Source organism: Brachyistius frenatus, unplaced genomic scaffold (genome assembly GCF_029030835.1).
Source record: "Brachyistius frenatus isolate BFR_SWC_R1_liver_20210118 unplaced genomic scaffold, ASM2903083v1 Contig_108, whole genome shotgun sequence".
In the NCBI taxonomy this organism is placed as follows: Eukaryota; Metazoa; Chordata; class Actinopteri; family Embiotocidae; genus Brachyistius; species Brachyistius frenatus.
In genome coordinates this window covers 995,001-1,099,672 of record NW_027210707.1, presented here as the reverse complement: position 1 = coordinate 1,099,672, position 104,672 = coordinate 995,001, and the positions used below count along the sequence as shown (strand labels likewise).

Below are 104,672 nucleotides of genomic sequence, written 5' to 3'. Positions count from 1 at the left end.
GTTCAAGGCCGTTGTGATATCAACTGCAGAATGATCGCGAACAGCCTGTTGTTTGTGCAAAACGACTCAGTGGGAAAATACTGAGTTGTACAGACAGTGGAAAAGTACTAAGACCAGCGGTTATCTTGAATGGGTGGGCCTAGCTCGGGTATAAGGATCTGAACGCAGACAGCGTGTTCAGATCTCACTATGCGTTTGGCTGTAACAGATATACTCTGTGGTGTGATCTCCAAAGATCTTTGCTTGAATAAAGAAGTGTTGAACTTATTCTTGTTCCAGTATGGTTTCTCTCGCATCAACAAACTCGGGGAAGTCAAGGTAGACTTCAACACTTTCCACCTTGTCTCTATATTCAAACCAATCTTTAACTTTGGCCTCCAAACGTCCTTACCCCTGCAAACCCGCAACTAGTCTTCCTCCTCCTTATACTTCCTGCATGAAATCAGGACGTGCTCTGTTTCCACAATGTCCACTTGGATGCTTATCTATAATAAAGGAATTCTCAAGTGGTTGTGACTAACTGTTGTACTTCACAGACAACCTGCTAAACCAGCAAATACATGAGAAAAGTAAGAAAACTTTAGTATCGCACAATAGTATCACAGATAAAGAAAAGGATTCAAATTAAAGGAGAGGATATATCAACAAAGAATTGCATTGGTACAACCACATTTGATTTATTCTTTGTGAGACCAAATGAATGAGGCAGAATTGGAAAGCTTTGGCATTTCAGTTGACGTTTTGTTTTACAAACCAAAAGACATGCAGCGAGCTTGTATCTGTGAGACTTTTTACAATTGAAATGATCATGTGTAAACTGGATTTTGCATTTAAAAACAGGATTGATGCTGAGATCATTTAATTAGCAAATATGCAAAGATCCCCACCACCACCACCTCACACGAAATGACCCACAAATAGCTGCACAGTTTCTGTGACCTCTTCTGAATTTCTTTCTCGGTTGATCTACATTGCCCTTGTTTCACAGCATTTAATAAAGTTTGGTTATGACTTGGGAGAGGTTTTTTTTTTTTTCAATTACGTACAATTAAGGGGAAAAGGGGGAAGATAAAACAGGCTGTAGAATATAGACTAAAACTCAACGACATCCCCCAACAGTCTGGTTTCAATGAAAAAGCCACTTCACACATTCCAGACAGAGGTGTGAACTCAGTCCTGAGAGTCTATTTTAGATATTTTTTTCAAACAGAGGGTCTCAGGACACAACTGAGAGAGATAATTTAACCCCTCCTACTCTCCCAATGTGTGTTGCCGTACAAAAGCTGGCAACAGTTGTTGTGGGGTTTTTTTCTGTTTTTTTTTTTTAATTATCAGGCTAAATATCATGTTTCCTTCTGGCTTTGAAGCAGAATGCAACCTGAAAAAAAAAAGTATTTGTCAAAGAGGTGGTGTTTATAGTCTCTCGCTATCTAACGGTTATCTAAAGGTTGCTAAAGCGTATAACAATAATTAATGTACGTGTACCACGAAGTCCCTTAGTGGTATTGACCTTTAGAAATATTATTTCGATTGTTGTAATTTTTACAACACCTCATCCATGCTGAGGCGTTACCGTGCCTTGCATGAGAATAAGGAGGAAACTGGAGCTTCACCCAGCCAAGGTAAGTCATTACAATATTACAAATGCACCATCACAATTTTTCCCTGTTCACTTTTGTTTATTGTGCAAATAAAGACAGGTAACAGACACTGTATTTATTCTCTTTTAACCAGAAAACAAGAGCTGGATGAAGCCCTCGTCTCCATGATAGTGAAGGACACACAGCCCTTCAGTATTGTGGATGATGTTGGATTCAGGGCATTTGTGTCCAAACTGGATCCTAATTATGTCCTCCCTACAGGGCAGGTATGTATGGGTGCATGCATGAAACAAATGAGTACTTTATTGTGTCTCACAGTTCAGCACTATGTATTTTTTCCTTTAGGCTCTGAAGGCCATGGTGGAGGCCAAGTATGAGTCAGCTGAGGAGAAGGCTAAAGTGGAAAAGGTGGCTGCTGTTAGCCTTACTTCGGACATGTGGACATCCACAAAACCAAAAACTGTTGAGAAACTGTTATTTCTGAATAAAAATGAATAAAATGTCCCCTTGTCCTGTACATCATTGTCCAAGTTACACAAGCATATTCAGTCCCCTCTTCCTAGTTCCACAAACACTTCCACTGTCCTCTGCCTGCTATAAGCCCATGCTATTTTCCTAAAGTGACAGAAAAACAAGATTACACAACCTGCCATATCATATGATACTACCATTTTGGGAAAATTTTACACACACAGAATACATTCAAAAAATATTTTATTATGCACATATGTGATCATTTATGTACAGAAATTATTTGGTCATACATTTTTGTAATTCATAGTCATTCCCAACAGCCATAACAGACACACAAATTCAATGCATCACATTATGTGCTTCAGATACAGCTGCCTGTGATTATACACTTGGCCAGTAGGTGGTTTCGTGTGCACATGAAGAAATTAACCCTTCCTCGAAACAACTGGCGGAAGTGGTTCGATGCGTCATGAGGCTTTATCTAAAAAAAAAAAAAAAAAAAAAAAACGTCATCGTGAACTTGTATTTATCATCCTGACATCTAGTGATAGTGAAATAAAGTCTCATGAGGCTTTATCTCAAAATTAGGATGTTTCACGTTGACGACACACTTAGTGGGACCACGTCGGCTGCGAGCTGACGTCACTGAGCCTAACTCCATCTCCCATTGGTTGATGGTTTAAAGGGAACCCCACCCGCTCGGTTGCGATTGGTTTGCGCCTTTTATGCACGGATTTCAAATAAGAGCGAAGAACTGGCGGATTTTCAGTTGAGAGTATTTAATTCAGGCATAGCGGCTAAACGGACGGACGGACGGACGCGAGAGTCTTTTTTTTTGGTTGTTGTTTTGGATAACGATATCACAAACGTAAGGTAAAAGCTTTCACGTAACACTCCTAACCACAATTTGTTTAAAAAAAAAAAAAAAAAATCGTATTGCCCTGTGTTATTTCCGTTGATCAACAACGTTAGCTCGCGAGGGGTACCAGCTGGATTAATCTGTCAACTAACAATATGAGGTGTGACTTGTAGATTTAAACCAGTATTTTAAGGTTGAGCTCTGCGTGTAGATTCACAATAGCTGTCAAACACATCTCAAGTTACAAGCCACTTCCCTCCCACTCCAAACTGTACGCGCGTAAATGCAGATTCGTGATATAAAGTCGGCTTTATTTAAAGTGCAGCAGACTTTATCCCGGAGGACTTTTATCCTACAACACTAACTTAACGTTTGTACGTGAGGAGTACGAAACCGCTATCTTCACGTCATCTCTTACCTTTCCGCCAAATGAGTCGCGCCAAAATTAGGCAGTTTTGTTTCGCAAAATGTTTGACGGAGGAGTTTCCAAAGTACGTTCAAGGTTTGTGTTAACGGTCGAAAAGCGACGTCGTCGTGCGTCGTGTGTTTTATTTCACGTCAGGCAACTTACACGTTTACTATGAAGTTTGATGTAGCTGCGTTAGCCTGCGTGAGAGCAGCCATGCTGCTCGGCAGCCATCGTTCAAGTGTGTATTCAAACCTAATATAACTCCTCATCTGCCTCCTTTATGCAGACATCTACACACTGCGCAGTGCTTATGTTTCGCTGCAAGAGATATATCATGAAATGCCCTCGTACTGAGACCGCCAGGGCCAGCAATATGGAGAAAAGCTCTGCTGCCGCAGAGGCCAAGATGCTTCGCGTCAAAACTTCCCCAGTGAAAAACCCCGCTCCCGTCAAACCTCAGTGTCCCCCTGCAGAAGTCACCACAGCGTTGTTCTCTGTCAAGAACGACACCAGTGCAGTCCACAACAAGGAAAACAACAGCAGCAAGGAGGAGGACGGAACTCTGCACGAAGGCTTTGAGGACAGTGGCTATCTGTCTCTGCAGAACAGTCAGATTGAGTATCAGCATGGGGAAGAAGAGGAAGACCACATCCTGGGGAAATCCACAGCAATTCCGCCTTCTGCTGCCTCCACACGTCAAGAAAAGACCGCATCGCCTGGTAATTCTCCCTCCAAATGTCAAAGGAGGACCCACCTCAGTTGTCCGGTGTCTCTGCTGGCAGTTTCCACCCCTGTGGATCGTCCCAGGAGGACAACAGCGGAATACTCGCAATCATCTACCCCCTCCGACCAAGACGGTGACCTCAACCTGCCCATACTGAAGTTCCAGCGGGCCGTGTGTAAAGAACTTGCTAAAAGCTATCAGAAGAATAAGAGGTAAGATTACAGGTTTTTTTTTGTAGTGTGAAACGAAGACCCTTTCTTCAAATGATCTCTTAACTGAGAAATGTACTTATTGTAAGTCGCTCTGGATAAAAGCGTCAGCTAAATGAAATGTGATGTAATGTGATGTAATCTCTTCCTGTGGGATCAATTAACAAAACTAAGTTGTTACAGAAATGGGACTTTGTTGTTTGGAATGTATTTCTGTTCTATTCAGTGAATCTATATCACATTTGAAGACGGAGAACTTCCACTATCGCCCTTGCAGAGACTCCACAAATCCTACCAGATTTTGACACTGGCAAACGTGTACATGAAAGGAATTTGGGGTGCTCGTTTCACTGGGTCACACTTTGGGTCCAATTCAGACTTGCGTGACATAAAATGTTTAGTAAATCGGTGAAATACAATTGTTTTCCTGTTTTTTAGGTATGATTGGAGCATCGTCTCGAAGGTAGCAGACAATCATCTTTTGGATCGGGTGATCGGAGGTCATATGGGCCTGGAGTACGTCGACATCTTTACATCTCTCCTGTCCAGGAACATGAGACACATCCTGACCAACGTCCTGGCACTGCTGGGAGACATGGACCTCATCAGGTAAACGGCAAATCTCGGAGGACGGGTTGATTTTAGTAGCAACAACTGTGAACAGAACTTATTTCTATCTGAGAACGTGAGCATTAATATTAGGTTACATAAGGAGTACCTGCTATTGTTTATTCTTTACTATCATATCTGTTGTAATGGCAGGTGGTTTTTGTGTATGTTCTTTGGATTAAGACCTACTATAAATGGAAATAAAACGTTATAGGGAAATTCAACTTAAATGATTATCAGGATTTTGGCTATATCTTCAAAGTTGCTGTTTTTTTTTTTTTTTCTTCCTGTCTTCATCGTATGTTCATGTTTCTCACTTCACAGCTGTAAGAAAGTGAGCAGGACGTGGAAGAAGATCATCTGTGAGGATACAGCCGCTCTGAAAAGGTGTCAGCGAGCTGAGCGAGCACTCAAGGTGAAGAGACTCACAAACACACACGCACACGTGTGTACTTAGAATATGACATTTTGGTCATCAAATGATTTAGATTGTAGTAAGGAGCAGAACCTACAATATAAATATACTTCTTTTTACATGTCTAATATGTGATACCTGAAAGCAGACATTTCAAGAGAATATACGAATCTATCACAGCTTTTAAGTTTCAAAATGCTAAATGTCTGTCTGGAACATATTCTTTGCTTCTTCTTTTGTTTCAAATTCTAATAAGTTTCCTTTTTATTCTTTTATTGTAGGAGTCAAGAAGCTCTCTGAGACAGAGGGGTTGTGGTCTGACAAGAGATGTGGCTACGTCCAGGGTGGTGCTCTCCTCCATGCAGACCCTGGCCTCCACAAAAACGCCATCTTCATCCTCCTCTTCCTCGTCCACCCCAAGCTGCAGGAGCAACAGGAAAGCTTCTTCTCAGAAGGGCTCCACGCCCAACTCGCAACGCACGCGCTTCAAGGACTACGTGCAGGTAAAAAGAGCTGGAGTTTGTCGATTTCAACTGTGGAAAATGCATTTTATTCTTTAGTTATAACAAATGTGTGTGTTTTGTTCTTCCAGGCCGCCAGCAGTCTGAAGCAGCACGAGTCTCTGCGTTCATGCAAACGCTGCGGTTCTCCAGCGACCCATTCGGCCGAGATTCAGAGGGCCCGATGCACTCGCCTCGATTGCCTCTTTGACTTCTGCACCCTCTGTCAGGAGTCTTTCCACAACTCCACGCCCTGCCGGACGGTGCAGCCCAGATCTCACTTCCCCACCTCCAAGGCGACCCCCGTCATACCGAGGAGCACTCGCAGCAGGGGGAGCATCCGGCGCCTGTGACGGAGGATCAGTGGGGTTTTAGTTACTGATTGTTTTATCTGCAGTGTCAGCATTTCCAGAAGCTCCTTCCAAATCTCGGTCAGTTTTTACACAAGCTCAGCCTGGAAAAGACTTTAATATATGCACTTTTGCAAAAACAGTGTTACATGCTTAACTCCGAGTCAGCTGACTCGGATGTCATCTGGCTGAAACTACTGTAAGCAACAAAACATCTGATGCCAAAAAAAAAAAAAGACTGAATCTCTTTGAAATTGTACACTTTTATTATTTTTTTAAGAATGAAATGGATGTAAACATATTTTATTGTCACTTTTAAAATAGTTTGTATATGTTCTTTTTAAATAAATGTTTATCGAGAGGATTTCTTTAAATGTTCAAATGTACTGCATTTATATTTCCTGTAAATAGACTTCTCATAAAACTAACTCGTGTGTTTGCGTTTTTTTGATTTTTAATGTGACATTTATCACAGAACTCAGTTTGACAGGAAATAGTTTCAGTTGACTCACTTGTCACATGAAAAGAAGTTCAATTTGACCATAAGCAGTGACACATCTTTAGTAATTTATCATTGTCTATTTGAATTACTGTAAATGTTCATATGCAGGCTACACATTTTGGTTATTCATTGAATAACTGCTTTAGACCTGACAGCCGGTCAAAGAGAAAAAGCTTTTTTTTTTTTTTTTTTTTAGAAAATTGGCAACATACACTGCTTTGCTTTATCTGTAACATTCGGGCAGGTGCATTGTGTTTGCACTCAAGGACTTATAGAATATATTGAACATAAGCTTAAAATAAACCCCAAAATTGGTCTAGTTTAGATTCTGTGTGATTTTAAACACGGACCTCCTTTGTGTTTCACATGCTCACCACCTCCCAGCTTCTAACATGACAACTATAACACCAGGTATCACATTTAAAACTGATATGGAAGTAAAGATTTAAAGGTTTCTCCTTGAACTTCTGGAAAGTTCAGGCTAAAGCTGTGCTTCTTTTCCTTTGCAAGCATAGGAAATCTAAGATCATCAGAAATCATCTATGTGAATTCATTCCACCAGAGGGCAGCATTGTTTCCTCTCCAGCTCCTCATCTCCAGATTAATTTACTCATCTGGAGTCTGTCAGTGCTCAGGTTCACACATCTCTTGTTCACGTTTAATAAAAGAGCTAAAAGTAAGGTTTGTAAGTCACGGACTGTGACAACCAGTAATGAAAAATAGGTCAAATCACAGTGACAGCAGGGAAAATTTCACATTCAATATTGATAAATAAATAAACATGTTTCTATTTGTATTCTCTCTATTGAACAGATCTCAAATATTAATAGTGTCACAAAACAGCTCAGTGCTTGTGACAAAAAAAAAGACCAGTCAGGTTGAAGTATTTTATTTGAAATAAACCAAAAGCGTGAGGTGTGGAGGTGAACTGCATCAGTGGTGAGTGAAATGTGTGGATGAGTGAGGAATGTGTATGTTTCTGTTGAATGCAGGAAAACAAGTCAACCAAACCAGGACAAGTGGAGCCGTGATGGAGGTCTGCGCATGTACCACCACTTCAACCAGAATGATCCTCCCTGATTCAATCTAGCAGCAGCCCTGCAGCCAGAGGCCAGTCGAGCCCCTGCAGGCAGGGAGGGAAGTGTCGAAACAAAACAGGGAATTCTTTCTGTAGCTGAGCGGACAGCAGTTTGAAATTGTACGTGCACGTGCACTCAAGCGTGATCCACCTTTTCCAATCAAATCTCTGATCCTTGATTCCCTAAACCTTCTTGCTGTGAGGCGGCAGCGCTAACCACTGCACCACCATGCCGTCAACTTCATCACAATACAACTGACATAATCAGAATTATTTGTGATTTAATGCACACACGTCTCCCTGATGATGCAGTCTGGAAGTCACCTTCTCTGCAGACCTGAAGCTCTGTTGTTCAAATCCACTAGTGGACAAGTTCAAATTGTCAACAATGATATAACGTGTGCATGTGGTTTACTTTTATGTGTTTCTTGGCTTCTACTTCTTGCAATTTGCTTGGACCCTGGTCATTCCTGCTTGCCCCTTCTTTTTGAAATATTTTTTATAAGCTGTAGGTGGTAATGTTACACTGATTAAGAATAATGGTCATACTTACTGGCTGTAAAACACGTGTTAGATTGTGTTCTTTGTGAATTTAGAGTTTTAATATGCCCCTAAAAACTGTCAGGTCATTATTAGCTTTGGCAGGATAACGTCTAATCGGACCGGGAGCTCTAGAAAAATACCTTTAAAAAAAACTCCTCCCAGGATAAAAAAAAAAAATAGCCATCTGCAGTTTCCCTTTAAAAAAACAGAAGTCTGCTGTAATCGTCCATCACATGTTGTAGAAGAGTTAAGAAGCTGCAAATAGCATGGCTGACATGAGATGTTTACCTCTGACATTTACAGGATGACCTATTTGTCTCTCGTCCATCTCCTGCTGTGTGTTTTACTGTGGTGACGCATATAAACGTCAGTCAGCTTTCATCCACCTAATGATTTCTGTTCAATGGGATGTTCAATGCCAAACTCTGCTGGTTCTCAGAAAGCACTCGAACGGCAGCAGGTTTTGTAGTTGTTTGCACAATGTTGTGATGTCTTTTTAGAGCTCGCCACAAAATACAAAATGCTGTACACTGACTCTTTAAATGACACCGGTTAGGATTTGTACTTTCATTTACAGCTCATTTTCTTTCAGTTTCAAGTGTTCAAAATATTTCTTGCATTCTCGGTACAAGAGGTTTAATCAGAGATCAATAGGCTATATGGATTTTTTTTTAATTTTTTTTTTATAACTATTCAAGGCTTGTTTGATTTTTATACATGTAAATGTTTTCTTCAAATTTTGTAACTCATTCTTGGTCTGATATTAGTGAGTCTACATCTGTGAATGCATTTTCGTTAGCCATAATAATCAGGCTATCATACGTCATTTCCTTTTTTTTTTTTAATGCTGCATTATATTTTCAAATACAACATCATTATATACCTTCTGCAATGCTGCAGATATCAAATATTGAAACGATTCCCAAAAGGATCTGGTGGGCATATCTTGTTTTAATTTTGATTGATTACAACGTGACAAAAAAATATTTTCCTAAATCCAACCAAGCGGTTTTGTTGCCTATAATTCAAATTAAAATGCGACCGCTTCACACGTTAACATTTATTACTGTTAACCGTGATGACGAAGGTAGCTGGTGGTGTCTTTTAGGTGTTAAGACGTGTTGGTCCCACAGAGGGCGCTAAAAGCTCTCAGCATGTCGGTTTGGGATTCAGTGGAAATCAACAGTCGTAATTGGATGCAAAACTATAGGGATACTCTCTGGTCTTGGTCATGACCTCCATAACTTCAACACTAATGTGTTACATGTGTGTTATTTGCTTGATTTATGTAAAAACTGAAGAGTAAACCCCGATATATTGTGGTTTTACAGGATGTTATGTGCTGGACTATTTCTTGGCCGGGGCTGTTTGTCTGGGAACCGATCAGTTTGAACAAGAACTGACTTATACAGCATATGTATTATTATACACTAGTAAATATCAAGTATACATATATATATATATATATATATAGATTAGATTTGACTTTATTAATCCCACAGTGGGGAAATTCGGTATACTGTATATAGTACAGAGAAAAAAAAAAATATGAGTGAAGTATTTTGAGCTTTGAGACAATGCTGCATAGTTAAATAACTTGTATAGGGGCAATAAAACATTTCTGAGACTGTTCCTGTTGTGCATGAAAAGAGCACAGTTACAACGTCACATCACTCGATCAACATCGGCACCTGAGTTGCACATGTTTTTGTGACCACTGGTCCGGGCGCATTTGCGATTTCACCACGGACGTAAAACTTGAGAGACTTGACACAGATGTTCGGGAAGTCGCATCCGATGAGTAGGAATGGTGGGGAGCAACGATTGTGTTGAAACTTGTGTGTGTTTTCAGCGAGCGTGTCCGTTGTCATGTTGCAGAAACAAAGTGCCGTCGAGCCACAGATGTGTTGCTATAAGAGAGAGGAGAGCCGTGATGTCACGATGATGGAACTAAATGGCCCATTTTGTGAAACGTCCGAGCTGCTGATGGAGCTGCGGTTGCGGCTGCCGCTGATTAATCTGCGCTGTGGCCTTTCGTTCCCTCGGCGTCTCAGGATCATTTATCTGGCAGATTTATTGATCGGCTCCTGCACCGTGACACATCCTCCACCCAATCAGGCCCCGCTGCTAATTGGAAAAGTCATTAGAGCCCAGCTGTCACATCTGTGTGTTAATAAACAGGTGTTTTCCAGGCATCGCAGTGACTTGAACACGACACGCAGGTTTGGAGCTGAAGCCTCCTGATGGCAGATTTTCTATTTGTGGCGTTTTATCTGCGCCTCCATTGAAGTTCACTCCTTTTCTGCTTTTTTTTTTTTTTTTTTTTCCACATAAATAGCTCATTTCAGCCCGAGGACAGAGAAAGCGGGGGTTGTTGTATGACAAAGCAACATCCGGAACGTGTGAGCTGTGTGTTTTGTCAGGTTGATGATCTTGATGTGCAGTGACTTCAGCAAGTCAATTGGCCGTATGTCACCAAAGTTGAACTGTAAAAGCCCCGAAATGAAGCTGTCACTCCAGCACCTCCAGTAAAACGAGAATGAAAGCAGGACGTGAATCAAGAATAGGGCACAACAATCATGCTAAGTTCACTGCTGGGCTGTGAGCAGGCTTGTAGTTTGTGGTGCCTCAAGTGTTTATACCCTTTTATATTTCTGGACATTTTCCGTTCTCCTTTTGCTCCCTCTTCATTCATGCTAGAGGGAATTTTTTTTCCCACATATACACAGTAAACAATTAGCTTAGTGTAGCTCAGATATTGGATTTCAGTTTTAATTATTCGTTTAAAAACCCCAAACCTTTCATCATTTCATCACACAACAATAAAATGTTGTCTGTTGTCTGTTTTTCTTGGTTGTTTAAGTATAAACAAAAAACAAAAAACTTTGCACTATTGTTTAGTTAGTTTTAATTTAATTATTCTATTTTATTGTATATACTGTGCATTTTTATATTTCATATTTTTTACTGTTATTTTATTTCTTTCCTGTATCTATAAATGCTGCTGTAGTGAAATAATTTTCCCTGGGGGATTAATAAAGTATCTATCTATCTATCTATCTATCTATCTATCTATCTATCTATCTATCTATCTATCTATCTATCTATCTATCTATCTATCTATCTATCTATCTATCTATCTATCTATCTATCTATCTGCGGCAACTTCTGTGACGAAATAATTCAACTTTATTACAACTTAGATCTTACCAATTCAGGTTGGTTTATGCAGCAGTGGTACATATTTGGTGACCCTGCAGGTCTGGGGCCTCGACGGGATTGAAGGCTTTCTTGGTTTGTGTTAGGAGAAAATTGTTCTGTTACTCACAAACTAACGTGAGAAGCAAACCCACAATCTCCAAGGCTGGAATAGTTAGTTCCGGCCTCCCCCACCTGCGCACAACAGACCGTTGTTTTGTATTCCTCCTTACAAACTGTTATCACTTTCCCATGAACAGGGACTGCCCCTGCTCAGCTATGTTGTACATAAGCTTCTGCTATAAATAAAGGAAGAAGGAACTGTTCAGCGCGACTCTGTCATAGCGACGTGTGTGCGCTGTGCAGGGTGCCCTTTGTACAAAGTAAGATTCTGTGTCTGACTTCTTTGTTGTTCTCTACACAGGTCGAGTGATAATCTGTAGGATTCTCCCGACATAATCTTGGTCCTTCGAGCCGGATGATCAGACGGGGAGGTTGACGGGAGGACTCCGACCTGCAGTCCGTCGACGGCCGGTCACTAGAGTGACCGATAAAGACCTTAGACTGTGAATTCAGTCAAGGCCAGGATTAGAACCGGATCCTCGGACCACCCTGACTGATCATCCGAACAAAAAGAGACAACTAAGTGAGTATATGACACATAAAGTACGGGATAGAGATAGGGAAATCTCTAAGAAGTAAGATAAAGTAATTTCTTACTAAGAAGTAAGATAAAGTAATTTCTTACTAAAGTAAGATAAAGTAATTTCTTACTAGAAACAGAATAAAGTAAATTTCTGTTCAGGGAGAGTGATAAGGGAGAAGATAGAGATAAGGAAATCTCTAAAAAGTAAGATAAAGTAATTTCTTACTAAAGTAAGATAAAGTAATTTCTTACTAGAAACAGAATAAAGTAAATTTCTGTTCAGGGAGAGTGATAAGGGAGAATCCTACAGATTATCACTCGACCTGTGTAGAGAACAACAAAGAAGTCAGACACAGAATCTTACTTTGTACAAAGGGCACCCTGCACAGCGCACACACGTCGCTATGACAGAGTCGCGCTGAACAGTTCCTTCTTCCTTTATTTATAGCAGAAGCTTATGTACAACATAGCTGAGCAGGGGCAGTCCCTGTTCATGGGAAAGTGATAACAGTTTGTAAGGAGGAATACAAAACAACGGTCTGTTGTGCGCAGGTGGGGGAGGCCGGAACTAACTATTCCAGCCTTGGAGATTGTGGGTTTGCTTCTCACGTTAGTTTGTGAGTAACAGAACAATTTTCTCCTAACAGTTTGTAAACACACAGCGGCGCAATAAAGCAACAACTAACATCATAAAGAAAAGGACAGCCGAAAAATTAACCCTGTGGTGAGATTGTTCTGCCAATAGTTGATTGCAAGGTCAAGAGTCACACCTGAACTTCAACTTTTCAGCAAACACGGATGAGAGTTTCATGAAGTGATGAGAAAACAAAGTAAAGTTGAACAACGAATCAGTCGCAACGGGGCAAACTCCATCTCGAAAGCTCTACAACAGCTACTTGATGGAGCTTAAACCAATAAAGACTTATTTCTGTGTGATTTGTCACAAACTGATTCGGTTACAGCTTTGCAACTTATTGTTTTGTTATGAGTGATAATTGATGCAGAAAGACATGAAAATAAGATCTTATGAGTGACTTGATTTGTGAGTTTGAAGATGCATGTCTATCTTCAGCAGAGGTACTTGAGTTTTTCAGCGTGGAAGGAAGAGCTCAGTTTAAGCGAACACAGTCACACTCACACACACACACACACACACACACACACACACACACACACACACACACACACACACACACACACACACACACACACACACACACACACACACACACACACACACACACACACACACACTCACACTCTCACACTCACACTCACACTCACACACTCACACTCACACTCACACACTCACACTCACACTCACACACAGTGCTCGGTGTTAAAAGGCTGCCGCCCTTTCTCTCTGTCTATTTTTACTCTGTTTGGTCCATTAAGATACGCAGTGATGATAGTTAATGAGTGAAGCCTATCCACAAAGCAGGCAGTAATCACAAATGTCCTGAAGAGTGGACATATGTGCGCGCGCACACACACACACACACACACACACACACACACACACAAAAACACACACACACACACACACACACACACACACACACACACACACACACACACACACACATACAAACACACACACAGACACATAGACATGTACAAAAACATAACCACACGCTATTAATGTGCAGGCTATTTGATGTGATTAAAACATGGAAAATTAAATTTTATTTTCGCAAAAGAAAAAAATCTTCTACTACTTACTAAATACTCCTTTTGCAACCATTGTGTTGTAAGCACACTGTTGGTCTCCAGTTTCCACTAAAAGAGGTGACTGCGGACATTGTGTGCCTGCACAAAAGTCATGGAGAGAGCAACGGAGGGTCAAGGGCGGAGTCCACCCCACCGACCTGAAAGGCATGCGCATGCTTGCATGTGCATTTGAAGTGTGTACTGACCTGTATTTTCAAATCCTATCTATCTTTATTTTCCTTTTTCAAAAACTGTACTCCAGCTTCGAGTCTGCCATTTACACTTTGGCTTCTGATTATAAAATCATCATACGTGTTTCCGGCCCTGCAGAACATTGCTTATGACATTTATGAGTCAAATATCTGCTGCCATTTTGACACTTGTAAACAAAATGAGTCACAACGGGGATTAAGCAACTGCATTTTTATTAAACACGAGAATTTAGTCTTTTGGAGGAAACCCGTTCTCCAATTTATTTTGGGACTTGCTCGAGGACACAAAAAATGCTAATGATCATAAAAATTAGCATTACCTAAGTGAGATGTAAAGGTGTTGCAGAGGCTGTTACTTTCCTTGCCAGTAGGTGGCAACAACAATTTACATATGCAAGTCTAAATTGATGCTATTTTCTGTAGATGGCATGATGTCCAAATTGCCGAAGTACTCCACCTTTGGAAAATTTGTAGCCCACAAAACAAGAACTTTGTGACAAAAACCATGAAGTGTATCACATCCAAAAAATAATTTACAGGGCAAACTTTCTTTTCTGCAGAACAGGAATGTCACAGACGATGACCTTAACTTTGCTATTAAGAATGTGGGGTCCAAAAATGTGAAATCATCAGCTTTGTAGTCAGAAAGTTGTCAAAGAGAGAACTTTATTCTTGAACTTCCTACATCCTGTCTCTGGTAAACTTTTCGTCCTGCAGTAGGGGCCATTAATGAGCAGAGCTGTGGAAAGTCACAGTTGCATGAGCGAGAAGTCTGCTAATGGTTTGAAGCATGAAAACATGAGTGAAAGCACGGCCACTTTTACACCTTGAGACATGACACAAACTGGCCTGCAGTCCATTATCGACTGCAACCTACTTTCACTAAAACTGTGAAGTCTGGCTGAATAGGAAGTAAAGGTGTAATATTACATTCATTCTGAGGCTGCAGTTTGATTATGTCAGTAAACTGTTGATCCGTGTTGTTAAACAAAGCTGCACTTTGGAGAAAGGTAGTAGCTTAAAGACTATTTTGGTCAGTTGCCTTATGCCACATTTCTTTTAGAGAGCGACATACCATGTGTTTTCTCAGCTCTTAATCTTTTGGAGTGAGAAAAACTGTGTAACCAGTGGAAATGACAACCTAAAGAAATACACAGAGAAATAGTTTGAGACATATACAGTGAGAAACAAATCTGCTGACTCTCCTTTTCATCTTTGTACCAGCAAACTGAGGTAATGCCCAAGTGACGCTGTCCATGGTGCTGAAGCTCATTTTGTCTTACTCGAGGCTTGAGGAGCAACCAGGCAGGCAAAGTTGGCAACCTGGGTTCACTTGATAATATTTTATCTACATAATTCATTTTATTTTGGGGGGGAAATTGGCACCACTCAAGGAGAATATTAGGTTTGCCAGGTTCTCCATCCTCCTTCTTGTGACCTGATGAAGGACAAAATATAGTTTTAGGATCTTTATTTTATTTTATAGTGACTACACTTTGTTTTATCAAATAGCTTTTCTGTGTTTCAAGTAATGAATACAAAGAAAACCTCTGAGGCAAGGTAGTAATCCAAAAATACGGTGAGGCTGCAACCAACCATTTTAAGTGTGTAAATATCAGGAAATATTGAAGACCAAATGAACCTATTCAAATGTCAACACCCCACAGAAAATGGTGAAAGCTGGTTGCTCTGTGGGTACCTGGGGGAATAATTAAACTGAAACTGACCATTGCAAAGATCAGTTGGGGCAAATTTCAACCCTGAGGCCTTCCAGGAGGTTAATCCGGCCATAACCTTACTGTTATGCGTCTCCTCTTACATACTATTTTAGAGGAAGTGAGGAAAAATGAATACTGTACAGCCATTTTTTTAAATTTATGTTTCAAAATACTTCCTGACAGGTTCCTCAGACAATGCTCCCAGGGAAAACTCAAACATGCCTCTGTAAATACAGGAGATTTTTGAGGCAAAAAAATTTCAGTTTGGTTTCAGGGTTTTCGTGTCAGTGTCACCGAGCCTTTATGTCAATCAGCTGACACTGACGGGGAAAATGTAAAGGCCACTTGCTGTTTTGTACTCATGTATGTCGACATGTTGTCATGTGCACTATATCCTTTTTCATTAAGAAAGTCTGATTAGTTGACCTTGTTTTACACCAATTATTCCAGCTGAATTTTAAAAAATAGTCAAAAACAATACTTATATATACATAAAATATAGGCATTTTCCTTTTGAAAGGTTGCTGAACATTTAAAGATTTTAATGTGTCAAGATTTCGGTCTCATCTTGGTCTTTATGCTACTTCTTACCTAAAAACCTGTGACATGTTGTTGAAAACACGCAATACTATAGATTTTACAAGTAAAACTGTCAAAACAGAGAATAGCCGCAGCTTAAATAGCAAAGATTTTACCTTAAAAAAAGCCAAACTGATAAAACGAATGTGTCCTAAAACTTTGGATCTTATATTTGCAAAAGACGCTGATTACAGATCTCTTTAATCATCAAACAATCAGCCAGACAAAACGACTCAGCTTTGAAAAATAAACCAACATCTTTTATTTGGTGAGTGGTGTACATCACTATATGAGCTAAAGGCAGGTCTATGCACAGTTATAACTTATTTGCTCTACATGTTAAATAGTATAAAGTGATTATATGCATCTGTCCATTCAAAATGTGCTCCTCTTCCCCACGAATCTCCTTTTTCTCATTAAAAGACCACGTATGGATTCTCTGAAACAACTCGGTCCGCACTCAGATCATGATTGCCACATTGAAAATGAATGGGACAACTGTCTCATTTTAATTTAACAGAAGTTCATTTATTTTCCCAACTAAACAACTATACAACTATTGTTCTATTCATGGTGAACGGGGCAATAGAATATTTATGATTCTGTGATTTCACTGAATGCCAATGGTGCTATAATTAGCAAAATAAGTCAGACAGATGGTCCATTTAAAGTTAATCCAGCCAATGTTACTCTGAAAGATAAAGGGATGAAAACATTTAACAAAATACTTAAAAACGAATGCTGTTCCATTGCTGTTCCAACAGGTTGAATGTTTAACCGTTTAATCAAATTGAATGCAATAGTTGTACCATTAAACATTAGTATGAGAAATCCACTGAAAATTCATAGAACAACACTTATCTTGAAACAAAATGTAATAAATGTTGTATTGACATTTTCATCAAGTAGTAATTTCACTGAAACCTCATAGTATTTGTTCCATTGAAGATCAATTGTACAACACTCCACTGAAGGTAAATGGAAATTGAACTAAAACAAGTCAGATTTTAATCACAAAGATGCTTCTGTTTAGAAAGTTAATTTGACAAGCATTTGGAAATAAAGTACATGGGATTCAGTGGGAAAGTTACTCTGTTGACAGTAAATGTTCTTCCATTGACATTCAGTGTTTAAAATGAAAGTTGATTGGACATTTTGAAACAAAATGTGACAAATATTCAGTTAAATTCAAAATCATACAAGTAATAAAAGTGAATGGGGCCATGACTTCGTAGTATTTAAAAGTACAATTTGTGCCATTTAAATTTCTACAAAGCAAAAATTCTAAGGCAAGCTTATGGATATAGCTTTCCATTGAAAATTTGTTGGACATGTTTTCCACTGAAAGATAATGGAAATTTTGTGAGGGTAAATCCGTGAATTTTATCGGACTTATCCTAAGTTACATGTTGCTTAATAAAGCTTAAGTTATCTATAGAAACTCAATGGGTAAGGCTAAAAAACTGTTCTGCTGATGGTTCCATTGAAAGTTAATGAAACTTCAGCGATGTTTTTTTTTTTTTTTTTTAAGTAAATGTGGTCCTTATGTTTATGTTTATGTTTATCGGTTGCCAGTTGCCGTCTTCAAATGCTAATCAAACAAAACTGCACATGGACACGCAAGTTGCTCAGTGCGGCCTAAAGAGTCTTTAGTGATAAGTATTGTGTGCATATATACGGTATATATACAGTGTAAACATGTACTGGGTGGACAGACAGATAGATAACCACATTGGAGAACACATCATCGTTGGTTGATCTGACTTTCGAATGTCCTTTGGATTAATAGTTTTTTTTTTTTGGAATGAGCGGTTTCATGAGGATGACTTGAGGTATTGACTTGAGCACGGGCACCTCCTCAGAGTGGCTGCAGAAATCAAAAACAGGAGAGAAAATGGACAGAGAAGAAGGATGTTATTGATGTAGAAAAACTGGAAATGGAGTATTAATATAGTAATATATTCCCACCTCATTTCCCTACATTCGCTCAGTTACAGTTTTGTTGTAAAAGTTGTGTATCATTAAGGTTTCACAGAGGTCTTAATGACAGCTTTCCTTTAAACCTTTTCTTATCAAATGTTTGTATTCTGATGTGTGATGCAGTGCTTGTTTTTTTGTAGGTTCTTGTACTTGTGCTTGCTTTTTGTCGTTAGAAAGTATAACATTTTTGAGGCAGATTTTGTTTTGGTGGTGTGCCATCTTTTCTCACTCTTTGAGCTGTGTGGATGTTACATCAGAAATATTGGTCCATTGTCACCATGTCATTGTGTTCTCTTGAACTTTTATCTTTTGCAGGGATCATTTTGAGTGTTTGACCCACAGTTACAGGACATGTTGGTCGTCAGGGTTAAAATGCAAATCAAGTTAGGTTGTTTTAGAGTATTGATTGGGGTCAGGCGTAGAGTTGGGAAGGTTAAGATTAGGTTAGGTTGTGTAAGAAATGCATTATGTTTGATAGGGCCACCGGGTTCATGTCTGTACCTACCAGTTGAAAGTTGTTTAAGAGGTGGTCTACGTTGATGTCGTCGTAGCTCTCCTGGAAGGTGTTGGGTTCATCCCTGGACTCTTCTGGGTCGCTGTTTCCAGGATCTTCTAGGCTGTGTTTTTATTTGACATGGCAGGGGGGAAGAGTATAAGGAGACTTAGCGAGGGGTGAATTGATTTTTGCTTCACCCATTGTCCATCAAAATTGCTTTATGAGTATATCCAGGGGGAAAAGTGGGCAGTGCAGTTGTTGAATCACGCTTTGTTTTAGATCTAAACTGTTGCCAAAAAACTGTCCACTACATTCTCAATTTTATCATTTAAACTGCTCCTTATTTATTGGTTAGTCTAATTTCCAGCCACCACGCTAACCTGATTAACAAATAGAAGCAATACCCACCAACTTGGAGTTGGTAAAGTTAGTGTGAACATTCTTTTATCTGCTGCTTCTTCTCATCCATAAAAAAATGTTTTAACATCTTGCAAACGACCAAACTTGTTTTGTTCAAACAAATTTAGCGATGCCAGTGAGCGCCAAGCTGGCAGCGAGAGTGTAACTCCAAAGCAAAGGGATTTAGACATCTTAAACTAAAACTATTGAAGCACAGACACTGTGTTGCCATGAAAGCCAAATAATATCTGTTTTCTGCATGAAGGTACTGTCACTGAGTTACACAGTTATTTGCCTGTACAGCCAATGTAAAGGAGAGCGCAAAACATGTAAATGGAAAGGTGAATGTAAGGAGGACATATTCCTACCTTCTCTTTCCTGTTAAGACTGAGTTCAGGTACTTCTTGACAGCCATCTGTTTGCGGAAGCGGCTGTAGTTGTCTGTAAAGATGGCGTCTGTGTGGCGCTTCACTGGCTCCTCCATCAGCTCATCACTGGACAGAAGAAACAACAAAGAGTGATGCCACAATTAAGAGAGCAGCAGGTTTCAATGCAAAGTCATTAAGGATCTGTGATTCATGTTAATCTGCTCTTTGTGTGTGTGTGTGTGTGTGTGTGTGTGTGTGTGTGTGTGTGTGTGTGTGTGTGTGTGTGTGTGTGTGTGTGTGTGTGTGTGTGTGTGTGTGTGTAAGTCGCTCCTGGCTGTATCACAATAATGTGATGGAGCAGAAATGGCCAATTACAAAATGCATCATCAAGCAGGTCGGCTCTTTTTTATTGTAAATGTCAGTAGATCTTCTGGTGTTAAAATAGTAAAAACATGATGTATTTTTACTCTTTGCATGTGTTAATTTAAAAGAAGGGAAATATTACAGTTTATTGAAGCTTTAATGTAATTTATTTCACTTGATTCTATGACTTAAGGAATTTTTCAATGAAATAAAATCAACTTTTTTTTATCAAGACTGTAATTAACACATTTTCAAGCTAATTTATAAGTGGTGATTTGATAAGAAAAGAAGCAAACTAACATGTAGAATTCAAAATTCTACTAAAAAACAGAGGATTAGGTCTTTTTTTTCCTTTATAGGTCAACCAAAAGTTAGAAAAAAATGTTTGCGAGTGAATAAGAACAAGTGATGACACATTAGACTTCTACATTTTTGGCACTTATTTTTCCCTTCTTTACTGTCAACTTTTTAACTGCTCCAATCAAAAAGGTCCTGCATTCACTGTTGCTTACGACCTTGGACAATAGAAACAGGTTGGGCTCATATTTCTTTGTTTTCATGTGCAAATTGTGCAATATGCCAGATAAAGATGAGGATACAGTTGGGTTTAACCTTTTAAAAGAAAGACATCAGATTTTAAATGCCTCCTAATTTTTCTTCTAGTCTGGATTTGACAGATCTATACAGCATTTTTTTTTTTTTTATCCTATCAATGGACAGTCTCCAAAAAAAATAATGGAGAAGTCTTTTCTGTTTCCCAGACCTCAAGTGCTTATAAGTTTCGGATATCACGATGTGGTTTTGAGAAATAATCAATACGTTCTCTAAAGCGTCATTCAGCCTCGTTCTGAGCCTGTCTGCGGGACTCTCCGGACGGAGTGGTCACCTACCTGACCCGCTTTCCGATCAGAGACTCCAGGTACCTCCGCGCTGAAAGCTGTCCCAGGAGTTTGCTGTATCCGCTGGTGAACAGACCGTCTGCGTGCCTCGTCGGTCTGCACGGGATCATAGGGAGCTCGTAAGGCAAACAGACGCGCAATACAGCCTCAGTTCTACTGATGTATTGTTTATAATAATCATAATTTTAAGCTGGAAGCGCGACGGTTTTCTTTACAGGAACAATACAGTTGCTATATTTGCCACAAAATGTTGTCTGATTTCACCATTAAATTGACCAACATTCGTTAAATTATGCAAGAGTTCTAAATTTGCTGTTATTGTGAAATGCAAATATCTTGTCACAGCATGAGTAAGCCCTGTGAGAGGGCTGGTAATGAAGATCAAATGCTGATGACTGATCTTAAATTATCACCTCCTTTGAAGTTAAATTTTCTCTCTTTCTGTTGCACATTTATGTGATCTGTGATCAACTAATCCGGAGCACGGTGACAATAATTTAAATAATTCTGACATCAATCAGATAACACGCGTAAAAGTCAAGAATTCTTCGTCTCCTCGATGAATGAAATTGAGCAGGAGTCCAAAGTAAAACCTGCTTAAATGCCTCCCTATATGTCTAATCATACTTCGCTGGTAGCTTTTCCTGTCCCTCTTTACAGCTTTTGCTGGAAAGAACAAAGGATTCCTCTCACCTCATGGATGTGTATGGCAGACTCAGAGTCTGGGAGTACAACACACTGCACAGGGCTATTAGGAGAAGCAGGTGGGGACCGGTCCGTTGTAACATCGCTTTACACCTGAGGATGGAAATGGTGACGGGTTATTCTCGTTCTAACCGGAACTCAATGAGCACTTGATCGTAGTGACAAATGGAAGAAATAGAGGAGCAGTTAAACTCCACAGAACAATTTGGATATTGAGCCATAACAACCTCCCACTGCATGTTGATTTTTGACAGCGAGAAGACAAGAACGCGGAGGAATCCAATGCGTAATTGCGCATGGTGCCGGTCCTGGAGAGGACTAAATATTTGACTACACTTAGGCGCTGCAGCTCTGTTGGCACTATAAACCACAAAACCAATTTTACGTGTCCAGCGGCTTGAAGAAAAGTAAGTCCGAGTAAATTTTGGAAATGTAAAAATCTCCTCCGTGTTTTCCCAGATCCTCCATTGTTTGATTTTTTTGTTTTTGTTTTTGTTTTTACCAATTTACTCCTCACTTCCCCGGAGCATCGACAGAAAACAAACTAATCAGATGGGTGTTTTCCCTAAGAACGACTGCCAGAATATTGATCTTTGTCAAACGTCTCAGTTAACGGTGAATTTTAACATTGCAAAGACAGATAAAAAGCCCAATCCAATGCGTGATTAAGCAGAGCGCAGACAGTAGCGAGTATAAGAAGCTGTTGTTTTACCGAGGAGAAGCTGCAATTCACACAACGAGCGCTTTATTCGACGTAAAACTTAACATTAATCGATTGGTTAATTAGAGAAACTCCCCCCCCCCCAAAAAAAAATCCCCTGAAACTAGAATAATCTCAAAAACAATAGTTACTAAATACAATGGTAAATAGAAAATCTTACACGTGTTCTAAAGTTGTCGACTTTGGCTGTTTCCGTTGCGCTGTCCAGAGTCCTGATCTTGAGCCGCAGCTGTATGTCCACACTCCGGATCCGATGCTTCCTAATTCTGTTTCTCTTTCTGTCTTTCTGCTTGCCTTCAGCTCTGCGCCCGTTTTATACACCTGGATGTTTCTCATGGAGCAGGAGGGGACATCAGATTCATCGGCGGTCTGAGACGTCAGTAAATCGTTGCTTCCGTCACTGGTCTTGCTCACGGTCGGAAGCAAAGAGGCCTATGGTGAAATTAGTTTGGAGTTTCATTCTATTTCTTCTAATTAGTCGCAGGAATAACTTACTTATTTGCCAGAGTTGATGCCGTTGACTCATCTGATCATTTCCCTCGTGGCTCCTCAAGGTGCAACCTGTTCCATGGAACAAACTGGAAGATGGACAGGAAACACAATTTTTTTTAAAGCACCCAGACTGGAACTCAGAACTTTTAGCAGATCTGTTACACAAGATAGAGGAAGAAGAATGGAAAAAATATAGGAGAAGAGGGTGCATTTTTGATTGCTTGATAATTATAGGGACTTGATGGACATTAAAAAGGCAACATTTTTAAATCAGTGAATATATTTTTATATATCTTAGATATGTTTTTTATGAATGTAAAGTTTGTGATATTTTGTTGTTTTTTGTATTTTATTGTACAGAACAGTAACCATTTTCATCTGGAAATTATGACTCAGAAAAATGGCAGTCTATACTCAACAGGTAAAGGCCTTAACAATAACTGTTGATATCAAGAATCGTTGGCATTTAATTGCCTATGATGCTGATTGTTACACAATAAAATAGTCCAGCTTTAGTATATAAATTACCCACTGAGGAATCAAGATGTCAAATCTGTCTGCAGTTGTCATCATGACTTTGATGGACATTTGTGACAATAGGTGGAGATTTGTTCACAATTGAACCTGTTTTGCAGTCTTCACTCATCTAAAATGATCAGACACAGGAATATGTGCCAGAATGTTCTTTTCTTTAACATATACATGATATAACAGGATATTTGTGATCATGTTTTTTTCTTCGGTTTTATAAGGCCTATAAAAGGTTATCAGCGGCCTACTTTAGTGTGTGGACCCCACCTTGAATCGACCTCATTATTTAGAATTTTGCGGCAATGTATGGGCTTGAATAGGATGTGCCCCCAAGCAATAAACATTTCCTTTTTTTTATCTCGTGCATTGTCCTGTCATGACACAAATGCTTAATTCCACAACAATGTTATCAAAATCCCTCTGCTGCCATTTATAGCCATTCCTTCATAACCACAAAGTGAGCGCTGAACACAAGGATCTTGCAGATTACCACCTTAAATACATAACATTGTACAGAGTGTTTGCAAGACATTGATTCTTGTTTTCTATTTCAGGTTGTGTTGGGCTTTTTACAAAAGAGCATTGCACAGGACTGAAGTGTCTCTGAATCCACCCACAGTGTCCCTGATGAGTCTGATTTGCTCTGCTGGAATAGCACAGTGAAAGAGCTGTGACGTTGGCTGGCGCCTCATCCATCCATGCATCCATCCATCCATCCATCCATCCATCCATCCATCCATCCATCCATCCATCCATCCATCCATCCATCCATCCATCCATCCATCCATCCATCCATCCATCCATCCATCCATCCATCCATCCATCCATCCATCCATCCATCCATCCAAATGAGTGTGGACCATTTAGCCAATATCACTGGAGAGAAAAGGAGATGATTGGCTTAGACATGAGAGCCACAGAGAGACTGCATGACCTCTTTCTGTGGCAGTTGAGAAAAAAAACAAAAGAGGAGGTAGTGGAGTTAAATTAAAGAGATAAACAGTTATTGACTTTGATTTGCATTGAGCAAACATGTTAAAGTTGCCATGATGTCGTGTAAACATAATGCCTCTGGGGTTATACAACCCCGTTTCCAAAAAAGTTCGGACGCTGTGTACAATGTAAATAAAAACGGAATGTGATGATTTGCAAATCATGTAAACCTATGTTTAATATATTTCCATGTTTTTTTTTGGAAAATATTGAATCATTTTGAATTTGATGCCAGCAACACGTGCCAGAAAAGTGTTTTGCAGGACATTATGATTTCACAGTAAAGTTGACCTTTTGGATATAAACTGTTATCACCTTATTATTTTATCATATTAGACATTCGTGTAAAACTTTGTCATAATTAGCAGATTCATTCTTGAGTGATGGCCACAAATGTGCCTTGTGTGGTCACAGTGACCTTTGACCTTTGACCACTAAACTGTAACCAGTTCATCCTCGAGTCCAAGTGAAGGTTTGTGCCACATTTTAAGAAATTCCATCAGTGTTCCTGAGATATCTGAGATGTTCACGAGAATTTAACAACTTCAGGTCACAGTTACTTTGACCTTTGACCCCAAAATTGATTTTGGAGATCCTTGAGTCCAAGTGAGCGTTTGTGACAAATTTGAAGAAATGCCTTCAAGGCATTCCTAAGAGTTACAATCCTGAGACAGACGAGCAACCTGAAAACTTGATTCCTTTGGCAACATATATTACAAAATGGTTTTAATGCTGGGAGCAAGAATCTATTGAAAAATATAGATTTTTTTTTTCTTGCAATAGATTTTTTTATACCTGATAATAATCACAAATTTCAAAACTTTGCGTGATGACAGCCGTGAGTCTGGCCTTCCCCGGTATGATTTCTCCTCTCAGTCAGCAGATGACCCCCCCACTCTCCTCATCCTCCCTCCTCTCAGCCATGATGGCACTATGTGAACCTTAATGTGATCAGTCCAGAGAAAAAGCAGATTACGCAGAAGTCCATGGGAGAAGGAGCTGGTCTAATTGACAGCAGTGATTGGAGACAGATCCCTGCAGGAAGAGGAAGCTGATGGAGGAAATATCAGCATTATTATGTTGATGTTGATGGAATGTGCGGAAGGAAACGTTCCTGTAGACGAGTAACAGGCTGCCTCACCTCTGTACGCGGGGTGACACAGAGAACTGAAGACAACGGAAATCTAATGTTGTCTTATTGTACTTATTGGTACTTTATCAGAACCATTACCAGTGATACCCATTGGCAATGGTGAGGCTACCTGGACCAACTGGAGCAACTACTACTGCCATTGTTAGTTTTAATATCACGCCGACTTCTACTGCAGCTGCTACTAAAAATAATTTCTGAGTGGAGTGCAATGCTGAATAACTGGTTCTTCTAATTTCAGTTGATATTTTTATACGATACCATACGATATAATTTAATGTCCCCATTGGGAAATATTTATTGGGCAAGTGTTGCTGCATTTGATAGAATTCTGCATTTTGAACATGATATAACGTGCATCCTAAGAAACATACATTTATGGGCCATAAATAATGAGAATTAAGTGAAAAGAGTCATTAAATGGCATTAAATCACAAATTTGCACTTAGGCAAACTAAATGGACACACTGAAGTGGGCCTACTGGACATGGGTCCCATGGGGCCATTCAAAGGAGCGACTCAAAAACAACTACAAAGAGATGCAACATGACCACAAAGAGTCACAAAACAAATGAGAAAACAACTGTAAAAAAAAAAAAAAAAAAAAAAAAAAAATTCTAACTGACCACTGAAAGACACAAACCAAGGAAAAAGAAATGCAAAATAAAAACAAAAATTAAATCACTGCAAAGGGAGACAAAATGCAAGATGCAACCAGACAACAAAGAGACAGAACTGGACAGACCACTGGGAGATGCAAGCAGGTAAAGAAATAGAGCCATTGAAAAATAAGTGCAAAACTTAAACAAATAGATGCGAAAAGATGCAAAACGAACAGACAGAAATGCAAATGGTCGACAAAGAAAATGAAATGTAGACTCTAATACATCCTCATCCTTTGCAGTGATTTTGTGTCTCGTCAGTCTGGGTGTCTAAACTACATCAGTAGCTACCTGTGATGCTACTGCTTCCACTACATGGCCTGAATTACAGTAATGCTATCATTAGCCACTGTTACTACTATTACTACTGTCATACCAACTGCTACTGCTGATCTATATTAAGGTCGCTAAAGACATTTTTTAAAGTTTTCTTTATTAATAAAAAGTACATATGTGGTGAAGATCACTGATGGAATCCATGTTTAGATCTATTCAATGAGAGACTTTGCATCATGACTCTTCCTCCCAGCCGGTGTGATGAGGGGAATCCCCTGGCTTGCTGAGTGCCTCCTCTGCACCACATTATCCAATTAGCAAGCCAGCGAGTGACGACTCTGATGTCAGATTACTGCTGGCAGCCTGACGGGACTCACTGGAGTCTCTGTGCCACTCTGGCTCATCTCTCTCCCTCCTCTGAGTGTACGTGGCAGGTGGAGCGGTGGAATAAAGATACCGAGATAAGACAAAGACAGATGATGAGAGAGACAGTGTGCAAGGGAAAGTGTAGACAGAGGTAGAGACAAGATTAACAGAAAGATGAGAAAGGTGGAAGAAAAAATACGAGAACATGGTTTGAAACTAATTTAGAAAGAAAATGTTTCCTGCACTAAAAGCTAATCTGACTTTTTTTTCAGGTCAAGCTTGCTTATGCAAAGATCGCACCAAAGTTTTGAGCTGCAAAATATGAAAACTGTCCAAATGACTTTGAAAACAAAGTTAGTAGACTTTCGTCTCGGTTTTTCTTTTCACTAGTTTAATGTTTTAATTAGAATGAAAGTTAAAAACGTTGCTTAACTCACCGAATGTGTTCATTCGGTTAAGAATAATGTCCTTTTCTGTGTTGGGAAATACACGTTCTCCAACTCTATATACTGTTTGGGTTTGGCAGAGTTTCTTCAGATACTTTTGTGAAAATGAATACAAATTTGTAAAAATATAATTAAAAATTTTGGAACGGCTTTTTCTGAAATAAACATGGTTGTAGTCATTCACTTTGAGTCTCTCGAGAGATCATCTACGCTGAAGATCACTGTTTCACTTACAAAAATGCATACAGTGTCACACAATTAATATTGTAATAAAGATCATAGCTCAAAATGGGACTATACCTTAAATTGCCATAGTCCTCAAAATTTTATTTGCAAAACAATGTCATTGAATATTCAAACGGGATCAAGTTCTGTGTTATAATACACAGTGACAGACAGTAGTATTTTTATTTTATTTAAAGAAAAATGTGGTGACATATTTAAAGTGGATCTCCATCTGTATCATGATGCACAGTGACAGACAGCCATATGATTCATGTATGTGCCCGAGTTCATGAGAAAAAAGTGAAAGTGTTTAGACCTTTAAAAAATAGGACTAAAAACATCATGAACTTGGTAGAAGAAAAACACGTTTGTAAAAGTTAACTGAAAATCTCGGGTTTGGTGCGAGTGATGCGGATAAATTCATGCTAACGGGAAAAAGATAAGAAAGAGACAAATATGTATTCCAGTAACTCCTCTTCCCACTGGTGGTTCATCATACCAACCACCTGTGTTTGTGTGGAGATGATAAGACATCCCTCCACAGACGAACGATGGGCCTTTACACTCATCTGAAATGTCGTCATAGGTGCCTGTGTCAAACTGATTATTGTCTCCCATGTGGGGAGACTCCTCTCTTCCTGGTTCACCAAGGACCTAGTTGGGTTTGGTGATGGATTGCCGTCCGCAACAAGAGGAGATTACTCTGATGAATTACAGCCGAACTCCCCTGACGGTTAAACCTGGTTTACTGCAGCAGGACTCAGGCTGCATTCAGAGCTGAAAATGAAGACAGTTGGTCAACACTGCCGGATGAAATTCGGGAAATGAGCTGCAATAATGCGGTAACGCAAATGACGTGCTTATGACACAAAACGTCCTCCCTTGTGAACCGGACAATACCATTGAGGGGACATGGAGGCCATTTTTGTTGGCTTAAACATAGACAACTAAAAGTTTGGTAATTTTGCTTTGAAGATGATTGACATTAATTTCTTGGCATGATAAACACAGCTGAAGCTCTGACTAAGATTAGCCTAGTTTAGCATAACAACAAGTCCTCCAACCTGAATAATGTGTAGATCATTTGTCACGACCTTCTGAAATCAACCTGTCAAGTGTAAGGTAGTACAGACATGTTTTACTTCTTTTGGCACAAAAAATAAGTTGGTAAGTTTTACCAAAAGTTTACGGTTTGAGTTCCAATAGAGGACCTTGATAGTCATGGTTACAAAAATTACTGCAAAATTACAATTCAGTTAAAAGAGTCATTGACAAGCAGCAGCTTCCTGTGGTAAAATCAATGTTTGTCATCTGCTATTTATACCCACATTCATGAACGTTTTTAGATTTTCTGTTTACTGGATGAACATATGTATCTTTGATTGATCTGCATTTCGGTGCTCACAAACACAACAGAGATTCATCTTTTTTTGCCAGCTTCCATTTATTTTCCCTCTCTGCTCTCACACAGAGACACGAAATGCAAGCACTCATCAAAACCCAAGTCCCTGAAGGTTCCTTTAATGGAGGCCATGTTTTTGGTGTGGGGCCTGTACAGATCAATTAGACCACCAGAGCTCTTCATTGCATCCTAAATTAACTAAATACATAAATGCATTTGGCCTGGATTCAGCCCCGTGGCAGACATTACATGCAGCGATGTCATCCTGAGACTTTAATTGTTGCAACACACACTCGTACGCTTACACACACAGACACACACTCACATTGCCATCATTAGCTCTCATTAACCAGCAAACTTTACCCACGATGCACTCGGGTCTGGCTCTCATGGGGGAGGACCAATCAGATTATGTGGCTTTGCCAGTAAACAGTGAAATGTGGCATTAGATCATATGCCACATATATCTATGTAGATCTATCTATCTATCTATCTATCTATCTATCTATCTATCTATCTATCTATCTATCTATCTATCTATCTATCTATCTATCTATCTATCTATCTATCTATCTATCTATCTATCTATCTATCTATCTATCTATCTATCTATCTATCTATCTATCTATCTATCTATCTATCTATCTATCTATCTATCTATCTATCTATCTATCTATCTATCTATCTATCTATCTATCTATCTATCTATCTATCTATCTATCTATCTATCTATCTATCTATCTATCTATCTATCTATCTATCTATCTATCTATCTATCTATCTATCTATCTATCTATCTATCTATCTATCTATCTATCTATCTATCTATCTATCTATCTATCTATCTATCTATCTATCTATCTATCTATCTATCTATCTATCTATCTATCTATCTATCTATCTATCTATCTATCTATCTATCTATCTATCTATCTATCTATCTATCTATCTATATCCTATCTATCTATCTATCCATCTATCTATCTATCTATCTATCTATCTATCTATCCTATCTATCTATCTATCTATCTATCTATCTATCTATCTATCTATCTATCTATCTATCTATCTATCTATCTATCTATCTATCTATCTACTTTACCTACTTACCCACTTATCCATCCATCCATCCATCCATCCATCCATCCATCCATCCATCCATCCATCCATCCATCCATCCATCCATCCATCCATCCATCCATCCATCCATCCATCCATCCATCCATCCATCCATCTGAAAGCGTCTTACAGGAAGTTGAAGTGTAATTTTCCTGTTATTGTCAATGCTGGGTCACCAGCTCACCTGACTGTAACAGAGACATCCATAATCATTATTTGCAGCTGGGCCTTTCTGCTATGACATGTCAAAATGTGCTGAGAGAGGTCATATACGGGGCCATAAACTACTGATCGCATGAAGAAGGTTTTTCTTGAGTCCATGAAGACAATCGTAACAAATACAGTTCAATTCCCTTTTTGAACCAACGACTGATGATGTTTCCAATGCTGTCTTGTGAAGCTGAAGCTGAGGTTTTGTTTGGTGACACTGTGTGGTCATTCTTAGACAGTTGATGTTTTTTGTATTATTATTATTTCATGAAAAGACCTCGTCACTTGACTTTTACCTACTTGTGACCTTTCTCATACATATTGCACTAAAAAATACAGTCAGCAGTGATTTTGCATGTACTGTATGATTTTTTTTTTTACTGTGTGATTGCTACAGTTTTTCAATACCTAACTCTTACCAGTTATCTTATCTTTGGACTACAACTTTACATAATATGAGTATGTACGTGTTCATCATTTATTTTGTATACACAATTATTTTTTTCTTCCCTGTTGATGTTTTAATTGTACAATTACTTAAAGTAATATTGAATTGTGTAATAACATTGAATCAGAATATTGAACTTTCAAAGTAAAAGGGGTTAAATAAAATATTAGCAGCAAGTTTAAAATAACACTCACAAATTATGACTGACTTGAAAATGACCACAAAGTTGAATGAACATCTTTCTGATGCAGCGTCAACGAAACCTAAAAAAAAAAAAAGATGAGATTTGCACAGGTAATTGAATTACATTAGATTACAGAGGTGCATCTTATTCGTTTATAAGCTGTATTTTTCACGCAGTGCCTGAGCAAGACCTGTGATGGACTGAAATATTGCACAACACCAATTTGTGCAATATGTTCTTCCTTAGATGCTCACTTGGAGAATTTTAGCCATTTCTCTAGAAACACGACCACCAGAGTGCGACTCTTGTCCCTCTGCAGTCGTCTTCGGTGTGTCACGGATGCTTTTGCAGCCCTGCCGTAATGAAATCTGAGCACCTGTCATGGCAGGATGACCTCACCGCAAACAGTCAACATGTTGCAGCTAAATGAATATAATGAGGTGTGTTGTGGTTATAAGGATGTTAGCTGCTGAGTTACGGACTACCAATTATAGAGTTTGCAGGCCAGTTTCACCCAACATAATAATAATTATTATTTCTCTGGATTTGCTGTTTTAAACCGTACAACTTTTCTGAAGTTTCCAGCTCAGTAGAATTGACCTGTTTTCACAACTTATATTGTTTAAGTAGTTTTTTCCACAGCCAAACAAGACACATATCAAGAGAGCACTCTTTATTTGTAACCCAAAGAAATGTATTTTGTGAGACTGACATTTCCTTTTACTAAGTTAGCAAGAAAGCATTTGGTCGTATTATTTAAGACCTCAACACAACATACGACTGCTCAGTGATCTGGACATGACGACGATCAAAAACCCAGGAAAACAATGCTTTTAACAGTAATGCTGAGATCACAAAATATGGAGAATAAACTGGTTTCCTCACCTGCTTCAACTTAAACTAACACACATAACAGACTTGTTCAAAGGTAACAGCTTTTTTTCCCCAAACTCTTTTCTGATATAATTTTCTAATTTCTAATTTGTGCAGCTGTCTATCTTTTCCCTTAATTTTTTTTTTTGAATTTGATCGATAAAGCATTTTCTCACTTTATTTATCTCTCTTTCCCTCGCGGACACACATACACACCATCCAGGGAACTGCACTGAAATTGTCTGGGAGAGTTAACTCAGTCAGATTGCACCTTGTTGTTGTGCAGCATCAATCACATCCATGAGCAGCCGAGCCCCACTGACTCCTGATTTCCTGCATCGATGTAATTTCTCATGAGCACCTTGTGCTGAATTGATTTATCTGATGCAGATGGAGTTACATGATACAGTACAGTAGCAGTCTGTCTGTCAACAACATAACATTTTACTCTGACCTGATTATATTTTATAGAACTTTGTTGTATATAGGATCAATATACATTTTAAACAATTAGATTAAATTCACGTGAATACATTTCCTAATTAATTATTGTACTTAATAATTACAGTAATGTTTATCGTATTTAAAAAAAACAAATATTCTTCATATGATGTATTACTCAGTTTAAAAAAAAACCATTAAAACGAATGAAAGATCTAAAGAAATGAAGCAAAATAATTAAAAAAACCATCCTCAAAATAGAATTGGTAGAGTTGGTGTGACTTTAAACAGAGGCCGGTAATTACTCATCACTTCCCCATGTAAATATCAGCCTATTTATTCTTAATTGGGGTGACAGTTATCCTCTGTGCTACATTTATTAATATCCTCGGTATTTAACGACGTTATCAAGTCCGAAAGTCAAATAAACGTCACTGCTTGAAATGCGCACTGTCAGACTAAGTGTTTAATTCATATTTACTTCATCAATGTAATTTTTTTCAATTTAATTTTATTTCAATTTATTCTGCATACAGGTTTACAAAAAGTTCGCTCAACTGGTGAGAAAAAAAAATCTGTTATAGTTCTTTGGGATGAAGATACTATCTTTATCAAATCCACAATCCTGCATCTGCTGATCTTGTCCACTGACTTTTATCCTGGAAGACAATAAGATAACTGACAGTTGGAGCCCTGACATATATATATTTTTTTATTACATATTACAAGTGACTTACTTTGGCTCATCCTGACCGATTTAAATCAATGAGACCCAAGTAGACCTCATGTCAAAGAGAAGCATCATTTAATCTTAGGCTCATTCTTGACCTTTTGAATTACGGTGACTTCATTTATTCTGAGTCTCGTTCTCCTTCTCTACTTTTTTAGGACTTTGACACAGTAGCGCATCGGTTTCTATTTAAGGATAAATGTATTAACATGATCTGCAACAAACAAATGAATCTCTATTTATTTATTTATTTATTTTTTTACTCATCACCCAGTAAAAACACAGTCTTCGTCAAAGTTCGTAGCCAGCCAATCAGCGCGGAGGTCCTCCCGTCCTCTCTCCTGATTGGCGGACTGGTGAAGGAAGAGGATGTCGGGACAGTAAAGATGTCCGCGCTCGTTTGAAAACCCACCGCAGTTCGCGTCCGATGTTTGGCAACTGGTCCAAGTTTGTTTCTATGTTGGTACGGGTGACGGCGTTGCGCTCGAGAAAGGAAAGGCAAGGACTCCGCGACAAGAGCCGGACTATTCCTTATTATCAGGTCAGCGGCGAAACGTGTACCAACAAATTCAAAGCTCGCTGAAGCTAAAGCTAGCCAGCGTGCTAATGGAGCCTTAGAAAGTAACGGCGGTCTGCGGCTGTTAGCGTTAGCATGCTACTGCCGGAGAGTACTTTAAACAGCCAGCCCCTGAATCACAGCTCACTGTCAACACGTTTATTTATATAAACCTGCAGCCTCTTACTGGCTGTAAAATAGTGAGTTTGTTCTGGGGGTGTTAATGAGTTGAAAACGTCCTAGTTAGCTTTTAGCCTCTTGTTAATTAGCAGGAGCAGGTAAGGAATATAAATATTATTAATATATATGTTATGATGGTTATTTAGTCATCAGTAACGTCAGAGCTTCTCAAGATGAAGCCACGATGAAAATGTTTTTGACCCTGGTTAAATTAAACTGAAATATATTTGTTTATCTTGAAGTACAGCTTGAAAAAGCAACAGCCATCATTTTAAAACGGTCTTAACATTTATTTATTCCTGTGTAATAAAGTTACTTTGTTTATGGATTTGAATATTTTGAGCAATGTATATGGCTTGGTATATCTGTGGATCTGGATTTATTTGATGGGCTGGGAAGTCCGCTGTCTTTTGTCTCTCCGGTGGGCTGTCAGACTCGTAAATGAAGAAACGTTGCTTCCATATTTGTAAAGGCTTTTCTTGTATTTCTCATCCCCGTCTCCTTCCTAGAAATAATGCTGATATCTGGAACTCATGTCGGAAGTCGTGTATGAAGAGACAGCCACGATGATTGCCGCAGGGGAATTGCAGTCGTTTGTCCCGTTTGGCCGCGAGCACTGCAGGAACCATCCAAATGCCTTCAACCTGCAGCTCAGAGAGCTCCAGCCCGCCTCCGAGCTCTGGTCATCAGACGGTGCCGCCGGCTTGGTGGGGTCCCTGCAGGAAGTCAGTCTGCAGGAGAGAGAGAGGGTGAGATTGTTTGGCATCACATGCCTTTTACATAATGCTTCGAAGACATGAAACTTGTATTTGAGTGCTTTGAATGTCAATGCTTTAAAACACGTTTCTTGCATTCCATTGACATTTATTTCTACACATAATATAGTGGATGGAGTAGTTAGTGTCACCAATTTTGGAAAAGTAATGTCGCACCACTTGATTTAGTCCTTGCGTTGGTCTAACGGATGTGTTTTGATCGGCAGGAATGCTGGCAGCTTAAGAAGGGCTGCATTGGAGTCAGAGAGGAGGATGTGGAGTTTGAAGAGGAGCTCTATGCAGCAGGAAATGTGGTTGTCTGGAGCCAGGGCAGTCGGAGACAAGCCTCCAGCGTATACAAAGCCTTCACCGTCGACAGCCCAGTGCAGCAGGTCTATGATTGAATACTGTTTGTAGTCAAGTGTGATGCCATTCTTCTATCTTTTTCATCACTATTTTACGAGAGTTACTGGACAATTTAGGTGCAAATTAGGTGTCACGTTTCAGTCATCTTCTGAAGTAACTCAGAAGCCTTTAAAACAACTAAATTGAGGAGTATAAGTTTGTCATTGAGGTGAAGGGATTTTTCTTTTGTCAAGATGGCTTTTTGTGTGGATGGACTTTTCTCAGCACTGTACAATTGTGGTGATTGTCAAAAAAAAAAAATTCTCAAGCGAAGTTGACACTGTCTTTTATTTTTTATTTTTTTGCAGGCTTTATGGTGTAACTTTGCTGTTCCTCACAACAAGAAAGACGGTACGGTATCTTTAAAGACCCTTTTGTTGTTTTGAGGCAATCTTTATTTCAAGTTATCGTTTCATTTATGTTGCAGTGTTTTTTAATTTCATGAAGAAAATACCCCATCATTAATGTTGTTTTGCAGAGAAAGAAGTGGAGCACACGGTGTGTATCATCCAGAGTAGCTGCGTCAACGTTCACACTGTGAGCGGGAAGGATTTCATCTCACCGCTACCCTTCCAGGTGAGAGAACGAGAGACAATGGTGGGAAATCCTTACGTCCATAGGAGGAGACACATCAGCCATTTGCCAACCTTTGATCACAGACTAGACACTTTGTCAGACTGTGGTTGACGTGTACATGTTCTTGATGGTCCATTTTGGAAAGGCAGCATTTTACATTATTTTTTTGGGCAACATGCAGATGTTTTAGGTGTAACAACAGTGTCCCCAGCTGTATTTTTTTTCTTTGTAAATACTGGATTTTTCTTGTGTTTGAACATTAGTCAGATTATTGATTTTCCCGGTGGCTGAATCGTTGTCTGGCTAACCAGTAATAATGTCAATTTCAGTAGATCCTTGACAGTATGAACAAATCTTATTTTTATCACAGGCACGTGTTTAATGTGCGTGTGAGAAATCCCGGCTTAGGTTTGTGTCCATACTGAATTTGAATGAGTGTGTGTCGTGTGCGGGTAGGTGGGTGGATACTTTTCTCTTCCACATTTATTGCTGATGTTTACAATGTCTGTCATGTCTGTCCCGTCGTCTCTCCTCCAGGTGTCGCGCGTCTGGGCGACCAAGTTTGGACTTTTACTGGAACGGAAAAACACAGCGAATGACGCACAGCTCAGCCCCCCCGGGTACGCACCAACTCTGCACACTCACGCGCACGTGCACGCGTAAGCTCAAGGCAAAGAGCAACACGTGTTTGGATTTACACAAACCCCCGTGTAAAGTGATGCAGTCACAAAACATCAAACCATTGTGTTGTTCTCTCTTCACAGGGAGCCTCTGCCCACAGTGTTCAGCATGCTGCATCCTCTAGACGAGATTGCACCTGTTGTATATAAACCCGCAGGTACCACACACATGTACACTTTTCCTCTGTCTGTCTTGTCTCACTTCAGTTGCTGTATTTTTACCTTAATCTGTGCTTGTGTGTGTGTGTGTGTTTTTCCAGGCCTGTTTGAAAGCTCCCGTGTGCAGTATGTGTCTGACTCCACCATGAAGATAGTGTTCACCTGCTGCCAGCCTTCTATAATTGTGTCATATGACACCGTGCAGGGAATACACTCTGTCTGGGCCCTGCGCAAAGTCACACATGATGTGAGTGATCACACACACTCACGCACACACACGCACGCACACACACACACACACACACACACACACAACTGTGTCTTTAACCGCGAGCCTATTGCCTCCATCAGGAGCGCTCGACAGTCCTGCGGTGTCCGGCAGAGCCAGTTGGCACACCGTTGGGTCTGATGGCTTCGGGCTTCTTGACCTCTCACCTGCGTAATATCTCCCGCCTTGACTCTTCTGTCGGCAGTGGGGCAACTGGGCTCGGTCCTGGAACTGCAACGAGGTAAAGGAAGTGAAGTGAAAGTGCTGCATGCACATAGAGCTTCAATAACTAGTTGATACATTGACTGGTAAAGAGATGGAAAATGATTTGACAACTTATCGCCAAACAGATAACTTGGAAATAAATAAGAAAAGGCTGAAATTCTTCAAATTTTGCATGATGTCAAATGTTTCCTCCCGAGTCCATGACATTAGTTGAACTTTAAAGTGCCTCTGATCCCTTGTTGTTGTCATCGGTTCTCTTCCTGTAGTTGTGCTGTTGGTACCGGCTCTCCTCTCCACTACAGCGCTCTGCACAGTCACCAGAGCAGGATCATGACATCCTCACCAGGAATACACTCCCGAGTTCATTCCCCCAGTATATCCAACATGGCCGCCCTCAGGTGAATGGGACTTCAAATTGAAGAGACTCGCAATGTTTTCTGAAAGAAACTATTCATGCACGCGACCTATCTGCAACATGACTCCTTTCTCCTCGTCCATCCTTCTCTCCCAGCCGAGCCCACTCTCCAGGCATGGCGGCTCCGTCCTTTCCAGGTGCGTCTCGTTTCAACACGTCTTTCAACAGCGCACCCCCCAGGGGGCACCACGGCTTGTTGCCCTCACCTAACAGCACGGTCAACGAGACCATGCTGGTGCCGGAGATGGAGCCCATCATCCCGGACCTTTGCATGGAGCAGCTGTGGAGTGAGACGGTCACTGCTGCCTGTCACCGGTAATCACCAACACCGACTGAAAACAGATGCAGGCCCAGGATTCATTCACAGCAATGACAGACAGTTATTGAGAGTGAATTACTCAGTTTAATTTTACTTGAATTTCAATTTTGTCTTCTAATTGAGTGACTTTTTTGGGCTCCTGTGCTTACTTAGCTAACAGATCCAGAAATGCATTACCTTGATTCCTTTATGTCAGATCAGTTTCATGTAAAAAGAGAGGCAGAGTTTAAATAGTTTATGTTTTAATGTCATTATACATTTTGTCTCTTGATTTTTTTGTTTTTAGTTTTGTTTGTGAAAATTTATTTTTAAGATATACATTTTGAATGTGTTGTTTATTTTATGCTTGTTATTTTGGTGCACTTCGCCATTCTAGTTTAGGAACTGCTGTAGTTTCACGTGAATCTTTCTTTTCATTTGCAGGGAGATGAGCAGCCAGGCGTCTAAAGTATTCTTGACCTCTGACCTCTGTGAGAACCACTACCTCTGTTTCCTGGTGGAGTCTCACCAACAGCTCAGGTCAATAGACACACACACACACACACACACACCATACATTAGCATACACATACGATTTATAAAAGTTCTGCAGAGCAACGTGACTGCAACGCAACAGTATTGATCGCTCATTTTTTTTTTACAAACTGCTCAAAAATAGTTGAAATCTAACTTTCTCTGTGACTTTTATTTCCTGCTTCTTCATCACTCTTTCCACCTGCTTTATAGGTGACATGTCCATTCATAAGTTAACATCTTTTTTTTATTTTTTTTTATTGTTTCCACAGATGTGTGAAGTTTATTGAGAGCAACGATACGGCTCAACTAATCTTCCCCTCTGTCACAACCATCCCCGCCAAAGACGCAGAGCCTCTGCAGGTACATTACAGTTTTCATATTTCATAAGAGAACAGGCGAAGATTAGTGACCTTTGAATAAGTAAGCTAATTATCCTGATAGTTTCCAGATCAGGAATTAAAAAGTCGCCGACTGTTCAGCACGTCAAAAATTTTAAACATACATCTCGTATGTAACCATCACATCAGATTCATCGTCACAGATATTTTCATCGACATCAAAAGTATTGTTCAAGTCGGAAAAAAAAGGAAAGATAGTAATAGGCATATTTGGAATGTTGCTCGGACAAAATAAACAATTTAAACCTGTGAACTCTGGGTTGTCGTGACATGTTATTGACCAAACATTTTACTGGTTAATTGGCAAAATAAAGATGAATTGATAATAAAAATAATGGTTGTTTGTGACAGCGAGTCTTTCTGACTGAAATGTCCCCCCCTAGAATATAGATGCCATGCTGGTTCTGGAGGCCTGCGGCAGTCTGGTCCTCTACACGGGAATCACCCGGGTAAGTTCGGATTAGATCCACCAAGACTTCTGATTAGTTCAGTGATTCACAAAACTGTGGAGGCTCCACTTGGTGAGAGAGAGAGAGAGAGAGTAGATATCAATTAACTGATATTTCTGCTTATTGGATCATTATAATTGGAGGGTGAAGTCACAAGACCTTTGTTGTTGCTGCAGGTCAGTAAGGTGTTTGTCCCTGGCCTGTTGTCGCCGACCTTCAGCCTGACCAACCACCTGCCTCACCTCAGCACGCCGGTGGAGAACGTTAGCACACCGGCTAACGCTGGCACGAGACACCTCCAGAGACTGGACGAGGTACCACCATGTGTTGTAGATGGATTCTTCTTTATGTGTATGAGTTTTTCCTGCTTGCTGACGTTCATTTTTGTTCCGTCTTAGAAACAATTTCCTCTCTGCGAGGTAGTCTTGTCACAGTAAACACGGAGGCTTGATTTAATTTCCTGTTTTCTATTCATTTTCATTTTTCTACAGGAAAAACAGAAAATAATCTAAAAAAACATTACCCTCTACAGATTGTATTCCTATTTCTTTTTAAATTAAATTTTCACATCTGCATTTTGACAACTCATTTTACCTCCCTATGTTTTACCACTGGTGTCTCTTTGGCTTCACCTCTCTACTCCAACGCCTCTCCTTCAGGACATCATGCCTTCGCCAGTAATAGAGCTGCGGGGTCCAAACATTAAACACCACGAAGGTTCATTTTTGGAAGATTACACCTTCCAACAGGCCACGCCCTACATCCATGCTCTGCGGGATCCCGTCTGCAACCGGGTCACTCTGGTAGGTTTGTGAGACCTTTTGGTTACCTCAATGTTGAACCATGTTTCCCAGGTTTTTATTGTATTTTTTATTTTTTCAGCAACAGAAGTTACAAGGTCTGATTCACAGTTGAGAATTGACTTCTGTCTGGGTGGATTTTAGCGGTTTATGACTAAACCAAGAAAAACACGATGTGGTTTTGGAAAATGTTGTGCACCAACATAATACCTGAAAAACTGAGCAATAACCTAAAAGGAAAATACGGGGTGCACACAACGAATCAGTGCACACACCAATTTATTTTTCAGTTAAGACCGATTGTTGTTTCTCTGGAGATATTTCATCGTCTAACAGAAGCCATTAAGCCGTGTTCAGATCGAACGCGAAGCAAATTACTCCTGCAGAGCGATTACATACAAAGTAAATTCAAAGACGCGAACGTTTGCGAAATAATGCGGTGCGACGCGAATCTGCATCTGCACTCGCACGAGTAACGTGAGGAGAACATTCGCTTTGCGTTTGCTCTGAACTCCACATTAGACCTCTTCACAGGAGACCATTTTACAGGCCACAGAAGGACAGTTGTAGATCAATAAATTGAAGATTAATTCTATTTATTGGCTCCGGTTTCATGTTGTCTTGCTATCATTGCTTAAATTTTAACCAAAATGATTACAGCTGCACTGCACTGGTTCTAAACTGAACTGAAAGTGTACAGTCTGAATATGTGTCAAATCTTTCCCCTTCTCCAGGAACTGAGCACTGGGACAATGCTGAGGATCTCTGTCCCAGAGATTGCTACTTCAGAACTGGGTGAGACACACGCGCACATGCACACACACGCACATAGACATGATATAAAAGTGAAAAAAAACCAACCATAATAATACAAAATAATATTGTGTGCATACATACATTTCAGAAAAAGGCTTCGTTGTTGGTCAATCATGTTGTCTGTTGTTAAAATGCAAACCTTTTAAGCACGCACGCACGCACGCACGCACGCACGCACGCACGCACGCACACACACACACACACACACACACACACACACACACACACACACACACACTCAGATGGCTGAGTCAGAGCAGTTAAGTCCCTGAAATTAGGTTTGAGAGCCGCTCTACATTGTTACATGATGACGTATAATCTTGATGTACTGAGGATGCCATTACAAGGCAGACACACACACACACACACACACACGCGCACCGCTTCCCACCAATGATTAATCCACTACATCATGTGAAGTTTCTTTGTGTAGTTCCTGTTGAAAAATCAGACGCACACGTTTCCAGACGCCTTTTGTTAAATATGTCATTAGACTTTCTTTTTTTTCTTATTTACTGTATTCTTTATCTTTATTTTGAATTAACCCTTTAACAGTTAATTACAGTGAGTGGTTGCGCGTATGTGTGCGTGTGTGATGCCACCTCCCTTCGCTCGACTCAACACTTGAGTCGGTCTTGCTCCTTCCTCATTCCAACTTTTCTGCTTTGTCTTTACTGAAGTCTGTCGGTTGCCATTCCTAAGATATAATTAACAGATTTGCAGAGCCCTTAAAACAAAATTTGTGAATCTCCTGCAAACATGCCTTGTTGGATGATTATTCAGTTTCCTTATTTGTTTATTTTCTCAGCTTTCTTTGAACATAGTTTCCTTTACATGGTGTGTAAAACAATTTCCAGTCATTTTTTACTTCAGACTATGGCTGTGTAAAGTTAAAACTAGCTGATATTCAAGTACTTTGGAGTAATTAGTATGAATTACAAGATGACAAATTTGATTTTCTTTCCAATTAAAATGGAGGTCAGCTGGTTTATTGTCTCTGTTGTTTCCCACTGTTTGGTATCTGGGTCTGTTCTGCTCTTTTGACCATGAATCATCAAGTTTCTTAATCTTCTTTAGCTTTTGTTGAACCTTGTTTTTTGTTTTTTTTAAGCCTTTGCCGTCATTAAGGTGTGTGTATGACTCTATGTGGCCACCTTTGTGTCTTGTCTATGCGTTGCTCCCCATTATTTAATAATCAATCCCACAGACGAGGCTTTCTTCCTCTAATGAAATGGCATTTATCCACATCTTCCTTGACCTTTCCCACTCTGGATGTCCAATTAAGATCGCCTAGTGAGGTTGATTAGGAATCTGATTGGTCAGAGTTGTTAGGAGACACAGTAGCGCTAATTATTGTTGTGGTGGTGGTGGTTATGGTTTAATTTCCTTTTTTGTGTTTTGATGTTGAGAAGAGGCTAAAAATTATCCCTACAGGATGGGGTTTGATTTTCAAAGTTGTATTCATCTAAGGTTGGTAGTCGAAACACAACATTTCATTAAGAGCTGTTTTGGTGCAGAATTCAGGCTTTTGTTGGAAAAAAAACCTGAAGTCTTTTTCAAACCATTTTCGGTGTTTCCACAGTCGGTCCAGACATTCAAATCAGCAACATTCTGACCAGACACCCGGTTCTTTAGCCGTCCCTCTTCGTTTGTGAAGATTTGAGATCAGTTGAATTAGAAACAATGTTGGAAGCTGCAATGTTTTAAGCTTGTAACTTTCAGTTTAAATGTCGGTCAAGCTGTGTTACTCTTAATTCCAGTTTTATAACGATGAACTGTAGCAGTAGCCATGAGAGTCATGAGGCTGGGCGAAGGCATTTTTCTTTTAGTACAGACAATATTCTTCTGTTTGTGAACATACAGGCACAGGTAGTTAAAATCCTGGGTTCATTAAGGTATCTTTCACAGGAAACTTCTGGTAAATACTGGGATCTTCATTGCCGGTATTCAACTGAGGCCAAATTGAATGAATTTGAAACATATTTTACTTTTAAAACAGATATATTTTATATATTAGTCTACTCAAAAACAAACTGCTATAAGTGTCTTTCATGCAGTTACTGAAAACGTCCCAAACGGGGAACATTTACCGACATGCAATAAAGAGTCAATATGTCATTTATTAACTCCTAAAAAACTGTTATGCTAAGAATCATCTAGTTGTTTTTTTTTTTTTTTACAAAAGATAGGGAAAGAAATACTTTTTATGAAATGTCTGCTTCCTAAATTGACTACAGGGGTCATAGATTGTACTCTTAGCTGCAGTGAATTTCCCACTTCTCAGAATTACATCTTAAATCCGTTTTTTTCCTCTCAATTCATCTTCCCTTTTCCCTTTGATGTATTTCAGTGAGAAAGTGCCTTCAGGCGATTCGTTTCATTCTGCCAAAGGAAGCTGCCATTAAGGTTTGTGGAAGTGATGATGACCAATTTGACTCAATTCTTGAAAGACACTACAAAAACAGACCTCATCAGGCTGTGTTACATCTTTACACAACTCAGAGACTTACCACGGCATTGTGGTATTTATTAGTCATTTACACTGTGCCATTTTCCAGGTGATTTATGGAATATGTGAATATATGCCAACAGAGAGCCGTTGTTGCAACGTAACCAGATGTTCTGTCTTCCCTATTTAATTTTGTTATTCTCCTTGTTTTATTTAAAGCCCTTGAAATACTGGTTTTATATCTCAAGTATGTCTCTTGAACATTAAGTATTCATGACTAAATAAACAACAATCATATTTCTAATACATCCCAGCAGTATTATTATTTAGGAGTTGAACACGAAACTGCTTCATCAGGACCGTCTGGATCGACTTATTGTTGTTTTCTTTGGAAAATAAAACAGCAAAACCCTTATCACCTTGTTCGTCAACCCTGATTGGTGAAAACTGTACAAACTGTTGAAGCTTTGGCAGAAAATTGAGAAAAAGCTGAATGAGAAAATATGTTTTAAGGGCATTTAAAATTATATAAATCTAAGTCGATAAAAAACCTTTTCCTTTGTGGGCATAACGTCTTTGTTTTTTTTTTTTTAAATGGAGAAACTTTATTTACGCTGGCTAATTTCTGAAAAACGAGCAGGTGTTGGTGAAGTGGTACAACATCTACAACGCCCCTGGTGGTCCCAGTGCGCACGCAGAGTGGAACCTGTTTGTCACATGTTTCATGACACTGATGGGCTACAACACTGAGCGCCTGACCTGGACACGAAACGTGAGTCAGCTGTTGTTTTATGTAGCGAAGAAATACATATTTGATCCCAGTAGATTACAGAATTGAGCATATCTGTTATTCGTTCCATAATAAAAAGATGGAAATTTATCTACGCAGGTTTTTCAATTCAAAATCCTTATCTTCGCAGCCTGCTGTTGATGTGTTTTCTATTCTTGACCTTTCAAACATTATTTTGACTTTGAACAATGGTCTGATGTGTCGTGACTTTGCCCTCTGTCCTTCCCTCTTTACCCAGCTGCATTTTGAAGTGCCTCTCTCTCCTGTGATTGCAGCCAAGAAGGCTCGTCCCTCAGACGGAGGCTCTGATGAGGTGTGTGGTTAAACTGGGATCTGATGGGATGTTTGGGGCAGTCTAATCATAAAGTATGTGTTGAATTACATGAGGTTTATACAGCTTCATGTAATTCATGAGGCGCTCCATCTCACGCGCACACACACTGGCAGCTTGTCACTGTTATTTCCAGTCTTATGATCAAATCATTGAGTTTCTCTTTGCTAATGACTGTCAGTGATTAGGCCATCATCTACATTTGGTTTCTGATATGATTATGTAGCGCACACATGTGATGGCAGAGCTTCCTTTTGTATTTTTGCCTCCCTGTGTATTTTTTAGTAAAACAACCACAAAATCAAAGAAATTTATCGCAACAAAAATGCTGCAAAATCCTGGAGGGACCGAATATTAATGTCAACAGCATGTGTTGTAATTGTGGCATCCGGTCATTCATGTTTGTACTTGTGTGAATTGAAGGTCTTCTTAAAATACTCCCAATTTAAGGTTGGGGGGGGGGGTCTTAAGTAATCTGTGCTGTGTGCTCTCATTAGAGCAAAACATGACAGCCAAATGTCAATCACCTTGAGGCGGTGTGTGTGTGTGTGTGTGTGTGTGTGTGTGTGTGTGTGTGTGTGTGTGTGTGTGTGTGTGTGTGTGTGTGTGTGTGTGTGTGTGTGTGTGTGTGTGTGTGTGTGTGTGTGTGTGTGTGTGTGTGTGTGTGTGAGAGAGAGAGAATGAGGAACTACATGAGTCAGATTAAACTGAAGCATGCTGCAGACGGGGTCGGTTTGTTACCGTCTCTGAGATGGTTCAACATTTATATTCATGCTGCTCAGATGCTTTGGTGTTTTTGCAGCCACACTTAATACACAAAACACAAAATCCACAATTATACAGATATAAGATTAATTGAATTCTCCATTTTTTTTTCCATCCCGTGAACAGTGATGCAACGCTCAGGATGTTTCCGTTCTTGCCCCTCATTCAGACTGCAAGATACCAGCATGAAAATAGCCTTGAGAGACATTGTGCTTTGGGACTGAAATTATTGTTGGGCCTGTTGGATGTCTCATAATGTCCTAATAAAAACACTCAGGTGCTGGAATACACCTTTTTCTTACTTGTCTTAGCAGGAAAAGCACAGTTGTATTAACAATAGCTGCATTTCAATTAGAAAAGCCCCTGATCTTGTGCATCCCTGTTCACTGAGACAATTAACGGAACTGAATAATCATGAATGTTATCAGTTTCTCGTGTGTCAAAATGTCTGCCATGGAAAACACATTTTTTCTACTATCTACAACCTTTCTTTGCGCTTTACCAATAGTAGGACATTGCGCTTGTAAAGACAACTCGTACTGTCCACTGGCTTCAACCCACCGACCAGTCCACACTATTTAAATTAAAAAAAAAAAAAAAATCTTTTCTCAGCTCAATGGCAGTCCCTGGTTAGGTTAGGTTAGGTAGTTACTTTATTAATCCCTGAGGGAAATTTTTTTCGCTACAGCAGCATACAGAAGCAATAAGATAATAATAGAATAATAGAAAAGCAATAAAATAGCAGTAAATAGCAGTATAAAATATAAAATGCACAGTATATACAGTATATACAGTACAGTATATATATATCTATATATATTATATACAATGGTACCTCTTTTCCCAGTCACATAACAGGTTGTGAACCAACGTGTGGTCTGTCTTGGCCAGGTCACCCTTGCTTCATAGTGTCTGATCGGAGAAGTCACCTTATTACTTCCTTTTCTCTTTGTCTCCTCTCTGCGTAGGACTGGGACTACCTGTTGGGGTCTCATTACCACCGTCAGATGAATTCCCAGCCTGTGTGTGGTCCAGTGGACTCCAGCGGCACCACAGAAACTGATGGCCTGTCCACTGTATGTAACCCACTCTGGGGGGAATCCATACAGTTTATTGCATGTTGCTTGATTTTTGTTTGGATTACACCATGATGGTTATGATGCACTTTGTTTGAATAAGACTTAATGTTGCATATATCTTCATGTACCTCGCCACCCTCCCCATCAACACTGTTTTCGTCTTTGGAAATAACGCATTTGGAACATGACAGATGGAGTTGATGAATTGATGCTGGAGCTTATTTAAGTTGTGGACATAATTCAGACAAAATAGATGGTGTCCACTGGTCTGAATGATAAACATAAACATGAATACATTTGTTAGTTGTAATGTTATTGATTTTGTTGTTTGTGCACATGGTCAGTTCAGCACAAACTAAACAGTGCATCATCATATAATGACAACATCTCCCCGGTTACACTGCTCCTTGCCTTGCTATTTTAGCCTCTATTTTATTTTGTCTTTTATTTGTCCCAGATGTCTTCTCCTTCCAGTCCATCTCTGAAGTTGGACAGTTCAGCTCCGCTCTTCCCGCACATTCCCGCCCTTTTCTACGTTCTCCATCTGCTCTATCAGGAGCTGCAGCTGGATGAGCTGCAGAGAGCGAGAGCCTCATCGCTGGTCTGTCTGCTGCAACAACTGGCCAGGTAACTACTACTGTACCTGTGTATCTGTGTGTTTTTTTTGTTTCCGTTTGCTGCTCCAAGGATAAATATGTCTAATATAGGGAGTAAGGAAATGCTCATAGAGATCTGAATGAATGTAAATTGGCAGAAAACAAAAAGAACGGTTCCTTTTATAAAACCCAGATGAGACTTGTGACATTTATTCCAACAAACAGACCCTCGTCTAATTTGCCAGCAACTTCACTGAACTCTCACCGTGAGAAGAAAAGAGCAACACACCTCGTTGTTTCTAGTGAAGGCTTGTGTGTAATTAAGGCTCTTTAGTGATGTGTACTGAGAAATAAACATCAACAGGGTGTCAAGTGGCTGCTGTGATTGGTGACAATGACGATAACAGAGCAAGTGGAGTGGGAGAGTGAAGTGCTCTTCAGAGTAATTGGTCTGTGTTGTTAGTATGTGGGTAGTTACACAAGTGTGGGACAAATCTTTACACACTTTTTTTTATTAACTGTTTAATCTTAACTGGTTTAACCAAAAGGATGATCCTTAAAATGTCAGAATTTTACTATTTGGTTTTCCCATGTCATGGAAAAGTCATATAAAGATGTACAGGTTAATTTTGTCCTTTGATAGTTGTATCAGATCACTTTTTATTCAATTAAATGCAACTTTATTTATAACTGTAAGGGCACTTGTATTCAGCAGCTTGATACGCTTGATCAGATATACACAATACCACCTTTAATCACTTTAAGGTATTAATAAACAGATAAATACGAACTCTAAAATGATGCAAAGGCAATGAGGTAGTAAAGCATAAGGGAATAAAAAAATAAATGATAGAGTTGAAGTTGGAAACTGTACTGGCATTAACCAGTGTATAGTGCACACACACACACACACACACACACACACACACACACACACACACACACACACACACACACACACACACACACACACACACACACACACACACACACACACACACACACACACACACACACACACACACACACACACACACACACGGAGAGCTGGTAAATTGTGTGGGAGTCAGGGCTTCTAACCAGGATTAAAAACTATTGATTATCTGATGTTAAGGTAATGCCAATGTTTCATGAATGTTAATTACTTTTGCCGTGTGTTTAATTACTGCCCCAAACAAGTTAAATGTCACAGAAGGTATTTGAGAGTGTAGAGCCATTTAGATTGGTCTCAATGACCGGCAGCAGTTTAGTGTGCAGCTGAGCAGAGATAGACATTATGAAAGACCTGGCAGAAAGTCGAGCAAATAATCAAGTGATGCAACGTTGAAAACTTTTGTCAGTGCGAGTGGAAATGTTCCTTTTCTTCACAATGGTGGAGTTAAACAAAGACAAAAATCCAACTTCTGATGCTGTTATGCTGTGGAAATCTTCAGTATGTGTTCATGTATATGGATACATTGCTATTCAAGTATACTGATAATACATATGTATATTAGTAATATAGTAATAATAAAATATTTAATTGTTTTGTTTTTGTATGCAGAGACCTACAGTTGGAAGAGTACGTGGATCTGTACTGGAGAGACTACCCTTCATTAATAGGTGGCTTCACTGAGAGCTGCTTCATAGACCAGTGTAAGATCAATTTAATTGTCTATAATGGTATCAAGTCAAGAAACAGACAAGACATCTTATAGTTGAACATAGAGGGCTGCTGATTAAGGTCAGCTCTGTAGGTCCCTGTGTATGTCTTGCATTTCTTGTCTTATGACTCTCAATTAGAGAATATACTCGAGGTTTGGATAGAATTAAAGGAGCGGTACCAATAGAAAATATTTTTGCCTTTCAGTCACTGCATGGAAAGTTTCACATGTAATCATCATTAGTTGTTTGACAGGTGTCTTAAAAACTGTTTCTATTACTTTGTCCACATTTGTATTTGATATTCAACATTGTCAATGGATGAATTTACTTAAACATGACACCTTCCATACTGACGGTCGTCTTCCCTTCCTTCCTCTCCCCTCCTCAGCTCTGATTGGTCAGATGCAGCATCCGTCCTTCCTGAGGGCAGAGCCTCCCTGTGTGTTTAGCTGGCTGAGTAGCTGCTTGAGAGGGGAGGAGAACCTGCCGTTCCCCTACCTGCCCGGCATTTGCCAGAGGACCAGGCTGCTGGTTCTGGTACGACCAAAACTCTTCTGTGTTTTATAAGATGAAATGCTCAAAGTATTGTCAGTGTAGGATTTTAATTATGCATTTCATGGAAAAATATAGGAAAATGCGAATCCCAAAATGGAACTTTGTCATCATACATATTTACGTACTGTATATCTGTAATTTGTTACACATTACAGGAAGTGAAGAATTAAAGCTGTAAGATGATGAAATGGTTAAGTAGAAATTCACAGTGCATCATGACTAGTTATGATTTGTCAAAAATTATACAGTATTTAGAGGGTTGTCATGTGTCTACAATGTATTTTGTACATTGACTTTGATGATGCTCTGTCTTTTTAAACATGATTGTCCACCTGCTCTCAGCAGAGTGTGTGTGTCTGTGTGTATGTGTGTGAGAGAGAGAGGGCAAAGAGTTCACCATGTGAAACACAGTCAGATATTCTGTTTGTGCAGCACGTGTGTGATTGTTTTTCCGAACATAAAGAGCACTTGCGCCACGGTATGGATCGAGATGTGTACATGTGCACGTGTGTGGTGACGATGGATTCAACCTTCATTTGTTAAAGGAAGGAGAGGCACAAAACTTATGTCTAGTCGTCATTATCTGTCTATTGGATGACGTAGGTAATGACGACTGAGACAGAGACTGAGGGACACATTAGAGAAACAGACATCGGCAGATAAGAGTATCTAGTACAAATCAGAATATGAAAATGCCCCAAAAAAATCTTGTGTGTCATATTATTCTAACTGAAGGTGTTACAAGTTCTTGAAATGCAGACAGGAAATATATCTGCAGTGACAAATCTGTTCAGTGAGGCAGACTGACATTGTCATGGGTCTGCATTTGTTGTCTTAACAGCCTAAAAATGATTCAGACTTTATTGCCGTTTTGTTTCACTTCATTAGGTACATTAATTTAATTGTTTTAGTTTTTTGGTGCTGCTGGTCAGCAGGTGTCACTTAAAGGAGCAGTGTGTTTGATTTAGTGGCATCTAGTGGTGAGGTTGCAGATTGCACCCAGCTGAACACCCCTTGCCTCACTCTCTTGTTCCAAGTGTGTAGGAGAATCTACGATGGCAGCAAAAAACGCTAAAGTCCCTCTTGAGAGCCAGCGTTTGGTTTGTCCTTTCTGAGCTACTGTAGAAATAATGCCTTATGCCTATGCAACATAGTGGGCTTTGTAAAATGAAAACACAACAATTTTTTTCAGGTGATTACACAACATTAAAACATAATTATGAATATTATGTCCCATTTCTGCCACCTCTTCACCGACATATCATTCAAATGGCTTCTGAGTTAAATATTTCTTTCACTCCAACTGTGTCTGATAGAAATATGATTCATCATCCACTATAATGTCAGACAGATGGTTGTTCAGATCCGCTTCCTCTGTCAGATACCTTGTATATCTTTATATATAAAAATATAAATATCCTTCACTGGAAACTTTAATGTTGGTTGTATTTATGTAGCTAATTTCTACCAGGTTTAGACTGTTCTGTACAAATGATTCCTGCTTTTTATATCTCGGCTGCTTCTCTCTGTTGCTGTTTTTATTTTTTCAGAGTTATGCTCTCTACATCATCGGAAATGAAAATGCCACTTCCACAGATGTATCAAAGTACCTGGTCAAGCTCTCTACAAGTATGTTTGTCTCTTGTGACCAAGCAGCCTCAAAGATCACGTTACTTGTTTTTTATTGCATCCTGGATGGTGTGTGTGTGTTCCTTTGGGTGTTGGTGTATGTGTATTTATTGACAAGCTGCCAGTCCCATAGGTCCCCGCCTCAGGGCCCAGTAACACGGAAAGAAAGGCGAGTGACGCAGGTTTGTGTGTCACCTGATTTGTTCTGTTTGTTTTTGTTTCGACAAAAACCCAATACAGCGCTGAGGTGACAGCAGTCGCTGCAGGTGTCTGATCAGCCTAATGACACAGAATTGGAAATTGACTTTGTGGGCGACGTGAGAGCATCCAGAGTGACTGTTGCTGTTTTTTTTAACACTGCATTTTTCAGTAACAACAACAGAAACCATCCCACGTAACACAATTCTCCAAAACTCATCAGGAACAAAATGTCACCTTCCTTTAACCTGTAATTTTAGTGCCCATTCTTCTTGGTGGCAAATTTTATCATCTGAGAGCAGCGCAGATTCTGTGAGAATTTGTAAAAATGTGACGAGTCTCATTTGAGATCTTACAGATAAGGTAAATTGAAAACCGTTGACCTCCTATTACCCTGTCTCATCCCTTTTTCTCTGTTCTTGTCTTCTTCAGGCCAGAAGTCCTGCACCAGTGAACCATACTTCAGAAGGTAATTTGAGCTCCCAGGACTGAGAAGAGCTTCATGATTGTAGTTCCTTGTAATTCTACTGCTGCTTAAAGGACTATATAATGATTTTTCTTTTCAAAATGATAGTAAAAGGGCTGTAAAACATAGCCTTATTTTTTCTTCTTGTTCAGCTTGGAAATTTAAAAAGGATTAAAAAAAAAAAAAAAAAATGAATAGCTCAAAGACCAACCTGCAAAACAATAATTTGAGAGCTAATATCCTTGAGCAAGCGTAGTTAATTTTGAAATTGAATTAAGAATATATGTTTTTTTAAAAGCTTTCATTTTTTTCCTGTTCTGTATTATTACATTGCTTTCTCTAATTACTAGTTTGGAGCGGTGATCATTTATCTCACCGATATTCATGTGTTGTTTTAGGCAGAGCAGTGTGAAGGTCAAGTTTTCCAGTGAGAGTCTGGCTGAGCAGCTGGTGGTCTGGCTCACCTCACAGGGTGAGTTTTTACCCATACAGAGGAAGGTGTATGGAAGCCACATCCTCTTTTTCAGCACTGCGTCGGTTTATAGAAATGCAAATTTTACACATTCCCACCTGTCCAGTGAAACCACAACCTGTGAATTAGCTTTCTCACAGTCAGATCTCGTATCTGCTGTGTTAGTCAAAGACTTTGTTTGTGTCTGGGCGCTTCTCATCTTAAGTTAGGGACACAATAAAAGTATGAAAGTTTAAAATATGACAGTGATTCGGAAGAGCTTTTGAAAATATCTGTACCTGTTATGAGGCTTTTGTTTTTAATTTCAAAGAAGGCTGTGTTCCAGGACACAGCTTCTCTTGCAGACTGGTTAAAAACACTCATTCCTGTCTTTTCACTGGCTTAGGTTTCACCCTGAAGGACTTGGAGTCGGTCCCGTTTGGCGTGGCTTTGCCCGTCCGAGAGGCCATCTATCGGTGCAGGGAGCAGCCATGTTCAAATTGGTCAGAGGAGGTCTGTCTGCTGATTGGGCGACAGGATCTGACCAAACAAGCCCACAAGATGACTCTGGCCAAGAGCAAAGCTGTGAGTGTAAAATAAGTTAAATCCCCGGAGCTTTTATTAAATGAAGACATGGCAAATGAGATTTAGGTTTGGTTTTCTTCTGCTTTAAGAAATAATAGGAGGAGAACCTGAGGTTTGGCATCTCGACCTGACTTTTTTGTGGATCTCATTGGGACATTAGTGACACCAGTGGGATAATATTGCATAGCACCACCACTGTAGGTTGGTTGCTGTCAACACCGTGAGAAAAAAGATCAATCTGAAGACTTCTGTTTCTTAATGTAGAGGGTTGTGGGAGTTGTTCAAAAACAGCAAAACCACCAGTAATGGAGACAGTATGAGCAATTTATCAAACACCTGTTGAACAAGCACAAGTTTATGTATTTTACACAATAATATAGAGTCTGTTTAAATTATTTATTGTTGGCTGCTGTCTCTGTGGTTGTATGTAAATATGTGTGTCATTTGGGTGTGTCTCCAGTCGGTAGGTTCAGGACTTTCCTTGGAACCTCCTGCAACCACAGAACCAGATGAGGAGGAAGACGGGATGTCGGACATAATTCAAGAGGTGACAGGATTGCATTATTAATCTGCCTTCACTCGAAAGATCATCCTTTCTAACTTTTCTTGTTACAAGCACATTTAGGTAAAGTCCCTTTCTCAAGGCTACCTCAGCAGGGTTCCTGTCCCGAGAGAAGACCTTGGTATTCATGCCCTCTCTCTCCTCACCAGGTCACAGGGCTGATCTGGAGTCAGGATCTGAGGGTCCAGGAGGTCAGGAGACTGCTGCAGAGCTCCAGGCCTGTCCGGGTTAGTGTTGTCCAGCTGCCAGAGGTTTCTGACCACGAGTACATAGAGGAGAAAGAGAACAAGTGAGTATGATGTATGTGTGTGTTGTGATTGCGTTTGGTATTGGAACATACTGTAGCTGTTCACCGACAGCAACGCAGCAGTTTCAGAAGGCATGTGCAGTGTTTCTTTGTACTTTGGTGCCTTTCTTCTTATTGCCTCATGCTCTGTGCTCTCCTTATATTGTTGTATGTTACTTGGAGTTTGCGTTTTCCGATGTTTTTATTCCTGCTCTCTTTTTGTCCATGCCTTTGCGTCTTTCTCAGACTCCTACAGTTGTGTCAGAGGACCATGGCCCTCCCTGTTGGCAGAGGCCTCTTCACTCTCTTCTCCTATCACCCTGTACCAACTGAACCATTACCTGTCCCAAAACTCAACCTCACAGGTAATTTGGAAATGCTGGAACATTAATATTCTTTTTTCCTTACAATGTCTTTCCCTCAGTGAAATTCAAGGAATTTATGGAATACTTTTGGAGTTTTAAAAAGTGTGCAGGAAGACTGAGAAAATTCAGTAAATCCTCTGGCGAAAGTTGGGAACAATCAGGAAATTTAAGATGGATTTAACATCAGTTTGTGCAAAAATAGAGTATACTTTAGCCTTTCTCTAGAGGTAATAAGAGGGGAAAATGCAACTCTTGATGCTTGGATACATCTGGACACTCACCCAGGCTTTCTTTATTTGTATATTCTATGTAATTATGTTTCTTAAATCAGAAAATAACTTTATTCTTTGTGTTTCTATTCTTCTTTTACAGGCCGCGCCCCTCCCAGGAATACTATGGTAGATCTGAACAGCGGGAACATTGATGTTCCTCCCAACATGACCAGCTGGCCCAGTTTCCACAATGGAGTAGCTGCCGGTCTTAAAATAGCCCCTGCTTCACAGGTCAGTCTGAAACTAGAGCTCAACCACCTCTTCACATGTTCCTTTGTACATACCTGCAAAGGAACCAGGAGATTTTTAATTTACCTGTTCCTCTGTTTGGTTATTCACTCGATTGTGCAGTCTGCCCTGTCAAACTTCATCAAAGAAATAACTGAATATAGAGACATCCTTCAAGTTTTGTTGACCTTTGTTGTAGCGTCACCATCAGGCTTAAAAGTCCATAAATATTACAGTCTAATGGAGATATTGTAAGGAAATATATGAACAGAGTATCTGCAGGCATTGATTCAAAGCAAGAAAGGACCTTTAAACGTAAAATAAATCAGACATTTATTGAAAAAGGTCTTTTCTTCTATGCTGACATACGCTGTAACGTTACTCATAAAATGTTTTTCAATGTGATTATAACAATAACTGGATGACTTGTTCCAGACCTCTAATGTCATCTAACAAACTTTTCCTTTCGTTTTATTTAAGGTGGACTCTGCCTGGATCGCCTACAACAAGCCAAAGAGCCCGGAGCTGGCCAATGAGTATGCAGGTTTCCTTATGGCCCTGGGGCTCAACGGACACCTCACCAAGCTGGCCACGCTCAACATACATGACTACCTCACCAAGGTGCACGCATGTCCACGCTATAAAACATACATGTGCAGAAACTATTTCAGCCTTTGTTTCACGCTTTCAAGTCAACATGAGTCTTTGCTTATAAATCTGTAAATGTTCATAAACGATATATTCTGGGGTTAATGAACTCTTTTGTATTTGAACACTCAGTTTACAGCAGATGATGCTCTAAATTACTGTTCTTAAAGTCATTTGGAGCACACTAAAAGGAAAGGAGGAAAATTAAATATGAACTTAAATACAGATCATACAAAGATACACCCATGTACTGTCCTTGCACACACACATGCATGCACGCTTTTCTCGAGATGAGTATAAAAGAGAGATGTAAACTTGCATCAGAGCCAGGCCGGGAGTCAAAGTGAAACTCTGCATTCTGAGAACTTTGAAACGAGACGAGTCCTTCCCACTTTCGGGTGAGAAAAACAACAGGATGCTGCGAGCTAAATCTTATATTTTCTCAATTAAAACATCACCGTAAAGACATGATGAAGACAAAGAGGAGCCACTGCAGCAAATGCGCGTGAAATCATTATCAGTTTCCATTTAGATTCAGAACGAACCTGTTGATAATGATCAGGGTGCTTTCCCTGAGTCATTTCCGTATAAATACAATGTAAGAATGTTCTCATAAAGATTTGAAACTACTTGAAATTTGGCGAAAAATACACGTTGACCGCCCTTTCACACCAAAGCGATTGTTGCAACACGTTTTCAAAGACATTTTACATTTCTTTTGAGGTGTGAGGTTTGAGTTTGAACGTTTTTTATTTTTTATTTTCTGCCCTGCAAGACTCATAGGGGGTTTATTTGGTAACGTTTCTGATCATAAAGGCTATTATAGGCATTTGATGTTAAAATTTGTATGTTTGTCAATATGCCTTTTTGCACAATGCTAAACCTTGGGACTAATTGCCCTGGTGTGTTGACTGACACATCAAAACTGATTTCATCTTTTATGTTACGAATTCCATCAATGTATATTTCAGTTTAAATTATAAGCTATAAAATAAGTATATTCACAATCCCCTAATTGTTCCAGTACATTAAATGCACAGATATCAGCAGAGTTTGTAACTTAACAGCTTCCAAAGTGAATGAAACCTGTGAACGTGGCTGACAGCGAAGCCTGTTTGTAGCTGGTGGTTTACTGTTGGTTTCTGTTCTCGCTGTAAAAGAGAAATTACACTGACACACTTTGGATCAGTTCATCAGAATCGTGTGGGGCTGTGGTTTTAAAGAGAGAGTGTGTGTGTGTGTGTGCGTGTGTGTGTGTGTGTGTGTGTGTGTGTGTGTGTGTGTGTGTGTGTGTGTGTGTGTGTGTGTGTGTGTGTGTGTGTGTCTGTCACTCACTTTGTAATCATTCCAGTTTGTTCGCCCTGTCTCTGCAGCGTTTTACAAACACAACCTGATTAAGTATCATTTATTCGTTTATTAATTTTCATTGTGGCTTTAAAATACCTGCACTTAGTTGAACCGTCTATGTCGTTCTGTTTTATCTACTTTATTTGTAGTTCGTTAGTCTAGGCCACTGATTCCCAACTTCGTGGATGAGTACCTTCAAAGGACCACAAGAGAAATCTGTAGAGCTGTTAAACGATTTTGTAACTGAAACTGTTATTTAAAGACGAAAGATGTGCCTTCGTTTGAAACTGCTAACAACTCATTGACATCGGAAATATGATAAGAACCCAACTCCTTTTGTGGTAACTTGTAACTACAGCTGTCAGATAAAGGTTCGTGCAGGAAATACTACACTGGTTCTCTCTGAAATGTAACTCAGGTGAAGTAAAACTACCTAAAAAAAAATGCACTTAAGTATAACACTTGAGTAAATGTACTGCGTTACTTTACATGAAAAATTACCAGTCAAGTTTATATGTTAAGAAATGGCTGCAGTGGTTAATGATTGGATCTTTTAACTTTACCATAGAGCAAAAATGTCCAACTTTGACTTCATGCTCTGAATTTTAACATTGTCAGAACATGTTGGTGGCCTGCGTCTGTGGTTATTATTAAACACACACTTGTAGGGGTCTAATGAAAGCTGTCAGTCATGGTGAGCTGGTGTGGAAGCTGATGGGATTCCTCTGATGCCAGAGTCACCGTTAGAGCCAATTACACTGGGGGTCATATATTCTGCTGCAGCAGGTGTTTAGTACACAGGGACACACTTCACCCTACAGGGTCTGACGTAAATAGATTTCTACATTTTGCGAAGATTGACCATTATTTGAAGAAAATATGGTTTCTAAATAAATCTCTCAATCCTCAAATTACACAGTACATCAGAAATAATATAAAGTTATTATCAACTTTTTGACATTACAAACCCACTGCTGTTTCTATTGTGACATTTACCATCTGTGTGTCTCTGTCTCTGTCTGTCAGGGCCATGAGATGACCAGTATTGGGCTCCTACTGGGTGTGTCTTCAGCCAAACTGGGCACCATGGACATGTCAATTACCCGCCTGCTTAGTATACACATCCCTGCCCTTCTCCCACCCACCTCCACTGAGCTGGACGTGCCACACAATGTTCAGGTTGGTTGTAATGTCCAATGTTTATTAAGATCTGCAAGCTGTTATAGCTAAAGTACATGTATAATATGTACAAAAGCATACACATGTTTACACAAATGCACAAAAATTAAGCAGTAAGTAGTCGGTTCTCTCTCATTTTCTGCAGGTTGCGGCTGTAATTGGCATCGGGCTGGTGTACCAGGGAACAGGACACAGACACAACGCTGAAGTCTTGCTGTCTGAGATAGGTGTGTGTGTGTATATGCTGGGAAATATATAAATGTATACCAAGCAGTTTTCCCTCATTCATAGTTCAATCAATTGATAATGAAAACAGGAGTTGGCAAAGTTGGCAGAAACACATATCTATCCTGATATTTTCTGCTGTCTTTGCATTGTAAAGTGTCTTTAACTGTTGCATAAATTGCATGTCACATGTTGTACAGGTGTCAGCATTACTAAGACCGTGGTTTGGTAAAATTGTGTCTCTGTGTGTGTGTGTGTGTGTGTGTGTGTGTGTGTGTGTGTGTGTGTGTGTGTGTGTGTGTGTGTGTGTGTGTGTGTGTGTGTGTGTGTGTGTGTGTCTGTGTCTGTGTGTCTGTGTCTTGTCAGGTCGACCCCCTGGTCCTGAGATGGAGTACTGTACAGACAGAGAGTCCTACTCACTGGCTGCTGGACTCGCCCTGGGCATGGTCTGTCTGGGGGTAAGTCACACACAAAAAACACATGATTATGTTACATTATGATTCTAATATCTTAGAGGTACTTTTTTCCTCTGGACTTTTCATGTATATTTTGTCATCACCGTTTATCATTGGTGTTTAATGGCAAGCAAGAGAGCAGTAGCTGCTGTCTCACAAAACCTGATATTTTCTGTTCTGCTATTAAAAGTAAAAAGAAAAAACTACCTCGTGCTTTTCTCTCTCCATAAATTGTGTTTCCTTCTGCACCTCTCTCCTCACCGCTAATCTCGAAACACCTGCTTTACTCCTTCCTTTCACTGGTGCCTCAATCTGTCTGCTTCCTCACCTTCCCGTTTTCTTTGTCTTCGTCTCTTGATTTTCCTTTTCCTATCCCCTTTCATTTCCCGTTCTTCATCCCCTTCGGTCATCATCCTCCCTCCTTCCTGGCCTCCCCTCTCTCTTCCCTCCAGCATGGCAGCAACTTGATCGGGATGACAGACCTGAATGTGCCTGAGCAGTTGTATCAGTACATGGTTGGGGGCCACCGCAGAGCTCAAGCCGGGGCCAACCGGGAGAGACACAAGTCCCCCAGCTATCAAATCAAGGTAGACGGACAAATCCCTCTTTTTCTTTTTTTGCTCTCAGATTAGATTAAACATGTTGCAAGAAGTGATGATTGTAAGCTTACTTGGTATTTTGGTGAGCTCATGAACCCTATCAATGGCCCTTTCAGGAGGGCGACACTATAAATGTAGATGTGACGTGTCCAGGGGCCACGCTGGCCCTCGCCATGATCTACCTCAAGACCAACAACAGGTGAGAAAAACAAGTGGTAGAACCACAAATCTTTTTAAGAAGGGAAACAAACATGAAGGTTTTGCACCGTACAGTCTGCCATCTGTATGATTTATCTCCTTCCTACTCATCTGTTGTCACAAACTAACAAATATGGACAGTGTCTACTGGAATACATTATAGGTGTGACTGTGCCGAAGCTATCTGAACAGGGATTCTCTACTTACAAATGCTCTGTTTTAAAAAAAAAAAAAAAAAAAGAACAAAAAACATGCAAATGATCCAAAGACAATAGTTATGCTATAAAATAGCATTTGGTACCTTGGAGCCAGTATTGTACACTTATGAGTAGCAAACTGTACAACAGGTACAGAATCTGTCCACCATAACTGCTTCAACCCTGACGCCGAGTCTCTTAAATACGGCCAAAAGGCTGTTTTCTACTTCTCAACTATTTCTTGTCCGTGTGACGTTGATCAGAGCATCATAACCTGCCTGTTAAAAAAATTGTCACATTACGCTACAGAAGAACAAAACTCCTCCAGCTCCCGACTGCCTCTTGGTCAAGAGGCTCCTGTCTTCTTCATCCCGCGTTGGTTGAGAAGGTGTTGAAGGAAAGTATTAACACCTGGTTCTCTCATCCCGGTTCTGCCCACTAGGTCGATTGCTGATTGGCTGAAACCTCCAGATACGTGGTTCCTCCTGGACTTCATTAAGCCAGAGTTTCTGCTGCTGAGGGTTAGTGTGCCATCAGAGCTGCGTGTGTGTGTGTGTGTGTGTGTGTGTGTGTGTGTGTGTGTGTGTGTGTGTGTGTGTGTGTGTGTGTGTGTGTGTGTGTGTGTGTGTGTGTGTGTGAGATAATTTATTCCCACTTTATCTTAATCTGGTCCACCTGCCTCTCCTCTTCCTCCTGCTCTACACCTGCAGACTCTTGCTCGGTGTATTATCATGTGGGATGAAATCCTCCCGAACACCGAGTGGGTCAAGAGTAACATACCCCAGGTGAGAAAATACACGCATATATAGACACACACACACACACACACACACACACACACACACACACACACACACACACACACACACACACACACACACACACACACACACACACACACACACACACACACACACACACACACATCATTACTGAGCGGCCATATTTGGATTGGTGATGCAGCAGACCCGGGAAGAAGTCACTATGACTTGTACACTTTTTTAATTGAGTAATTTAGCCAATTCTGCAGGCTGATTGTGCCAAAAGGTGCACCGATTTAGTTGTAACAGATTAATTACTCCAGCTTTCCTGTTGCTGTCAGGTAGCTGTTTCCTCATTCACCCAAACAACGACTGAATGAGCAGAAATAGGCTCGCTGGATAAACAGGAAAAGTGCTACTTCTCAGGCAGACCGTGAACCTCGCACTGCTTCAATTACTCTTCTCTAAATATCGTTGTGTCTCATTGATCTGAAAAGGCGGTGGTTAAAAATAATAATGTCCATCTGTTGATAAAGTTTAAAAATGAGTGAAGCCGGTGTGCCGTACATATTTTTTCCCCTCAGGGAACATTAGAGTTTCTTGGAGAACTACGTGATATTATGGGGTAATGTAATGGCCTTTGGATGTAAATGTATCAACATTTTTCTTTATATATATTTTTCTTGGTTTGCTTCTTCCACTAGTAATCACAACCTCAGTACATCCCATTCAAAATTAATCTAAAAGAGAATATATACTTTTTTCCACTTTATTCCACATTTTCTACAAAACTCAGTTTTTTAGTTTAGCCTGTTGTTACCTGCACTAGTGAAATCATTTCATTTTTGGTTATTGCATGTTTGTTACTGCAACATGTTCTTTTTTTATATACAGTGACTTGTATTTACAATAAATCCTTTACAGTAAATAAACCATTTGTTTTCAGTACAGCAGTTTATTGTTTTTCATATTTCAACTTCAAGACCGAGTTTAAAATAGTCGTTTTTGTATTTTGTTTTCTACCTTTGTTTTGTTTTCAGATCATGAGAGGGACTTTTGACCCTTCAGAAGACATTAACATGGAGACGATGGCGTGAGTATTTCAGCCAAGAACTTTAATTCAATTTAAATAATATAAATTCTGGATTAACCTTTAGATATTGAAGTGTTTTTCTTATACCACCAGCTTCTGTAGTCGTGGTGGTGATGCTCTCCACAGTGTACCTCCACCATGACCGATCACGTGATGTTATTTGTTTCTCTCAGTCAAGCCCAAGACTACATTACAGCTGGGGCCTGTATGGCACTGGGTTTACGCTTCGCCGGCTCTGCCAACTCGGATGCCTTTGACTGTCTCTACGAGTTCGCCAGGAGCTTCATGAAGATCATGTCCTTTGCTGGTACAGCTGCTGTGGTAAGTGTTTATGTCTAGCATCCTCTTTGATCCTTTTAAAAAGGAACTTGCAAGGTTTTCATGATTATGAACAGTGCTGCGTTGCCCCGCCGACTTCTATGTTAAGATAATGATTTCTTATATTTCCTCTTTGCTGTCTCTTTCTCTGTCCTGTCACATGTGTGCTGGACCTCGCAGCAGACGGGATATTACAACCTGCAGACGGGTCTGTCAATGATTCTGCTGGCAATGTCCATGGTGATGTCCGGCACGGGGAACCTGAAGGTCCTGCAGCTCTGTCGCTTCTTCCATAAGCGAACCGGCGGCGAGATGAACTACGGCTTCCACATGGCTCATCACATGGCGCTGGGTCTGCTCTTCCTGGGAGGGGGCAGGTGAGACACACAAACACCACAGGTATAACTGGATGGACCTTCTTTTTCAAGCATCAATTTAAACACTACATTCAGGGTCAAAACACTAAAGTGAGGTTGACCAGATTCAGTGACGAACAGTTAGTCAAGCAATATTATTAAATATATTAATTATGAAAAATAATATAAATTATTATAAAATAGAATGATTTTCTAGATTCTATTTGTAAAAAAAAACTCCCGACAAACTGTTACAAAATTGTGCAAAGTACATAACCAGGAAACTCACTTAATATGTTTTAGTTCACAGATAACAAAACAGGTTGAAGCCACTCTACATATCCATCTAATTATTCCAACATCTTTGAAATATTTATTTAGGGCATAAGCAGGTAACGTTATCTGACCTTTAACCTTCATCATTCAGCCACCCACTCTGCTCATGTCCAGCGTTATTGACATAAAGAACAGAGGTTGAATTTGAGAACACACTTACCTGTTTTCACCATCTTCGGCACTCAGTGAAGTAACACGTTTTCTCACTTATACATACTCTTCTAGTAGTCAACACATCTCATGTAATCCCTGAACAACCATGTTTTAGACTTAGAGTAACTTGTGCTGTGACACTCAACTCTGAGCCCGTTGTTTCCAACTGATGGGATAAATCGTTGTTCACAAATAGTTTATTTTTTTAAAAGTGGGTCTGTTTTTTATCAGTTACTAAAAAATAAATAGTCTGTTTTCAGCTCCAGATGAACACAAATTTAGTTCTTTAATGATGATTTGTGTGTGTGTGTGTGTGTGTGTGTGTGTGTGTGTGTGTGTGTGTGTGTGTGTGTGTGTGTGTGTGTGTGTGTGTGTGTGTGTGTGTGTGTGTGTGTGTGTGTGTGTGTGTGTGTGTGTGTGTGTGTGTGTGTGTGTGTGTGTGTGTGTGTGTGTGTGTGTGTGTGTGTCGCCTCAAAAATAAACTACAGCTCGCTCAACACAATGCACCAGTGTGGCTCACTCAAGTGTTTGTCAACATCTTTAAACAACAATGAAACTTGTTGGCACTGAGGAATACAATTTCTCAGACTCTGGATACACAGGCAGTATTCATTCGCAGAATCAATTCATGTTGGTTCGGTCTTTTCATGGCATGACAAGGGAAAAAAAGATTGTCATTGTTTTCAAACCTCTACAATTAGCTGAGGCGCCCTTGACCAAGACACTGGGCAATAAGTTGTGTTGCAAAAAAACATCATTCAAACATTGCCGGAATTAGTAAAAATAAACAAAAAAACACAATCACACACACACACTTTGGATTTTGGCTCATAATACTTTGATGAGGACACTGAGGTTATTTATATTCTAATTCTACATGTAGTCTGTCATATGATACCTGAATTGCTGGATGGCAACAGTTGTACACACACATGAACATTCATACAAAAACACACCCACTCAGCAGTTTCTGGGAAGTACCAGGTACGCACACAGCGTGGGTTAGCCACACAAGTACACACAAGTCTGCATTCAGTGCTGTGTTGGACATAATGAATGATATTTATACACACACACACACACACACACACACACACACACACACACACACACACACACACACACACACACACACACACACACACACACACACACACACACACACACACACACACACACACACACACACACACACAAACCAGGTTCCTCTAACCACTGACCTTGGCTATAGCTGTAATCAGATGGACCTTTTGATTTTATTTTAGACCTGCCAGCTGACAGGTTTGAATGTCACACACCAAAGTGTGTTATCACGAGTGTATTTGCTGTGGGTCTGCGGAGGTCACAGCTTTTTACATTGAAAGTTTCTATTCACATTTGTTTTCCGCACATTTCAACGTTATCTCTATAATCAAAACACATTCATTCAGTTTTTTTTTTCCTCATTCACTTTCTCATTTCTGTTTTTCCTCTAACGCCTCATCTATGTCATGTGGTTATTTGCTTTTTGACCTTTTTCTCTCTTTCTGTCTTCTCAGTTAGTTTCTCTTCCCATTTATTATGTTTTTAGCAGAAAAGTGAAGTGGAAGTTACTTTTTTTTAGTTTTTTTTTTTAATCCACATGGCGTCGAGGCTGATGGTTGCTACAGCATACTGTCGGTCTGTAACAGCCTGAACTGAAGGCTGACTGAGACCTTTCTTTTGTAAAGTTTTCAAATTCTTTCTGCATTTGCATGGACTTCTTTGAGTGCTCAGGTTTCCTCCCAAACCAAACTTGAACATGTAAGGTATTATGAATAACTCTTGCCATTTCCCTTGACCTGGATGCCTGGATGCTGCCCATTCCTAAAATATTTAGCATGGGTCACATTTAGAGGACGGATTACCCCACAAAGACTAATAAAGTATAACTTTTTATTCATAGTATTTGGTAGAGTAAAATAGTAAAACAGTTTTAGTCTTATTTTTTTTCTGCACACGTTCATTCATTTCAGCAGAAGTGGAAAGTGTTGAGCCCAGCATAAAAGGTTTGGAACCACTGGACTAGAGGAATGAAAACCTTCAGTGAATCACACGACTTATAGTTCAAGTTCTCCTTCTTCAATGTTGACAGTACTTCTTCTTTTAGTAGGTTATTAGTGGTTGGACTTATGTGACCACTGATTGGTTCTGTTTTTCAGTTAAATACAAATAATTGCATTACATTTTTCAATCAAACATCATTTGCTCCCCTATGATTTGTAAGTTCAAAGGTCAGTTTGATGCTGGTTTCAGAAATGTAGTCAGGTAAATTAAAACAATAGCAAATACAATTCTCAAAAAGTTTTGAATACCAGTATGTTAAAAGAGCAAAGATGGCAGCAGTGTCCATAGTACTTCATTTTCATCCAGTTTGTGTTCAATTTGTCCGTCAATGCTATTAATTACCCAACGAATCAATGATTTTTGCCCAGGTTTTCCCGAGAAGTCTGCCTGTTTTTCCATCACCTTTACATTCAGGGAATCTATTTTTAGGTCTTTTGAATTGTAAACTTGTGGTAAAACAACTAAATGTTGAGTGACGTTTTGTTTCTTAAACTTGACACAATCTGCCGGTAAATGAAGAGGAGCGTCCTTTATCTCAGCTAAACGTTAATAAGTACTCCCATCACCACCTCGGCCCAGGCAGCCTGTATTGTCTGACCCAACATTATTATAATGACCCTATCTGTCAAAGTACACACTTAACTGCCTACTATTATGTTGAGGAGGCTGTGTGAAGGCCTGTGATGGTGTTAACTAGATTACAACACACATGGTTTAACTAACAGGGCGGAGTGTTTATAAAAAAAAAAAAAGTGTTTCATTTGGAGCACAGCGTCGTGCTTTGTGATGTGTTGTATGCACCACTTGAATAAGACATTCCTACATTTATTGCCATCGTGAAGTCTGTAATTTTGTTTCTATTGTCGTTTATATGTGAATGTTTGTTGTCTTGTCTTGATTACATATTTGAATGCGCACGTTACTGTAAATTCTGGCAGATGGTGAGAGTCACAGCGAAGTGTAAGACAGAGAGAGAGACAGAGAGGAATGTATTTTAACTATTTGTAATATCGTCTTCTATCAGGTACACGCTGAGCACCTCCAATTCAGCCATCGCTGCTCTGCTGTGCGCCCTGTACCCACACTTTCCTGCTCACAGCACCGACAACCGGTGAGACAAACACACACGTAACACGACAAGACGCTGGTCAAATAATGCAAAGAGTATCAGAAGGTGAAAAAATATGAGTGACGATGTGGACTTGCTGCTGCACCATGCAAGTTAAAGCAAACCTCTGAAATTATTTGTAACTAATAACTTATCGCTGCTCGTAAATGCACACGAAGCCCATGTGTACATGGTGCTAAATATAAAACATCACGTCCGGCAGCAGAAACCTGTCGTGGGATTCATGTCTTTGGAAACATTTGCATTCGATTCACCGATGGTATTTTGTGCTAATGTTGATTTTTTTTTTTTTTTTTTTTGTATAATTTAAATGCCTTTTAAACAGCCTTTACATAAATAAAATACCTCAAAGTAGATCATGGCTTCTTTACTACAGGGTGACACAAATGACCTATGAATGGGGAAGGGAAATTGTTGATTACATTATGCTTGTGTGCAATTAACAAAAGACAATTTTGAATTAAAATCACTTAATGAAACAAATAATGTAAATAAAATAATTTATGAATTCTTCAGGTTTTTATGTAGGTTTGGTAGAAAGAAAAAAAAAAAAGAGCTTCCATTAATTTCTGCTATCAATATGGTTGGTTTTCTATATCCATTTTGTTAATGGGCAATATGTCCCATATGGTCTAGCGGTTAGGATTCCTGGTTTTCACCCAGGCGGCCCGGGTTCAACTCCCGGTATGGGAACAAAGATTTGGCTCCTAAATGGCGGAATAAGCTCCTCAACAACAGTGGGAAATCTGTACATCTTCTGCCACAAACTAAAAACACACCTCTTCCGACTTTACCTTGAATAGGAGAACTTTAGTAGCGCTTACAATGGCACTTAGTTTTAGCACTTTGTAGTTTGGCTTTCTTGAAGAAATTGTATTTTCTTAATTCTTGTTGTTCTGGGTTTTGTACCCTCATGGTTGAAATACACTTATTGTAAGTCGCTTTGGATAAAAGCGTCAGCTAAATGAAATGTAATGTAATAACTGCATATTCTACTGTAGTAAAAAAACAGCGTGTTAATGTTGCTTTTGCTGCTGCAGCTACCACCTGCAGGCCCTGCGGCACCTGGCTGTGCTGGCTGCAGAGCCACGGCTGCTGGTTCCCGTGGACGTGGACTCCCTGAAGCCCTGCTATGCCCTCTTAGAGGTCACCTACAAGGTCGGTTCGCGTGAGGCATGCAGCCGACATCCTGTGTTCTCGTTTCACTGTCCAAAAGTCCGATAACCGTAAAACCAACCATCCCCCACCTCCGGTTCTCTCTGTCATAGCTATTGTAAAATTGTCTATCATTGGACTTCCGCTCGACAAATTGTCACACAAAGCGTAATGTACAATGTGTGCTGGTTTCTGTTTGAGGCACTAAAAAAAAACCACACCTAACCAGCAAACCGCCGCGTTCTGCTTTTCGTCAGCTGGACGGCTTCCTCCTCCTCACAGATTGGACATTATCTCTCTGCTTGGTGGCAGATACATAATTTCACGCTTGATTACAATGAATTACAAAATAGATTTTGTAAAAACTCATGCAGCTTCCTTTCACTGTAACAACTACACCACTGGTAGCATCTCATTCATATTTTTTGCTTGACAACTGCACAATTCTAGAGCTGCTGTACTAGGTTTTATTGATAATTAGTCATTGGTTTTTCATAATTGTTTTCTTTGCTTTTAGTTCCTACAGTTGTGTGTCCATCTGTACACTAAAATACATTCATATAGACATTAACAATCATAGTAGACAAAAGAATGAAATAAACAAAAAACTTAAAGGTGGTTTGTGACCCAGAAAGTTCCATATGATGGGATTTGGTTTGTATTTTGTCACAGCCAATGCAATATGGTGTAATTTAGCTCTTGAATTATAGCAGCAGTCATGTTCTAAGTCTGTGTGAGGTTTAGTTTCCGCTCTGCATTGATGTGCCAGTTTAAAATAGTATCTTGAAGTAAAGCAAATGAGCTGCATCTCAGGTTCCTGGAAAAACTTCAGCACCACCAGCCAGTTTCCATTTGTCTATGAGGAACTAAAAACGTCAAGAATGCCTAGCAGAACTTTGGTTTATAAACCTTTCAATAACTTAATTGAGAGGTTTCCAGTATTAAGGGCACCACCCGAGTGTAAAAACACATCACCCATTGTTTTCTGTCGCCCAGTGGACTGTCAGCATCTTCTGGTGTGTCATCTTGATAGGATACACCACTGACCTGTTTCCCAGCATTTCTGTGCGTGTCAACTATGCGGTGAAACAACTATTTTAACATACTTGCGGCCCATTTTGGCTCATTGAAGCTACAAACTCAACCATTTCTTCTGTCTGGATGATGTGTCTGTGTAATGTGTAATGCCCTTCAGAGAGAAAGAGTGTGGATGCAACAACGGTAACAGGAATCGAACCGGAGTGATTGTAGTTTTATGGTTGGTATCTATATGGAATGACCAAAAAAAAAAAAAAAAATTTTTTTTTTTTTTATTTTAATAATTTTTATTAAACTTTTATAAGAAAAAAAACATAATCAATCATTGTGTCACTCCTCTTGTGAGAGAAATGCAAAAACGTATATACATTTGATGTTTTCAGAGGCATTTAAGAAGAATTCAGATATGTAAGAAAGGCTACTTAGTCTCAGAGACAGTTCACTTTCAAACACATTTGAATTCATGAATTTGGGAATTGGCGACCCTCAGGAGTCTGTTTTTGGCATTCTGCTGTTCTCTATTGTGACTTCTTGGTAACATAATGTTTAAGTACAGTACACAGGACTCAATACTCCTCATATTGATACTCAATACTGAGAATCATTTCACTTTGATGCAGCTTTAAGTTGTGTACAGTTCAACTTTAAGAGCTTGAAACTGTGCATATATAACTATTTGTTTTTGTGAGTTGTAATGATTTAATTTCCTCTTGTTTCAGGAGACCAAGTGGTACGAGGAGACGACGGTAGAATTGATGGCTCCCACGATGCTTCCTGAGCTGCACCTTCTCAAACGGGTAAATTCTCAAAACAACAGTTTGCAACCTTCGTATCAGCAGTATCGATTCCTCGAGCTGCCCACACTTACTTCAGATAAATTAAGCATAGCTTCAACTTCTTATTGTTGTTTTTTTTTCTAATTTGTGTAAATATATTTCCTTAAGGTAAAGGTGAAGGGGCCTCGTTACTGGGAACTGTCGGTAGACCTGAGCAAAGAAACGCAGCATCTTAAGTGAGTACAAAGGGAACTCAAAGAAAATGGCATGTGTTTACAATTTAAAGTGGTTTAGGGGTGCAAATGAAACCAATAAAAAGTGTGACAGTCATTAGGGACCACCTTCATTTCTTTTGTGCTGGATACGGATTAGTGGACTCCAAAGGGAAATCTGATGTAATGTATTGATTTGGTTTATGGATTTAAATGATATTGTGTCTCCCCCTCAGGTCCATCCTGTCCAGAGACGGGGTGTTGTATGTAAAACTGCGGGCCGGCCAGCTGCCCTACAAAGACGACCCTCAGGGCTGGAAGAGCCTCCTGGCCACCACCGTCAACCACCGCAACTCTGGAGTCAGAGCCTTCAAGGTAAACACTCGAAGATGTCGCATCTACACAAAACCAACAGCTTCCATCATTAGAAGTCTATTTATTCTCTGTGGAGCTGGCTGATCTGGGGGACATGGCCATTACTGAGGTTACGCACAGACAATCAAATTTCTGTTTGTGCTTTTGTGCTCAGGTTTCCTACAAACAGCCAAGGCACCAGAGCATTTTCTGCAGTCTACTTAATTCATGTGAAAGAATAAGAAATGTAGCAGATTAATGAAAAGTTTACCACATTTTGTGTCTTTTCAGCAGATGGTTTTCAAAATTTTTCCAGGACAGTTTTGTTATATGCTTCTTCATTATTGACCTGTTCCTATAATACAAGTAGACGAGCAAACAGAGGTGTCAAAAATATCCTCGTCTTGCTCACGACTCTTTCTTTAGTGTGACCACTTGGTCTCAATTACACAAAACCAGAACGTTTTTGGTCACATCTTGCAGACACATCCTGACCTCAAATTGTGTCACAAACCCTCATCAAGTTGAGTCTTTTTCATTGAGTTTGTCTGCAAACCAGCTGCCTCTAACATGTGCCCAGCGCTTAGTCTGAACAGTTTACAGAAGCCAAAGGAAAGCTCAGGGGTTCAGGAGCTACCCGGATTCTGTCGCTCCAGATGCAGCAGTTTTTATACATTTATCATGCTGATTCATGCAGTTATTTAGGGAAGTATTACTAACTTCCTCACAATATTTTGCTCCTAGGAATTGAGTTGACCTTCTCCCCAGTAAGCGGTTGTGTCCGGTCATGGCAGGTTGTCACTACAGGTTCAGCAGGCAGCGGTGGAGCTGTCAGAATATTACTGGTTTCCTGATGGCCTCAGTGTACGCTGTCAATATACTTGCAGATCCAGAGGGGGAAACAACGCACATTATTTATTCCACTCGTCCTCACTGTGCTTCCTCCCCTTTCATCTTTTTCTTCGCCTGCATTCCTTTTCCCTTTCTGTCTTTCTTCCATAAACCCATTTCCTCCATTCATCCCTTCTGAATCTATATTGTCTAAAATCTTTCCTTCTTACATTTTCTTGATTGCCTTTTGTGTCCTTTTTTTCTTTATACCTCTTCTGTGTTGCTCCATCTAAATATTTTTAAAATGCCCTTGTGTTTCTCTGCAGCCCGAAGCCATCTCCACGTTCACCTCTGAGCCTGCTCTGGTCTCCTTTGCAGAGTTCTTCTGTAAATCATCAGAAGGAATGAAACACGTGAGTTTTACTCCCAGAAATAGATGCGGGTATACTCTGAAGCTAAGTTTACTCCTTAATTTCAACTCCTTGCAGCCATGTTGCTGTTGTGTACACGAGATGTGCTGTGGCTGGTTTAACCAATCACAAGTAACATCAAACAGTCATCCACTGTACTAGACTCAACCAACGTACTACACTGTATAATTTTCAGAATTGCAGCGGATGTTAACCATAGCGTCTTGATGTGAGAAATTGGTGCTTGAAGGTTTGCACCACGTAGCTCTCCCCTCAAGACTTGATCGATCTTTTCAAGAATTGTTTATATTTCTGCATAAATATGACCTAAAACATCCTCAGAATTTCACACAAGTCATAAAAGTAGATATAATTTTAACCACATTACCAAACACACAAGTTGTTCTTCCAAAGAATGAAGAATGAATGTTTTTGAATGGCCAAGTCGAAGTCCTGACCTTAAACTAATAGGCATGTTGTGGACAGACCCTCAAGTCAATGTGCAGGACTGATCAACAGCTACTGGGAAGTTGAAACTATTCACTGTCATACCAGATACTCAAAGTAACTCACAGATATGCAATACTGGATAAATAATTGACCAACTATGACATTTTTGTGTCATTTTTTAAAATTATGTTCTCTATATCGACTTTTACAATTTATGTGAAAATCTGATGATGTTTGAGGTTATATTTCTGCAGGATTAAAGAAAATTCTAGCACCTATTTTGTAACCAGGTTTACACACTCAACATGTTTCTTCTCGTGATTTTTCTTTTGAAACAATATTGGTTTTGTTCGTGTTATTGTTCCCAGACAACAGGGGGGGAGTTTGGTGGGGAAATTTCCGGGGAACTTCAGTGGTTTCAGTCAAACTGTATTGGTCACAAAACTGTTAGAATAACATCAGCAAACAGGGAGGCAATGAGGTCCCTAGTGGTGCTTTCAATTAAATAATGGAAAGTCAAAACAGGGTAATTGAATGTGTTATCAGATATCATGGAAACTGAGCACTAATTCACACATTGAGCAGCACGACTATAGTTCTGGTTTTGTGTGTGGCCGCGATCACTATCGCTGCTTTGCTAAAACTGCTCCAAACATTTTCCTTCCAGGCTGCAGGGAAAATACCCAGACATGGCTGTTTTTCCCCAAAACCAAAATCAACACATTTACAGACACACTGGATTCCTGCTAATACTCTGTATTCTGATTCAGGTTTTCTTCAGGATAGAGTCTTATACCTTGTCACAAACATGTGAAAAAGTACTTTGAATATATGTTAATTATTCTTTCTATATATCTTTTTTCAATATTAGGCAAAAGAACTGATGAAACGGACAGGACAAACAATAATCACCACGTGAATGCCTCGTGATCTGGCTAAAATCCTCGTATACTACAAGAATAATAGTCATCTGTTCATATGCGGTGGCCCTAAATGAGATGCTTTGCTCTTCTGAACATTTAAACAATGAGTATGCATGTAAATATACAGGACTAGATGTGTTTTAGGAAACAGAAATGATGTGGCACTAAGAAGTGACACTCATTCTACATACAACCATGTCAGGCTTTCGGTAGAGAAGGAAAAGCAAATAGGGATTGTTGACCAGAGTCTCTGTGTTTTTATAAGCTCAGTGAGCCGATACCTTAAATCACGTGTCGTGTCTGAATCAGGAAGAAACGAACACTCAACAGTTGGGAAGGATGATGATCAAGTCTCCATAAACAATTTTGAAAAAAATGTGTGCGGCTTTGTGAGGTTTTACTTTGACACTAAGGTCAGGATACTAACACTCACGTTTAATGTTTAGTATGTTCATCATCCGATTAGCATGCTAACATTTGTCTATTAGCACTAAACACAACGTGCAGCTGAGGCTGACGAAAGCCTGAAGTTTGGAGCGTTTTTAATACTTGGAAAATACTTAATAAAGCTCAGGGATCACACTTCTATTACCCTCTACTCACTTTGCATTTAACAAGCACATGCTGATTGTCTGCAACAAATTAAATTAAAAGCGGGAAAGTCAGGAGGTTACAAAAGTCCTTAGGACTGATTATGTGGAAAATCCATGTCAGAGTTGTTGGGATATTTCAGTCTCCCAAAACAAAATATATTTATGGACGAGATTCACGGAAAACAATTGGGAAAACCAGCACAAGCTTTAAGTTTCTGCGTTGTAACTTGGCAGATCTGCTTTGGTTGAAAAATAAAGCAGCTTGATATTTATAGTACATGTCGTGCAAGAGGCAATTTAAGCATTTAAAATAGATTGTATAGATTGTCATGACCACTGCTTAATCTGCTTATTAATCACTTCACTCCCATTTTCGGAGTAAAGAGGCTACTTCATCACTGCATCAGGTTAATTGGGTAGATTGCGCAGAGGTCACTGGTTTCAGCTTCTACAGTAAAATGGCAGAAAATGTATCATTTTGTAGCGTGACCTTCTGTAATTGAATTTAACAAGAACAAGACGTCTCTTCAATTTTCTTTATCAGAAAAATCACATCAACTCTGCCCCTGCCTCTTCTACCTCTCCACGTAAACCAGATCTTTGTATTTAAATTGAGGATGTCGTGTTTTCCGTCAGATAATCGGCACATTTGACGCAGTCTGGTTTTTTTTTAACGTAGCGTGAAATAACTCTTTGTCTCGAACTAAATGTACACATAATGTCCGACTCCATATTTCTCCTTGTGCTTAAAGGTTTGTGAAATGAATAGATGGCCTTAAAAGTATTGAAATGAGTTTTTAATTAGTGTGCAGTTTATGAATAAACCAGTGTAGTTGGTCAGATTGAGGAGGAAAACCCTGTGAAGCCTGTGTGCCGTTTTGAAATAAGTCAGATTGAAAAGACAACGAATAATAAACAAGGCCCTCTACAAAGTACCATTACCATGTTTGACTTTTTCACTGTTTGAAACCTCATCTATGGACATTTTAAACCCTTAATTTTCATCACAAGATCTTCCAAGTCATTATTTGTGTCTAAGCACCCTCTTTAGAAGAATAAACTTAAATGTGCTCACTCGTTTGTGCACAAACAAGGTGTGTTGACACAAGGTAAATGCCAAAAACTACATGAAATAAGAGCTCCCACACATAAAGAGGCAATACAAATATGCAAATGAAGGTCTGCGTCGGACTTAACTCAATGATTTGTGCCTCAAATGGAAAAGTGCCAAATATTTCAAGGTACCAATCACATCATTGCAAAACAGATATGAATCTCGAAAAGGACAACTGATCGTAACCAAGAATGAACAAGTCTTAAATAAAGCACCAGAATAACTACATATTGTATCTGCTAAATAAACCTAAATGAACATGTTAAGACAAAAGTTTTTAAACGTTCGGTTCCATGTTTACATGTCAGAATGTTCAACTTGTGTTGTTTGCACCAGCCTTGCTGAGTTAACCCACACGGGCTCTGTTGTGTTGTTGCAGAGGGAGGACACTCTGGTGTTGTTCTCGGCAATGCTGTATGAATGTGTGACGCAGGAGTGTCCAGGAGATGCTGCCCACGTATATCGCTATCGAGCAGGTAACACGCACACACACACACACACACACACATGCACACACTGAGTTGTGTGGTAACTGCTGAATCCTCCTGACAATCACTTGTCAATATTTTGCCATGTGCAGAGCAATAAAGGATCAATAATACAGATGTTCCAATAAATAAAATGCAGTGAAATGAGTGTCGGAGGTTAGTTTAAAGTCTCCAAGTTGATTTCATTCTCAGGTGAGGTCAACTAAATCGGTTATCGAGAGGTTTGGAAATGAATTCTCAAGCTGTGACTAAAATACATCTTGGGAGTGCGATGAACAAAAATGTAAACCTTGGAAGAAAACAGGATTTAATTGTTCGTCATAGATATCAGATAAGTTCGTGTGTTACAGTGTAAACCAGAAGAGAGTTCCTGGCTTCTGTTTTGTATTACATGCTCTCATCTGGGATTATAATGTTGTCTTTGTTGAAGAACACTTAGCATTACAGAGTTGTGAACACGGTGTTTGCTTTTTCTGTCCTCCTCTGTGTCTCTCAGGCGGTCGGAGCTCTGCGTCGGGGCGACCTGCTGCAGACCTTCCCCCTCTGGCAGTTGCGTCTGGTGGTGGAGTTGTGGGACAGCAGGATGCTGCGAGGTCCCGCCAACCGCCACGACACCCTGCTCACCTCCGAGTTCCTGCCCGTCATGAAGAACGCGGTGGACGTGGCACTGGACAGCTGGCTCAGAGGTGAGGAGGGCAGAGAGGTGTGATGGAGGGATGAGTGGAGGACAGTGTTAGTGAATGAGAAGGCCGGTCAGCTGTTTTCATAAATACTGCACATGGTGTTCAAATAACAGTATTTGGAGTTTTATTACACTTGATCTGCGGCTGCACAAATGCACTTATTTTTTCTTGAATTGTGAGCGGATGTTAATCAAAGGGGTGATGATTCAGGGTAAGGAAGGAGGTTACTATTTAGAAACCGTTACAGTAGAGTGCACAGTGCACGAGCTGAAACTACAAGATTAGTCAGGTCATACAATCAACAATTGACTCTAATTTAAAAAGTGGTTCAATGTTGGCAGAATGAGAAACAACGAACCTGTTAGTTGAAATTAGCTTGGACTTTAGGAAATGATGCTGGATATGTTTGTTTATTTAATTCATTCGTAGACCAAATAAAAAAAAAAAATCAAGAAAATGATCACTAGATTAATCAGTAAAGAAAATAATCACTATACGCAGCTCTGTATTGAACAAAAGAGAATTCAGCTCAGTCCAGAGCAGCCGGGCGTACAATGTAAAGTCTGGCTTATCGGGCATCGTAAATGTTTTGAACACTGCGTCCCACTAAAATGCTTCATATTTGCTGCTTATTGACTCTTAGATGCCTTTTTAAATACGGGTTGTTCTTGTTTTTTGCCCACTTTAGCTTTGAACATAGAACAATGTCAGGAAAATCCCTGTGAAAAAACACAAACATCTGTCGTGTCAGGGTGGAAAAGAGTTCACATCTGTAACTCATTCTTCATTCCAAGGAACTAATGAACATGGTTCCTTCAGAAGGCTACGAACGTTTTAATCCGAGCTATGCTTCGTTGGGCTCATGGATTTATACTTTTGCGTTGCTTCTTTTTTTGTACCTCATCTGTAAACAGATGTAAAGCCACGCCGCATGTGTGTGTGCACAAGCGAACATATGCGGCGTGGGCTGCTTGGGTTCGCGTCTACTGATGTGGGTAGCTATTGATCGAGATGAAGACGACATGAAGGATGCTGAACAAAGGCTCGGATTTATCTTCCCGTCGTCAGCAACACGCGTGCAGCGAACTGCAAACCCTCTGCTCACCGTGACCTCTGCTCTCACCGCAGTGAATAAAACAACGTGGTACAGTGCAGCCCGGTCGCATATGATACACCTGTTTATGGCTGCGGTTGTGATCAACAGGTCAAACCTCACTCTCAAAATTTAGATTGGAGTGCAAAAGTATCGACTCCAGGACTCCTGTGAAGCCAGCAGGTGTAAATCCGGTTTAAAGACGGTGTGAGGAGTTGGTTTGGAGACAATCCGCTGTGAACCGTATGACAGGTGTCACCTCGGCTCCACTCTTTCAACATGCCCCGCAAAGACATTTCCGTGTATAAGTGTAGTAAGTTGATATGCAGATACCAACAAACAAAAAAGATGAAACTAACCATTCGATTCATTTCGATTCTTTTTTTCCTTTACTACATGCGACAAAAAGTCCATTTTAACTGTTGAGCAGCCGTGTCACCGGCTGAGTATTTCACAGGCTGGATGTGTCTCAGCTTGTTTTCCTGCGTAGGGTGTAGCAGACTAATGTCATAGTTTAGAAGTTAAACAGACTGCGTATACACTCAAAGACAAATTCCATTGCTGAACACACTTACAGGAATAAAAGCACACCAAGAGGCGTGGGAAACAGGTGGGGTAGTTGGACCAGACTGTGGTCACGTAAACACCTTAGGCATGTCTTCACTTTCATGTCTCATTGAGCCTCTTGGCTCTGATAGAAAATAAACTCAAATTAACTTGAACTCAAGCATCAGGAATGTTTCTCTGGAACTCGCCCATGAAGGAAATATGTATGAGGACCTTGTTCTTTTATGATTCTTCTTTTTTCTCTGTCTCACAAGGAAATGCAGCAGTGAACATTGACATGAAGTCACACAAACTTCCCAACAATGATGGAATTTCATGGATTTTTACACAGAGATAATTATCGAATGGAAGTTTTGATGAATTTATATTTTGCAAATGAACCACATTACAGAAATGCAGCAACATGTACATTAAAACTTTCTGTAAATCCCTTGTTTCAGCCTCCTGCTCATGAAGAGGTACATGTTCATGAGATTTCATCATCAACATAATCAGAATGACAAACGCCCCAACAATTACAGCGAAAGTGGGGTTTACAGTTATCCGAAAAAAAAAAAAAAAATTCATGTTAATCTCTTAATAGGTTCGGAGTCATTCTGGGTCCTTTTTCTCACAAATGGCATCACGCTGAAACCCGTCTGTACACCGACATGTTCAGCCCTGTGAGCAAGTTTCATTCACAAAAATGTTACCCAAAATGAAAAATAAAAGTTTGAGTTTCAGCAAATGAAGACGGATACAGCAGTCGTATTAAAGAACCCAGAACAGTTATAAAAATACTAAAAGTCCAGTTCCCAGCTATGTGTCAGAGAGCAGAGCTGCACTGTGTTTGAAGTAAATGACTCAGCGTGAAGTCAGATGCTAAAAACACGTGATTGTAAAGCAAAGTAGTCCATGACTACAACCAGGTGGACGTGACAGTCACAAAGAGATATCGAATGACAATTCAATGTATCCCGTTTCACTAAAATACCCCACTGAAAACACAAAAATACATTTATGCCTTGTGCGTCTGCTCTTCTAGACAACAGCTCGGTGCTGAGTTCCTACACGAGGGGCGAGGGCCTGTCGAGGGACACCCAGTCCATCCTGTTGGCCTGCTTCCTGGTGTACCGCTCCATCCCCTGCCTCAAGAACACACACACACAGCTGGAGGGTAAGAGACACACACATGCTCCCAGGAAACTGGACAGCGTCACTTGTGTACACTTACATTTGCATGTAAACTCTCAACATATGGTTCTCAGCAGCAGGAGTTTCACTCTGTCCATCCCGTGTCTGTGTTTGCCAGATGTTTAAACTAGCTAAATGGATGTCTCACCTTGTTGCAGCTGCATCTTCCTCTTCAGGATCTCTTGTCTGGTCATAAAGTCCCTGACTTTTCCGCTATAAAGTTTTTTTGACCTATGGACCAAACCATTTTTACTATTATAGAGGGAGGGAAAGTAAAACCGTTTTCAACCACTAATGTCAAGTAAAAGTCAGAAGATAAAATAACAAGAAGCTCACAGATACTTCAATACATGAAGTTTTCATAAATATGCATTTTTTTGATAGATTATCCGAGTCGATCATTTAAAGACTCGAGCGATCCTTTGGGCCCTGCTTTTACCCAGGACCTGCCACAATTGACCTGATGTTTCCACGATGTCAGCAGCCCTGATTCATCTCGTAATTTCTCAGTTATAAAGTTACTGAATACTGTTGTTGGTGCAGTTCTGAGGTAGTTCACTGGAACATCCATTTCCTCCCACTTTATACCTCACTTTATTTCAGAGGGAAACACTCAACCTCTCACGGCAATTGTAGTTACAACCTGCAGCTGCAGGTACTGGTTACTTATAGTTTGAGAGTTTATCTAATGCTTTATTGAAGATTTGACAACTTAAAGTTTAGTGAGTTACAGACGTCTACGAGTTCTTAACTTTCCAACCAAGACACATTTGTTATCTAAACTCTCGAAAGTGAAACAAGTTCTTTTATGTTTGTTACTTTCGGTACATATTGCTGAAAATGCTTCTCTGCTTTCATTTAAGGATTTGAAATGCAGGACTTTTACTTTCTAATGGAGTGTTTTTGTGTTTGTTGTACTACTAAGTTAACTTAAGTAACTTATTTGAGTCGTTCTACCACCACCGGACTCGGCAAAGTCCCATCCCAGCGTCCTGCTACAGCAAAGGATCCCGGGACGTTGAACTCGTCTCAGTCTCTATTCTCTCTCTCCCCTGCAGGCTGCAGCTCCCTCGGTGATTTATTGTCGCGGAGCAGCCAGCTGGGAATTCCTCTCAGAGACCTTCTGAGGCTGGTACCTGTCCTGTTGGGTTCTGCATCTGGACCACAGACAGTGCTGGGCTTCCCCCTGCAAGCCTTTTGATCCTGATATTTAGAGCGAATCATCGGGCTGCTATCCTCTCAGAGGTTCAAAGCCTCACGCTGCGAGCGTAGGTGGGGTCGAGTCTTCCTGCATCACCGGAGCGCGGCTGCTCCGCTCCTGAGAAGAACTGAATACAGACTTTGTTTCCTTCTCAGCCACTAAAATGGAACAACTAACATTTGAGCTTTGTAATATAATATTTGTATTTCGTTTTTTTTGTTGTTGTTGTTTTTTTACAGCATAAAGAAAGTTTAGGCTGCAGTAATCATGCAGTACATGCGCCATTTTTGTGACACAACCGACCCAAAGTGAAGATTTTTTTTTGGACGGGTTGTTCGAAAGTCCCAACTTTTCATCAAACAACTGAACAAACAAAAACAGAACGGACTGATCGTTAAAAACACAAGTGGAGTCGACTGAAGTTGTTCCGATGTCCGTGCTGCCTGCGAGGCCTCTGTCGAGTTCAGGCCGAGTGTTGAGAGGACATGAAGACCAACGCAAGACAATGAAATAGAAAAGTTACCTGCACACTCCGCAAATACTCTGGTTTATCGTGTGTTTTCATATTTACCCACGAAGCTTAGTCCGAGTCAGGACATCAGCTGCCTTACATTGTTGTTGTTTTTTTCCATCTTTGTATGTACACCACTTTGAAGAATATCTTTCAGAAGACGCTCCTAAATTTTCAGAATGTTATTTTACGACCAGTTGAGTTTTTGCTGCTCATTAAACCCCTGAAAGAACCGCATTCAATCTTTTGCTGTGGTGATGTCGGCGTTGCCGTCACGTCTTGTTTCATTGGCACAAATCTCGTTGTGTTTTTCCGGCGTTGCATCGCTGTGGTCAAAATAAAGAACCTTTGAAGTGAGTCGAGGATGAAAGCGGGCTGTGTTGTGTTGTTTTGGGTGGGTCCCCACGTAAAAGGAGTGTCCCTAATCTTTCTGTGGTACATTTGGAGTGAAGCGATGTCCTCCACGGGTGAGTTGACTTTTAGCGTTTCTCTCGTACTTCAGTCTCTCGCAGTCAAGTAAACCAAATTCTTTTCCTCTGAATAGTTCAGTGAACCTCTTGACGACTCTCAAAGTGCGACACGACCGGTGAACAGGCTGACGGCTTCTTATCCGCAATTTCATTTAGGCTTTTTGCTAAAACATTCAATGAACAACATACAAAAACGTAGATTTACGTGAATGATATTCAACACAATGAACATCTAACTTTTATTTTGCCTTAAATTAGAACAAACAGCAGGTGACACAGAATATCAGTAGCTGAGTCCCAAATGCAATACTTTCCTGTTAGTCCAGTTTTTTCCTCACATACAGATATAAGAGCAGATATTATGCAGATGTTGGAACAGGAGTGCTAATTTAAGACCAGATTGCATAAAATCAGCACACTAATGACCACAAAGACAATCAAAAGAAGTTATTTGAATGGTCAAAGAAAAAGAAAGACGGCAGACGAACACGCAGCTAGCTGGAACGTAAACCGACACGATGAAACAAGAAATCATGCACAGCGTCAGGGTGTTTTCTTCAACACGTTCATACAGTTTTGCGATGATGTGGGATTTTCTCACGGCCACATGTGAATGTGAATGTTTGGTCAACAACTCTGAAACGCAGGATTGTGGGACTTTCTTTCCAGTGCATGACGGCTCCAGTGGATGGAAATCCCTGAAATCGAATTGAACCTCTCTTGAGCTTTGATCAGATACAATCCTCGTGGGAGCTCCTCCTGCACCGGGGAAAGAAGACACAAACAGCAGTGAGGTTACTGCAACCATAGACAAATAAATAAGAACATAAACAACTCGATCAAAAAGACGGATGACTAATGAGGCTGCAGAAAATATTTGATTACAGATGTAAAACAAAGTCTCGGTCAAAACACAAGAAACTGAGACACAGCTTGGAAAAACAATAAAATGTTATAATGACAATATGAACCATGTGTTATTTATTAAGTTAATTGTGGCATATTTTTCATTTTGGGACTAGCTTTAGTTAATTGGTTTGGCCCACTTAAACGCAGTAATGACAGACACAGGTCATGGAGGAAATTAAGTTACAGCTACATTAAAGCAACTGCCAAAAACGAGTGTCATTGATCATCCTCATAACTTTGTGAGGATATAACTAGCACTGAATTCATCACAAAAAATTCACTCATTATTCAGTCTTTATGACTTCTTTTTTTGCATCCGGGATTTTTACAGCCTTTCTGATTTGACTCGCACACATCAGTATCAGTCGGTCTCTGCTTTTAATGCTACCAGTTAAATATAGTTACAAATTGTAAGACAAACACATGCCGAAAGATGTGGAGCTCAAGCTGCAGCCCACAACTAACTCACACAATCCTTAGAAACATTGTACTTCCTGTTTACAACTGCCAAATAATTATGGGAGCTGTAGTTCCACATCTTAAAGAACACCTCAAATAATTAACACCAGCTTTTTTTCTTTTTTAAAAAAAAAAGTTTTTCTATTCGTACTTTTTGACATTACTGAGGCCCGGTAAGTCACCTTTTAGAGCCCCTGAAACGTTTCGTAGTTTGACATCCATCTGTGTGTGGAAACCCTGATGTCTTGCAGTTTGTGTGTGGGTGGATGTACAGTGTGTGTTCGGATCATCTCTAACCAACAGCTCTGAGAGCATTCCAGAGCAAATGGAAAACATCCGAACAAACAAGCCGTCCACACCCTCCTCACAGAGCTGCAGCACACAGAGCAGCTCCTCACACTCACATCAAACTCTTCAGATGGTAAAATGTGTTTGGAGTTCTTTCGTTTTTAGTGAAATTCATGTTTTCTAATTGCTCATGCATCTGGCTGGAGGAAACATGCCAACAAATTGCAATTCATTTCCCTTTGAACCTTTTCTTAATGTAGTCAGTCACTAGCTGCATTAAAAGTCAGGTTATAATTATGGACCGGCAAGTGTCCTTTCTATCTGTTGTAAGTCTAGCCATCTTAATTCCTTAAGACTAAACGCAGCATTCGAAGCATCTGTTAAGCGCTCAATCGGTTGATACACCCACATTTAAACACCAAGACTTTTCTCTGAAGGGTTTTCTCAGAGTTTTAATAAAAAAAGAAAATTCCCCAAAACAGCAGCCAGACGTGACGCATTCACTTTTTTTTTTATGGGAGAAACTTTCAGGCCCACGACTGCGTGGACGTGGAGTTTTAATTTGTGGTTATTTCTGTTTTGTCTTTTTCCCATATTTCCTGGCTGTAATCATCATCATCATCATCAGGGTTGTTCGGGTGGATTCTCGACACAGTTCTTGAGTCCCCTTAAACACCGCTGCTCCATTTCCTCATCACTGTGAGGCCTCGTGCTCTGAAGAGACGCACCAGAATAACAACTGACCGAATCATTTCAAAGCACGTACAATCTGCTTTGACAGTCAGCGTCCCTGTCTGTGTTACCTCTGACAGGGTATCCACACACTGTAAACTGAAGCATAACCGGATGTTGAGTGTTTTGTTGCATGTTGAGCTGTCTCATAATGTGCATGTGGTTTCTTTTTGACACGTGCTGCTTGAGTCAACACGTCTTAACAAACATTCCCGAGAAATGTCACATGACGTTGGTCAGTTAACTGAATGTCCTGGGCCAACAGGAACTGGGACGGCCCGTGGGTGTTTCTCAGATGATCAAAGTCTGGTGGTTTTAATAGACCTGGATTCTCCACTGACGGTCCTTTATACCTCTGTACTTCTTTCTTGAACTTGTACGAGCTCCTCGTATCCCTGTTGTTGGGAAGCCTTGGGGCCGCATGTGTTCTCCGTAAATGGCAGAAAAAGAAGGATCACACATTTTTCAGCTAAGTAATGCCTCATGCCGACAAGGGGAGACTTAGTCTTAAGTAAAACAACATGCAGATTGTTCGTCGGTACACATGCTTCTCCAGAAAATGTGTGTTCAGGTCTCTCCTCTCAAACCACACACACACAATCTTCCTGTTTGGATACCTGGTTCAAAATTGAAGTGATCCAAAGTATGAGAGAGCAGAAGTGAAACTAAACTCAAGTCTACTTTATCTGCTCTTTATTCTGTTGTGGTTGGTTTCTTAATTAAAAATACCAGCAGATAACACTCAAATAGAAATGTTTCTGTCTGAGTCAGCTAAGCGGGGCTACTGCTCTCAGAAACAGAGGTTGACTTTCTTACAAAGGCCGTGAGGGAATATCGAATGAGATTTCAAGACTTCAAGCTATCTAGAATCTGACTCAAACCAGTCCAGAAAATATGCATAAGTTCAGCTGGCAGCAAGAGTTCCACAAAATGAAGAGACGTTTTTGAGTTTGCACAGTTTAGCCCAAGACGTGCCGATGACATCCAATCGATGCCAGTAATGTTTGTCTGACAGTCTTGTTTGGATTGTTGTGACATTTTGCAACTTCCTGTGTTGTATGACTGCAAAAAAAAAAAATAAAAAAAATACCCCAACATTTTTAATGATCTCTGGACTTTTCCTCTTGTGGCACAAGCAGCTGAGGACTTCCACTCACCATAGCCAAGTCATGGACCTTCTGGCTTATTGTGTTTTTTACGGTTTTATCTTTTTGCTCATCTCCCAAATACATAGACTCTAAAATCACATTCTTGCGAGGATACAGTTCATTCAATTTGTAATTGGGGCAACAGCGTTCTTGCTGAAAGATCCACGAATCCTGCTTCTGTGTATTTGCATTTATACACATAATAATTTCTGTTTTGGCGAGTTCTGAGACATTAGCATTACTGAGATAAGACTCTTCTGAATGGGGCTGACCTTCGGAGGATCTTGGGACTCTGGCCTGCTAACTACAGCTAGCTTCCTTTGCTAGTGGGCCCTTGAAGTCTGGGAAATTCTTTTGTTCTGGCCCGGCACACTGAGACTTCCTCTGATTCCCTGATGACAGTGGAGTAAAGGTCTCCATGAGGACACCCTTATCTTATGAACTGGCTGTAAAACATCGGTGTTGATTATGCTCAGACTGGAAACAGCATTGCTGACTCCCAGTTTGTCAGAATCACTACAGGGACACATTCACATCCTTATCTGGAAGAATGTTTTCCTTTATAACTGAGCCTTTGTGAGAGTTTAGGAGAGGTTTAACAACGGTCGCCGATCTCTCTCCTCGTTTAAGCTGCTGCCGATAAACATCGCTGGAAAGACTCCTTTGATTTCTTCACTCCAACTCCACGATTTCCATCACAATATTTATTGATATTTTTTCTGCATATTTAATATTGAAACGATTATTTTCACTCTGAAACAAAGTCTGCAAGCTTACGTAATTTGATGACGCAATGGCTCACGACTTTAATCATCGTTGCTGCCGACCGTTATGTTGACATACTGTTTGTAAAGCGTATGCTTGGATTCTTGTGTGCCCCAAAATTGCATCTCAAGCAGATCAGATGATACAATCACTTCTGGACATTAGGCCCATTACTTGACGTGTGCTTTGTTCTTGTTTCTTGGACTGAGAACACAAGTTACACAAGAACACACCTGAAGAAAGATTCAAATTATGATAACAAGTGGAACATTTCTTTGGTTGGAACAATGTGAGATTGTGTAACAATGTGGGAGTTGTGCTTTGTCCCCGACTACACTGAAACATGTGTTGGAAAACAGACGGTCTTGACTGTCTATTGCGCTTGTGGGAAAAGGAGCGCTGCCTTCAGGATAAAAAAAAACAACAACCCCTATTGTGTTTGTTTCCACAATAAGCCAATCTAAGTGTGTCACGGTGAACACGCCCTCCAAACTCTGGCTTTTGTTTCACGTCTTAACTGTACACACAGCAGCTCAGGATGGAAGTACATTTTGTTTTAACTGTTAGACAAACAGTTCTTTCAAGGCCTGTGATCCTCCTTGAAAACCCACAGCCCGACTGTGGACCACCGTGGAGACAAAACACATACAAATGAGTCAGTTATCCTTTTACATTAACAGACATGTGTTCTTGTTCCCAACGTTCCCAGGTATGAGTGCTTTACGTTGAGGCAACCAGAACTGGAGATACTCCTGATTTATGCTCATCCATCTCACGGATCCTCAACCTTTTTGGCCTGTTACCCCCCCCCCTGACGAAATACAGTACTTTACCATTTTTGCCCAAAGTTAGAAAAGAAGATGTCTGTTGAATATGAAGGGCCATTGCATGTTAGCTTAGCTTAGCCTAATGAAAGCAGGGAGAAACTGCTCGCTTGGCTCTGTCCAAAACCAACAAAATTCCCCCTCAAGCGACACACAAGTTCATTAAATAACAGCTCTTTGCTTAATTCGCACAAAAACCAAAGAGTTTAAACAACCTGCAGTGGTTTCATGGGGGTGTTTGTGCTGTAACTACACTCATGATTGGCTGGTCAGATAATTGCATCAATAGGCAGGTACAAGTGTTCCTAAAAAAAAAAAGTGCTCAGCCAGTATTTCATGGCAGAAGTGCCAAAACTTGTTCGGTTATCAGTCAAAATATGTACGCGTGCACGGTTTTCTTGCTGATTCAGTGGTTAAGTTGTGAGAACACCATCGTAGGTATGGCCTCCACCATTTGTAAAAACGTCAGCAAACATGTCACAACTCTTGAACTCAGAGGTCCAAATAAAAAAAAATAAAAAACCACAAGAAAGATCGTTTATGTGGACTCGTCTCGTGAACATGACCCCATTTGAAGGGCGCGAGTGATCACACATGATTACCAGTTCTTACGAAATGAAGAGGTTATGGGTGGAGTTCCTGACATGAACCCACATCTGTACTTCCCTCTCCCCTAACGTCCAACGGGGCGACACCACAAGTAGGTGGCTGTTACATCAGATCAAGAACTCCCAACTGAGTCTGTGCTTAAAGAGAAGTTACGTAACTCCAAACAGGAAATGATCTCTCTTGGCGTTTATGCAGAAACTGGGCAGAGTTAGTTCTCGATTCATTTCGTTAAGTGCAGAAGTGCGTCCACTTGAGGAAGTTATCATATTCATCCCATTTGGGGCTTCAGCGAGAACGACCATTACCAAACATTGTAAAGCAGTGACATGGACACCCTCAGCGACCTATTGATAGCCCGTGTCTACTTTTGAGCAAGGCATCAAGAGCAAAACGAAACAAGGTGCAGGGAAGTCACCCCAGTGTTTGCCACAACTTGTGCTTTTACTTCCTCTGTGTTTGTGCGTTCATGAAAATGTGCTGAAATTCCCAGTCATATGCATGACCGCATTTAATATATCTGCATATTATCCTGTGATATGAAGCACGGGAGACAAAAAGTGTCGGACACGAGGTGTTCCTTTTAAACCCAACTTCAATTTTAATTTGATTTTGTTATGACATTGTTTGAATGCTTCCTCTATTGCTAGTTGTGTTTTTCCCCCCAACATTTTTGGATGAATAAATTGAACTGCTGAGATTTGCAGGAAGCAAATCCTCCTTCTCCTCTGGAGAAGACAATATCAGACGGTCGACCCAATTTGGTGAAGACATCTAAAGGTTCACGTTTGTGGTTCTGAGTAAAATATCTTGACAACCATTGGATGGTTTGACATAAAATTTGATGCTGGTGTACATGTCCTCCCATGTTAACCATCATCAGTCGAACTGCAACTTTGTCCAGCAGTTTGGTTTATGACCAACATGCAAAATTAATAACATTCCCATCAGCCCGTAGAGTATTTTGTATTAAAGGTTCAGTGTGCAGGATTTAGGTGGACCTCTTGGCAGAAATGGGATCAAATATTGATAATTCGTTTTTAAAAGTGTATGATCACCTGCAGCGAAGAGTCGTGTTTGTGTTACCTCAGAACGAGTCCTTCATACCTGAAGCAGAAGCGGGTCGTCTTTTCCACGGAAACCGCCATGTTTCCATGTTTCCACAGTAGCCCAGAAGACAAAAACCAAACACTGGTTCTATAACGGGCCTGTCCATTTTCTTTTTGTTGCCAGCGTAGATTCTCCGACATGCTTTGAGGGGGGAGGCGGACCAGGTGAGTTCACTTGGTTGCAATCTGCACCCTCACCACTAGGTGCTGCTAAATCCCACAGACTGCTAACAAGTGTTAGCATGCTAATATGCAAAACAAAGATGGTGAACAGGGTTAACATTAAACCTGCTAAACATCCGCAGGTACGAAATGTTATTGTGCACATGTTAGCACACTCAGAGCATTTAACCTCAAAGCACCTTAGTTCCAAAGTAGGCTGCAGCCTGCAGAGCTACCGGGCGTGGCCTCCTTCCGGTTGAAATGGAGCCTCAGCTCAAAGAAAGTTATGTTCCCATGAATAAAGTGAACCGTGTATTAAAATGTTTTTATATTTCCTCCCTTTTTAAAATTTTTTTTTTTTATGCACACCACCATGGAAATTCAAGGACGACTATGGAAATTTGTCTTGGACTTTGTGACTGCAAGAGAGAAGGAAACACTGCCACGAAGGCCATCATACTGAACACAACAAGCAGCAGGTAAGTTTTCCTTCCAAAACTGATTTCATTTTTCCACCTCATATTGCTATGTTGCCATAGCAGCGGGGAACTCGGGGGCCGTGGGTTCACCTGGACCCATTATTCATACAGGTCACAGGTCGCGGTGTGTTTGTACCTTCAGCCAGTGTTACTTGCCTCACCCAGTATGTTTCCGTGCGTCTTTGTCGGTGCCTGTGTTCCAGTTTACAACTGACGACCAGAGAGCTCCATTCATGATGAGTGCAGCAGAGAGGGGAGGACTGACAGCAGGTGGGTGTGACCAAAAGCACTAAAATGTATTACTCTGCATGTCCCATAGCCGCCCTTAGTAATGAATGGTGGAGCTGCAGCGGACGAGTCTGGTGCAGCAATTAAGAAACTTAGTGAGAGGAGACAGCAAGAGAGACAGCGCGCACATGGTTTGCTGTGAGTTCAGGATGATTTTTTATTCCGCACTGCAGAAGTTTGAAAGTGAAAGAAAGTCTTATTGGTGCCAAATGCGCGCCACAAAAATGCTGGCTGAGTTGAGAAAGAAGAAGAAAAAGACGTACAACGCTTGCGCCTGGCCGCCGGTGATGTGGGGGGTAAGTCTGTCAGTTCATTTGATATTTTTTTTGAATTAAACACATAAAGCTCAGAGAAGTTCTCCACTTCACAGCTGCGCTCCTTTCAAAACCCCAAATGAGGAAGCAGCTTGTGATTTTGATGAAACTCCGCATCCACTAAAGTTGAATTTTTGCAGCTTCAGCGCGGTAATTCAAAGGTTTTGGCTCTGAACGAGACGCAGCAGAGATGTTTTAAGAAGTTCAGAGACGTTTGCAGCGCTTACTCATGCGTAATGGGCGGTTTGTAAAAATATAAAAGGAAGTATGTGGCGTCAGACAGAGATAGTAACCCGGCCTTCCTCTTCCTTTTGTATTTAAAAAAAAAAAAAAAAAAAAAAAAAAAGACTTATTGAATGACTTGACCTGAAATGTTTTTCTTTGCCTTGTTTGCACCCTGTCTGCATTATTCCCTTTGAATTCCTGTAGCCAAGCGTCACACGAGCTGCATCCGGTTATTATTATTATTATTATTATTATTATTATTACATGCAGGAAAATACTCTTGTGCTTTTACTGATCTTTTGTAGCTAGATCTTATCAGTGTGTGAAATTTGGTTGACTAGCGTCACCTCCTGGAATAAGTCTAATCAGAATGCAGTGGGCGTCTCTCAAATAACTTTATGAACCCAAACTGGAAGACGCTGGGAGATGTTGCGTTCATGTGCTGTCGGAAAAAAAAATTTTTTAACTGGCTTCATGTGTTCATGCCTGAGAATTAAGACTCCAAACACAGATCTAAATGTGCTTTTCTTACAATGGTTGAGCTATTTAGAATAAACCAGTAGCACAAGACCAGTGCAAATTAATTGACAAAATCTCTAAAGTCAGTTTAGTAGCTTTTTCTTGGACCCTTGACTGCTTCACATGATCTTCCTCAGCAGTGGGGAGTCAGTTTTCATGTCATAGACAGTTTAAAGTTCTCGGAATGACAGACTTATCATCAATGTTGGTGTAGTTAACACTCACAACTCAAGGTTACCTATCTCTGGATCTTTCAGCTGCATCCTACATTCTTCATTACCGGATGATGACAATATCAGTCCAAATTTATCTGCTAATGAAGAGCGTGAGATGCAGTTAGACCTGAAAACAGCTCATGGGGTTTGTGTAGTCATCAGATCCACTGATGAAGACCTTGCGGTATGGTTAAAAATCAGTCAAAATCTGGTAAGATGACCGTGAGGTTGTTTTTGTTTCTTGGTAAAATTAGTCTAATTTCTTCTTGGGCTGTTTGCGTGCTCCCCTGGACGTTCGATTTCTCACTTACAACCGAAATTAGGACCACCTAACAGTAATTTGTTGGTGGAAATTTCATCCTTCTCCTCTGTTGTGCTTTGCTGTGGCATTGTTCTAATATTTCAAACAGTATATGAACTCATCACCACACTGAAATGAATATCTTCCCTCTTTTTTTTCTTTAATAATGACACAACCGGTCAGTTATTTTCCCTTTCTAAGGAAAGTTTGGTTTTCTCTAATGCGTAACTTTTGTTTTAAAGACACATTGTGAGATAATGACACTTAACTTTCTATTAACTTTCCTTTTTATATTTTCTTGTATCTGTTGTCACGTCCCCACCAACATTTCTTATTTGGACTCAGTAAGCGTAAAGATGTAGATTAAGTCTGCATGCCTGCTGTAAAGTGTGCGAGTTTCATAATGAGTGACATGGGGTTTCCCTGTCCCTGTTTCCTTCATTCATGTGGCTCGAGTCTGAGAAATACAGAGCTGAATATTGATTGAGGGAGAGAGAGGAAGAGAAACTGTACATAGTCGATGTGGGAGTGAGCAAGACTGTGCGTGGGTGGGTGCGTGGGTGTGTGTTTTGAGTTTGAGTTTGAGTTTGAGTTTGAGTTTGACTGAGAAACAATAGGCGGGAGTGTGTTTGCACATTTTATTTCTATAACCTTTATTCAAAGAGGCTCCTTTTTTGAGATCATGTATTGAGATCTCTGTTTGTTTTCATGCGTTATAAAGACAGTCCCTCATGCATGTCCTTCTTGTGTTGCTCAGTGACCTCTGCAGCACAAACTTCCTTTTGTCACCTGCAACATTTTGCATCCTCGGTAAGTAAATTGGATGCCTAGCAAGAGGAAGTGGCAAGGCACAAACTTGTCGGCTGTACTTTGTCCAATGGTGATATCACAGGATGTATTTCTGTTGACGAAAAGATGACAGATTACATGTGAAATACTTTCAAGCTGGAAAGACATGTCCCAGTCACACAGTTGTGAATTATTGGTTAATATCGCAGACACTAAACACTAAACTTTAGGTAAACTTTGCATCGTATCAACCTCAGATGAAGAATGTCATACAAAAACATTGATTAAACAACACAAAAACTTTACTGATACACCTGCACTGGTGTTTTAATTAATCTTATCTAATTAGACTGCTTTTCAGGTGTCAGGTTTACAGATTGCAGACATTTTGACTTGTCATAGTGGGAGGAAAAGCTCCAGTGCTACTAAAAAAAACCCCACTACTTGACTTTATTCTGTTTAAGTGTCCCGGTAAGTCATGACAGCGAACTAGCAAACACAACGACTCCTGATACTGAAGCAGCTAAATGGAATTCAGCCATTAAATAGTTTAATATTCACACGTGGCTTTTTCTGTGACAGTGTTGGCATAATCTTTTTAGTACAATTTGAAGTAAAAGTGTCAAGATTTTGTCTGTGACTGCAGTTTAAAGCCATGAGCCCCCAGAGAGAGTCACATACTTGTTCTCAGTAAAGAATGCCCTCTCCAATTTAAGCTGAGATATCCAGCTTCTGTGTTATGTGTTTGGTAAGCATGGAAATGAAGTCAAAGCAGGAACTGACTGATTACAGGTTGCTATGTGTGCTGTGCCTCCGTGCAGACAAATTAGGGGAAATGTACACGAGCGGTGTTGCTATAGAAACGCAGAGCCGGAACTAGAGAAACACCAGAGACAAATTTGTGAAGGTCATTTCAAGTTCAGCGTCATCCTGTCAGAGCCCATTGAAAGACATGTTGAATAGAGACATATTCAATCTCCTACTAGTAAACTTAAGTTAATGTTAGCAGGCCAAACCTCCGTCCTCCACTCCGATGCTCAGTGAGGCCTGGGGAAATTTAAACTCAAAGGCTAAAGAATCTGAAGAATTCAGCACCAAGTTGATTTAAAAAGTTGGAAATGAGACTAGAAAGTATGTCACTAATATCACACAACGGAAAACAAAAGTTGAACCAAACCAGATGTTCTGCCTCTTGGATTTGGGCGTTCTCGTCCAGCTACTTCCAGCCAAGGAATTTCTTCAAGACCTTTTTAATATGCTTTTTTTTTTTTGGTTTCATGAATTTATGCCTTTGACCTGCATTTTTTTTTTACTTAGGCACTTCGTGGCAGCAGAAACAAGCTGACATATAATTTCAAATGAATGCAGCAAATCGTTTAGCAAATGAACTCATCTGGCAGATACAGAGCAACATTATCTGCAGTTGTGGATTAAATTGAAGTCAACGATTCACGCCTCTTTTAGCTTTTTTTTTTTGCTTTCTACCAACTACGGAGAGAAATTGGTGTTTCATTAGCTGCTAAATGCTGCACTACGCTCATTGGCTCGTCGCTAACCGTGTTTGTGCTGGACAGGTGGTCTACAGTTGATTTTTTATAAAAGTGTTTTTGCTGCCAACTTCTGCCTATCGTGGCTGAAAATCAACTTTTAGGTGAGCGGTGTGAATACAACACCCAAAAATGTGCTGAAAGGTGCTAAAATGGTCTGTGGAGTCGAGAGGAACTCTACAGTCAGGTGGGAATTCTCAATGAGTTGGCCACCGAAACTGCTTTTATGTACGTGTAGCCCGTTTGATGCATTGTTAAAAATTCACATTGATCGGTTTATGCAGATTACACATCGGGGCATACGAGCAAAACAATCTGGGAAACGTCGTAGGCCAAGTCGCTGCCAACGAGACGACTGAGCTTGCAGCTACCGCCGAGTCCGTTGCAGAAGACGTTGCAATGCTTCAACTGTTGCCTCCTCTGACTGCACTACAGTTGAAGTAGCCGGCTTGCTTCACTTTCCTGAGCATGAAGTCAGCAGACGTCTTCAAAGGCTACTTCTGCTTTACGTTGTAGGGAGAGAGAAATGCAAAACCACAGATAGCTCATCCAAATGAAAGTAAACCTTTTGTCTATTTGTGCACCGGCAAAAAAACAAAACAAATGAGTGGGCAGCTTTTACATCACACACACCGCACACCTCCTGACATTTCACCTGAGTCATCGTGTCTACTCTTATTCAGCCGGGGGACATGCCATCTCATTTTTTTGATTTGAAATGTGTCAGAGCTTGACTTGACAGTGTGAGTGTGATTAAACTTTCATTATGTGGACAAATAACACTTGGTGTGGAAGAGCCTTAACATGCAACTATTTTGTAAAAGCTCAGTTTTATTTAGACTTTAAGCCAGACTGTAAATATCAGCGCCATTTAAAAACAACTCGCAGCTGCAGCTCCATTTTTTATGTTCTCACTTCAATCAGAGTATTACCTCGTTCCTTTGCGTGTTTCTGCTCTTCTGCCTACTTTGGTCTTTTGAAACCTCTCCGAACCACAGCTGATAAGGTCACGGATACAAAGCGGGTCTTTTTTTTTTTTTTTTTTTTTACATCATGTGTTTCATTTCTAGCTGTAGTACTTTCAGTGGAGAGATTTAGGGTCACAAAATGGTCTGAATGAAACTCTTGACATTTTGAGAAGTTCACTTCTCAAAATCTTGCTGAGATTTCTGTGCTTCATGGCAATTAGCTTACCTTAGCTTAAAGACTGGCAGACGAGAAGCAGCTACCCTGGTGCTGCCAATATTAAGTTACTGTGATGTTTCCAGAGTGTAAAGGTTCATTTGTGAGCGTTGGAGGTGCCGGCAGCTTTATTTGAAAACTTTAGTCAGCTTCAGTCTTTACGCTAAACTAATCTAATCTCATCTCCTTCGAGCTCTGGCTTCATATTCATTGTACAGACGTGAGCGATAAAGATATTCTCGTTTAAAGTCTCGGCAACACCCAAAATGCACGTGACTTGTCGTTTCTTTTCTGGGATGTTTTCTCACCCTGATAAGAACTGTCCACACAAGGAGAGTCCGAACACTAAAATCACTTTCTAATACTTTGTTCAACCTGTTTGGCAAAATGGAAAGGAGCTTAAATTTGAAATTTGACCTGATGTCCTGAGCGTCTTTCCCATGAAGGTTTTGTGGATATACACACACAACTATAATAATAGCTTTTTAACATGAAGCAGTGTCTTGTAGACACTGAACACCAGCACAGAACTGTTGGTGTATTTTTAAAATGTCTCTGATCCTGTTTGGGACCAGCAGGAATCTACAGTGTCATAGGTGTGGCCTTTGTTATGGTTTTTGAGTTGACTTTAAAAAGTGTGCAGTGCAATAGACTGCAGTTAGTGTACAGTGTCTATCTCACCACAGTGCCTGTTAATGCAAACACATTCTTCACTCCTAGCACAGGGACAGTAGCACTTCCTCTTCTGTCACTGTCAAGTCTTTATTTTGACATAACACCCCCTAGCAGGCAAAAAAACCCCAACAACTTCTAATCATCAACATATCAGCTTTTCAGGAACTAATAACAGCAGCCTTGTTTGTAGCTTGACAGGCGGTATGTTGCATCTTTCAGATCAGCCAATGGGCTTCGAGCCTGAGGCCTGATGGGAAAATGATATCTTTCATCTGAGGATAAAACAGGAAAACCACAAAAATGTGTTTCACGAGACTGTCATATGACAAGATCAGTGATTCGGAGAGCATTTTCACAAGAATTTAGATTCTTGTGTCGATGTTCATCGATTTATGTATGAAAATGTTCAGGCTCGTGTGTGTGTGTGTGTGTGTGTGTGTTATGCGCACTGTATGAGTGAGTGAGTGCAGCGTGTGTGTGCTTACCCGCTGCTCTGTGGCCAGCTGTAACCTTTTATCCTTCTGTAGGTGAAAGGGAAAGTACAGTTGGTTCAGAGGAAAACTGATGAGCCTAACATACAATCCTATCTTATCCTATCTCAGTCTTATCAGCTGATAACTTGCAGAACATCTGGTTTACTCTAGTATCCGTCTCATCACTGCTGTATGTTACTCTAGCTTCACCATGATTAGTGGGAGAAAGGTTTTCATTCCTGTCTGTTCCCAGAAAGATATTTTCAGTTTCAGAATTGTCTGCACAAGAAATCAGCTCAAGATTTGGTCAGTAATTGACAACTAGGATGGCTGTTTTTTTTTTTTTTTTTTTTTTTAAAGACTTTTGCTGTCTATATGTACGAGTGTCCTGCAAATCACTGGGAGCCAAAATCATTCTGGGTTTTTGTGTCAGAATGGTCAAAGTTTAGCCTAAGCTGTGCTGAGATCATGTTTTTGAGGAATAACAATGGCAACAATGCAAGAACGTGACTTTACGATAAGAACATTTCAAATTTCTTTCTGGAAGCGTGACTTGAAAAGCTGCCGTTGAGGCATGCACTATGTGTGCATTTGGACACTGATGAAATCTTGAATCTTGAGGCCTCGCGGACAGAACTAAAAATAAATGTAAACTATTCAAAGGCTGCACTTTTGCCCTTTGCAGAGCTGCAGCCCTGTACAGCATATATCTGGACCACCATAACTGGTCTCTTTTGCAGTGACTTCAACAAAAGTAACAGAATTGATGTTCATATCTTGACAGGAAGCAGTCCAATTTCTGATATCATTACCTGAACTTTGAAACAAATCTACTTCCTGAGCTGACAGAGAATTTATCTTGTCAGAATTGCGGTAATAATGGTTTAGTCACACCCATAGTAAAGTTGTTGTGGGCAGGTATTACTGGTTTACAGTTAAAAGTCACTGGTTTCCAATAAGACGGAGGTTGTGGGAGAGCTCTGCTGTCTACGCCACTCAGGGGGTTAACTGTCTCGCTGTGCAACTTGTACTGGCAACTAACGGCTGCCAGAAGCACACCATACACTGCGACTTTGCTGTTTTTAGTCAGAGCTACTGGTTTCCAGTAAAGACCTGCACCCAGTGGCTTCAGGGCAGAGGAAGTGGTGGTGGTGGAGCCTGAAACTCTGCAGAAAAAAAAAGTGTTAATTACTTATCTTTTCATGCAAAACAGAGTTTTTTTTTTTGCTTTATATTTGCTTTTTATTTCATTGAGCTGATGCTTCAGCAACTTCCTGTGAGAAGAGAAGAGAAGGAAAGAAAAGGTTAAAAGGTGAAAAAAATAAAGAAGACATGCTTGTTTAATGTTATTTCACCTATTATTTTTCCTTCTTAAAAACAGAGCTGGCACTATATTTTTGTGGGAAAGTAATGTAATCTCAAGTTGTTTCTGTATAGTATTAGTACACCACATTTTACTTTATGAATGGAGGTGGAGCTCATGTTACGACCGATGTCATCCAGTACATAGGGCTATATCGTCCCCTAGTGGAAAATCTGAAGCATTACATTCAAAGTAAAAATACACATCGACTTAACACGTGTCTGCACTATGAAATTTGTTGCTACAGCAGAGTTCTTGCTTTTTCCATATATATATAAAAAAAAAAAACAAGCAAAAAAACACTGTTGGTTAATATGGTTATTATTAATAAAATAAAGTTTATAAAGCAGCATTGAGAACAGCAATATTCCCATCAGACTGTTTTAAGGCTGAAAAGAGCATACCTGTAGAGGTGATTAATTACCCACACACACTTAAAAGAACAGAAAATGAATTAGTAAGTAATCGCAGAATCTAGTAATGGTTTAATTTTCAAGCAAAAATGCCAAAATGGTCCCACATTCAAGCTTCAGTGGTGAAGGTTCATGGTATATGATCCTACACCAAATATTTTTGGACCGTTCAATGAACAGATGATGTGTGTGAATTAGATAGGGGGGGGGGGGGGGGGGGGGGAGAGATGAATTAATTAAAGCCCTCCCCTCCACTGGTAGGCTTTCTGAGCCAATTTAGGATAAACCAGATGTTCAGCCTCAGACCTTCAGCGCTCTGCCTCCACCTGCTGTCTGACTTTGAAAGCTGCTATCACTTCAGTCACTCCTTCAAACTGAGCTGTCATTGTTATCCACACTTTGTATTTCTCCAGCTCCGTTTGATCTAATTTTAAATACCAGATTTTACTTTTCTTTTACTCGACCATATGACCAGAAAGTCATTTTTTAAATTTATTCATGTATTTAACAGGGAACATAAAATCTTCTTCATAAGAAGCAATGTAACAGCTGTAATGGATATAGGGCATCTAGTAGAAGCTAATTTACAGCTGCTGTCCCTGGTTAGGCTTTAAATAAAGGTTAAAGCGCAGGCATATTGGTAAAAATAATTCTCACCGGACCATAGACAAAAATGACCTTTGTCCTCGGTGTAGTTCTTAATATTCACCAGCAGAGGGTGGTGTTTTACACATAATCTCCATCAGCTAAGCATCTGTGTGCTGGACTTCAGGCTCAGTGTGTTTGTGACCTCCAGCACACCATCAGTGGATCCTTTGAACCTCTGGCATTGCCAGAGGGTGAACAGTTGAAGCCCCGCCCTCTGGGAAATGAGAGCTATTGATTGGTTGGATGGTGTCGGCTGTATTGATTGGCATACTTAAAGACAACACTTAGGCAGATCAGTGAGAAGCAGCCAGGTTTTAGTTCACACAGTGGGTCAGTGAAGGCAGCCGTGGCAATACAATGAGGTGTGTGTGTGTGTCCCTTTTAGTGAATATTGATTATTTAAAGTTATCCAGTGCTGAGGCAACCGCGCATGTTTAGTCCTTTATTCAGGGTCTTCATATACCTACTGTAAAGGGATATTTCACCTAAAAATGTGTCAAACTCTCTTCCCCCCCGCAGGCTTGTAATGTAGCTTAAAAAGCTGCTTCCTGCTTTTGTGTTGTACTGCTGCTGTTCTCGACTTCCACCAATATTAGTATCATGAAGCAGCTTGAAGTTCAGATAAAAGGGAGACCACAGGAAACTAAGGATGAATATAGAATAAATTAGTTTGCTTTAATATTTGTGGATGCATGTTGGCAAGTGTGATGTCAGCAAAGTTTTAAGTAATAATCCAATCAACGTTTTTCATGTTCTCTGTAGTCGGCTTTACAAACAAGTGAGTTAAAGAGCGGGCCTCCTGTGTTAGCTCCGCCTCGCCGCTCCGGCGGTACAACCAGTGTGATTGAAAACTTGTCACTATTATTATTTTCAAGGGGATGTAATCACTTCCAGATCAATCAGTTCACAGTACCGCAAATGTAAGTGCTTTCAACAGCGGGCCAAAGGGCTTACTCACCATTATTGTTCCCTCATTTGGCGACAGATAGTGACTTGGTAAGCATGTACAGTATTTATGGATTGACAGTCTTCAAAATTATTACTGTGATGTAACTTACGCATTGATTAGTCCCAGTCAGAAAGATGACAGTTGATGTGAATCGCTGCTCTGATTTTCATTTTAACTTCCATCACTGCAGCAGGCAGAACAGTCCGTTTTATATTTGCCTTTTTCTTTGACTGGGCTGTGACTGTGAGCCGCTGCCGGGCTGAAGGTTTTATTTTGGAGAGAAAGATGACAGTCAGACACAGAGTGACCTGGAAACTTTGACGGTGGAGCTCAGACGCCTCCTCCATCCTCGTCTGGATGGTTGAACTGATTAATATAACTGTGAGCAGAAACAGGCTTATTGTCAGCTACCGTTGACACTTTACAAAAAGTTGCTTTCTTCTGGTTCACATTAATGGGCTGCCTTCATGCTTTTAAGCGCCTAGGTGAAGTAAATGAGAGTGAGATCTTCAGCAAAATTCATTCTAAGAGGATGATGAATGTAAAACCACGTATTAGAAATGAAGTAAAATGAGACTAGAACCTACAATCACCGTAGATTGACCCAATAATTACACTTGCTGATGACACTTTTTCTTCCCCAATACAGTTCCAATACCTTAACCATAAACTGTATATAAAAGTGGACGTAGCTTCCGGGTCTGAAAAATGAGGCCGACGTAGAAGTGCCTTAAGCTGCAATACCACCGCTTGATTGACATGTCTGTGGTGCAGTCAGCTTATGGCCATCAGTGGGCGGGACGTAGTATCGTGGGGTTTCCAATCAGCTTGAGTCAGATCCAGCGCTTGCTCCCCCCCCCTTCCCCCTCCAGCTCGCCCAAATATGGTCATTTCCGGCTCCAAACCGCTCGGCAGTAGGAAGATGGCGCCGACCAAATTACGAACTCGAGGTTTCAAAACAGCCGTTAACAAACCAATGGGTGACGTCACTGCTGGTTGCTGCTTGACCTTAACAAACTTTAAAGACCCTCTAGAAAGTCTATAAAATTACGTATTTAAAGTATTACTGCATTTTCATCTGGAATTAATCTGCAGATAATTTCCTTTTATTAATTTTTGTCTGACTATCAAGGTGGTAACAGTCTGGGTCATGTCTGTCTGTTTCCCAGTTTAATGTGATCAGTAGTGGCACTGATATCATCGCAGTATTACGCTAGCGTTACTTGACTTTCAGTGAGACTGAGTCACTAATGAACCCTTGGTGGTGACTTATCCTTTGTGGTCTCAATCCGGCTCTAATCATCATGGGAATCACACACTCCTCTCTGGACCACACACAAATCTCTGGTTATGAACATGACCTCACCCACTGATACACAGACTCATAAGATGCAGACGTCGGGAACCCCTCAAAGACTCCCTCACAGACACATCACCAACGGTTTCTGAGGGGGAATCTGTTCCTGTGTCTTTGCTGGCTAATCAGACGGACAATAGCAGATTAGTGTGCCACCTGGAAACTAATAGTGTTCAGACTTAGGAGGAGGTGAGTCAGATCCAACGTTGCCTCTGACTCAGACCATCCCGGGCTGAGTTGAGCAGGCGGAGAAAGCAGCGGCCGGAGAATGTGATGGTGGAGTTGAGGCAGGGAAATAACTTTGCAAACAAAATAACACCAAGATAGAACTCGAGGCAGTGATAAGGTTTTGTTGAGACTGTCTCTGAAGGTCGTCTTAGAGGTTGTTGCTGGTTTATGTCACTAAATGAATATCCTGTTTACATTCTTTGTCAGAGATGCTGAGTGACCACAATTCCTCTTTGATAAAGTGAGTTTCCAAGTTTCATATTTTGCGTAGTTTTCATAAACTCGTGTCAAAAAATGATGACTTCTACTGAAGCTCCCACATACTGCCCATCTAACCTCATATGACTCGCATGTGTAGGAGCCTTTGTAACAGTAATTTACTGAAGTGTACATTCGCAAGGTGGAAAGTGAAGGGGTCAGCATGCTTCATCCAAAGAGGCTCATAGATTCTGCATCAACAGAAGCAAACTATCCATTATCATACTGGTACTTACTGCACGATGACTGTAGTGATGATGGATTATATACTGTGAGAGGGAGTGTGTAGGTGATGGTACGTTCCTACTTGTAAAATCTCTGAGTCCTTCTGCCCAACAGTGTTTCCATTGTAAAACATCGCATCAGAAATTGTTCCACTCACGTCAACAGCAGCAACCAGCAACAGAAAATTCTAAGTTTGGAGGAACGGAGGGTGGCAGTGTTGTTTTGAGGAGATGGAAAAGTTCTGGTGGAATGACAACGTGATGGAAATGTTTGGTGTAAAAAACCTTTTTTTATGCACCAAATCCTGCTGGACTTAATAACTAGATTAGACTCTAATCATTTCATTCAGAGGTCCAGACTGTAATCATTAGAGTATGTTAAGTATTTAGTGTTGTACAGCAGAGTGCACGCTAACAGGATGCTGAAGAGGAAATAAAACAATCTGCTTCATTATCCTCCTGAAACATGAATTAATTATAGGTTACATCAAGCAAAAAAACTGATGAAATCATTGTTTTTTTTTTTAGTGTAGTCTGTTTTTACAGTAACTCAGCTAATATGCAGGTTACTCTCAGGTGTTACAAACATTTATCAAGGTACAAAAGTATTTTTATCACCAGTTGGACCAAACTGCAGTTTAAAGGCGAGTGAATACTGCGTTCTTTTGTTTAGATGAACAGAAAACTCTAATTAAAGACGCCACAGGCAACATTTTGTTAAAGTAACGTAACAACCATAATGGCTGAATGTTGCTGTTTCAAAGATTCATGTTCTTGCAAGATACAATCTGAAGTTCTGGTTTCATGTACTGCAGACTCACCCAGACTGCAAAAAGGCTGACAAAAAGCCTTAAACATTCAGAATTTGCAGGCAGGAGAAAGGTTGGCTGCAGATGCTGACAGACTACTGACCAGCACAACTAATGACTCGGTAGGAAAAGTAATTACATGATATTTTAAGGAGGAAAATCCCGCTCAGTGGCCGGAGTCTATACGGAACAGTTGAATTCCTGTTTTCTTAAAATTTCTCCTTTTTTTTTTTTCCCAGACTGTCATGGGACACTTAAACTGATCACGTCTGCCAGACATGATTTTGAGTTAAACAGCTGTTTTAGTTGTAAGGAAAATGACTTATTCATGACGAGCCTAATTGAAGAATTAGTTTACCGATGACTAGAAAATGTGTACAATACAATTCTGTTGCAGGGTGCATGTTTTCAAAGTACTCAACAGTATTTCGATATATGCAAATGTTGATTTGATTCCCTCACGGACACTAAAGATAGACTGCAGAATGAATAGCACATTCATTCTGATAATGGCTCTCCTTGACTCATCTGTAGACTCAATCTCCCACAATCCTCCCACAATGAGCACTTTGCTGAGCCAGCATTTCTCACTTTCTGTCTGTGCGCACTGAGTCTTTGTCTCTGTGTACTGAGTCTGCGTCGCTGCATGTCAGTGAAATAAACAGGCTGTAACGAATCTAAAATTTGATTCAGGCCCCAAGAGTTTTTTCTGTCATTCACTGTTTAATTTAGACCTTGCATATTGTTTTTAATGAATTATTTCACATTTTTGTCCTTATTGTTTTGGCCAACCGATATCTAGGTCACTTGTCAAACTGTGAGCAACACTCATGGGAACAATACATTTCTCGATAAAGCAGATAAGGTTTCAGCGTTGTTTTCTTTGCCGTTTAAACCGACGACTCATTTATTTCTTAGTTTTTAACAATCCTAAAATGTAAAGTGTATCGTGTACTGTTAGATTGTTCTGTTGAGAGAGCTACTGGTTACGAGAATCCTTTCATTACCTCCCTTTTAAGTTTTACAAAGATCAACTTGGTGGTGATTTATCTGTATAGAAGGTTATACTTCATTTTTTAAATATATAATTTCCAATTTGGCACATACTCTATGTATTTACTGGGTCCCTGTCTTTGCCTGTGGCTTCTGTGTTGTGCTAATTAGTTGATGTTTTTACTTTTTCATGTTAAGCAATGTTCAGTAACTGCTGAACACGGCGAGTATGTAATTTAGATATTTTTAGCTGCATGGTTTCAAGGATTGCAGTTGGTCAGTTGGTCCACTTTGGTCCAGACTGAAATATCTCAACTTTAAAAAGGGTTGCCGTGGCATTTTATAGAGAGGATGAATATTTCTGACTTGAGTCAACCACTGACTTTTTATGTTGCTCCATCTTTGGTTTGTCCACTACTTTGGTTTAAGACCAAATAACTACAAAGTTTAGAGCACATGCTAAATGAAGATCACAAACATTAAACCTTCACCATTACACATCAGCAATGTCATTGTGAGCATGTTGAGGATGTAGTACCACTGTGTACATCCTCAGAGTCGCTAAGACTGTATAGACTCTTATTCTTGTTTCCATACGCTTCATTTGCAAATCAACGACCCACCAAGGTTGTGAACTTCTGCCTGAACTTCATCAGTTGTAACGTTCGGTTGCAGTTTATTTCATATACCTTAAGATGATACGGTTCTTTGGTCCTCTGCTAGAAGTTGGCATAAAGTCTGCACTGCTCCAGTAACAGTGCAGAACTGTCATATTCTCTTCATCAGAGATATACGGTGAACAGTATGTAAAAAGTGTGTGTGTGTGTGTGTGTGTGTGTGTGTGTGTGTGTGTGTGTGTGTGTGTGTGTGTGTGTGTGTGTGTGTGTGTGTGTGTGTGTGTGTGTGTGTGTTTTGTGAAAAGTGTGGGAACTGCAGAGGAGGGAGAAGGATGTGTGTATTTATGAAGTTGCCTCAGAGTTCCCATGATTTCCTCCGGATAGGAGACTGAGCTGGACCGGGTGGGATTCATTTGTATGACAATAACCTCAAGAGATGAGATGATTTATACTGTGTGTGCAAACTGTAACACAATGCAGGGGGGGTTAAGGTTACATGTGATTGTAACTAACAGGATGATTTTGTTTTTACTTCATCGGGCTCACCCTTGCTGTGTCAATGTGTTTTGAATATTGTTGGGCAGGATGACCAGTTCCTTTAAATTCACTGAAAATGTTGGTTACGCTGAGGGTGCAGATTTGCAGAAGTGCTCTGATTTACAAATAATAATTTAAAAAAAGTAAACAAATGAGATGAAACCTTTTCCATTTAAACCAAGTGATTTAGGCTATAAGAAGTTAAAACGATATGATCTGTTCCTGTTTAGTTGGACCCAGCCTTGTTAGGTTCAGATATGTAATCGAACATGTAGCCATGATTCATAGTTCATTGTAGTTCACGAAACCTTAACCAGGTGTCTAGAGGATGTGAAAACCTGCACTTTCAACATTAGCCTTACATTTTCGTTTTTACTCTGAGCTCAAACAAGCTTCACGTTTGCCATCCCATGTAGCTGTGGCACTGATGCCACACAGAGCAATGCACGTTACAAAGTTAAAACCTTTGCAGAAGCCAAAACTAAAGGTGAAACCACTTGCACTCAATGCAGAGCACTAGATAATCTGGTGTTCGTCAGGAAATGGGTTCAGTGCATTACTTTCCTCGTAAACATTTCTCTTATTATTTTTACACCTTAAACATCTAAGAGCAGTTGTTTCTCTTGCTTCCAATCTTTATGAAAATTTAAACATGTCCTGACTACTTAAAATAAACAGATATAATTTATTTTTGTGGTAATTATCAAATTATGTTAAACGCTAAATATTGTGTGTTGAGTTGTAAAGTCAGCCCACCAACTCAGTAAAGTTATGGGGTTTGGCTCCTAAATGGCTCCGGCTCAATAGACTCCCGTTAGTCATTTTGATATAATTTGCTCACTTGACTTCACTCCTTCCGATTAGATTTCTGGTGGTCTATCTGAAAATAATCCCATCATTAATTAGATAATAGGCCTCAAAATGCGGTATTTTTCGGGGTGTGTCTGTTTGATTGATAGATCTGTGGTGCAGTCAGGTTTCTGCTATTGATGAGCGGGCGTAGGGTCTTCGTGTTCCCCATCAGATCGAGTCAGATCAACTGCTTGTTCCTGCAAATATGGTCACCAGTAATGCAGGAACAGCAAAACTCCAAAGTCTGTTAAAATCAGGCTGGCTGTGTTTTTATTGGTTATGATGTCAACATTTCATTTGTAAAATGTTGTTATTTATGATTCAAGAGTTATACAGTCCCTCTTTAACTCACAGAAATGAGACAGACAATCATTTTACCCCCCAAAATGATTCTTAAAGCAAGGTGCCGATGTCTCCACCAACATCTGTGAAGCAGAACCTCCCCTGATGGATAAAAGTTAAGCAGCTATGCCTCTGGGAATTCTGGGGAAAAAGGGAAAGCTGTTTATTCCTGAATTTAGCAGCAGATTGTGCCCTTTCTCACGACATCGACTATGGGGTCACTTCAAGAGTCTTGTTCTCAGGCCTTCTCTTAAACACACATGTTTGTGCTACTATCATTGTGAGGACCAGCAGGGATTATAACGCACTCCATGGTCACTTCTACTCATTTTAACCATCATAATTAGCAACTAATCCCAACCTGAACCCTAAAACCAAGTCTGAACCCTCAAACAGCACCTTGAAAGTTTGTCCCAGATCTATATGATCTCCCTTTCTAAAAAAAAAAAAAAAAGCCTTTCCTTCCAAGGTCTATCATTCAAATAAGTCGTCACAAAGATAAACCTACAGTAAAAGACACATATTTGAGTTTGAGCAGTTTAAAGCCGAGAGAGGAAGAAAGATTGCAGCCTAAATAGGAGATTTTGTGCGTGCATGTGTGTGTGCGCGTGTGCGTGTGTGTGTGTGTGTGTGTGTGTGTGTGTGTGTGTGTGTGTGTGTGTGTGTGTGTGTGTGTTGGCCTCAGAAGTTGGCCAGTCATTAGTGGAGCTCTTAGAGCGTTGGAGGAAGTGGTGGTTGCCGATGACTCAGCCAAACCATTTCATTCTTTCTCTATCCAGTCTCTCTCTCTCTCTCTCTCTTCGCTCTCCTCCCACTGTCAGCTGCTTCTCTTTCTACATTTTATTAATTCTTCTTTTCTCCTTTGGATCTTTTATTTTCTGTCTTACCTGTCTTGTCTTCTCTCTTACTTTCTGTCCTTGATCTCCTTTCTCTTCTCCTGAGTCGTCTTGACCTTTTTCAGTGTGTGTGTGTGTGTATGTGTGTGTGTGTGTGTGTGTGTTGTGTGTCTGTATGAGCTGGATACTCAGCAATGTGAGTGGGAAGATAAGTGGCTTTCTTCAGAGTGATTAAAACATTCCTCTCTCTTTCTCTGCCCTTCTTAGTTTTCGCTAAAGACGTTCTGATGAAGAGGAAGATGAAGACAGAGAAACTGGTAAGTGAAAGCAAGCTGGACATCTGCTTTTTTTTCAATATTGACTGGTAGCCATCAAACTAAGGAGGAATCCAGTTTGAGAAAACCTCTTTCTCAGTTTAAAGTGTTACCTGGTCGAGTGTAATTTCATGGTAAGTCAGCTTTTCTGGTTTAAGAAGTTTGGTAAAATGAATCAAAGTGATGACAAAAAAGAATATCGTATGTTTCGTTGTATGAATGGAGAAGCTATAGGGCTAAAGAGCAGGAAGGACTCAAGGGCTAGATGGAAAATATTACAGATGTTTTCCAAACTTTGTTACCCTGGACTCTGAGTTGCTGCGTGGCCATTTGAGTTCATTTATATTTCTCTCAAGTCTTCAAAAATCATTTGATGAATTCAGTTTTTCTGTAAATAGTTAAAAGTAAGGGATTTTCCGTCGGCAATAAATAGCACAGCATGCAAAATGCAGGTTCGCCTTTTGCAGCGATGTTTTGAAAATGGAAAATATAATGTATAATGTGACGTAGGACAATCACAGAGACGGTGATGAGCGCTGAGAGGACAACTGTTTCGGTTGGTTATCAGTTGGTCAGGTTGCGGCAAATATCGGCTATATTTGGCACTTGGCATGTAAACCTGCTGCTCCAAACTTAGTCATGCAATCACAGTGTGACGCACTGACCACACCTCTTAAGGGCTGAAATGAAAGTGGCAGTGTTGAATCTCCTGGTGATGTTACAGCAGCTGTCAGCCAGGTGCTCAAAGAGCTCCAGGTCAGTAGAACTTTAATCAACCTGATCAATATGTGTACAAGGATTAGTCTTTTAGTGACGTCAGCGGAGGTTTCACAATCCGTACTGACGCACATTATGCAAGATCTGTAAGTAGTGTTATATCAGTGGTACATATGAGAAGGAAAAAAACTCACACTCCTCCAGATTCACATTTTGAATCAACAGAAAGGCCGTTTCTGAGTGGGCTAGCTTCAACTGATGACTGTATTTCTGCACTAATGGCATTCTCTTGTGTAGTATCAGACATGTAGCGTCGCATCGATATTTATTTCGATTTTTGTAAATTATCAGGTGCAAGATGATGGTATGTGTTTTTAGGTGCACTTGTTTGCAGCAGAAACTTTGAACATACGGACATAACGTATCGGTTTATATCCCTTGATTTAGCCTTAATCAGAATATCTGACGACGCGATCTGTACTTGGCATGAAGACAGCTCGTT

The 104,672-nt window shown here is 40.2% G+C and overlaps 3 protein-coding genes, 1 long non-coding RNA gene and 1 other non-coding gene across 7 annotated transcripts in view; 4 read left to right on the top strand and 1 right to left on the bottom strand.

Annotated features, from left to right (window-relative positions):
* Window positions 1-3,677: 3,677 nt before the first annotated feature.
* Window positions 3,678-6,482, top strand: fbxo5 (F-box protein 5). The gene is made up of 5 exons (XM_069712279.1): window positions 3,678-4,279; window positions 4,715-4,885; window positions 5,210-5,300; window positions 5,582-5,803; window positions 5,893-6,482. Exons 1-5 carry the CDS (start codon window positions 3,678-3,680, stop codon window positions 6,151-6,153), a joined length of 1,347 nt encoding a protein of 448 aa, XP_069568380.1. The 3' UTR covers window positions 6,154-6,482.
* A 10,111-nt stretch (window positions 6,483-16,593) lies between these two features.
* On the bottom strand, window positions 16,594-22,536 carry vip (vasoactive intestinal peptide). The gene is made up of 6 exons (XM_069712260.1): window positions 22,428-22,536; window positions 21,535-21,639; window positions 20,833-20,937; window positions 19,580-19,705; window positions 18,822-18,933; window positions 16,594-18,203 (listed from the first exon to the last, which is right to left on the bottom strand). The coding sequence occupies exons 2-6, from the start codon at window positions 21,627-21,629 to the stop codon at window positions 18,195-18,197; spliced, it is 447 nt and encodes a 148-aa protein (XP_069568361.1). The 5' UTR covers window positions 21,630-21,639; window positions 22,428-22,536; the 3' UTR covers window positions 16,594-18,194.
* A 10,673-nt stretch (window positions 22,537-33,209) lies between these two features.
* anapc1 (anaphase promoting complex subunit 1) lies at window positions 33,210-78,604 on the top strand. The gene is given in 54 exon segments (XM_069712307.1): window positions 33,210-33,356; window positions 34,061-34,300; window positions 34,534-34,698; window positions 35,020-35,062; window positions 35,190-35,287; window positions 35,825-35,907; window positions 36,052-36,125; window positions 36,228-36,373; window positions 36,478-36,635; window positions 36,886-37,017; window positions 37,131-37,349; window positions 37,777-37,872; window positions 38,139-38,229; window positions 38,651-38,716; window positions 38,893-39,030; window positions 39,376-39,519; window positions 40,251-40,311; window positions 42,683-42,738; window positions 43,422-43,553; window positions 43,810-43,884; window positions 45,636-45,743; window positions 46,204-46,373; window positions 47,886-47,977; window positions 48,375-48,523; window positions 50,092-50,170; window positions 50,801-50,837; window positions 51,233-51,306; window positions 51,692-51,870; window positions 52,331-52,417; window positions 52,582-52,721; window positions 52,965-53,083; window positions 53,456-53,586; window positions 54,064-54,204; window positions 56,605-56,757; window positions 56,903-56,984; window positions 57,349-57,440; window positions 57,890-58,024; window positions 58,153-58,235; window positions 58,874-58,952; window positions 59,142-59,216; window positions 60,233-60,285; window positions 60,459-60,606; window positions 60,784-60,980; window positions 64,558-64,644; window positions 65,703-65,820; window positions 67,575-67,652; window positions 67,800-67,867; window positions 68,080-68,218; window positions 69,355-69,441; window positions 72,898-72,960; window positions 72,962-72,994; window positions 73,503-73,692; window positions 76,374-76,505; window positions 77,581-78,604. Coding segments are annotated over 53 exon segments (5,934 nt in total). The 5' UTR covers window positions 33,210-33,356; window positions 34,061-34,084; the 3' UTR covers window positions 77,724-78,604.
* On the top strand, window positions 65,284-65,355 carry trnae-uuc (transfer RNA glutamic acid (anticodon UUC)). The gene has a single exon. It is a non-coding gene; the product is annotated as a tRNA-Glu (tRNA).
* Window positions 78,605-103,042: 24,438 nt separating the features above from the next.
* The window catches only part of LOC138628930 (uncharacterized), a 73,432-nt gene continuing 71,802 nt past the window's right edge, over window positions 103,043-104,672 (top strand). Inside the window, exon 1 of one of the 3 annotated variants that reach the window (XR_011311503.1) lies at window positions 103,043-103,456. This is a non-coding gene — a long non-coding RNA (uncharacterized lncRNA). The remainder of the gene's footprint in view (window positions 103,457-104,672) is intronic. The other 2 variants (XR_011311504.1, XR_011311502.1) reach the window with 2 other exon arrangements.

Coding starts and splice junctions, on each gene's coding strand:
- fbxo5 (XM_069712279.1), top strand. CDS start 3,678: ATGAAATGCCCTCGTACTGAGACCGCCAGGGCCAGCAATATGGAGAAA. Junction 4,280..4,714: donor AGCTATCAGAAGAATAAGAG/GTAAGATTACAG, acceptor CCTGTTTTTTAG/GTATGATTGGAGCATCGTCT. Junction 5,804..5,892: donor GCTTCAAGGACTACGTGCAG/GTAAAAAGAGCT, acceptor TTGTTCTTCCAG/GCCGCCAGCAGTCTGAAGCA.
- vip (XM_069712260.1), bottom strand. CDS start 21,629: ATGTTACAACGGACCGGTCCCCACCTGCTTCTCCTAATAGCCCTGTGC. Junction 20,938..21,534: donor CTGCCATACACATCCATGAG/GTGAGAGGAATC, acceptor GATCCCGTGCAG/ACCGACGAGGCACGCAGACG. Junction 18,934..19,579: donor GTCTTAACAGGAAAGAGAAG/GTAGGAATATGT, acceptor ATAAAAACACAG/CCTAGAAGATCCTGGAAACA.